We start from the raw sequence: 144,179 nt of genomic DNA on the forward strand, positions 1-144,179 counted from the left end.
CACGATGATCTGGCAGACCTTCTAGGGTGAGCAGCACAGGAATCCACCTGTTAAATGGAGGCAACGAAACCTGGCCTTCAGAAGGTCAAAGGTCCTCTCTATAATTCTTTTTGTTTGCCCATGTGCCTCATTGTAATGTTCCTCTGTCCTTATCCTGAGATTCCTCACAGGGGTCTCTACCCATGATAGGTTGGGATAACCAGAGTCAACTGCAAATATCGAGGGACAACTGTTAGCAACACACTAACCCTTAGCACCCAGCACCATACCCATACACCAACATATACTGGGTGGGAACCAGGGCTCATTTATTATCCACCCCCTGTGCCTCTGGAGTTGAGCCATCACATTTGGGATTCTGCTATTCCTCAGCATAAAGGCATCATGCACAGACCCCGGATACTTTGCATTGACGTGGGAGATGTACTGGTCTGCCAGGCACACTATCTGCACATTCATCGAATGAAAGTTCTTTCTATTTCTGAACACCTGTTCATTTCGCAAGTTGAGGGGGTGAAATGCAATATGTGTTTCATCAATAATGTTGTGGGATATGCCCCATTGGATAGAAATCAGCTTTCACTGTGGCCAAATCTTCCACCTGGGGGAAACCTATGTAGCTGCACGTGTTAAATCAGGGCAGACAACACTGTAGTCAGCAGTATTGAGAACATTGGCTGAGATATTCCTGCTGCCCAGCCTACTGTCTCTTGGAAGGAGCCAGTTGCCACGAAATGGAGCACTGATAGCACTTGCACCTGAAGGGGGGGGAAGAGGGGAGGATCCCGGTGGGCTGACTGATAGCAGAGATTAGGTCAAGCTCCAATTGGGCACTGTAGGAAAGTACCATCTTGCCTGGCATGTTTTACCCCCCCCCCCCACCATTTTTACTTATGTGTCAGTTTGTTTTTGCTTGTATCACTGGGATCCTGCTAGCCAGGACCCCAGTGCTCATAGTTTGAGGCCCATGTGTTCCCTGTGTGGTGCCTGACTATCACTGAGGCTCTGCTAACCAGAAGCTCTGTGTTTATGCTCTCTGCTTTTTAAATTCTCACTGCAGGCTAGTGACGATTTACACCAATTCTAATTGGCACACTGGAACACCCTTATAATTCCCTAGTGTATGTTACCTAGGTAGCCAGGGTATTGGGGTTCCAGGAGATCCCTATGGGCTGCAGCATTTCTTTTGCCACCCATAGGGAGCTCAGACAATTCTTACACAGCACTGCCACTACAGCCTGAGTGAAATAACGTCCATGTTATTTCACAGCCATTTTACACTGCACTTCAGTAACGTATAAGTCACCTATATGTCTAACCCTCACTGCCCCCCCCGGACACTTGCGTGACTCTTGGACTTGGTCCCCTTCCTTTACAGGTCCTCAGGTCTAGGAATCCGTTGTCAGTGTTTTGCAATCAGTTGTTGTCCTTGCAGAATCCCCTACCTCGACTTTACTGTCTTTCTGGGGTAGTAGGGTATCTTTACTCCTGCTATTCAGGGTCTTGGGGTGGGGTATCTTTGACACCCTTAGTGTTTTCTTACACTCCCAGAAACCCTCTACACACTACACTAGGCCTGGGGTCCATTCGTGGTTCGCATTCCACTTTTGGAGTATATGGTTTGTGTTGCCCCTTGGGGTTCCACGAGATCCCTATGGGCTGCAGCATTTCTTTTGCCACCCATAGGGAGCTCAGACAATTCTTACACAACACTGCCACTGCAGCCTGAGTGAAATAACGTCCACGTTATTTCACAGCCATTTTACACTGCACTTAAGTAACTTATAAATCACCTATATGTCTAACTCTCACCTAGTGAAGGTTAGGTGCAAAGTTACTAAGTGTGAGGGCATCCTGGCACTAGCCAAGGTGCCCCCACATTGTTCAGGGCAATTTCCCCAGACATTGTGAGCGAGGGGACACCATTACACGCATGCACTACATATGTCAATACCTATATGTAGCTTCACAATGGTAACTCTGAATATGGCCATGTCTAAGATCATGGAATTGTACCCCCACGCCAAATCGGGTATTGGTGTGCCAATCCCATGCATCGCCGGGGCTCCAGGATGGACCCTGGGTACTGTGAAACTAACTCTAAGGTTCTCTGCAGATACTGCTGCTGTCAACCCTCAGACAGGCTTCTGCCCTCCTGGGGTCTGGGCAGCCCATTCCCAGGAAGGCAGAACAAAGGATTTCCTCCGAGAGGGTGTTACACCCTCACCCTTTGGAAATGTGTTAAGGGCCTGAGAGGAGTAGCCTCTCCTGTCCTCTAGGAATGCTTTGAAGGGCAGAGATGGTGCACTCCTTGCATAAACCAGTCTACACCGGTTCAGGCATTCCCCCAGCCCCTGCTCTGGCACGAAACGGGACAAAGGAAAGGGGAGTGACCACTCCCCTGTCCATCACCACCCCAGGGATGGTGCCCAAAGCTCCTCCAGTGTGTCCCAGACCTCTGCCATCTAGAACGCAGAGGTGTGAGGGCACAATGAGGGCCTCTGAGTGGCCAGTGCCAGCAGGTGACATCAGAGACCCCTCCTGATAGGCTCTTACCTGGTTAGGTAGCCAATTCTCCTTTGAGGGCTATTTAGGGTCTCTCCTGTGGGTTCCTCTTCAGATAACGAATGCAAGAGCTCACCAGAGTTCCTCTGCATCTCCCTCTTCGACTTCTACCAAGGATCGACCGCTGACTGTTCCAGGACACCTGCAAAACTGCAACAAAGTAGCAAGAAGACTACCAGCAACATTGTAGCACCTAATCCTGCTGGCTTTCGACTGTTTCCTGGTGGTGGATGCTCTGAGGGCTGTCTGCCTTCACCCTGCACTGGAAGCCAAGAAGAAATCTCCCATGGGTCGGCGGAATCTTCCCCCTACTAACGCAGGCACCAAACCTCTGCATCACTGGTCCTCTGGGTCCCCTCATCTTGATTAGCATGGTCCCTGGAACACAGGTGCTGGATCCAAGTGACCCTGACAGTCCAGTGATCCTTCTGTCCAAATTTGGTGGAGGTAAGTCCTTGCCTCCTCACGCCAGACAGTAATCCTGTGTACTGTGTCATCTTCAGCTGCTACGGCTTCTGTGCACTTTTGCAAGGAATCCTTCGTGCACAGCACAGTCCAGTTCCCCAGCACTTTGTCCTGCATTGCTCAACTCGCTGAGTTGACCACCGGCTTCATAGGACCCTCTTTTGTTGTGTTGAGATGACTGCTGTGCTCAGATTTCTTGAACACTTGTCGAAGTGCTTCTGTGGGTGCTGCCTGCTTCTGCATGGCTCTGTGCTGCTGCGTGCCCCCTCTGTCTCCTCCTCCAAGGGGCGACCTCCTGGTCCTTCCTGGGCCCAGGTAGCACCCATTATCTTCAACTGCAACTCTTGCAGCTAGCAAGGCTTGTTTGCGGTCTTTCTGCGTGGAAACAACTCTGCATCCTCCAGGATGCCGTGGGACATCTTCTGACTAAAGAAGAAGTTTCTGGCACCTTCTGTTGCAGAATCCTTGGCTTCTTTCACCCAGAGGCAGCCATTTTGCACCTTCATCTGGGGTTTAGTGGGCTCCTGCCTCCCCCTGGACACTTGCGTGACTCTTGGACTTGGTCCAGGAATCCATCTTCAGTGCTTGGCAGTCAGTTGTTGCCACTGCAGAATCCCCTATCTCGACTTTACTGTCTTTCTGGGGAGGAAGGGTAACTTTGCTCCTACATTTCAGGGTCTTGGGGTGGGGTATCTTGGACACCCTTAGTGTTTTCTTACACTCCCAGTGACCCTCTACACAGTACACTAGGCCTGGTGTCCATTTGAGGTTCGCATTCCACTTTTGGAGTATATGGTTTGTGTTGCCACTAGGCCTACTGCATCCTATTGTATTCTACAGTGTTTGCACTACTTTTCTAACTGTTTACTTACCTGATTTTGGTGTGTGTTTATTTTGTATTTTGCTTACCTCCTAACAGAGTATATCCTCTGAGATACTTATGGCATATTGTCACTAAAATAAAGTATTGTATTTTCTTGTGATATAGTGCTATATGATATAAGTGGTAAAGTAGGAGCTTTACATGTCTCCTAGTTCAACCTATGCTGCTCTGCTACAGCTACCTCTATCAGCCTAAGCTGTTAGAACACTACTAATCTACTAATTAGGGGTAACTGGACCTGGCACAAGTTGCAAACTATGGGGTAAAATATTGAGCAGCTGGTAATTACCTCTACATTCCAACCACTACCGTTCAATGCATGTTGTGATTGTAACAGTATTTTGTTGGAGAAGTCCAAATTGTGCAATTGTGTACTGCGACGTAGTTAGGATCCATGGCCTGCCCCCCCAAAATGGTGTCCGCCTATCCTGTATGGGGGGACAGGTGGAAAATAATTTTGCTGAAGTTGTGCATCGTTGCGGGAGGTGGTCAAGAACCACCCTGAAACTCCTCATTGGTTAACCTTGGGCCCTATGGGGTACAGTGGCCAATGGTGATGTACACCGGCGGTGACGGTATGCACCGATGCGGACGTCACCCCCATTTTCTAGCTGTTCACTCACTTGCTACCTGACCAACAGGAGAGGACCTACACTGCACGTGCTGCTGTGAACTGTGTCTGGAACCGACCATGGCTCGAGTGACTGGGTAAAGGGCCCCTGCCTTCACCTCAGCAGAGTTGGAGAGACTGGTGGATGGGGTCCTACCCCTGTACTGACTGTTGTATGGGCCTCCAGACCAACAGGTGAATACACTGTGAGTACGATGCATGGGGTGTGAATGCATGGAATGCCGTGTGTGAAGGCCTCATATAGGGGGTGGATGGTGGATGGGGATGGGAAGGGGCATGGTGAGCCATGAGTGTAACTGGCAGGACAGACGGACTAATAACTTTCACAGTGTCTATTTCCCTGCAGGTAAGTGCCCATCAAAAGAAGGGTATATGGCATGCATCGCCAAGGACATGCAGACCTAGGGGGTCTATGGCAGGCAGAGCACCCACTGTTGGAAACTGTGGGAGGGCCTGAGAAGCTGGCCACAGAATACGGCAGATGACCAGCTGGGGATGGCCTCCCAATGAGGAAGGGGTGCCTATCAAACCCTGACCCCCCTGATGGCCCGCATACTAGTGGTGGCCTATCCAGAGCTAGATGGGTGCTGGGGGGGGCATCACAGCAGCCAGAAGGTGGTGAGTACAGCGCCCCAAAATACAACTTGCACCTGGTAGGGTGGTATCCAGGTAGGGTCTGTGAGTGCCCCTAGCCCAGGCCTGGCATTGCAGGGTAGGTCCCATGTTGGGCAGGGTTCTGATGTGAAAGTACTACAACCAAGCTAGTAGGCATCCACTACTGGGCAAAGGTCTGTGAGTCTCAAGTATGCTGCAATTGATGATAGGTGCCCCTATCCATGGGCTGGTGACTAGCATTGTGATCGGTAGTGCATTGCCTAGTGGGTAAGGCTGTTCTGTGTGTGAGTGTTGTGTACGCCAACGGTGGTGTGCTGGAGCCATTGAACAAGTGTATCCTTTGTCTCTTCCGCCCCCTTTTTGTTTTGTCACCCTGTCCTTATGTGCATTAGCCCTGAGTGAGGAGGCTATTGACCTCCTGCTATCCATCTCTGTTGGGCAGTCAACCATTGAGAATGCCATCCAGGGGCTGGCAGCACAAATGCAACAGACAAATGCATTCCTAGGGGGCATTCATACTGGGTTGGCGGCCGAACATAGATCAATCCAGGCTCTGGCTTCCTCTCTGATGGCAGCCATTGTCTGTTTCCAGCCTCCTCCCTCCAACTTCCTCTTCCCAGTCACATTTCCCTCAACCCCAACTTATCACAAGCACACAGTCAGACGAGTATGCACTCAGGACAACACACTAGAGTGGACAAGGCAAACACAAGCACCACAATCCATCCCACAGGCACTCACACGAACACCATCCAGAAGCAGATTATACCAACATCTACTGCCTCCACTGTGGCCCCCTCCTCCTTGTCCTCCACCTCCTTCCCAGTTGTGTCTCCACTCACACGTGCATGCACTACATCCTCATCCACTACCACCATCATCAGCACACCTAACAGTATACGCCCCTCACTGGCAGTCACCACCCCCACATTCATGCACACGTCCCCTGTGTCCTCTCCCACTGTGTCAGTGCCACCTCTTCCCAAAGTAACAAAACGCAAGCACTCAGACACCCAACAGCCATCTACCTCACAACAGCATCCAGCCTATGCACCTGCACCCAAACACAGCAGACTGAATCCTCCTACCACTCCCTCTTCCTCCACTTCCAAACCATCTCCCTCTTCCCACTCCAATGTCCCTGAGAAGATTTTCCTCTCCACTATTGACCTCTCAACTACCCCTCCACCCCATCCCTCACGTCAGGCCAGGTGGTCAAAACCCACCAAGCACCTCAGCCACCCAGTCCACAGGCACAGTAGTGACCCAGCTACTCCAGGTGGGAAAGGATCCCAGCCACCAGCCAGACAGGGTGCCAGCTCCAAGTGCATAAAGGAAGGGCAAAGAGTCAGTCCCAGTTGCAGGACGGAAGGGCAAGGAGGCAGCCCCACCTGCAGGAAGGGGCCTGCAACAGCAGGCAGTAGAGATGAGGGGCCTGGTGAAGGGACTCAGTCGGAGCACCCACCACCAACCATGGTGGTGCAGCCATCAGAGGCTGCAGGGGATGGGCTGGAGCCTCCCCCAACCACTGCCAGCACCACTGGCAGCAGTCCCAGTGGGCAGCCGTCCGAGGCTGTAGGGAATGGGATGGAGCATCCCCCCACCTCTGCCAGCTCCATCAGCAGCACCACCACCACTGCCACCAATGAGCAGCCATCACCGCTGGAGGACAGTGTGTAGTCCTACATCCATTAGCGGTTGTGCGGCCTGGCCCATGCAACACCTGTGGGTCTGACAGCCAGGTGAAAGACTGACCTTACTCTTCCACAAGATCTGCATCACAGGGCACAATGCCCCCTCCAGAACCAGTGGAGAAGCCATCCACTCACCCCATCCTCCCCAGGACGAAGCTCACTGGGCACAATGCCACCTCCAGAACCAGTGGAAGAAGCCATCCACAAGACTGGCCTTGCACTCCCCAGGATCAAGCAAAGGGCATGTTGCCCCCTCCAGAGGAAGTGGGCAAGACACCCACGAGAGACTGGCCTTGCACTCCCCTGGACCAAGCACAGGACATGTTGCCCCCTCCAGAGCCAGTAGGCAAGTCACCCACTTGAGACTGTGGCCTTGCACGCCCCAGGACAGAGTAATGGGCAGGTTACCCCCTACAGTTGCGTTGTACCATCTTCCGGCTGAGGTGCCCCCACCCATTCCCCACTCCCCTGAGGTGCCTGGCCATTTTCAACCTGATGCCCCTGCAGTGTTCCCTCTGTGTTGTTGCAGGAGTGAGGTAGGGCCTTGGACTATGTGATGTGGCCATGTGGCCCAAAGACATTGAGGACTGGGCAGTGTCCCTACATTTGTACATATGTATATACTTGTTGATTTGGATGCACATATTTATACTATGTTATCTTATTACACTCACTTTAATCAATTCATTTTGTCCTTGCATTATTCCTGAGGGGTAAGTGGTGAATATATAATGTTATTGCATCTGGTTATGCGTATGGTTTGGGGGGGTGTAGGAGGCTGGCCTTGTTGGTAGTGGGTACTTATATCAGGTCCAGTTATCCCTTACTTGTGAAATGTAGTAGTGTTCTAGCAGTTTAGGCTGATAAAGGTAGATATAGCAGAGCAGCTTAGGCTGAACTAGGAGACATGCAAAGCTCATGCAATACCACTTGTAGTTAAACAGTACATACACAAGTAAAAAATACTCAGTGTTACCAAAAATAAACGTATTTATTTGGTTGACAATACCAAAAATATCTTAGAGGCAATACTCCTTCTGGAGGTAAGTATTATACACAATAGATACACTAGACACCAAAAATTAGACAAGTAAATAGTCATATGACAAAACAATAGGAAATGCTATAGAATAAATTGGAAGAAAATTGGTCTAGGGGCAACACAGACCATATATGAAGAAAGTGGAATGTGAATCACAAATTGCCCCTAGACAAGTGTGTGTGCAGAATCGCTGCGAGAATAAGAATACAGTAAAAGTAGGTAAATTACTCCACCCCAGAAGAGCAGGAGTAAAGTACTGCAAATTTCCTTAGGACACACTACACCTCGTTTTGGGAATTTTGCAGCAGCTAACCAAGTCTGCAAAGAACAACTGCTGGATTATTGGACATGAAGACCTGCAAAGGAAGGGGACCAAGTTCAGAAGTCAAAAGAAGTTCCAGGAAGGACAGGAGCCCCTGCCAACCCAGAAGAGGGTGCTAAAGAAGAGTCCATGGCTAGTTGAAGACTGCAGAATTGCACCCTAGGAAGATGCCAGTGGGTTCCTGCATGATGCAAAAGATGTCCCATGCCGTGAAGATCATTGCAGATTAGTTTTCGGGTTGGAAATGACCAACAAGCCTTGGATATCCCAAAAGTGTGTTTTGGACAAAATGGTGCTGGACAGACCCAGCAGGGACCTGGGGGCCTCAGCTCTGTGTGAGGAGGAAGTGAGGGCTCTCACCAATTTAGACAGCCCTCAGGATACCAGCCAGCACCTCCAGAAGTTGAAGGATCTGGGTTCAAAGAAGATTCAAAAAGTGGTTGATGCAGCTCAACAAAAGGTCCCACGCCGCCGGAGAACAACTCAGCAAGTTGTGCGTCACAGGACGGAGTTCTGGGGACCTGGGACAGGCTGTGCATGAAGGAATTTTGCAAAGAGTGCACAGAGGCCTCAGGAGGCGAAGACGACGGAGTACACAGGGGTACCGTTGTTCTCGGGAAGGCAAGTTCTTACCTCCTCCAAATTGCATCAGCAGGACAGTCTCTTTTGATGATGTCTGCCCTCTTTGTCCTTAGGAGCATGCTCGTCACTGTGAGATGAGTCCCAGGGTACCGGTCGTTGTCTTCAAAAGGTGCCTGCTTGATGCAGGGGAATGACTCCGTCACTCCACCGGAAATTTCTTTGGTCCTTCTGGTGCAGGATGAAGACAGGGAGTCCCCAGTGTGTGCACACCATGGAAACTGTTGCAGTTACTGCGTTTCTTGGAGCAGGCTGCAGTTGATCCGAGGTCAGAATAATCTGAAGTTGTTGCAGAGGACTTCTGAAGGAAACTTGAAAGCAGAATCTGAACAAAACCCACAGGAGAGACCCTGAATAGCCCTAAGAGGGCGATTGGCTACCTCATCAGGTATGGACCTATCAGGAGGGGTCTTGTTGGAAAATGGGTTATTGGTAGGGCAGGTAGGTACCTACACCTAGCAACAAGCCACAAACCTCCACATAAGTACAGTTAGGTCTCAGTAAATTAATCCCAGCTCTACCCTTGGTAGCTTGGCATCGAGCGTCAAGGCTTAACTTAGGAGACAAAGTGTAAAGCATTCAAATATCACAAAACAGTAATTAAATAAAACACAGGAAACAGTTTAAAAATCCAAAACCAATTTATAAAAATAGCTTATATTTTTATCTTTAAAATGACACAAAAACGATTAAAATCGGTTCAGGGGAACCGGAGATATGAATTTTTAAAGTATTATTATTTTCTAGCGCTTAGAAACAAAAAGCGCCAATCGGGTCATCTGGTTGCACCAGGACCGGGGCAAAGTCAAACTTTCAGGCCGACCGCGATGGAGCCCTGCTCGGCTACAAGTCGCGGGAGGCCTCGGTTAAAAAGTTACCTTCTGACTTAGTCTCTTTTTTGATGTTTTTCTTCCCCGGGACTAACCTGCCAGTTGGATCCGACCTCCTGGAGCCCTTGTCCGGATACGCGAAGTCGGTTTCCTCGGTGGTGATTTTTACCTTCGGACTTAGTCGTTTTTTCGAGATGAAAATCCTTCGACTGGGGTAAACCTGGATCTTGATCCGACGTCCGTGGAGCCCTTCTCGGATACGATGGCTGGAAGGTCCCGGTCAAGTTTTTACGTTCGGACGTAGTCTCTTTTTTGGATGTTTTTCTTTACCGGGACGAACCACGAAGTCAGGCCGGGTCGCGGTTGAGGCAAGCCGGCTAGAATTTCCGCGTCGGGTCGGTCACTTTATGGAGCTTTTTTTTCAAAAATTCTCCAATCTTTTCCAAACTTCTGGGGCTTCACCCAGATGTTCTTTCAAGGTTCTTTTGGGGTCCACAACTCACCCCAAGGGTCCAGAAGTTCTGTGATGGTCCTTGGGAAGTGCGGACTTCAACTCCCAGAATGCACCTGGCGCAAACTCCTTTTTGGCCACTGGACAGTGGTCAGCTGGTCACTTTTTCAGGAGTTGGTGCAGGGGACTCTGGATAGCAATTTTTCACCTGTAGCAAACAGGGAGTCCCTCCTTGAACCAGTTGAAGCCAGGCAAAGTCCTTCTTGTGGTGAAGCCCAAGTGTGCAGCTGGTGCAGTCCTTCTGAGTGCAGGGTCCAGGTGCAGGCCAGGGGTCCAGCAGGGCAGTCCTTCTTCTTCTTTAGTTCCTTTCTTGTTGAATTCTGGAGGGGATCCGAGGCGTGGGTGCAGGTCTGCCAGTTTTATCCTTGCTCCTGGGTGAAAAGCAGGGGGGCCCTGGTTCTCCAATCAGGGACAGGGTCGTCCCCCTGTGATGACCACTTCCTGGGAAGTGTGGCAAAAATCCATCCCAGAAGGCAACAGTCTCTAAAAATCCAAAATGGATGAATCTGATTTTTGGAGGAGAGATCTGGCTGAGCCCACCCACTGGTGTGGCTAAAAATCATAAACACACCCCTCTCCTGCCCTCTCCTAATCTAATCAAGGGGGCACCTAGCTGTCTGGGGTTGCAGGATGTGGGGGTGTTGCTGGGTGCTCCAGATGTCCTTCTCTGCCTTTGAAGACCAGTTTGGCAGCCCTCCCCCTTCCTGCCTCACCATCTGCTGAGGGGAGATTCTCTCCCCCAAGCACATTCCTTTGTGTGAAGCCAGGCCACTTCACACCTCATTAAAGTAGCCTGGCAGAAGCTGCTGCAGGCTGGCCAATCAGAGCACAGCAGCAAAAACAATGCAGAGCTGAAATTGGCAACTTTTTAGGTAAAGTCTAAACTTTTTACCTGAACTGGTTATATTAAATCCAACAACTGGAAGTTGTGGGATTTATTATAACAATCAATTTGATACCAAATTCTTGGTATGTAACATTTAAGGAGACTTTAAAATTTAAAATAAAGTCTGCCCATTCTAGCCTATGAAGGCCATTTACTTCAATGAGGGAAAAACGAATTTGGCTGTTTTTACCTCACCAGGGCTTATAAATCTATTTTTATAAAGTCCCTGCTTATAGTTACATGGCACCCAGCCCTAGGGGCACATAGGGCACACCTTAGGGGTGACTTATATGTAAGAATAAGGTAGTTTAAGACTTTGGAAGTACCTTTAATTCCACAGTCGAATTTGCATATAACTTTAATTTAAAAGCAGCCAGCAAGGCAGGCTTGCTTTTAAAATGACACTGGGCACCTCAGCAATGCACCTAGGTGTGCACCACCTATGCTGTGGTCCCTAAACCTACATGCCCTACCATATACTAGGGACTTATAGGTAGGTTAACTTAGCCAATTATAATTAGCCTAATTTGCATATCCATTTTACACAGAGCACTGGCCCTGGGACTGGTAAGCAGTACCCAGGGCACAGCCAAGAGTCAGTAACCACCAGTACCTATCCAGAAAGAGTGGGGGTGATCAGGCAAAAAAAAAGGACTTTCCTACACTGCCCCCCCCCAGATGAAAGGTGATGGGTACTAACCTACACCCTGGTAGTCCTCATCAGCTAAGTGGAAAAACCTGGAAAGGCCATCTGCATTGGCATGAGCAGTCCCAGGTCTGTGCTCCACTGTGAAGTCCATCCCCTGTAGGGAAATGGACCACCTTAACAGTTTTGGGTTCTCCCCCCTCATCTGCATCAACCATCTGAGAGGTCTGTGGTCAGTTTGTACACGGAAGTGAGTGCCAAACAAGTAAGGCCTCAACTTCTTCAGGGACCAAACCACAGCAAAGGCCTCCCTCTCAATGGCACTCCATTTTTTCTCTCTGGGGAGTAGTCGCCTGCTGATGAAGGCAACTGGGTGATCATGGCCCTCTTCATTAACTTGTGCTAACACTGCCCCAATCCCTTCCTCTGAAGCATCTGTTTGCACTACAAACTCCTTGCTATAGTCAGGGGCCAGTAACACTGGTGCTGAACACATAGCCTGTTTCAGGGTGTCAAAAGCTCTCTGACACTCTGGGGTCCAAATGACCTTCTTGGGCTGTTTCTTGGAGGTAAGCTCAGTTAGAGGGGCCACTATGGTCCCAACATTTTGAACAAACCTCCTGTAATTCCCAGTCAGGCCAAGAAAGGCCCTGACCTGAGTCTGGGTTTTTGGAGCCTCCCAATCCAGGATAGTCTGGATCTTGGGCTGGAGAGGTTGTACATGGCCTCCACCAACAAGGTGGCCCAGGTACACAACAGAACTTTGCCCTATCTGGCACTTGCTTGCCTTGATAGTCAGGCCTGCTTGAAGCAGGGCCTGAAGCACTTCCTTCAGGTGGACCAGGTGGTCCCTCCAGGTGGAACTAAATACAGCTATATCATCCAGATAAGCTGCACTAAAAGATTCCAACCCAGATAGGACTCTATTCACCAACCGTTGGAAGGTGGCAGGAGCATTTTTCATCCCGAAGGGCATCACCTTGAACTGAAAGTGGCCCTCTGGTGTGGAAAATGCTGACCTCTCCTTAGCTCTTGGACTTAAGGCAATCTGCCAATATCCTGAGGTCAGATCAAATGTGCTCAGGAATTTGGCAGCCCCCAACCTGTCAATGAGCTCATCAGCTCTAGGTATGGGGTGAGCATCAGTCCTAGTGACTGCATTTAGACCTCTGTAGTCCACACAGAATCTTAATTCTTTCTTCCCACCTTGGGGATTAGCTTTGGGCACCAGTACCACTGGACTGGACCAAGGACTATCAGAGGGCTCAATTACCTTCAGGTCCAACATCTTAGCCACTTCAGCTTTGATGTTGGCCTTGACCTGGTCAGACAGCCTGTACAGCTTGTTCTTGACAGGCAAGCTGTCACCAGTGTCAACATCATGGACACACCAATTGGTGAGTCCAGGGGTCAGGGAGGACAGACTAGCAAACTGTCCCAAGACTTGCTTACAGTCTTGTTGTTGCTGATCTGTCAATTTGGGAGAGAGTACCACTCCCTCCACTGACCCATCTTTTTCCTTTGAGGACAGGAGGTCTGGCAGAGGTTCACCCTCCTCCTCCTTCCCTTCATCAGTGACCATCAGCATGGTCATGTCTGCCCTGTCCTGGTGGGGTTTCATCCTGTTTACATGTAGGATCCTGTGAGGATTCCTGGGGGTGCCAAGGTCCACCGAGTAGGTGACCTCACCTTTTTTCTCTAGGATTGGATAGGGCCCAGTCCATTTGGCCTGTAGTGCCCTAGGAGCCATGGGCTCCAAAACCCACACCAGCTGTCCTGGGTGATACTCAGGCATGGTAGCCTTTTGATCATGCCAGAGCTTCATGAGCTCCTGACTGGCCTCCAGGTTTCTGCTTGCCTTCTTCATATACTCAGCCATGCGAGACCGCAGGCCTAGTACATAATCCAGCACATTCTCCTTGGATTCCTTGAGAGGCTTTTCCCAAGACTCTCTCACCAAGCACAATGGGCCTCTTACAGGGTGCCCAAATAGTAACTCAAAGGGGCTGAATCCAACCCCCTTCTGTGGCACCTCCCTGTAGGCAAACAGCAGGCATGGGAGGAGGACATCCCATCTCCTCCTGAGTTTGTCAGACAAACCCATGATCATGCCCTTCAAGGTCTTATTGAATCTTTCCACCAGACCATTGGTCTGTGGATGGTAGGGTGTGCTGAACTTATAAGTAACACCACACTCCTCCCACATGGCTTTCAGATAGGCTGACATAAAGTTTGTGCCCCTATCTGAGACCACCTCCTTTGGGAATCCCACTCTGGTGAACACACCAAGTAGGGCCCTAGCCACTGTGGGAGCAGTGACTGTCCGGAGGGGTATTGCCTCAGGGTACCTGGTGGCATGGTCCACTACCACCACAATGTACCTGTTACCCGAAGCAGTTGGTGGGTCTAGGGGACCAACAATGTCAATCCCTACCCTCTCAAAGGGAGTCCCAACCACTGGCAGTGGAATCAAGGGAGCCTTTGGCTTGCCCCCTGTCTTGCCACTGGCTTGACAGGTGACACAGGAGCTGCAAAACTCCCTGACTTTTTCTGACATTTCGGGCCAATAAAAATGGTTGACCAGCCTGCTCCAGGTCTTGGTCTGTCCCAAATGACCAGCTAAGGGGATATCATGGCTTAAGGTAAGGAGGAATTCTCTATACTTTTGGGGGACCACTACTCTCCTAGTAGCCCCTTCTTTAAGGGCCCTTGCCTCAGTGTAGAGAACTCCATCCTCCCAGTAAACCTTGTGAGTACCACTGGTATCCCCTTGTTCTTGCCTGGCAGCAGTCTGCCTCAGGCCCTCAAGAGTGGGACACTCTCTTTGTCCCTGGCACAAATCTTCTCTGGTGGGCCCACCTGCCCCTTGCAGTTCTGCCAAGTCAGGCAGAGTTTGCAGGGAAGGTGTCCCTCCCTCAGAGTTCAGATCCTCCCCCTCAGGGTTGGATTCTTCCTGACCCTGTGTACTTGTTGGGGCTGGCAAGCCAGACCCAGTGCCTTTTCTCTTTTTCTTGGAGGCTTGGCCCTTTGTTCCAGGGTCCAAGTGTCCAGCATTCCCCTGTTGTGCCGCCTGTGACCTGGTCACAGCACACACCCATTCAGGGAGGTCCAGCATCTGTGCATGGACCCTTCTTTCCACTTCTGACCACTCAGATGCTTCAAGATCATTCCCCATTAGACACTCTACTGGGAGGGCAGGAGCTACAGCTACTTTTTTAGGGCCAGTCACACCTCCCCATTCCAGACTCACCATAGCCATGGGATGGAGTTTGGTTCTGGTATCTGCATAAGTCACCTGGTGGAAGACACCAGGTAAGACCTGCTCTGGAGAAACCAGCTTTTCTGCGACCATTGTCACACTGGCTCCTGTATCTCTCAGAGCTTCCACTTCAGTCCCATTGACTTTAGGTCTCTGCCTATACCTCTCCATGATGGGAGGTAAGGTGGCCATAGTTGCAATGTCCACCCCACCCACGGATACTAAGGTGACCTCAGTGTACCCTGATTCCACCCCTGGGCCAACTTCCACCCCCAACCCTACTCTAGCAATCCCCTGGGATTGCCCACCAGTGGGGGGCTTCTTGGAGCAAATAGCATCTCCTCTTTTATGTCCTGGCTGATGACAGTCAAAACACTTGCCGGCCTTAGCAAGCTCCTGAAACTTTCCTGCTTTAGCAGGATCAAAATTCTTTCCCTGATACCCTTTCCCTTTAAAAGTGAATTGGCTCGGGGCTCCCCCTCCCTGAGAAGTTTTTGGGGACTCTTGTGAGGACTCTTTGGGTTTTTTATCATCTTTCCCCTGGTTCTTCCCCTGAGAAGAAACATGTCCTCCCTTTTTCTGATCACCCCCTGGGGGTTTCTGGTTAACCCTAGTTCTTAACCAGTCATCTGCTGCCTCCCCCAGCTCTCTGGGGTTGGTCAACCTAGAGTCTACTAGATACTGGCGGAGCCTCTCTTGGACACAATTAGTTAGAAGGTGCTCCCTCATAATCAAATTGTACAGCCCCTCAAAGGTACTTACCCTGTTGCCCTGTATCCAGCCCTCCAGTGCTTTTACTGAAATGTCCACAAACTCCACCCAGGACTGGGTGCTTGTCTTTTGGGTGTCCCTAAACTTAAGCCTATACTGCTCTGGGGTTAGACCAAACTTTTTATTCAAGCAACTCTTCATACTGGGGTATGAGTCTGCATCCTCCCCACTCATGGTTAGGAGCCTATCCCTCCCAGAGTTGGGAACTAACTCCCAAAGGAGTGAACCCCAGTACTGAGGCTTGACTTTCCTCATCTGGAGGGCCCTCTCAAAGGCCCCCAGCCACTTATCTATGTCATCCCCCTCTACATAGGCAGGAACCACCCCTTTGGGTAATCTGGGGGCAAAACCCCCACCCAGGGACACCTCAGTTTCTTTCTCGCTGCCTCCATCTTTTTTTTCTTTGCTTGCCCACTTTTTCTTTTCAAGGGCCAGCTTCTCTGCTTCCAAAGCTATGTATGCTAGCTGGGCCTCCAGCTCTCTTTCTCTGATGGATGGGTTCTCTCCTCCTGAAGGGACCCCCTTCCTACCACTAGCTTTGGGTCTGCCCCTAGTGACTGTATCTACTGAGGACCATTCTTCCTCTTCCTCACTTAGGCTCGGATGCCTTCCCTCCCCTGAGTGGTTAGAGTTAGCATCTTCCCCTTTTTCTTCCTCCTCTGGAGCTTCCTCTGTCTCTACCTCTTGGGCCTCAGCCCATGCTGTCAGGGATTTAATCAGGATTTGCTTCCTGAGATCAGTGGTTGCAGGCAACCCTCTCTCAATACACAACCCCCTAAGCTGGACTACTGTCAGTGTGGGTAGGCTAGCCAGATCAAGCTCCATGGTTCCCTTGTTTTGTGTCAACAAAAACTTTTTGCAAAAATTGGAAACAAGAATTTAGAAAAATTACAAAAATTCAATAATTGAAATTAATCCAAATTAATAATTAATAAAAAAAATTAAAAATTAAAAACAATTTTTGCACTAGGACAACTTAAAGGATTTTTAATTTGTTTGACCTAAAACTGTAACGTGATATTGAACACAAGTACAGGATCAAGTTGCTGCTTCCAATTATGTTGGAAAATGGGTTATTGGTAGGGCAGGTAGGTACCTACACCTAGCAACAAGCCACAAACCTCCACATAAGTACAGTTAGGTCTCAGTAAATTAATCCCAGCTCTACCCTTGGTAGCTTGGCATCGAGCGTCAAGGCTTAACTTAGGAGACAAAGTGTAAAGCATTCAAATATCACAAAACAGTAATTAAATAAAACACAGGAAACAGTTTAAAAATCCAAAACCAATTTATAAAAATAGCTTATATTTTTATCTTTAAAATGACACAAAACCGATTAAAATCGGTTCAGGGGAACCGGAGATATGAATTTTTAAAGTATTATTATTTTCTAGCGCTTAGAAACAAAAAGCGCCAATCGGGTCATCTGGTTGCACCAGGACCGGGGCAAAGTCAAACTTTCAGGCCGACCGCGATGGAGCCCTGCTCGGCTACAAGTCGCGGGAGGCCTCGGTTAAAAAGTTACCTTCTGACTTAGTCTCTTTTTTGATGTTTTTCTTCCCCGGGACGAACCTGCCAGTTGGATCCGACCTCCTGGAGCCCTTGTCCGGATACGCGAAGTCGGTTTCCTCTGTGGTGATTTTTACCTTCGGACTTAGTCGTTTTTTCGAGATGAAAATCCTTTGACCGGGGTAAACCTGGATCTTGATCCGACGTCCGTGGAGCCCTTCTCGGATACGATGGCTGGAAGGTCCCGGTCAAGTTTTTACATTCGGACTTAGTCTCTTTTTTGGATGTTTTTCTTTACCGGGACGAACCACGAAGTCAGGCCGGGTCGCGGTTGAGGCAAGCCGGCTAGAATTTCTGCGTCGGGTCGGTCACTTTATGGAGCTTTTTTTTCAAAAATTCTCCAATCTTTTCCAAACTTCTGGGGCTTCACCCAGATGTTCTTTCAAGGTTCTTTTGGGGTCCACAACTCACCCCAAGGGTCCAGAAGTTCTGTGATGGTCCTTGGGAAGTGCGGACTTCAACTCCCAGAATGCACCTGGCGCAAACTCCTTTTTGGCCACTAGACAGTGGTCAGCTGGTCACTTTTTCAGGAGTTGGTGCAGGGGACTCTGGATAGCAATTTTTCACCTGTAGCAAACAGGCAGTCCCTCCTTGAACCAGTTGAAGCCAGGCAAAGTCCTTCTTGTGGTGAAGCCCAAGTGTGCAGCTGGTGCAGTCCTTCTGAGTGCAGGGTCCAGGTGCAGGCCAGGGGTCCAGCAGGGCAGTCCTTCTTCTTCTTTAGTTCCTTTCTTGTTGAATTCTGGAGGGGATCTGAGGCGTGGGAGCAGGTCTGCCAGTTTTATCCTTGCTCCTGGGTGAAAAGCAGGGGGGCCCTGGTTCTCCAATCAGGGACAGGGTCGTCCCCCTGTGATGACCACTTCCTGGGAAGTGTGGCAAAAATCCATCCCAGAAGGCAACAGTCTCTAAAAATCCAAAATGGATGAATCTGATTTTTGAAGGAGAGATCTGGCTGAGCCCACCCACTGGTGTGGCTAAAAATCATAAACACACCCCTCTCCTGCCCTCTCCTAATCTAATCAAGGGGGCACCTAGCTGTCTGGGGTTGCAGGATGTGGGGGTGTTGCTGGGTGCTCCAGATGTCCTTCTCTGCCTTTGAAGACCAGTTTGGCAGCCCTCTCCCTTCCTGCCTCACCATCTGCTGAGGGGAGATTCTCTCCCCCAAGCACATTCCTTTGTGTGAAGTCAGGCCACTTCACACCTCATTAAAGTAGCCTGGCAGAAGCTGCTGCAGGCTGGCCAATCAGAGCACAGCAGCAAAAACAATGCAGAGCTGAAATTGGCAACTTTTTAGGTAAAGTCTAAACTTTTTACCTGAACTGGTTATATTAAATCCAACAACTGGAAGTTGTGGGATTTATTATAACAATCAATTTGATACCAAATTCTTGGTATGTAACATTTAAGGAGACTTTAAAATTTAAAATAAAGTCTGCCCATTCTAGCCTATGAAGGCCATTTACTTCAATGAGGGAAAAACGAATTTGGCTGTTTTTACCTCACCAGGGCTTATAAATCTATTTTTATAAAGTCCCTGCTTATAGTTACATGGCACCCAGCCCTAGGGGCACATAGGGCACACCTTAGGGGTGACTTATATGTAAAAATAAGGTAGTTTAAGACTTTGGAAGTACCTTTAATTCCAAAGTCGAATTTGCATATAACTTTAATTTAAAAGCAGCCAGCAAGTCAGGCTTGCTTTTAAAATGACAATGGGCACCTCAGCAATGCACCTAGGTGTGCACCACCTATGCTGTGGTCCCTAAACCTACATGCCCTACCATATACTAGGGACTTATAGGTAGGTTAACTTAGCCAATTATAATTAGCCTAATTTGCATATCCATTTTACACAGAGCACTGGCCCTGGGACTGGTAAGCAGTACCCAGGGCACAGCCAAGAGTCAGTAACCACCAGTACCTATCCAGAAAGAGTGGGGGTGATCAGGCAAAAAAAAAGGACTTTCCTACAGGTCTCATGTCATCTGTTGGCACGGGCCACTCAGAGCCCTCCAGAGTGCCCCCACACCTTGCAAAGCAAGATGGATGAAGTCTGGGACACATTGGAGGAGCGCTGGGCACCACCCCTGGGGTGGTGATGGACAGGGGAGTAGTCACTTCCCTTTCCTTTGGCCAGTTTCCCACCAGTGCAGGGGAGAAGGGGTCCGTGAACTGGTTTATGCAAGAAGGGCACCATCTGTGCCCTTCGAAGCATTTCCAGAGGCTGGGGGAGGCTACCCCTCCCCAGCCGGTAACAGCCTGCTCTCAGAGGAAATTCTTTGTTCTGCCTTCCTGGGACTGAGCTGCCCTGACCCCAGGAGGGCAGAACCCTGTCTGTGAGGTGGCAGCAGATGTAGCTGCAGTGCAAGCCTCAGAGCTGGTTTGGCAGTACTGGGGGTCCATGGTGGAGCCCCCAGGATGCATGGAATTGGCTCTGTGATACTAGATTTGGAATGGAGGGACAATTCCATTATCCTAGACATGTTACATGGCCATATTCTGAGTTACCATTGTGAAGCTACATAGGTATTGACCTATATGTAGTGCATGCGTGTAATGGCAAGGGTGCCCTCACACTTAGTAACTTTGAACCAAACCTTCAGCAAGAGAAGGTTAGACATATGGGTGACTTATAAGTCACTTAAGTGCAGTGAAAATGACTGTGAAATAAAGTGTGCATTATTTCACGCAGGCTGCAATGGCAGGCCTGTGCAAGGGTTTGTCTGAGCTCCCTATGGATGGCAAAAGAAATGCTGCAGCGCATATGGATCTCCTGGAGCCCCAATGCCCTGGGACCCTAGGTATCATATACTATGGACTTATAAGGGGGGTCCAGTATGCCAATTGAAATTGGTAAGTGAAGTCACTGGCTTACAGTGAAATTTAAAAGCAGAGAGAGCATAAGCACTGAGGTTCTGGTTAGCAGAGCCTCAGTGACACAGGCATACACATTAGGCCACAAACTATGAGCACTATGGTCCTGGCTAGCAGTATACCAGTGAGACAGGCAAAACCTAGGTACCACATACCATTCTATCTGCCTTATTCATGCAGCAGCTTCTATCTGAGAACACTTCCATATCTCATTACATATGGCATAGATTAATCTTTTAGAGCGTGGCTTTCTAGGACCTAAGAAAAAGTATTGCAAGTCTACATCTTCAGAAAGTGTGTTAAGGTGTTCCTTAATTGTGGCTAATGTGCTAGTCTGCACCCACTGTTGGCACAGTTTACCCACGCTGTCTGTTGTAACTATACCCATGTGTTGATCTGAGACCATGATGTTCTGGCCGGCTAATCTTGAAACCCCCTGAGGAACTCACAAAACATGCCTGACACCCATGTGTGTCCAGTGGCCATAGTAACTACCCGTCGGGATTGGAAAATGAAGGGTTATAGGTACCAGCCTGAACCTTTGCATCTAGTTCTTACTTGGTGACATTCAGGAAGAACTGCCAATTATTTAATTTTACCGGTGTGGGGATACTGGGCGTATTTCTTTCTTTAATTTGTTGCTAACCCCTGACAGGATGTCTGTTGAATGGTACTATTTCAAAAGATCATTTGCATAGGAATAAGGCACACTCTAAATAAATCTTCCCTACCCTGTATTTACCAAATCTTGGTTTCCCCATACACTCTTTACATCAGTAGTGTTCTTCCAGTATTCGTAACCTTCAACTGCAAGACAGGAAACAAAGGAATCTGAATAAATCAGTTTTGTGTCAGTCAGCAAAATTTTCCTAATTTTGGAAGGAGGTAACTTGAAATAATATGACTATGGATTTTGTGTCATGCCCAAAAAAATAAGTGAATTTCTCCAAATAATGCTTTGGGCTCCCCACAGGTGGTGTTGAACAGTGTTCCCACTGTGTGTAGTTGAATACTCATCTATTTATAGTTCCACAGTACAGGCAGTAATGTCCCCAGTTTTTATAGCAGAATATTTCCCCATAATTCTTTGTATTGGTGTATACATCATCACTGTCAAATACGGAATAGTCCTTCATTTCAGTTAACAATGAATCAACTGCCTGGACATCCCAATCAACAGATACAAAGCCAGGTGTAATTACATCAGTCATAGAAATTTTGAAGACATATGGAATCTGTGTGGCCTCAGTAGGCCCGTATATCAAACAGAACTTTATCCCACACAATCCTATCAGGAATTGGGACAGCTGAAATGTTCACAAGGCACAAGTATCTTTAGAACTTGTGAGGAATGATATGGAGTTATGACTTCATCCACAGGTTCAACAGAGGCGTGTTTAGGAAGGTATTGACCATTTATAAGCAAAAAGAAAAGTCATGAATCCAATCCATAAAAATAATGCAAAATAAATGTCAAGCAGAACCATAAATAGGTCCATGGGTGAATTAAATAGTTTAAGCTGTAGATACAGCTTACGTGTCTGAAACATTTGAAGGATTGGATGAGTCTGAAGAAAACTCAGTGTTGATGAAGTAACCAGTAGCAGTCACTGCAAATACAGGTGCAGGTTCATTACCGGTGGATGCATCCACGTCACTTGGAGGTTCATGGTAGACGATGGTCAGTTTGTGTTGTGTTGGTGTAGAAAACAGCCAAATATTGGACAGGTGTTGTCGTTGAAGTGGTAACTGGAATCAGCAAGTGCTCATTTTCCACCCGCCCCATGGTTGAGGAGTTATTTGTAGCATCATGTGACATGCGTGTGTAGTCAGAAATGTTATTTCTCCTTTGAAGAGGTATGTCCTGTTGGGTAGCGAGAGGGGGCCAGGAACTACCCAAGGGACCTCTGGGTCTACTGTGTAGGATCAGCCATATGGTGAAGTTTGACGTCGTCAATGGAGCTTTGCGGATGTGGTAAGATGACAGTTCTGGTACATTGTATTCCGAGGACTGGGACTCTATAGGATGGACAGAATTCCTTCTTCACAGCGATGTTCTCATGGACCAGATCCCCAACTTTAGGAATCCAGCCAGTAGAAGTTGTTGGTAAATCCCTTATTCCTAAAGTGGCATAACTGGTGGATGATTTATCACCACAAAATTGCTGAAGCTCCTGTAAGACAGAGAGACTTTCAGTTATGTTAAAAGGTGTATCTGTTGCCACCAAACCAGGGCCATCAAGATCTGGGACATACATAGGTATCCCAAATAGAACCTTATAGGGAGTGCGCCCCCCCGGACCATCTTGGCAGAATATTCAGTGCCCTCGGGACACTATATAGGTGATGAAGCTAGCTGCTGCCGTAACCTAATACTCTAGCTGTTAAGGACTGCTTTAGATCATGATTCCTCCTCTCCACGACGAATTTCCCTCAGGATGGTACAGTGAGGAGTGATGGAGTTCAACACACATTGTCCCCATGGTGTCGATGAATGCCTTAGAGGCAAATGCAGGGCCCTGGTCCAAATGGAATGCTGCAATTGCAAATGTACCAATAAATATAAAAAAGTCCTTTATAACAGTTCAAGCATCAGTCGACCGCGGAGGCCATACCCACAGGAATCTAGAACAAGAATCTACAGCGACTAAGATGTATTTGTATGCACCATCAGGTTGAAGAGGACAGCAATGGTCCAGGTACACACGTTGCATTGGCCTGCTGGACACTAAGGGCCTGATTACGACTTTGGTGGATGGGATACTCCGTCACAAACGTGATGGCTATCCCATCTGCCACATTACAAGTTCCATTATATCCTATGGATATTGTAAAATGGCGTGTGGGATATCTGCTACGTTTGTGGCAGAGGCCCTAAGAGGGATGTCTGTGGTGGGTATTTGATGTTGGAGCCCTTAATGTGCTGCAAATGTCACAACAAAGGACGTATTGTTTTAGCTTTTTATAGACCTGGCCACCAGGAGCGTTTCTGCAATAGGGTTACTGTGGCCAAAATACCAGCATGAGCAGAAGCAACACCCTCATGCACTGCTTTTATTAGAGTCAATCTCTGGTCTTCGTTGAGGATCACTCAATCTCCACCCCCAGGAAGTGTTGCGTAGGCAACATTCTGTGCACTGATGTGGTAAGAATATTTCGTAGGGTACTCTTCTGGAAGAGACCTGCCTCCAGCTGAAGCTTTCACAGCAGTTAAAATTTCATTATCCAATCTTGTCTGAGAACGAGTCACTGCAGCCACAGAAGCCATAACTACTGCAGATTTGGCCGCTTCATCAGCCAAAGTATTACCAATAACGTGTACTCCTACACAATGGTGGCCCAATGTATGTACTACATGGACACAAGGTAGCTTATCCTTGAGATCAGCCACCCTCCCCCACAGAGTACTGTGTTTTATGGTGTTCCCTTTGGAGTCTCTCAACCTGTTCAGTCACCAATGATTAAGATAATCATTGTAGGACTAGACACATTAATTATGAGTCACAGATAAGCCTGGCTCTGTGTTCTAGCGCTAAGCGGAAGTGGCTGAGTAGTGATGTTTAGTACCTACAGCTAGTTGTGCTGAACCATCCGTGTAAATGACAGCATGGTATCTGTCAAGTGGCAAAATATCTGGAGGTGCGGGGTACACCTGTTCGTATTGCGTCTGAAGTATTAGATCAAAGATGTAATCAACAGTGGAGGAAGTCAGGGAGGTTGCCCACTGAATCCAACATGGATGTAATGCTGTAGCGTTGGAACGCTAGCTTTGGTGACAGCTTCTAGGACTGGCACCGGGGTAAAGATAATGATGGGTTTCCCTTGAGAAAGTGGTCTCTTCTTAATGACAGCCACCTAAACTGCAGTTAGCATTTTTTCTGTGGGTGCAAAACATTGTTCTGCATTAGAGTACAAATGTAATTTACATGCTACAGCACCAAGTTGCCTTCATTAAAAGGTGACATAAGTGAATCCAATTGCACCAGCAATTATTCTGATGACCAAATTTGTGCTTTTGTCACATCTGTGCAAGTGTTTAGCTTCTAGAATATTCTGTTGGAATTGCCTAAGGATATATGTGTGCTCTACTGTTCAGTGTCTGCTAGAGCAATCAGGGTGTATTAAATCATATAGTGGCTTGATACATTGTGCAGAGTCTGGAATGTAATCTCTGCCAAAGTTAAAGAAACCAAGTGAAGACTGGGGTTTCTTGATTGTATTTGGTGGCTGGAGTTTAACACATTTGTCCAGAAACTGCAGGCCAGGCTCTTGCCCTCGTTTGATAGTTCACATCCCAGGAATAAAATGCTGAGAAAGGCTAATTTTGTTTTTCTAAAATTAAATTTGTAGCCAAGGGCTGCGAATTCTAAAACTATCTGATCGACCCTACAAGATGAATACTGAGGTTGTTATCTGTGAGATAGATGTCGTTAACATAGGACACCTCAGGATCAGTATCATGTAATATTGATGTTACACAAGCTTAGAACAGCCCTGGGCTGTTCTTATAGCATTAGGGAAAATGGCAAAAGCGTTTGTGAGCCTAATGAGAATGTACTTAGGTCCTGATTTGTGTGCTAAGTTCCGGAAGAAAAAACTGTTGGAAATATCCAAATTTGTTTTGCATTTTTTACGCACTATGTTGTTAAATAGTGCTGTGCTATGTGAATTCTGTATAGTGTATGTGCGTGTATGACTGTTTAAATGTCTGTAATCTAAGACTATTCTATGTGAATGGTCTGGCTTTGGAACGGGGAATAATGGGTTCTTCATTGCAGAGACACAGGGCTAAATTACACCCTGGTACTCAAGATGAGTGAGGATCTCCCTCACTGGAGCTTTAGCTTCGTGTTAAACAAGATATTGTGGCTGAGGCTGGGGTGTAGACCTGATTGGTATTACATGACAAAGAGAATCCTTGTCCCAGCCTACATGGTTGTGGTATAATGCAGTGCCAGCGCTAAAGCTTAATTGACAGTTTAAGCTTGTTTTACCACTTCTGGAAAAAGGATCAGAGTAGAGGGAAAAATGACATGTTCCCCCTGTGGGAGCTTACAGACATGCTTGGGGGAGGGGCAGTCTGTCTCGGCCAGCAGGATATCACAACTAAGTTCATCCCAGAATATGACACCAAGTTCCATGTCTCCCTCAATTTGTATTTTTAAATTAAACTGTCGGGTGGAAGGACACGCCCATCTGCAGTCTCAACTGCAATGTAATTGCTAGTTGCTGCCGCATCCAGATGATCTTTTAGACTCAGGCGACATCGTGACCACTGCTGCGCTGTCTAACAGTGTTACTGCCCACGCCTCTTCAGCAATGTTCTCAAGTGGACCGGCATTAATTGACAGTGCTGCCACCTTTTTTTAAACTGTGGCTTTTGTTGTGGTGACTTCTTTTTTTGTCTGAAGACTGTGGTGAGTCTTTCTTCTGTTTCACGTATTCAGGATGTCGATAAGGATGGCCCCCTCTCTCACTACGTCGATCTGGTGTGTCCTGAAAGGAACGAGAGGGTGGTATATCAGTATATCTGTCAGGAGTTTTTATATTTTCTCTATTTCTGAGGGTATATCCCCTGTCGGAGTTCTCCAGGTGTGGAGAATCTGCTCTCAGACTTGGTCTTTAAATTGCTTGTTTATCCCAGTGCTTTTTAGAGCCCTCCTGTGCTGGTTTAGTACCATCCTTAGGAACGGTACTTTGGAAGCCAAGCCGAAAAAGCTACAAATACAAACTATCCCGTCCTATACAGGCGTAGGTGTCAGAGATAATTTTCTATAGCTGTTTCTCCTGATCCAAATGTGGGATCTCTCAGAGACATTGGTGTATTGCCAGGGCAATCATTTCCCCTTTAATATTACTGCGTATTATTAAGACTGCGTCAAAATAAAGTATTAATTTCATCCCCAGATCTAGGGCTGGTGCAGCCCGTGCTCATTCTGAATTTGTTCAGACACTCCTAGTAAATTGTCAACTGTACTACCATGTGTGGTAGTAGTGACACATGGCACAGTCATCCACTGGGGAACCATTCTGAAGGGCAAGCACATTGTGAGAATTCTATATTTTTCCTGTGGTCCTCCATCGGGAAACACAGCTTAAAGCGGATTTGTTTTTTGGGCTATCCAGAATGGGATTCTCTCGTTCTGTGAGTAGTTTACTCAAGATAGAATGTACTGTTTGTGGATTAATCCCAGTAGTGGCCAATTGGTAACCAGTAGATGCTAGTGGTGCTGGACGTGCTGGTGTAGTGTTCAGAGTTCGCATTAGAAACTGAACAAGTCATCTATATAGTGGTACTACCAGCTGCCTGCATATTTTGTATACCTGGGTGAGGTGTGTATGTGGCAAACATAGGCCACGTTGGTCCGTCATTCCCAAAGGGACCTAATGTCACGGGTTGTATTACGTGTGGTAGGTCCATTAAACCAGTTCTGATGTTCTTCATAAGTAATTGGAATTTCAAGACACTGGTATACTTGGTACCGTTGAGGTACATTTGCAATTCTTTATGTGTGGAATGTGAATGATCTTTGGGCTTCCTCTCGAAAGGTGAACCAAGAGTACAAGGTTTGTTTGGTAAGCTTCACTAGCTTCTACTATGAATGTGACATTCCCACCCTCATATGCTAAACCATGCAATACTAGGTGTAATGTTAATGCTTGTGTAGCATTTTCAGGAATGTCTGTGGCATTAGCCATATTATGAAGTGAGTAAAGAGATGGAACACTAAGTGGGAAGAAAAATCCTTTTATGGTTTGAACTCAAATAACCTACAGTCTAATTAGGCACTTTCTGTTCAGCTGAGGATCTTTCCCCAAGACCACGGAATTCTCCTTATAATGGTACTTCGGGTACCTGTTGTATGTGAGACAGTGCTAGTCAGGGTATCCGTAAATTAGTGCCTAAACACTATTGTTGGCAGTGCCATGTCATAGTTTAGACTCTTGCTCCAGGCAAGACTGCTGGTTTAAAGATGACTACTGATTTTAGGCAACTATGCCAATCCTACAACAAGTCGCAACTGTCGCCCCACCCCTCCCAGCTCACAAGCAGTACCTCACCAAAAACCCAAACAGTAAAAGGTGATTAGTGGCAGCCCTTATGCATGAACTCAAGAGTGCGACATCTCAGGGAGTGTCATGTCGAAACTGAGATTACCCCTTTCTCACATAAACACCATGTCTCAAACACATGTAATGAAGGAGATGCAGTAAATTTTTCAATGTTCAATGTTTAACAAAACTGCAATATAAGATAAGTTGCATGGGCTTCAATGATAAGGCTAAATAATGCAAGGAACAGAATTGTAAAGATGAGTCATTAATACAAAGACCCGCACCATCTTGCAATAACATGAAATGACATGAGATGTGAAATATGTCCAAACACCCCAGCATGATGAACCTAATATCTAACCTAAAGAGAGCTATGTGTGCTAAACCTAATCTGCCAATGCCATGTCCATGAGAAAAGCCCCCCCAATCATCGTTACCTTGGTATGAGGTCTAGCTCCGACTACATAGGGACCCGAAGACTGGGTTAGTGTCAAAGCGATGTGAAGCATCAATAGGAGAGAAAAGAGAGAAGAGACAGACACAGAGGGAGGGAGGGAGAGACAGACACAGAGGGAGGGAGGGAGAGACAGACACAGAGGGAGGGAGGGAGAGACAGACACAGACAGAGGGAGGGAGAGACAGACACAGACAGGGAGGGAGAGACAGACAGACATAGACAGAGGGAGGGAGAGACAGACACAGACAGAGGGAGGGAGAGACAGACACAGACAGGGAGGGAGAGACAGACACAGACAGAGGGAGGGAGAGACAGACACAGACAGAGGGAGGGAGAGACAGGGAGATGGATGCAGAGATGGGGAGATGGATGCAGAGAATGAGTGTTTGGGCAATAGGACCTCCAAACCCCACAACCAAGGAATGGAGAGATGGCTGCAGAGAATGAGTGTTTGGGTGACATGACATCCAAGTCCAGCAACCAAGGATGCCTAAATGGAATGAGGTGGGGGAGATTCAGACGAGTGCATGTGTGGAAATACGTATTCATAGACATTCAGCCATGTCTCACTGGAATGAGGGGGAGAGGGGAGGCTCACTATAATCCACAATCATGTCCGACAGGGAGATGGAGAGCTGATATCTCCATCAAATTAAACATGCAAGAGGTACTCGAGTGAGTGTGTGGGATAACGGTTCAGAGGCTTGCTGTTTTCCACAACTATGTCTAAATGGGAGATGCTGGAGATGGTATTGAGCACCATCAGTTGAAACATGTGAAAGGACCTCGATTCGGAGTTGTGGAAAACAGCAAGCCTCTAAACATTCATTCCACACAACATCTAATAGGAATGACACTAGGAGACAGGTTTTCAAACCTAGCCAAAAATTCCTACACTGATTTACATGTTAGAAATGGGGTCTCTAATTGGCAGTCAGTTTACACCCTGTCCAAGTAGGAACCCTCGCTCTAGCCTGGGTAAGGAAAATACACAGCTCAGTTAAGCCTTGCTCACCCCATTGGTAACTTGGCCCAAGCAGGCAGACTTATCTCAAAGGCCATGTGTGAAGTATATACACAAACACCATGAAATCACAAAAGTACCCCACATCAGTTTAGAAAAATACCTATTTATCTAATACATACAAGACCAGAGGGAGAAAAATCCATCTTACACAATTAATATACCAAATTTTTAAATCAAGATTTTTAATACATGAGAATCAATGGATGTTGCTTTAGCACAACGTACCTGGTATGCTTTAAAAAAAAAAAAAAAAAGTCCATCCGAAAAGCAAGTGATGCATCAATTCCTTACTCAAGTGAAAGGATGTGTTGATTTGTTGATTCTCTCTTGACCGGGGAAGGGATGCTTCAATTATTTCCTCACAGGGAAGGGATGTATCAATTTCCTGGCAGGCAGCATCAGGTCTTTGCAATGATTTTGAAGTTTTGACACCCAGGGACAAGATGTGGAAAATCCAGACACTAATGATGTCACACTGAGCTGGTGATTTGCTGATTGTTGCAGCCACAAGGCAGGTGCTGCATCGATTTTACAGCCACAAGGCAGGTGCCGCATCACTTTTTCTGCCACTTGGCTCCAGTGCATGGATTCAGTCAGGTTTCATCAGCTTCCCCTCCCCAGGGCTCAAGGACTGGAGTTGCACCAATTTGGCAAATCGGGAGTCCCTGGTGCTGGCAGATGAAGCATTTGATGTCCCTGAAACTTCTTAACAGAAGGTAAGCTCAGTCCATGCCTTGGAGAAACTTCAGAATCAGGATATATAGAGTCCAGTGTATGTCCTGTGGCAGAATCAACTGCAGGCCAACCCAACAATCCTCCCATCTTTTCCTTGGCAGAGGTTCCTCTTGATCTAGAACTATTCTAAAATTGTGGGGTCAGTAGTCCAATACATACACATTGCTGCCTTTTAAATGGACAAGCTTCAAAGTGAAGTCTTTTTCCAATTTCTCTACCAATATACTCCGAAAGAAACAGCATGGGAACTTTGTTGTAATCATGAATACAGCTATATTTTTCTTATGGAGACTAGTTCATGAGGTGTAGCTAGAAAAAAAAAAAAGTAGTCAGATATTAAAGTGTGGATCTTCCTGCATGAAGACAGTTAATCCTGCATTTTATATCGGATTACTACGTAAGTAGGACAAGTCTAGCTCCTTTGTGGGATCACACTGCATTCTCTCATGTGTTCTTATAAAGTGCACATTCATGCCTGAGGATATCTTGGTACTGAATAACAGGTTTATTGTTGCGTGAAACAATTGAATACATTGTTATCAAACTTGGAAGGCTGAGTGAAAGTACCAGGATTCAAACATGTCAGTAGGAGGTCAAACACAGATACATCAAGTAAAAACATTAGTTCACTGAGAGACTAATAAAATCTGTTTGGGGTCTTCAATTTATACATCTCTTCAGAAATTGCTGTAGAGACTTGAATATGACTACACAAGCACACTATCTTTCAGAGACCTGGGTAACAAAATAAACTATACCATTGGGGGCATTGGCATCCCATCAATCACACACTATCCCTGTTGGGACCTGGCATTCCTATATTCAAACATTCTGTTGGGACCTGGGCATCCCTATAGTCACTGGCCTACCTGGGCAACCACTATAGTCACATTATATGTGGGGCTCTGGGCATCAATATGATCAAACACTATCACTGTGGGGGCTTGATCACTGCGATCACACACTATTGCTAGAGGAACTTCATCACTATCAAGATGCTCTTTCAATGGGCACCTCAGTCAACACTATAATCATAAACCAAATCTTTGAGGACCTTGATACCCCTATAATCACAAAATAGCTATTTGGAACATTACTATCATCACGTACTCTGTGGGGACCTGGACATATCTATTCTCACATTTTCTCTGTGGGACCTGGTCATCAATAAAACCATACACTATCTTTGTAGAAACTTGAGCCTGACTCATCATGCACTCCTACTAGGATGTCCATGTGTCCATCATAAACTATTATCCCTACATGGACTTGATTTTGACAGTCACAGTTTCTCTACAGGTCTATAATTACTAGCTGTAAGGATGTGGCGCCCCTATAATCCACACTGAATACTTGAGCAGGACTAAATAAAATAAATAAAAAAAAAATTAAAAAAAAATAAAACCCTCTTTGGACCTGAGTAACACAATGACACTACCTCTGTGGGGCCAGGGCATCCCAGTAATCATTCTGTGGGGACCATGCTTCATTATAATCAATCACAAATTATCACTGTGGGGTCTTGAACATCACTAATCATTCACTCTGATGACTTGAATGTGACTATAAAGATGGACCATCTCATTGGGTACCAGGGTAACACTTATACACCATTTCTATGAGGAAATCAATACCCATGTAGCCACTGTTCACACACACTAACTGTGGTGGGATTAATGTGGCTTTAATCACTGTTTGGATAATTAACAATGTATATACTCAGTATCAATGCGGGACCCAAGCATCTATATAGTCACACACTATCTTTGTGAGGACTTCAACTTGATCCCCACAGTACTATCTTATGATAGTTACAGAAAGTTTCTCTATAGGTCTATAATCACTAGCTTGGAGGATGAGACAGCCCTATAATCCACACTGTGGGTACCTGGGCTTCACTATTGCATAATATCTCTAATGGATAGAAGCATCAATATAAGGCACACTATATGTAGAGGGATCTGGCCTCCACTCTAAAACATAGCATCTCTGCAGGGACCTGAGCTTGATTATTAAAATACAGTGTTCACACAAGGACATGAGTAGAACACTATGGATGGACTTGATTGTCCCTTTAGTCACACACCGGCTCTGTGGGTATTTGAACATATCTATCACATACTACCTCTGGGGAAGGATTTGATCATGACTTTCACCCGACACCATTTTTAATGGACGTGAGTGTAAGTGTAGTTAAATGCTATATTTGCGTGGCCTTCAGCATTAGTGTAATCATTTCTACATGGAACTTATCAATATAATCACACTACCTCTGTGGGAACCTAGCAATCAACATAATTAGACCACTTTTGTGGGAACCTGGGCATCATTATAATGACACCATCTCTGTAGGTACCTGGGCATCAGTATAATCACACTAGCTCAGTGGGGACTTAAGATTTACTATCACACACACACACACACACACACACACAAGGTCAGCTCTAGAACATTATCACATGGCATATGTTTAAGAACTATTATTGGACAGTCATGATAGAAATGCCTAGCGAAGTTGTGAAGGTAATAAAAAGAACCAGGTAATTTCACCTTGGCTTTAATATTTATCCACACTGTAGGATCTTTGGCATCCAAATTAACTTAACCACATTTGTTTCCTTATTCTTAACCACTTCCCTGCCAAGGATGTAACTGTTACGTTCTTGGCACCCGAGCGGTGCTGCCGAGGACTTTACAGTTACGTCCTGATTTGGCCCACAGGGGAGCACTGGGCAGGGATGGAAGGGGAATCGCTTCCCCTTCCACCACTGACACCCCCAGTGACGTTGGATGTAACCGCGTGTTTGTGCACTGGCATCAGAGACTGCCCTTATCTTCCAGGATAATCAGAAGAGAACTGCTTGCATTTCTCCTCTGACTGGGTGTGGGGGCAGGCAGAGAGGCATGCCCTTGAGTCATGTCTGAGCAATTTTGCAGACCAACTGTAAAGCAAATCGGGCTTCAGAAATGCCCACTAGACAACAGGGAGGTTTTTTGTGTACAATTAAGGGAAGCAACCCCTTTAGCAAGGGTCACTCCCCTGGGGGGGCATTTTTTTTTAGACCATTTCTGCCTCCCTTGGGGGTATATCGGCTTATTTTTATTAGAGGAGCAACTCCTTAGGCAAAGGTCACTCCCCTGGGGGAAAATTAGGCAATTTCTCATCCCACTCAGGCAACAGGATTGGTGTGTGTTTTGTTTGGTGGGGGCAGCCCCTTGTGCAAGGGTTGCTCCCCATGGGAGGGGGGGAGGGAACATTATTGTTGCCCATTTCTGACCCCCTTGGGGCCAGATCAGCCTATCCTTGTAATGCCCATCTGCCCCCAAGGGGGCAAGGAAAGCCCACCAGAGAAGATTCTTTTTAAAAAAAAATTAAAATTCAAAGTGGAGCATGGCCACCGGTGGCAAGATGGGGGCTATAACCCCCGATCCACTGTGGGAGGGGGGGAAGTGGAGGGGGAAGAAAGCCTACTAGATGCTAGGGAGTTTAAAAAGTGGGCTGGTGGTTACCAACCAGTATGGGCATGGTTATGTCCCACCCCAACTGAAGGGGTAACAGTTTTTCAGCTCCCCCCCCACTCTAAAAGATCCTATCCCAATGGCAAGCAAGAGACAATGTGATTTTACATTTTGGCCATGAGAGCTTGTCTAACTCAAAATCATCCCACTGAGAATGGTAAGGGCTGCACATTTTGGACTTGGGATGCTGCCAAGTAGAAAAATCCACAAGACCTAGATATATCTGAAAACTAAACATCTGGTTTAGTCCAGGGTGGTGTGCTTCACATGCATCCCACACCATTTCCTTACCCACAATGCCCGCAAACCTCCAATTTTGTCTGAAATTGGATTTTCCCCACATTGTGATGGAACCTTCCTTAATCTGCAAGAATCCATAAACTGTACCACCCAGCATTGTCACATCTATACTGATGATTCCGGCCCACTTGTCAGCCTAAAGACTTTTTTTAAACTGCCCTTTTGGACCCACTTTGGTTCCCCCTCATTTTCGGCATGTTTTTGGCTCTTCCCTGTCACAGGCTCTTTGCCAACCTACACAAATGAGGCATCGTTTTTATTGAGAAACTGAGGGGGAACGTTGGGTGGTAGGAAATTTGTGCCAGTGAGGGGATCCCACACAATTGTGGGGAAAAGTGATTTTATTGGCTAAATGAGGCTTGTTGAGGATTCTGGGTAAGAAAACACTGGGGGATTGTAGGAGACTGGCCTGGTTTGTAGTGGGTACTTACACCAGGTGTAGTTATCCCTTGTTAGTGAAGTAGTAGTGTTCTAGCAGCTTAGGCTGATAGAGGTAGCTATAGCAGAGCAGCTTAGGCTGAACTAAGAGACATGCAAAACCACATAGTTACACAATACTTATACACAAGTAAAGACAATACTCAGTGTTACCAAAAATAAAAGGTATTTATTTGGGATGACAGTACCAAAAATATCTTGGAGACAATACTCCTTCTGGAGGTAAGTATTATACACAATACACTAGACACCAAAATTAGACAAGTAATTAGTCAGAACAATGCAAACAGTAGGAAATCCTATAGAATATAATGGGAGAAAATAGGTCCAGGGGCAACACAAACCATATGCTAAAAATGTGGAATGTGAATCACAAATTCCCCCTAGACAAGTGTAGTGTGTGCAAAATCACTGGGAGAGTAAGACTACAGTAAAAAGGTAAGTAAACTACCCTACCCCAGAGCCCAGAAAAGCAGGAGTAAAGTAGTGCAAGTTCTTAGGACACTACACCTTGTTTTTAGGATTTTGCAGCAGCCAACCAAGTCTGCAAAGAACAACAGCTGGATAATTGGACCTGAAGACCTGCAAAGGAAGGGGACCAAGTCCCGAAGTTGAAAGAAGTTCCAGAAGGGCAGGAGCCCCTGCCAACCCAGAAGAGGGTGCAAAAGAAGAGTCCCCAGTTAGCTAAAGACTGCAGGAATGCACCCTAAGAAGATTCCAGCAGGTTCCTGCATAATGCAAAAGATGTCCGACGGTGTGTAGATCGTTGCAGATGAGATTTCGTGTTGGAAGTCACCAACAAGCCTTGGCTACACCAAAAGAGCGTTTCGTCAAAATGGTGCTGTATGGACCCAAGACTGACCTGGGGGCCTCAACTCTGTTAGGAGGAAGAGGTAGCTCTCAGCACTTGAGAGCCCTCAGGATGCCAGCCAGCACTCCCAGGAGTTGCAGGATCCGGGTTCAAAGGAGGTGAAAAACATGATTGATGAAGCACAACAAAAGTCAGTCCCAAACCGCTGGAGAATCACTCAGCAAGTTGAGCGTTGCAGGAAGGATTGCTGGTGACCTGGGCCAGGCTGTGCACAAAGGAATTTTGCAAAGAGTGTACAGAGGCCAAAGGAGGTGAAGAAGACAATACACAGGAGTACCGTTCTCAGGGAGGGCAAGGTCTTACCTTCTCCAAATTGTGTCAGCAGGACCTCAGGACAGTCTATATTGATGATGTCCAACCTCCGTGTCCTTAGGAGCACGCTCGTTGTTGTGAGAGGAGTCCGAGGATACTGGTCATCGTCTTGGAAGCTGCCTGCTTGGAGCAGGGGAGTCACTCCACTGGAGATTTCTATGGTTCTTCTGGTGCAGGATGAAGACAGGGAGTCCCCAGAGCACGCACACCATGGAAACTGTTGCAGTTGCTGACTTGGAGCCGAGGTTGCTGAAGAAAAGTGTCTCTTGTAAACACTATTGCAGCTACAGCGTTTCTTGGAGCAGGCTGCAGTTGATCCGAGGTCAGAAGAGTCTGAAGTTGTGGCAGAGGATTCCTGAAGGAAACTCGCAACCAGAATCTGAAGAGAACCCACAGGAGAGACCCTAAAATAGCCCTGAGAAGGGGATTGGCTACCTTATCAGGTATGGTAGCCATCAGGAAGTGTCTGACGTCACCTGCTGGCACTGGCCACTCAGAGCCGTCCAGAGTACCCACACACCTCGCAAAGCAAGATGGCTGAAGTCTGGGACACCCTGGAGGAGCTCTGGGCACTACCCCTGGGGTTGTGATGGACAGGGGAGTGGTCTCTCCTTTCCTCTGTCCAGTTTCCCACCAGAGCAGAGGAGGAGGGTTCCCTAAACCAGTGTAGACTGGTTTATGAAAGGAGGGCACCATATGTGCCCTTCAAAGCATTTCCAGAGGCTGGGGAGGTGACCCCACCACAGCATGTGACACCTATTTCCAAAGGGTAATGCTTTGTTCTGCACTCCTGGGACTGGGCTGCCCAGACCCCAGCAGGGCAGAACCCTGTCTGTGAGGTGGCAGCAGCTGTAACTGCAGTGCAAGCCCCAGAGAGCTGGTTTGGCAGTATTGGGGGTCCATGGTGGAGCCCCCAGGATACATGGAATTGGCTCCCCAATACCAGATTTGGAATGGGGGACAATTCCTTGACCTTAGACATGTTACATGGCCATATTCAGAGTTACCATTGTGAAGCTACATATAGGTATGGACCTATATGTAGTGCACGCGTGTAATGGTGTCCCTGCACTCAAAGTCCAATGAAATGACCCTGAACTATGTGTGGGCACCTTTGCTAGTGCAAGGGTGCCCCCACACTTAGTACCTTTGCACCTAACCTTCAGCAAGTGAAGGTTAGACACCGGTGACTTAAGTTTCTTAAGTGCAGTGAAAATGGCTGTGAAATAGTGTGTGCACTATTACACAGGCTGCAATGGGAGTCATGTGTAAGGGTTTGTCTGAGCTCCCTATGGGTGGCAAAAGAAATGCTGCAGGCCATATTGATCTCCTGGAACCCCAATGCCCTGGGTACCATATACTAGTGACTTATAAGGGGGGGGTCCAATGTGCCAATTGAAATTGGTAAATCAAGTCATTGGCTTACAGTGACAAATTTAAAAAGCAGAAAGAGCATAAGCACTGAGTTCTGATTAGCAGAGCCTCAGTGACATAGTTGGGCACTACACAGGCATACACATTAGGCCACAAACTATGAACACTGGGGTCCTGGCTAGCAGGATCCCAGTGACACAGTAAAAACAAACTGACACTCACAAACAGGCCAAAAGTGGGGGTAACCATGTTAGAAAGAGGCTACTTTCTCACAGGGATCTACGCAAGTCACACCTCCCTGGACTCCCTCGGGTGTCTAGTTTTTAGAAATATCTGGGTTTGGTAGGTTTCCCTAGGTGTCTGCTGAGCCTAGGACAAAAGAAAAAAAAAAAAAAAAGTGGGTACCCCCCCCACAAGAACAGGTAGTTTTATATTTGATAATTTTGATGTATCCACATAGTGTTTTGGGGCATTTCCTGTCACAGGCACTAACCCTACCCACACAAGTGAGGTACCATCTTTATCGTGAGACCTAGTCGAATGCTGGGTGGAAGGAAATATGTGTCTCCCCTCAGGTTACTGAATTTTGCAGCACCGAAATGTCAGGAAATAGTGTTTTTAACCAAATTATGAGGTCTGCAAAGGATCCTGGGTAACAGAACCTGGTGAGGGCACCACAAGTTACCCCATCCTGGGTTCCCCTAGGTGTCTAGTTTTCAAAAATGCACGTTTGATAGGTTTTCCTAAATGCCATCTGAGCTAGAGACCAAAATCCACAGATAGACTCTTTCCAAAAACAAAATTACAATTTTCTTTTGGAAAATATGATGTGTCCATGTTGTGTTTTGGGGCATTTCCTGTCACGGGCACTAGGCCTACCAACACAAGTGAGGTACCATTTTTACTAGGAGACTTGGGGGGGAACACATAGTAGAACAGATTGCCCCTTGTCTTTCTTTGCATTTTTTCCTTCCAAATGTAGACAGTGTTTAAAAAATATCTGAGAACTCCCATGTAATTCACATGCTATAATGAGGATCCCAGAATTCAGAGATGTGCAAATAACTTGCTTTTCAACACCTTGGGCCAGATGTAGGAAACATTTACCGACTCGCAAACGGCAAAATTTGCCGTTTGCGAGTCGCTAAACGCATTTCCCAATGCAGAAATGCATATTGCGAGTCGGTACCGACTCGCAATATGCATTTCTGAATCGCAAATAGGAAGGGGTGTTCCCTTCCTATTTGCGATTCTGAGTGGTATGCAATAGCATTTGCGACCGCATATGCGGTCGCAAATGGTGTCGCAGTTACCATCCACTTCAAGTGGATGGTAACCCACTCGCAAATTGGAAGGGGTCCCCATGGGACCCCTTCCAGTTTGTGAATGGACCCAAAAATATTTTTTCAGGGTAGGTAGTGGTCCAAGGGACCACTACCTGCCCTGAAAAAAAACCGAAACTAAAGGTTTCGTTTTTTTTTTTAAGTGCAGCTCGTTTTCCTTTAAGGAAAACGGGCTACACTTAAAAAAAAAAAAAAACTGCTTTATTGAAAGCAGTCACGAACATGGAGGTCTGCTGACGACAGCAGGCCTCCATGTTTGCGAGTGCCTATACTCGCTATGGGGCCGCAATTTGCTTCCCACCTCATGAATATTTATGAGGTGGGTCATTGCGACCCCATAGCCAGTCACAGTCGGTGTCTGAGACACCGTACTGCATACCAATTTGCAACTAGCAAATTGCGAGTCGCAGGGACTCGCAATTTGCAAGTCGCAAATTGGTTCTTTGCTACATCTGGCCCCTTATCTTGTGCCCATTTTGGTAACACAAAGGCTTCCTTGATACTTATTTTTCACTCTTTAGAGATTACCAAATAAATTGCAATGAAAACCCATTGCTAGGTGCAGCTCAGTTATTGGCTCTGGGTATCTAGGGTTATTGATGGACCTAAAAGCCCTATATATATCCCACAACCAGAAGAGTCCAGCAGACGTAACGGTATATTGCTTTAAAAAATCTGCCATAGCTGGAAAACGTGGATAGAAAAGGCTTTTTTCACCTCAATTTCATTTTTTTTATTTTCACAGTTACTTTCTGTAGGAAAACCTTGAAGGATCTACTCAAATGACCCCTTGCTGAATTAGGAATTTTGTCTACTTTTCAGAAATGTTTTGCTGTCAGGGATCCAGCATTGGTTTCAATCCCATTTCTGTCACTAACTAGAAGGCGGATGAAAGCACAAAATATAGTATAAGTTGGGTATGTCCTATCAAAAATGCCAAAATTGTGTTGAAAAAAAAAGAATTTCTCTGATTCGCTGTCCCTGAAAGCTGGCAAGATAGTTATTTTAGCACCACAAACCCTTTGTTGATGCCATTTTCAGGGGGAAGAAAAAAGACCCCCACAAGCTTTCTTTTTTCTGATTTTTGTTAAAAACAATTCTAATTTCTTGGTCTCCTCTAGGGGGACCCACAAACTCTGGGTACCTCTAGAATCCCTAGGATGTTGGAAAAAAGAAAAAAAAATGGTCTTGGGTGATAGCTTATGTGGAAAAAAAGTTATGAGGGCCTAAGCACGAAGTGCCCCAAATACCCAAAAAAGGCTTGTCACAGTAGAGGGGTTTGGGGGGGGGGGAAGGCCTGGCAGCGAAGGGGTTAAGGAGTGAGCACTCAGCAATAGGCTATACATGATTTCAATATACTATTGTTTTCTCCTGAAAAATTAATTTTCATTAAAACTCAATTTGTGTGTGGTCCTTCATCACATGGTGTTTTTAGGAACAAACTGATGTAATTTAGGTATAGCACTGAAAAAAATAGCATTTACCAGTTTGTGACTGTATTCAATCACAAATTAAACGTTTGGAGTAAGTCCTCACAAGCTTAGTAACTCATGTTCAAGTTCCCATAAGAATGGTTCTGTACATGTGCTGTAATAAAGCTTTATTTGTAAATTTGAATCAGGATCCCATATCTATATTTTTTTCTTGCTGTACTGTGCAGGGAGCTCTCAAGTTTGGTTACGCAAATGAGCAATTCAATTGTAATTACGTTGTAACAGTACCTATTTCACTCTTGTATCTAGAACAATAAGATTATACTCTCTGTAACAGAGGTATAATTGTTGAAAAATAGGAACACTCGACCAAACGAAGGTCGCATCTCAGGCAGAAAAACACTTATGATATGACGGGGCGGGGGAGAATCTATTTTGCCATCCTAGAACTTAAAGATCTGGTCGAGCAATACTTCCCATCAAAGCTTAAACCCAAAGATTAACTCCACAGTAAATCACATATTTAAACAATTCAAAGTAAAAAATGATGGAACCCCTACGAGGTCAGCTTTCAACGTTGCCACACTGGTGTTAAACCAACACTGTCCCATTTCCGTGTGAATAAAATGAAATTACTAATAGAGTTTAGCATCATCCTACAAGCAACGTCTCGAAAAGCCTCCCCAAAAGAAGTGAAACAAGTGAGACAAAGTTGTCAAAATAAATTTCCTTCAGTACTGTAGTATGAAAATGTCTTCACAAACGGAGTAAAACACGCATGATAATCGAACTGTTTAAATGATTCATAAAGTAGTTACATGCACCTACATCAGAAAGCCGAGTTCTAATTAGACGTAAAAAGGTTATGACCATTACCTCCGTCATGAATTTTTTCAGTTTAGTTATGCATTCCAAACAGCAGGTTGTTGAGATGAATTGGCAACAGGAGACAAAAACAACCGAAAAGCCAATACGTACATTCAGAAAAGCCATTGCTTTTTTTAACATCCCCACTAGCTCCTTCACTACGTGGCACGCAAACGCGCAAGGACAAAAAGGATTGCAAGGTAGAAATAAGTTTAAAGACAAAAATGTAAGGAAATATCAAACACAGATACATTCCATATGTGCCCGTCACAAGCGAAGCTGTACGCGAGGCACAACGAACCCACTGTGTCACTCAGTCACAACTTTCGGAGCATTGTGACAGTCTCGCTGGTACTAATGCACTACAATACCAATTAACGCGACATTTCCTGGACCTAGAAGGAGTTAGATACGCTCTAGAATTAAGCTCATACACAAAAAGAGAATAACCACCACATTACCTTAAATACGGTACAGTCGTCCAAGTAATCAGTGTCCAAAACAATACTAACCAATCAAAGATATCCATGACATAGACCAGGAAAAGTTGTACCTAATAATATATCTATTTAAGTGCCTTCCATCTACAATTATATATTATTAAGTTACCTCAAGAACGACACAAACAGCCACAACTCAAAACGACTAGAGACTTGTGCTGGTAATCACCGTATATATATATATATATATATATGCACACACACACACACACACACACACACCCCCACCCCCCCCCCTTAGTTAATGAATTCCACCTGTGAGAAGGAGCATGGTCAACTATGGAAAAGGAGAAAAGAGTTTCGAGCAAATTACTAAACAGCATTCATGAGCCCCAACTACTACTATCAATCGAAAACAAAACACAAAGTTTGAGAAACGATACCATAAATAAAAAATGAGTACTAAAAATGGGCTATCTGGCAGAAAATAAATGTTAATTAAGAAGGAAAAAAACAAACTGGCGTGAACTAGGCTCGAAGCTAGAGGTGTAACTAGTCACATGAAGGTGCCTCTATTCTGTATGGCTTCGTATCTGTCCTTTGGAAAAAACCTTCATTAAAATTGGAATCTAACACAAAAAACATTAAGCAGCAGTTTTGAGAACATGAACCCCTTAACACTAACAGTCAGAAAGAAAAAACATTCTAAGGAGCCCAAGCGAGCATCGAAACCTGAACTTAGCCCATTACTGATCATAGGAAATTGGGTTTACTCCATATGGGGTTTCATTATTTTGGCAGAACAAAAACTTCATTAAACCATTTTTAATTTGATGATTAAAAAATGTTTTCCTGGCTTTTTTCTTCTTTTCAAAATCTCCACCACTCCTGTGTTTTTCTACTTCCTTCATACCAATTAATTTAATATCCTCTAGTAGAACAAGTGAGTGTGATGACCTGAAAATATCGCCATTGGGTACTTGTCCAAATTCTTAATGGCCCTGAGATGCTCCTTCCATCTTGTTTTCAATTTGCACATGGTTGATCCAGTGTATTGTTTACCACAAACACAAACATAATATAGATACTGTTGGAAGTGTTACAACAGATGAGTGAAGCAATACACAATTGATACTCTCCGGTTACATCTACAAATATCTTGACATCAGCTACATGTTTACAACATATGCAGTTACCACATTTGAAAGGACCCTTTCGGTAGTCACAGAAGCCAGCTTGTTTTAGTACTCCTGGGGTTGTAATTAATGGTATCACTAGGGCTAACTAATGTGCAAGTAATTCGTGTGTGCCTTTCATTACGTTATTTTAGGTTTAGCTGGTAACAGGCTTTTGAGATCAGGATCCAAGGTTAAAACATCCCAATGTTTAAGTAAGCTGTTATAGGTTCTTCTATTGCCATTGTTGTGAGTCATGATCAATCTAATCCAAAAATCTGTTTTTATTTGCTGTTGGAAGAGCCCACAGGACAAGATAACACGTTATAGTGTCTCCCCTCACTTTTTACACATGCAAGGACCCTCACTCTAGTCAGGGTAAAGTAGAATCACCCTCAGCTAACCCACACTCTCCCCCTTGGTATCTTGGCACGAGCAGGCAGGCCTAACTTCAGAGTGCTAGGTGTAAAGTATTTGTACAAACATACACAGTAACTTAATGAAAACACTAGAAAATGACACAACACAGGTTCAGAAAGAATTGAAAATATTTTTCTAAACAGACCAAAATGACAAAAATGCAACGTACACAGGTCAAGTTCTTCATTTTAAAAGCATAACAGTCTTAAATCCTTGAGAAAACAGGTAAAAAAAATGTAGTGTCGAAAAGTACCTGGGTATCCTCAAAATAACACGCACGGGTGAGTGTGCTTTGAAAAAGGTAAGCAGTGTGTCGATTTCTCACCTCCAAGTGAGACCATGTGTTGTTTCTTCTCCGGTCTGGTCGGCGTGCATTGTTTTTCTTCCCTGCAGGGGAGCGATGCAGCGATCTGGGCAGCACTCGGGTCCTGGCAGGCGTTGTGTCATTTTTCCGCAACCAGCAAGGTTTGCGTTGAAAATCCTGCAGCACGGTATCAGCAAAACTGCACAATGTGGGTTGCGATGTTAACAGCCTCTGTCAGCGGGTGTTGCGCATCGTTCTTCAAGCTCCGTGCATCGATTTTCCAGCCGCGATGCCAATGGAACGTTGATTTCTGCCGCAAAGCTAGTGGCGCGTCATGTTTCAGCCGCGTCTGGGAAGGAGCGCCAACTTTTTCACTTCACAGGATTTTCAGTCATGGGCTGCCAGCTTCACCTTGCAAGGCCCCAGGAACTGTATAGGGCACCACTTTTCAGGGCAGGAGTCTCAGCAGAGAATCCAGGCACTGGCAGGAGAAGTCCTTTATGGCCCTGAGACTTCAACAGGAGGCAAGCACAAGACAAGCCCTTGGAGATTTCTTCACAAGAAGGAAGGCACACAAAGTCCAGTCTTTGTCCCCTTGCACAGGCAGAAGCAGCAACTGCATGATAGCTCCAAAAAGCACAGTCTCAGGCAGGGCAGCACTCTCCTCAGATCTTTAGCTCTTCTCCAGTCAGAGGTTCCTCTTGATGTCCAGAAGTGTTCTAAAGTCTGTGGTTTTGGGTGTCTTTCATATATCCATTTTGGCCTTTGAAGTAGCCCTACCTCAAAGGAAAGTCTCTCTTGTTTGTCAAATCCTGCCTTGCCCAGGCCAAGCCCCAGACCCACACCAGGGGGTTGGAGACTGCATTGTGTGAGGGAAGGCACAGCCCTTTCAGGTGTAAGGGACCTCTCCTCCCGTCCTTCCTAGCAAAGATGGGGCATCAGGATCTGCAGGCTACACCCCAGCTCCCTTTGTGTCACTGTCTAGAGAGAGGTGCAAAACAGCCCAACTGTCAAACTGACCCAGAAAGGGAATCCACAAACAGGCAGAGTCACAGAATGGTTTAAGCAAGAAAATGCCTACTTTCTAAAAGTGGCATTTCCAAACACACAATCTCAAAACCAACCTTACTAAAAGAAGTATTTTTAAATTGTGAGCTCAGAGACCTCAAACCTGTGACAGGCCTGCTAGCGCAGGGCATGCATGCGCAGTTTACTGCCACAAGGACCTGGCATCTAAATTTACTTGCTAGGCCTAGAACTCCCCTTTTACTACAAGTAAGCCACACCTAAGGTAGGCCCTAGCTAGACCTATTGGCAGGGTGCTCTGTATGTAGAAGGCAGGACATGTGCCTGGTTGTAACAAACAGCCTATTTGGTTTCTCACTACTGTGAGAGCTGCTTTGCTCACAGGATTGCATTGGAAATGCCCTGCCTTATGACTAGGGGGTATTGTCTAATTTATGAGGCGTAGCGTAGGCATGCTTGGTATGTTTGTAATAGTAGTGAGAAATGCTGCTTACTGGTGTAGGTGGATTTTTTTATTACAGGTATAGAAATGGCATGGTACCTCTGTGATTATGACTGGTGTTTTGCAGCTTGACTCCAATCCACGTCTAGGCTGAGAGAAGGGAAGGCGGGGCACACCTGCATTGGTAAAAGCTGTGGCGTGGCCTCACACAAAGGGCTCATTTACCCTTAACTGATGTCTAGAGCTTGTGCTGGAGGAGAGAGGGGACACTCCTGGAACCAGCTGTAACTTGTTGGAACCTCCTCTCCCCCTCTTTGTTAAAGCTTTGAAAAACTGATTATAAGTACAGGGGATTTTCCCTAGGAAAACGTAGGAGGCCGGCCTGGTTTGTAGTGGGTACCTAAGGTACGTACACCTTATACCAGGTCCAGTTATCCCTTATTAGTGAAATGTAGTCAGTGTCTAGCAGCTTAGGCTGTCTAGAGGTAGCTGTAGCAGAGCAGCCAAGGCTGAACTAGGAGACATGCACAGCTCTTGCAATACCACTATAGTCACACAGTACTTATAGACAATAAAAGACAATACTCGGTGTTACCAAAAATAAAGGTACTTTATTTTAGTAACACAAGGCCAAAAATATCTTAGAGGCAATACTCCTTCTGGAAGTAAGCATTATACACAATATACACTAGCAACCAAAATCAGGTAAGTGAACAGTCATAGGATGGTGCAAACAGAAGAAAATACAATAGGTTGCAACAGGCCTAGGGGCAACACAACCATATATTAAAACAGTTGAATGCAAATGTTGAATTCCCCCCTAGGCAAGTGTAGTGTGTAGAGGGGCGCTGGGAGTCTAAGAGAACACCAAAGGTAAGTAAATTACCCCACCCTAGAGCCCAGAAAAGCAGGAGTAAAGTACAGAAAGTTTCCTCAGAGCACACTACAAGTCGTGATGAAGAATTATGCAAGAACCACGCAAGACTGCAAGCAACCAACAATGGATTCCTAAACCTGAAGACCTGTGGAGAGAATAGACCAAGTCCAGAAGTAAAAAAAGAGTCCAGGAAGAATAGAAGCCCCTGCCCACCTGGAAGAAGGTGCAAAAGTGGATTCTCCGGTTGGAAGAAAATTACAGTAATTCACCAAAGAAGATAGCTGCGGGTTCCTGCTTGGTGCAAGAGATGGCCCACGTAAAGTTGTTGGATGCAGGCTGTTTGTGTCACCGGATTCTGCCAACAAGCTTTGGTTCACGCAAATACGCGGTTTGCGTCAAAGAGGAGTTGCCCAGACCCAGGAAGGACCGGGGAGTCTCAACTCAACTGAGGAGACAGAGGGGACTCTCAGCACTTCAGAGAGCTGAAAGAAGACCAGGCAGCCCCCATGGGAGTCCAAGACCACAGGGACAAAGGAGTTGCAAAGTGCAGTCATCACAGGGGGATCCCACGCTGCTGGAGAACAACTCAGAGAGCTGTGCATCGCAGGATGGAGTGCTGGGGACCTGGGCTACGCTGTGCATGAAGAACGTTTGGAAGAAGTGCACAGAAGCCAAAGGAGCTGCAGAAGATGCAGTTAACAGGGGTACTGTCACTGCACAGGGAGGCAAGCTCTTACCTCAACCAAATTTGGACAGCTGGACCTTTGGACAGTCAGGGTCACTTCAGTCCACCACCTGTGTTCCAGAGATCACGCTTGTTGAGAGGAGAGGAGTCCCAGAGAACCAGTTGTCATCGGAGAGAGGTGCCTGCTGAAGCTGGGAAGTGACTCAGTCACTCCACAGGAGATTCCTTCAGTTCTTCTGGTGCAGTGTGAAGACAGGCAGTACTCAGCGCATACACACCTTAGAAAATGTTGCAATTGCTGGCTGAACCTGAAGTTGCAGGTCACAGGAGTCTTCCAGGATACTTTGTTGCAGTTACAGCAGATCCTGGAGCAGTCTGTGGTTGATCCAATAGTCAGAAGCTGAAGCAGAGGATGCAGAGGAATCTTGCAAAACAAATCTGAGGAAACTCTCAGAGGAGAGGCCCTAATTAGCCCTGAGAGGGGAATTGGCTACCCACCCAGGTATGCACCTATCAGGAGGCGTCTCTGGCAGCACCTGTTGCTGGCACTGGCCACTCGGATGCTCCTAGTGGGTCCCCACATCTTAGAATCCAAGATGGCTAATGCCAAGGACACTCTGGAGGTGCTCTGGGCACCATGCATGGGGTGGTGATGGACAGGGGAGTGGTCACTCCCTTTCCTTTGTCCAGTTTCACGCCATAGCAAGGACTGGGGGTCCCTGAAACGGTGTAGACTGGACTATGCAAGGAGGGCACCGTTTGTGCCCTTCAAAGCATTTCCAGAGGCTGTGGGAGAATACCCCTTCCATGCCTGTAACACCTATTTCCAATGGGAGAAGGTGTAACACCCCTATCGTAAAGGAAATGCACTGTTCTGTCTTCCTGGGATTGAGCTGCTCAGTCCCCAGGAGGGCAGAAACCTGTCTGTGAGGTGGCAGCAGCTGGGGCTGCATTGGAAACCTCAGAGAGCTGGTTTGGCAGTACTGGGGGTACATGGTGGAGCCCCCAGGGTGCATGGAATTGCCCCCCAAAACCAGATTTGGATTGGGGGTTCAATTTCTCAATCTTATACACCTCACATGGCTAAGTGCAGGGTGCCCTCACACACAGTAACTTTGCGCCTTGCCTTCAGTAAATAAAGGTTAGACATATAGGTGACTGATAAGTTACCTGGTGCTGTGAAAAATGGCTGTGAAATAGTGTCTGCAGTGGCAGTCCTGAAGAAAGGTTTGTATGAGTTCCTTATGGATTATGGGTGGCAAAAGAAATGCTGCAGCCCAGAAGGATCTCCGGGGACCCCAATGTCATGGGTACCTAGCTTCAATATACTAGGGACTTATAAAGGAGGTCCAGTGTGACAATCAGAATTGGAATATGGAGTCACTAAATTATAGTGACAAATGTGGTACACAGAGAGAGCATAAGCACTGGAATTCTGGTTAGCAGAACTCCAGTGACACAGTCAAGCATACTGACAACACATATAGACCACAAACTATGAACACAGGGGTCCTGACTAGTAGGATCCCAGTGAGACAGCAAAAACACACTGACAAACAGGCAAAAATTGGGGGTAACATGCCAAGAAAGATGGTACTTTCCTACAGAAAAGGAGACACTTGTCACTTTTATCATGCTTGTAATTGGACACGGAATGCTGCTGGAGGGACTCACCAGGATCCACCTTAGACTGCTGCAGCTGTGCTGACCTGTGACCTGCTAGGTCACCAGGAGGAACTGCCACTGTCTGCATCAACCTTGCTGGCTGGTTGCTGGGCCCTGCGGCCGTGTGCTCTACTTTGGTGTCCTCAGCGGCTGGATGTTGTGACCCCTGCAACTGCCTGCTAAGTGCCTTGTGAACGCTTCTTATATCCATCTAGTGCCTTGAGAGCCCCTTCCTTGAATTTACTTAGCACCTCTACTTAATTGGCCTAGAAGCACCCTGCAAGTGCCCGGTGCCTTCCTGTAGCTCCTGAAGATCACGCCATTGTATGGCTGCAGAAGAAAATCACCGTCGCAACCTAGGTACTCGGAGATCCTGAACCGCATTCAAAGCGCGCTATGTCCTGTGCCCCCAGGGCACTGCCAAGTGAAGAATGGAGCGAGCGCACTCCTAAAGGTGTCCCTTGGCAAAGCACACTGCAGGAAGTACCCCTGGGGCTCTCACAGGCCTCCGCCACCGGTGCCTGGAGCTACCATGGCCGAACCACGGCAAGGGAGGAATGCAGTTCCCAGCGAAGGGGACAGTGAATAAGGCGGGAGGATCTCCCTGCGAGAGTCCTCCGCTCCCCAGTTTGGCAGACTGAATCCTGGACCAGGCAGGGTCCTGAGCTAGGAGGGTCACCCCATCCAGCGTGTTGAGACCCAGGACACGTGGTTTCCAGCCCCCATAGTGAGACAGAGCTGACTGGAGCAGCTCTTCTCGTTCCACACTGCCCCCCCCGCCGGCGAATCGGGGGAGAGGAGAATGGAAGAACGGACCCAAGGTGAGGGTCCCACTGTAGGTTGGCGTTGTGGTGCTTTTCCCCTCTCCCCTGGCACAATTTTTAGGATCACAGGGGCCTTCATTGTTTAATAAGCCCAATATCACCGGACAGACCGAGGCCTCAATGGAGGCTCCGTCCTGCCAGGGATCAACCGGTGCCTCCCCACTCCAGGGGCATAGGAACTCCTGTGGGCAAAGCATGGCTGTCACCGACCCGTACCTTTGTGATTGGTGATATGTCTTGGGTTTGATTTGCCATGTGTTCTCTGATGCACCATATATTATCAGATGTGTCTGCTAATGTTATGGGCATGTATGCTCATATGATTCCTATAATTTGCCATATGTTTACTAATGTTCCTGTTATGGGCATTTATGCCAATATGTTCTTATGACTTGCCATGTGTTTCCTAATGTGCCTGATATGGACATTTATGAGGATCTTGTGACATGTGCATTTTTGTAGTAGTGTTTTTCCTGACAATTGCTTATGTTGCAGAGTAATGAGTAGCCTGTGTGTTATATCTAACTACTGATGGTTGCACCAGTACTGTGTAATGTTCTGACAACTGCTTGGTTAGCAGGGTATTAATGACATGTTGTGCTTGGTCTAATGATGTTGTGTACAATACAGTTTATTGTTAGATAACTTGGTGTTGTATTTCCTTTGTGTTGGGGATAGTGCATCACACGTGTTGTGTGTGTTGTGCAAATGCTTTACACATTGCGTCTGGGATAGGCCCGACTGCTCGCTCCACGCTACCAAGGGGGTGAAAAGGGGTTATCGTGGGTGTGCAGCTCCCTTGCCCTGACTAGAGTGTGTGGATTCTGCCTGGCTTAGGTGCATCCCATAGACAACCAGAAACCCCATTTCTAACAGTGTCCTTACAAGAGTTCAAAGGGGCTAAAACCAAGTCACTTTTGTGGCACCTCCCTAAAAGCAAACAGAAGACATGGCAAGAAGAAGTCTCACTTATGCCTGAAGGGCTCTGACACCCCCATAATCTTGCCTTTCAAGGTGTGGCTGAATCTCTCAACCAGACCATTTTCTTGGGGGTGGCAAGAAGTGGTGAACTTGCAGGTCACCCACACTCCTTCCACAGAGACTTCATATATGTGGATATCAAGTTGGTACCTCTGTCAGATGCCACCTCCTTGGGGAACCCAATGCGGGTCAAAATCCCTATCAATGCACGTCCCATCACAGGGGCTGCGATTGACCTCAGAGGTATAGCTTTGCGGTACTGGTTGCAATGGTCCACCAAGACCAGGATAAGCATGTTACCCATGGCTCTCTTGGGATCCAGAGGCCCAAGAATGTAAATATCAACCCTTTTAAACAGAGTGTTGACTACAGGAAAAGGTTGGAGGGGAGCCTTACATTTCCCACCACTCTTGCCACTTTCCTGTCAAGTCTGGAAAGACCTACAATGTGCATCAGAGTGCCTGCACATTTGGGACAAGTAAAAGTAGGTGAAAAGCCGTTCAAAGGTCTTGTCCTGCCCAAATGTCCTGCTAAAGGCACATCACGAGCCAGACCCAGTAGGAAGGCTCTCAAGCACTAGAGTACACAAGAACAATGGCTGCCTAAGGCTCAGCAACCTTAGGCTCGCTATATAGGAGGCCATCCTCTCAGTAAATCAAGTGTGAAACAGACTCTTTACCAGACACCTGGTCTGTAGCCTGCTGCAGCAAACCCGCTAGAGTAGGGCATGTTTTCTGTGCCTCACAGAATACTTCCCTGGCGGGTCCCCCTTCCTGCTGCCTCTGAGTCACCTCAGGTACCCCCCCCCCAGTTCAGCCACCTTTTCACTGTAGGCTCCTGGGCATCCCCCTCAGGTTCAGCCTCTTCCTGGACTGTGGGAACATCTGGGGTGGGTTTCCAATGCCCTTTGCCCTTCCTCCTTCTTGCAGACACCTGGGCAACTCTTTCAGGCTCTAGGTCCTCCTGATTACCCCGACGGGCTGCCATTGACTGGGTGGACACACACACTCACATGTGTTCCACCTCCACCTAAGGTGAATGCTCCAGGTCATTGCCAAGCAGACTATCTACTGACATGGTTGTACTCACAGCTACTCTCAAGGCACCTGAGACCCCCCCATTCAAAGGGAACCTGCACCACTCTGCACAGGAATTCTGAGTTATATAGCACAACTACTTGGTGAAGTGCATGGGGAACTACCTGCTCTGCAAACACCAGGTGACTTCTCACAGTAGTCACACTGGCTCCTGTGTCTCTCAGAGCCTCCACCCTCTGCCCATTGATGGTCACCCACTGCCTGTACTTCTTAGTGTTCTTAGGCATGAGGGTCCTCTAGACCATCTTACTGTCCCCTAGTGAGACAAGGGTAATCTCAGCTGGCTCCCACCCACCTGTTACCAACTCCTCCAAAAGAGCTACGCTGGCCAAACCCTGTGACCTTTGGGACATTTGGGATCCCCCCTAATGTGACCCATCTGAGCACATGCATAGCGCTTGCAGGGACCCCTCTCTGCAGGTTTCTCTGTAGAGACCCATGGTTTCTTTTCAACTGGGGGATGGAAATCTTTACCCGGGGAACTAGGATGGGGCCCTTTTGAGAACTCCCCCGGTTACACTTACCCTCCACTTCTTCTGATGGGGACCCTGTCCACCCTCAGCAGACTCTCCCCATTCCTCTTCTGGACCCTGGTGTTTTCCCACCAGTCTGCTTCCTGAGCAGGTTTTTGGGGGTCAGTCAGCTTGGTGTCAATTAGTTGCTGGTACAGCTCTAGAAAACAAAGACTATACAAGTGCTCCCATGCAATCAAATTGTACAGCCCCTCATAAGTTGTTACCCTACTGCTGTCACGACTTACGTGCTGATTTAACCTAGAGTCCGCAGATCGAGTGGCGAGGATCTTGTTCCTGAATGTTTGGCCTTGGCCCAGGTAGGGGCAACTCTTTCTGGTAGCCGGTGATGCAGGCAATGAATACGCCAAGACCAGGCCGTGTCCCTCAGAAGCAGTGCCAAAGGGAAAAAATACAGAAAGGGGAAAAAACCTCCAAAAGGATAGGTTCCTTAAACAGGAACAAAATGAATAGGTAATTACAGAAGCAAAAATACAAGAAAAAACACTGGAACAAACGAGAACCAGTGTAGAATACAAGGAAGCAGGAGCGAAGGCACCATCCAAACAGAAAGTGTTGCAGTGCAAGGAGAGAAAGAATCACAGCCCTTAAATATCAACAAATAGGAAGCGACCAACAGGAAGTACAAGGACACCATCTTAGATAGGGAAAAACACATAGAACCTAATGGACTAGGAGCCATAAAGAGTAGGGAACAAGGAATGCTGGGAAGAGAGGGGTAATATGGGAAAAGGAAAAAACATAAAGGAAGGCACAACAAAACAACAGGAAAAGAAGAAAAAAAGAAGAACAGTGAGTAGGGGAGGTCAGACCTGCCTAGAGGCGCGTCACACTAAAAAAGAATGAGGCCCCATGCCCAATTTGGGGCCTCTTAATGTGCACAGCAGGCTGGGGACGCGGCTCGTCTTCAGACCGCATGCCGCGGCCTGTGCCGAATGTCCGGCTCGTGCCGCACGCAGCGGCGCAACAGTAGGCCCCCCCCCAAAGGTCCAGGTTTGTGCGGAAACAAGCAGTGAAAATTATGAATCAGAAGAGGTGCGTGAACAGAAGATGCATCTTCCCAAGAGCATTCTTTGACAGGGTAACCCTTCCAATGAATCAGATACTGAAGACGTTTGTGAAAGATACGAGAGTCACAAATCTCTTGTGACTCATATTCTGGTACATCATCCACTAACACAGGAGGAGGACAAGGAAACTGTCGAGAGTAAGGATCAGGTACATAGGGTTTGAGCTGGGAAACATGAAAGACTGGATGAATCCTCCAGGTAAAAGGCAAGTGAAGACGGACAGGATTAATCAGCTGAAGAATACGGAAAGGACCGTAGTAACGAGGTGTGAACTTATTCTGAAAAAGGCATAAAGGCAAAAAGTTTGAAGAAAGCCAGACTTTATCCTGAAGGTGATATATTGGAGCTTCCCTACGCTTCTTATCTGCTATTCTCTTCACGTATCTATTGGTGTTCAACAAGTTAGATCGAGTCAATCTATGGATCTGTAAAAGTCGTCTGGAAAATGAAGTGACAGCAGGAAGAGAAGAGGTAGACTGAGGAGTAGTAGGAAAAGAGGTAGGATGATAGCCATAACAACAGAAAAAAGGAGTGACCTTAGAGGCACTATGGACAGTGTTATTGCAAGAGAATTCAGCGATAGGAAGATAAGTGTTCCAGTTGCTCTGGGTAGAATTACAAAAGCAGCAAAGGTACTGCTCCAATCCTTGGTTGAGACACTCAGTCTGTCCATTGGTTTGAGGATGGAAACCCAATGATAGTGCTATATTGATATTCAGTAACCTATAGAAATGTTTCCAAAACCGGGAGATGTACTGAGGTCCCCTGTCAGATACAATGCTGTGTGGGAGTCCATGGAGACAGAAAATATGATGGATAAATATCTTACTTAGTTCTTGGGAAGTAGGTAATTTCTTCAGGGCAGTGAAGTGAGCCATCTTAGTAAAGGAATCTATTGTGACCATAATAACCCGGTTTCCTGCTGATGGAGGTAGTGAACACATGAAATCAGTAGAAATGGTGTGCCAGGGAGCCGGTGGAATGGGTAATGGTTGTAGTAATCCCGCAGGTCTGGTACGGGGTATTTTTACTTGAGCACATATGGGACAAGCCTGAACGTATCTTTTGATATCCACTTTCCAGGTAGGCCAGCTGAAAGACCGCAAGAGTAGTTCCTGTGTGGCCTTGATGCCTGTATGACCAGCAACCGGAGAATCATGGCACATTTGTAGTGCCTTTTCTCTTACTCCATTAGTAGGGAGGAACAACAGGTCTTTATAATGATAATACCCCTCCAGTTTACATATTAGGGGGTTTAGTTTCTTTAACTCTTGATCAGACAGGTTGGAATATTCCAGTTGAACCTCATCCAGGAAAGATTGAGCTACTCCGATGATTTTACCGGGCTCAAGTAGATATTGTGATGAGGTAGGAGTACAATCTGGATAACGGCGAGACAGAGCATCGGCCAGAATGTTTTGGGATCCAGGAATATAGGTGACATAAAAGTCATACTGACTGAAGAAAAAGGCCCAATGAGCTTGACGACTGTTCTGGCATAGAAAATTATGAAAACATTGTAGGTTATGATGGTCTGTTCTCACCTCGAAGGGCTCTTTGGAACCCATAAGAAACTGTCTCCGCTCTAGGCAGGCTGTTTTCAGGGCTAATAACTCCCTTTCTTGTACTGAGTAATGTTGTTCCGACGCAGAGAGTACATGGGACAAATAGAAAACAGGATGTTCAAGACGGTCATCTTCTTGTTGTTGGAGTAAGGCAGCTCCGATGGCTCTTTCAGAAGCATCAGTAACAACAATAAATTTTTGTTGGTATCTGGGTGTCTCAATATCGGTGCTTGGGTGAAGGCCTTTTTTAGACTCTGAAAAGCTATTCAGCCACTCTTGTCCAGATAAAGCCTTTCTTTAAATTCTCCTTCTTTAATGTTTGAGTTATGTGGCTGGTTTGTTCTGCAAAGTCTAAGATAAACTGTTGATGAAAATTAGCCAGTCCTAGAAAACATTGGGTTTCCTTAATAGAGGAAGGGGAAGGCCAGTCTAGGATGGCTTGTACCTTTTCCTGGCCCATTGCTTTTCCAGTGGGACTAAGGTGATATCCCAAATATTTGACTTCGGTCTTGTCAAACTCACTCTTTTCTGGTTTACAAGACAGTTGATGTTCCCTGAGTCTTTGGAGGACTTGTTTGACGTGGGAAGAATGAAGTTCAGGACGTCTAGAGTAAAAAAGGATATCGTCCAAGTAGATGACGACTGTATGGTTCAAGAGATCAGAGAACACAGCGTCCATAAATCTTTGGAAACTTGAGAGGGCATTAGTGAGACCAAAAGGCATAACTCTGTACTCATAATGACCAAATGGGGTTCGGAAAGCAGTCTTCCACTCGTCTCCTTCTTTAATACGCAAAAGGTGGTAGGCTCCACAAAGATCTAGTTTGGTAAATCGTTGAGCCACTCTGACTGCCTCTAGTATATCCTTGATGAGGGGCAAAGGATAATGGTCTTTTATAGTTATCTTATTTAGACCTCGAAAATCCAGGCAGGGACGAAGATCCTTCGTCTTCTTGGGTACAAAAAAGAGGGGAGCCCCTGCCGGAGAGGATGATGGTACAATAAGACAGCTATGTAAGTTTTCTTGCAGATACTCCTTGAGAACTTCCCTTTCGGGTTCCGTGAGTGAATACATTCTCCCAAAGGGAATGATCGCCCCAGGTTCCAAGGGAATAGCACAATCGTAATCTCGATGAGGGGGTAACACAGGTCTGGATGTTTTTTGGAATGCATCTTGAAATTCTAGATAGTGAATCGGGGACTCCTTGGACTGTAATGATGGAACATCCGGTAGTAATTTCAGTAGGCATCAATCTCTTGGGTGACCAATATGTGTCTGAAGCAAAGCAGTTCTCATGACAAAACTGTGAGGACAAGGAAATAGTTTGGGTCTCCCAATTTACAAAAGGGTTACGTCTTATGAACCACGGAATTCCTAAAATGATAGTATGATTGGGGGATGATATTAGATCAAATGAGATGTGTTCTTGGTGGTTCCCAAATTGTAAACTTAGTTTTAGGTTGGTAGTATAGACTGGACCAGAGGATATGAAGGATCCATCCACTGTGTGAACTTGTTTCGGGACTTCTTTGGGTCGTGTTGGTATTTGTTGTATTGTGGCCCAAGTCTTATCCATATATATGCCACTAGCACCACAATCAAGTAAAGCCATTGTTCTTTCTTCACGACCGTCCGGTAACTGTAACGTCACAGGTAACATAAACAAAGTTGTGGCATTATCCTTGCATAAACTGATGGAAGGTAGAGCAGATGATCCCGTCCCCTCCTTTCTTACAGAGGATGGGAAGTGGCGTTTCCCGATTACCTTAGAGGACAAATGGGGCAGGTACGAAGCATGTGACTGGCAGCACCACAATACAGGCACAATCTCTTCTTACATCTTTCTTTCCGCTCGCTAACGGAAAGTGGGCCTCGAGTGGTATCCACCTGCATAGGTTCACCTTCTGTGTCTCTGACAGGAGGACGAGGTTCCTCAGGACGATGCAAAAAGACAAGTGAAGTGCTTGGCTGGGAAGATCCTCTACTCTTTCTCTTCTCCATATGTCGTTCTTGGAGACGGTATTCGATGGAAAGAGCTAGATCCATCAGACCACGAAGATCCTCAACTCGGGTGGAGTGTACTAAGTCATCTTTAATCTCCTCTTTAAGTCCTCTATGGAATAAAGTCACCAGAGTTCGTTCCACCTAGGTGGTCTCAGCCGCTAGTTGTCGAAAGCGGGTAATATATTGGAGGACATCTTGTGAGCCTTGTTGGATGTCACATAATGCTTCTTCAGCAGAGGCCGCCAATCCTGGACGACTAAACATCTGTTTAAACCGATTCAAGAAAGTGGGATAGTCCGACAATACTGGGTCATTGGATGATACCATTGGGGTTGCCCAGGCCAAGGGAGGACCGGATAGCACACTGATAAGATATACCACCTTTGTCTTGTCGTGGGAGAATTGGGTGGGTCGGAAGGCAAAATACACAGTTAATGCATCGAGGAACTCTCGCAGTTTAGTTGGTTCACCGTAGAAAAGAGAAGTAGAGGTGGAGACGGCCGGAACATCTGCACTGCGGAAAGCCAAAGCCTGTCGTTAAGCAGCATTCTCATTGCGTAATTGTTGCAGTTCCTGAGCCTGTTACTGAATGGTTGCCAGAAGCGATTGATCAGGATCTGCAGCAGCCGCCACTGTATCATCCATGGTGTTAGACGACGTCTGGAGTATTGGGCGCTGCAATCTGTCATGACTTACGTGCTGCTTTAACCTGGAGTCCGCAGAATGAGTGGCGAGGATCTTGTTCCTGAATGTTCGGCCTTGGCCCAGGTAGGGGTAATTCTTTCTGGTAGCCATGGTGCTGCAGGCAATGGATACGCCAAGAGCAGGCCGTGTCCCTCAGAAGTAGTGCCAGAGGGAAAAAAAAACAGAAAGGGGAAAAAAACCTCCAAAAGGATAGGTTCCTGAAACAGAAACAAAATTAATAGGTAATTACAGAAGCAAAAATCCAGGAAAAAACACTGTAACAAACAAGAACACAAGGAAGCAGGAGCGAAGACACCATCCAAACAGAAAGTGTTGCAGCACAAGGAGAGAAAGAATCACAGCCCTTAAATACCAACAAACAGGAAGCGACCAACAGGAAGTACAAGGACACTATCTTAAATACGGAAAAACACATAGAACTTAATGGACTAGGAGCCATAGAGAGTAGGGAACAAGGAATGCTGGGAAGAGAGGGTTAATATGGGAACAGGAAAAAACATAAAGGAAGGCACAAGAAAAAAACAGGAAAAGAAGAAGAAAAGAAGAACAGATGAGTGGGGGAGGTCAGACCTGCCTGGATGCGCATCGCAGTAAAAAAGAACGAGGCCCGTTGCCCAATTTGGGGCCTCATAATGTGAACAGCAGGCTGGCGACGCATGCGTCTTCAGACTGCGTGCCGCGGCCCGAGCCGAATGTTTGGCTCGTGCCGCACGCAGTGGCGCGACAACTGCCCTTCACCAGTGTGTCTCCTTTGATCCAGCTCACTTAAACTGAGCTCATGAGCCAAGAGCATCTTTTTCTCCTCTATGGCCAACCTCTTCTGTTCCAGCTCCATCTTAAGCTTCTCTAAATCAAACTGGTGCACCCTATCTGCCTGTCTGTCTTGCAACGCCTCAGGAGTCAGACCTTTGGATGACACACTGCAACCTTCCCTGGAGACCCTCCCCCCAGGCTGAACAGGTACATCCACTACACCACTCGGATTACTCTGCACTTTCTCTCCCACATCCTCATCTTCTGTGTACCCCTCAGACTCCTTAGCTGCCACCCATGCCCTCAATGCCCTTTGCAGCTCATCCTTCCTGGTGGAGCTCTTGATGGGGCAGGCAAGATCCTTACAAAACTACTTCAGTTGAGCAGTTACTTCTGGAACCAAAAGGGACCTCTACCAAGGACAAGAGCTGGAGGAGGAGTACTGCCCCATTGCCTGTTACTGTGCTTTACTGGGTTGCCTACAGTTGCTGCTTCTGCCTGAAAGAGGAAAAAGACTGAGCTTTGTGGTCTATTCCTGCTTGTGAAGTGTCTCCAAGGGCTTGGACTGAGCTTGCCTCCTGTTTTGAAGTCTCTGGACTCTCTGCTGAGACTCCTGTCCTGCCAAGTGGTGCCCTGTCCAGTCCCTTGGCCCTTGAAATGAAACTGGTAGAAAAAGGGCAGCAATTCACACACAGGGAGCTGTGAGGGGAAATTTTGACGCACCACCTGCACCACCTGCACCACCTGCTGCACAGCTGAATTTGACACACCACCTGCATCGTGGATGGGAAATTGCTGCATCACCTGCATGGCGGCTGGAGTAAGGGCACAACACATGCTTGCGGCTGCTGAAAATTATGCAAACCTCACACAGCGTGGTTTTCATCACCATGCGTTCATATGTCACACGCATCGTCACTGGGCGTCAAAATCATTTTGAATCTGAGTGGATCTGAGGTACCCTGTCTGGAAATCAATGCATCGCTCTCTTGCGGGACAGAAAAACAACACATTGTCTACCCGACCGGAGAAGAAATGATGCACAGCCTCACTTGTGAGCAATGAATTGACGCATTGCTGACTTTTTCCGCTGCCGCTCGCCCGTGTGGCTTTATTTTTTACGCAAACCAGGTACTTTGTGTAAAAACGTTTCCATTGTTTTCTATGGAGTAAGACTCTTTTTTATTTTTTAAATTCACATCTTGACTTGTGTATGTTGGATGTTGTTGTTTGGTCTTGTTCGTATTAGATAAATAGTGCCAATTTTTCTAAACTTGTGTGGTGTCCATTATGTAGTGTTTTCTAAGTAGTACTGATTTGTTGGGACAAATACTTTACACATTGCCTTTGAGATAAGCCTGACTGCTTGTGCCAAGCTACCAAGGGGGTGAGCAGGGGCTATCTAAGTTTGTATCTCCATTTCCTTGACTAGAGTGAGGGTCCCTGCTTGGACAGAGTGCAAACTGACTTCCAAACAAAGACCTCATTTCAAACATGGATCAACAGTGAAAGGTAAAATGAAATCATTTTACCTGTGTTTGTAGAGGTCCTTAGTATGAACACAATATAGATTTTCTGTATTTGTATTCCTTTGGGTACATTTGTTAATGGAGTATTTTCTGGAATCAAACCTTAAAAAAAATGCTTTTTGAACTACTCTTTCATGCAAATTTCACTACTCTGCTGGCTTTACTCTTAAACCCTCCCCTGACACTATACCTATTTGTAGGAGTTTAATCTTTCTCATAGTATAGGAAGGCTGAGGAGAAATCTGCATATGCTGATTAACTGTCTCCTTACTTTCAAACCTGCACATGTCCTACACACAGAGACAAGGGGGCAGACAAACTACAGATACCACTCACACCAGGGCCACCCATTTGAGGTCTTGGATGGAAGAAACCAGTTTTGAATGTTAGTTAGGGGACAGCATAGAACCGCAAGAGAGCTGTTGCCAATGAATGGGTGATTCTGCCATCTTTAAAAGAACCTTGATGTGCAACGGGATAGACCTTCCAGGAGGCTGTTTTTTAGAAAGTAAGTATCTGTCAGCGATAGGTGAATGATATGGCATTTCTGTATTAGGCAGAGACATTCACCTAGAACTCTCCACCTCTACTCTTAAACCTCTGTACAAGGGAAAGCCTCTGAGACAAAAGGAAGTTTCAAAAGAAACTGAAGGTTATACCTTGTGGGGATGAACCCTGGTCTGGGGTGGAAAGGACATTCAGGAGTTGTTCTTTCTTGGATTGTATTGGATGTTTGTATACAGGGCCAGTGTCCCTCTGTGGGCAGTAGAGATTGACTAGATGAGGACACTGATGGAAAGGAATCGCCTCCGGAACCTCTGTAAACTGATCCTGTGGTGTGTATCTCTCAAAACTCCAGCTAGACACAAAGGTGCTTTGCAATGTAACCTGCCTGGATGGCCACAGAGTATGCTGAAGGGTGACCCTCTCCTAAAGAAATTATAAGTATTCCAGAATGGAGTGGAAGTGATAAGTTTTTCACAGAGTTCTGTTGCTGGATGGAGAAAGTAGTTTTATGAAGCTGCTAACAGTCCTGAAAATAGCATGCTGACAAGAACAGAAGGTGCAGGTGGACAGGTCTTCAAACTCTTCTTCACTGGAGGGAGGTCGCTTAGAAATACCCTCCACAATATATTAAATGTTTCGAGGTTAGGAGGATTTGAGCCTACATTCTTCATAGCTATATCATTTCACTAGAAACAAAATGAAGAGACCACCATGAAAAATGGCTCAACTGCGCTACAGAAAACCACTTTATTCCTCCACTCATGCAAAATTTGCCCTGCAGTTCCCGGAGGACACTGGGCTTAAACCAATCATGAGGCTCTGTGTTTCACAAATTGTGTGGCAGGCCTGGGGAGGACCTGACTGAAGGAGTGAGCTTGCCTGACACAACATTCATCAGTAACACCAAGGACATCCAGTGACCTGCCGAAGACCCAACAAGGCTGAGGGTCATTGTGCCTTGGCAGACTGTTGCCTCAGGAGAAACACAGGAACCTCAGATGTCTCTTTCCCCTGGATGCCCATGCCTGTCTGTGGGTTTTACAGAGAATGGAGTGCAATGCCATTGTTAGACCTGACATCATTGGTGTGGTCCCCCCAGGTTTTTTTTGCCTCTGCTTCCCATGTTTTGACTGTGTGCTGGACTCTGTTTTTGCTGTTTTGGTACTCTAGGCACTTTACCACTGCTGACCAGTGCCAGAGTGCAAGTGCTCCTGTGTAAAGGGTATGTGTAATTGACTTTCCCTGATTGGCATATTTGATTTACTAGTAACCCCCTAGTAAAGTGCACTAGAGGTGCCTAGGTCCTGTAAATCAAATGGTACCAGTGGGCCTGCAGCACTGGTTGTGCCACCAACATTAGTAGTGCTGTAAACATGTCTCAGACCTGCCACTGCAGTGTCTGTGTGTCCAGTTTTAAACTGCTAATTTGACTTAGCAAGTGTGTTGTAATTTAGTAGCGATTAGATTAAGCATTAGCAGAAGACATCTTGTATTTAGCAACTATTGTGAACATTTTGCGGAATCCATTTTGTATTCATGGCAGCCATTATCTCTGCCACATGTTGCCATGTGCTCTGTCCTACCTTCTTGTGAACTACTCTTGAAAATCTGTCTAGTGACAAGTTATATTTAGCATCTCCCACTTTTGCACATGCATAGTAAGATCTGCAGCTGTTAGTAGTTAGTAGACAGTAATGTGTCAACTAGTCCTTGAAACCTGTTAGCCCCTCCTACCTGTTGACTGTACATTTCCATATGACCTTAAATGTATGTAAGTCTTGCTTCTAAAATTGTACCACCTTCTGTTTAGCGCCTGCGTGGGTATAAAAGGACCATGCTTTCTTAGTTCAGTGTGCTACTTCAAACATCACCGAAGGGTGCTGTTTGAACTGTAGTACCACCTCATGAGGTTTAATAAACTTTGTATTTTATTTCAGTTTCTGTGCCAACTTCTTCCTATAAGGTCTGAGGACTTTGTGCGGAGAAGGGCGAACCCCTTGCACTAGTAGGCCTTGCTGAGGCATACTTCGACAAGTGTGCACACTTTCCAGGTCCAAACCTTCCCTTTTTATACATGTAGGGCACCCCTAAAGTAGGACCTAGGTAGCCCAATGGGCAGGGTGCAGATTATGGTAAAGGTGGGACATGTACTGGTCTGCTTTACATGTCCTAAAAGTGAAATACTGTCATATTCATGTTTCACTGTTGCAAGGACCATCTCTCTCCTAGGTTAACAAAAGGGCTGCCTTTAAATATTCTTAAAGTGCAGTTTCCCTTTGAGAGCAGATAGAAATTTGGAGTTTGGGGTCTCTGGACTCATAATGTAAAAATACATCCGTTAGTGAAGTTGTTTTTTAGCTTGTTAGTTTGAAAATGCCACTTTTAGAAAGCAGGCATTTTCATACTTTAGCCATTCTGTGGCTCTAGCTGTTTATGGATTCCCTGTCTGGGTCAGACTGACAGTTGGGCTGTTTGTGAATCTCCTCTAGGCAGTGCCACAAAGGGAGCTGGGTGTAGCCTGCATATACTGATGAGCCATCTGAGCTGGAATGGAGGGAAGAGTGGTCATTTACACATGACTGGGCTGTGCCTGCCCTCACACAATGCAGTCTCCAACCCACTGGTATGTCTTGGGCCTGGCCTGGGCCAGGCAGGATGCTGTCAACAACAGAGACTTTCCTTTGCATTTTACCTACTTCAAAGGCAGGCAGGTATACAAGTAGTGGGCCCAAACCCACAGACTTTTAGATCACTTCTGGAACCAAGAGAAACCTCTGCCAAGAAGAAGAGCTGAACACTGATGATAAGTGCTGCCTTTGCTTTGTTGGGCTATTTTGCAGTTGCTGCGTCTGTCTGTGAAAGGGGACAAAGACTGGACTTTGTGGTGCATTTCTGCTTGAAAAGAATCTCAAAGGGCTTGCCTCCTATTTTGAAGTCTCAGGGCCATCAAGGACTTCCTCTGCCAGCACTGGGACTCTGTGCTGAGACTCCTGCCCTGACAAGTGGTGCCCTATCCAGTCCTTTAAAGGTGAAGTTGGCAGAACAAGGACTGAAATCCACGGATAGCACGCCGTGCAGGGAAATTTTCAATGCATCATCTGCAATGAGGCTAGTAAACAACGCGCCACCTGCTTCATGGCTGAAATCGATACTCCACCGGCATCGCGGCTGGGAGATCAACACATTGCGACTGGAGAACTGATGCAACACCCACTTGTAGCTGCTGATAACGATGCAAACCCCATGCAGCGTGGTGTTCTAACACTGTTTGATCGGATTTCACATATTTGATGTCCTTGGGCGTCAAAGTCATTGTGAACCTGTGCGTATCCAAGGTGCCCCGTTTGGAAATCAATGCATCGCTCTCTTGCAAGGGAGAAAAATGACACATCACTGACCTGACCGCAGAAGAAACAACGCACAGCCTCACTTGTGAGTAAGGAATCTACGCATTTCTGATTTTTCTGATGCACACTTGCGGCTTTGTTTTTGACGCAAACCAGGTAGTTTGTGTAAAATCAACATTTTCATTGTTTTCTATGGAGTGAAACTCTTAGGGGGTCATTACAACCCTGGCAGACGGTATTAAAGCAACGGTAAGACCGCCAACAGGCCGGCAGTAAAATGTTTGGAATTACAACCGTGGAGGAAACCGCCAACAAAGACAGCCACTTTAACACTCCGACCGCCACGGCGGTACAAACAAACAGCGCGGCGGTCACCGGCAACAGAAAGGCGGAGGACAATGTACCGCCCACACTATTATGACAAGCCAATCCGCCACCTTTTGCGGGGCGGATTCACCGCGGATAAAATCACGGTGGAAACAGGAATTTCGAAGGAAAAACGCTCACCTCTACACACTCCACGAGGAAGGAGGACACCATGGAGCCGGAACTCCATATTCTCCCTGCGATAGTCTTCCTGCTCCTGTACCAGGAGCACCAACGCCGGCGGCGAAGACCACGGTGAGTACTGCACCTACGACACAGGGGATGAGGGAGGCAAAAAACAGGGACACACACACGCAACAACCCCACCCCCACCCTCACCCACTACAACACACACACCAATGCATATCTAAACATTACAGTTACACCCCCAAACCCCCCAGGAAGAATGCAAAGACAAACGGAAATGAGTATAACCATTGTAATATATCAAAATTCAGTAAGCAAAAATATACATATATACACTATTAACAAAATATACACCAAGATTAGTAGTCCAGGTATTACACCATTCATAGTCCGTGGACCACTGGGCCCAAAATGCATGGGCGAGGCCCACACACAATACCAGATGAAAACAGAGAGAACACTGCAGGGGCATCAGATAGAAATACAACAGGCACCTCAGGGGGATGGGAAGGGGGGCACCTCAGCCGGATGAGTGCACGATGCCAGATCCACAAGGGGGCTCCATGCCCATTGGTGTATCCTGGGGAGTGCAAAACCACAGTCTCTCAAGTCTCTCCAGTGGGTGGTTTGCCCACTGCCATATCCTGGGGAGTGCAAAGCCACAGTCTCTCAAGTCTCTACAGTGGGTGGGTTGCCCACTGCTGCATCCTGGGGAGTGCAAAAGCACAGTCTCTCCAGTGGCTGGTTTGCCCACTGCCATATCCTGGGGAGTGCAAAGCCACAGTCTCTCAAGTCTCTACAGTGGGTGGTTTGCCCACTGCCTTATCCTGGGGAGTGCAAAACCACAGTCTCTCAAGTCTCTACAGTGGGTGGGTTGCCCACTGCTGCATCCTGGGAGTGCAAAGCCACAGTCTCTCCAGTGGGTGGTTTGCCCACTGCTGCATCCTGGGGAGTGCAAAGCCACAGTCTCTCAAGTCTCTCCAGTGGGTGGTTTGCCCACTGCTGCATCCTGGGGAGTGCAAAGCCACAGTCTCTCAAGTCTCTACAGTGGGTGGGTTGCCCACTGCCATATCCTGGGGAGTGCAAAGCCACAGTCTCTCAAGTGGATAACAGTCTCCACTGGTTCTGGGGGGGGCTTGGTGCCCAGAGTGCTTCATCCTGCCAAGGACAGACGTAGTGGATGCATGTCTCCACTGGTTCTGGAGGGGGACTGGTGCCCAGACTGCTTCATCCTGTGAAGGACAGACGGAGTGGATGCATGTCTCCACTGGTTCTGGAGGGGGACTGGTGCCCAGAGTGCATCACTCACACCGTGACGGTCCCTGTTGCGTCAGTGCCCCTGCCGCTCATGGGCTAGCTGTCCTTGAGTTGGCAGTGCTTGCCCTGTTCAGCTGTGCTTTCCCTGTTCAGCGGTGCTTGATTTGGCGGTCCTTGCCCTGTTCAGCGGTCCTTGCCCTGTTCAGCGGTGCTTGACTTGGCGGTCCTTGCCCTGTTCAGCGGTGCTTGCCCTGTTCAGCGGTGCTTGAGTTGGCGGTCCTTCCCCTGTTCAGCGGTGCTTGCCCTGTTCAGCGGTGCTTGACTTGGTGGTCCTCGCCCTGTTCAGCAGTCCTTGCCCTGTTCAGCGGTGCTTGACTTGGCGGTCCTTGCCCTGTTCAGTGGTGCTTGCCCTGTTCAGCGGTGCTTGAGTTGGCGGTGCTTGCCCTGTTCAGCGGTGCTTGACTTGGCGGTCCTTGCCCTGTTCAGCGGTGCTTGACTTGGCGGTCCTTGCCCTGTTCAGCGGTCCTTGCCCTTTGAGCGGTGCTTGAGTTGGCGGTGCTTGCCCTGTTCAGCGGTGCTTGCCCTGTTCAGCGGTGCTTGACTTGGCGGTCTTTCATTGCCCAGCTGGCCTGGGGCTGGCAGTCCTTCATTGGGCAGCTGGGCTGTGGCTGGTGGGGCCCTCCTGGGCAGCTGGGCTGTGGCTGGTGGGGTCCTCCTGGGCAGCTGGGCTGTGGCTGACGGGGCCCTCCTGGGCAGATGGGCTGTGGCTGGCGGGGCCCTCCTGGGCAGCTGGGCTGTGGCTGGTGGGGTCCTCCTGGGCAGCGACAATGGTGCTGGTAGTGGCCTCCTGGGCAGCTACGATGGGGCTGGAGGTGGCCTCCTAGGCAGCAATGATGGGACTGGCGGTGGCCTTTTGGTCAGCGATGATGGGGCTGGCGGTGGCCTCCTGGGCAGCGACGATGGGGCTGGCGGGGCCCTCCTGGCCAGCGGGGATGATGGCTGTCTTCTCCGCCGTGCTGCTCCTCCCAGACTTGCTGGGTTTCTTCTGGCCCTTCCCCACCTTGGGAGGAGTCACAGCAGAGTCCACACTCACCCGGGACCCCTGGGAGCGGCTTGGGTGGCTGGAGTCTTCCCCCTCTCCCACCGGGCACTGGCCAACCTCTGGTGCTTCACAGGGGGGGGACTGGCTGTGCTGTGGCTCCGTGACACAGTGGCTGTCCTGGTGGCTGGTGCACTCCACATACCTGTGACAACAGGCACCACTGGTCCCGGAGATTTTGTGGCTGAGGTGCTAGTTCGAGACCTATGAGTTGGACGGGGGGTGGTGGGAAATAGGTTAAGGGTGGACAGGAAAAGTTGTTTGGAGACACTGGGACAGGTAGCTGGAGGGGGTTTGGGAGTGGAGGAAGAGGTGGTGGTTGTAGGAGGTGTAAGGTTTGTGGCTTTGGGTGCAGGTGCATGCGCTGGAGGCTGTTGTGAGGTGGATGTATGTTGGGTGGGTGTGTGCCTGCGTTTGTGTATCTTTGGAGGGGGCATCACAGACACACTGGGAGAGGACACAGGGGACGTGTGAATGGTAGTGGGGGTGGTGACTGCACGTGAGCGGGGTGTGGTGGTGGGTGTGCTGGTGCGGGACGTAGTGGCTGTAGAGGTAGTGCATGCAGGTGTGAGTGTAGACGAGACTGGGAGGGAGGAGGGAGATGAGGAGAAGGGGGACACAGTGGAGGCAGTGGATGTTGGTGTGTCTGTATGTTTGTGCAGCCTGGTCTGATGGTGTGCTTTGGATAGGCAGAGGTACAGGGGATTGGGTCTGGTTGGAGGAAGTAGGAGGGTGGAGGCTAGAGACAGGGACAATGGCTGCCATCAGTGCTGAGGCCAGAGTTTGCAGGGTTCGATGAAGGGCAGCCTGACCAGAATGAATGCCCTCCAGGAATGCATTTGTATGTTGCAATTCCCTTTCTACACCCTGAATGGCATTCAAAATGGTAGACGGCCCAACAGTGAGGGACCTGAGGAGGTCAATGGCCTCCTCACTGATGGCAGCAGAGGTGATGGGCAGGGGCTGAGGTGCCTGGGGCGAAGGTGATGCCCACCCTCCTGGGTGAGCAGACACGGGGCGAAGGCTGAGGGGCTGCTGGGAGGGCGGTGCTGGTAGGGGTGGTAGCGGCTGTTCCTGTAGAAGTGGAGGGCACAGATGTTGCTGCCACCACAAGGGAGCTCCCATCGGAGGACGAGTCCGTGTCGCTGGTTTCAGCTCCTGCCACCGCCGTGGTGCTCCCCTCGCCCTCCGTCCCACTGGTGTGTTCAGAGTCCGTAGTGTGGCCCTCCATGGCCATGTGGGATGCAGCTCCCTCATGCTCCGGTGCCAATGCTCCTCCGCCTGATGATTCTAATGCACACAAGAACAGGGAGACCACAAAAAAGGGGGGGGGAACAGAAGAAAGACATGTTGAGTGCATGGCTTACCGCTACTGTTGGTAGACAAGACAGACACATAAGCTCCCTGCACTACGTCGCGCTGTTGGGCTCTACAGTGCAAATCCTGGGAAATGGCCTACAAGGCTATGGACGACATCTGCACACATAGATGACACAGGTGCATGAATAGCTGTACTTGGCACTCTACAGTGGTGGGCTGGGGGGCCACAGGGCCATGCCTTACGAAGGGGTCTAGCCTACGGAACTCGTCCTGGCCTAGGGAAACCCAAAGCCCTCCTCCCTTACCCAGACCCCTACACTGCGCGCAAAGTCAGCTGAATGAGAGTGTACTCACCCCCTTGTGTCTGCTGTGATGCCCTCAAGCGCCCATCCAACTCCGGGTAGGCCACCGCCAGGATCCGGGACATCAGGGAGGTCATGGTTCGACAGGCACCCCTCCCATATTGGGAGGCAATCCCCAGCTGAGCCTCCGCCATCTACTTGCTCCAGCGGCGAATGTCCTCCCATCTTTTCCGGCAGTGGGTGCTCCATCTGTGGTTGACCCCCAGGATCCGGACGTCCTTGGCGATGGCACGTCAATTATCCTTCTTCTGGTGGGCGATGACCTACATGAAATGTACAGGGGAAGAAGAGAAGTCATTAACAACTGCGCCGTCAAAGTGAGTGGCCCCCATCTATACCCTTGCGATGTGGCACCTGCACCCACCGTCTTTCATGCACTCAGAACTCTGCCCCCTTCCTTCTTACAACCAGCCCTCTCCACACAGGCATAGCCCATACAACATACTCCCTGTGTACTTACCTGTTTGTCTGGAGGACCGTAGATTAGCGTGTACTGGGGGAGGACCCCATCCACGAGCTTCTCCAACTCCTCCGATGTGAAGGCAGGGGCCCTTTCCCCAGACGCACAAGCCATTGTCTCTTCCAGACCGAGGTCACAGCAGCACTTGCAGTGTAGGTCCTCTCCTGTCGAAGATCAGGTATCGAGTGATTCAATAGATAGAAAATGGCGGTCACATCCGCGGCGGTGCGTACAATCACCGCCGGCGTACATCATCATTGGCTCCTGGGACCCATAGGGTCCAATGTTAACCAATGCATCATTGCGTCGCGGTCTTCGGCCGCCTACCGCGACGGTGTACAACGTCAGCGCAGTTACCTCACATCCCATTGTCCCACTTTACAGGTCAGGCAGCCGCCATTTCAGGGGCCCACATGGCCTAATTACCAAGTGCGTCACATGCCTATGCCTACTCTCAACACACATACAGGCCACATTTTGTGTATGAATGGTGTTCTGTGTAGACTGTGGGTACATACCTCTGAGTTGTTTGACTCTGTACTCGCTGTTGTCCTTCATAGGCACCTTCCGTTGGGACATGTGAGGAGATGGCGGAATCCTCCGGTGTACCGACCGCTGGTGGACCTGTCGACAATGGAGGAAAGAAATTTGATTATCACCTACAGGTTTGACCGTGCCACAATCCAGGAACTGTGTACACAGTTGGAGCCTGACCTGATGTCAGCAATCCGCCATCCCACAGGAATCCCCCCTCAAGTGCAGGTGCTATCAGTGCTCCATTTCCTTGCTAGTGGGTCTTTTCAAACAACTGTGGCCATGGCATTAGGGATGTCCCAGCCTATGTTTTCCAACGTATTGTCCAGAGTGTTGTCTGCCCTGCTGAAACACATGTGGAGCTACATCGATTTCCCTCAGGTGGAGGATTTGCCCACAGTGAAAGGTGACTTCTATGCCCTTGGACATATCCCCAACATCATAGGTGCCATTGATGGGACCCATGTGGCTTTGGGTCCCCCCCACAGGAGTGAACAGGTGTACAGAAATTGGAAGAGTTATCATTCCATGAATGTAAAGATGGTATGTTTGGCAGACCAGTACATCTCCCATGTGAATGCCATGTTCCCTGGCTCAGCGCATGACGCCTACATCCTGCGGAATAGCAGCATCCCTTATGTGATGGGTCAACTCCAGAGGCACCGTGTGTGGCTATTAGGTGACTCTGGTTACCCCAACCTGTCATGGCTACTGACCCCAGTGTGGAACCCCAGGACAAGGGCAGAGGAATGCTACAATGATGCCCATGGGCGAACTAGGAGGGTGATCAAGCGGACCTTTGGCCTCCTGAAGGCCAGGTACAGGTGCCTCCATATGACAGGTGGATCCCTATTCTACTCACCAAAGAAGGTGTGCCAGATCATTGTAGCCTGCTGTGTGCTTCATAACTTGGCTTTGCGACGACAGGTGCCTTTTCTGCAGGAGGATGGTCCAGGTGGCGGTGTTGTGGCAGCTGTGGAGCCTGTGGACAGTGATGAGGAGGAAGCAGAGGAAGAAGACATGCAGAACAGGGACTCAGTCATCCAGCAATATTTCCAGTGAAACACAGGTGAGAATACATTCCTGCCTACTACATGTACTTTTACACTTCTACCTCTATCCTGTCTGTCGATTTCACCCAGTGTATGGTCACTGAGTTGTCACTTTCCCTTACGGTTTCACAGGTGTGGGTCCCAACGTGTGTCATCTGCTTAGATTCCTCAGGGACTAGAGCTGTGTGACATTGGTATGTTGACATTACTATTTCCTGAACATTTTGTCACTGTAATTGAAAATACACTATTTTGAAATCACAGACAGACTCCAGATCTTTTGGTGCTTTAGGGGTGTTTATTTAAATACAAAATATTGGAGGGGGAAGTTAAATGGTGAGGGTGATGGCGAAGGAGTGTCCATGGCAGAGTCCAGTCTATTAGCCTCACAGGTGCATTGCCCATATGGGCATAGGAAGTGGAGCTGGGGAAGTTTTAATATGGACAGGGTGACAAAGTGGGACAGTGGGATGACAATCAGTGTGGTCTCATTTCTTGGCGGGGGTCTTGGCATCGTGCTCTGTCTTGTTCCTGGATCTCAGGGACCGTTTGCAGGGTTGTTCTCCCTCTGCAGGGGGTGGGGTGCTGGTGCGGTGGTCCTGTGGTGGTGCCTCCTGTCCACTAGCGCCGGCGGAGGTGGTGGTCAGTTCATCGTCCATGCTAGTATCAGGGGCCCCTTGTAGTGCCACAGTGTCCCTCCTGGTGTTGAGTACTTCCTTCAGCACCCCTACGATGGTGCCCAGGGCAGAGCTGATGGTTCTGAGTTCCTCCCTGAACCTCAAATAGTACCGTTGCCATCGTCTGCTAAGAGTGGTGGTATGCTCCCATGATGGAGGAGAAGGCCTCGTGGAGAGTGGGTTCCCTTGGCCTGTCTGCCCCCTGTCGCACAGCAACCCTCCCACTTCCCCTGTGTTCCTTGCCCTCCGTCCCATGGACCGTGTGCCCACTGCCACTGCCCCCAGGTCCCTGTTGTTGTTGGGGTGGTGGGTTATCCTGGGTTCCCTGTAGTGGTGGACACACAGCTGATTGACGTGTCCTGGGGATGGAGGTATGGGCCCGCTGGGTTGGTGCCGTGCTGGTGTTTCCAGAGGGGGAATGTCTGTGGTGGCCTGTGCCGGTGTGAGGGGAACCAACTGTCCAGAGGCCCATGATGGTCCGGGCTGGTCATCTAGATCCAGGTGGACAGAGGTGCTGTCATCACTGTGGGCCTCTTCTGTGGGTGGAGTGGAGATGTCTGGACCCTCCTGTCTGGTGACGTTGGGTAGTGGTCCTTCAGGGGTGGAAAGGCATGATTCTTGCATCTGTGTGTGTCATGGTGTACAATGGGTGGGTGAGCGTGTACCCCAGTGCTGGCATTCCTGTGTGGGGGCTTGTGTGATGATGGTTTAGGGGGGTGTATGGGTATGTGCAGTGGGCTTGCTTTAATGATTGGTGTCCATGTGTTGCTGTTGCATGCAGGGCTTGGTGTTGGGATGGGTGGTTTGTGATACTGGTACATTTGTGAGGAGTTGGAGTGATAGGGGTGGAGGGAGGGAGGGGGTATGTGATAGCATGCAGGTAGGGTGGGGGATATGGTAGTTAAAGGTTTGACTTACCAGAGTCCATTCCTCCACCGACTCCTGCGAGGCCCTCATGATGCAGAATCGCCAAGACCTGCTCCTCCCATGTTGTTAGTTGTGGGTGAGGAGGTGGGGGTCCGCCACCAGTCCTCTGAACTGCCTGGTGGTGTCTTGAGACCACGGAATGCTCCTTCCCCGAAGGTCGTTCCACCTCTTCCTGATGTCCTCCCGATTTCTTGGGTGTTGTCCTACTGCGTTGTCCCTGTCGACTATTCGTCGCCATAGCTCCATCTTCCTTGCAAATGAGGTGTGCTGCACCTGTGATCGAAATAGCTGTGGGTCTACCTGGACGATTTCCTCCACCATGACCCTGAGCTCCTCCTCCGAGAACCTGGGGTGTCTTTGCCATGCCATGGGGTGGTGTAGCTGATGTGTGGTGTGGTGTGTGTGGTGATAAGTGTGGTGATATGTAGTGGTGTGTGGTGTTTTGTGTGTGGAAGTTGTGTGGGTGATGGTGTTGTGTGCCTGTGGATGCTAGTTTGTGGATGGTGGTGTCTCTCTCTGGCCTTCTCTCTGTAATAGTGGTTGTAGGAGTTTGTGGGTGATGTGGGTGTGTGTTTTATATTGCATTGGGTGTGTGGGAGTGGTGTGTGTATGTGTATCAGTTGTGTGTATTTCGAATTGTCCAATGTGGCGGTGTTTTGTAAGAGTGTGTGTATTTTGAGCGCGGTGGTGTGTACCGCCAATGGAATACCGCGATTGAAAGACCGCCGCGTGGATTTGTGTGTCGTGATAGTGTGGGCGTATTTCTGTTGGCGTGGCGGTGGAGGTTTTTTTTCACCAGTTTATCACTGTCCTTTGGTGTGACGGACTTGTGTAGGTGTCTGAATTTTGTCAGATTCGGAGATGTAGGTCATAATAGCTGTGGTGGAATTCCACGGGCGTGTCGGTGTGTTGGCGGTCTTCTGCACGGCGGTAAGCGACTTTTACCACCAATGTTATAATGAGGGCCTTATTTTTTTGAAAATTCACATCTTGACTTGAGTATATTGAATTTTTGTCAGTTTGGTCTTGTTTGATTTAGATAAATATTGCCTATTTTTTTAAACTGTTGTGGTGGCCATTTTGTAGTGTTTTCACTGTATTACTGTATGTGTTGGGAAAAATACTTTATACATTGCTTCTGGGATAAGCCTTCCTGCTCATGCCAAGCTACCAATGGAGCGAGTGGGGGTTAAACAGGTGTGTTTCTCCTTTGCCCTGACTAGAGTGAGGGTCCTTGCATGTACAGGGGGTAACCTGACTGCCAACCAAAGACCCCATTTCTAACAATGGTGATTAGCTGTGAGGATTGGACTTGTATTTGTACTTGACATACAGTGATTAAGTGTACACTACTGTACTATGCTTCCATATTTTTGGGTGATCTTTTTGTTGATTTTTTAAACTTCTCATTCAGAATTTTTTTCTGTCTTGGAACTTTGCACTTTTGACTTGCCATGATGTCTCAATCTGAAGATGCACCAGCTGGATCTGTTTTTGAGTAAGGGAAGCGGGAAAGTTACACAGTTGCTCAACTGAAACTGTTCTGTAAGAATCTTGTCTGTCTCATTATGAGTTCCACCAGGAAGGAGGTGCTGCAAAAGACACTGAGGGCATGAATGACAGCCAAGGGGGCTGGGGGCACACAGAGGAAAATGATGAGGTTGAGGAGGGGCAGAGTGTTCACAATGGTGTAGTGGATGTACCTGTTATGCCTGGGGGAAAGGGCCTCCAGTGCAGGTAGCAGTGTGTCATCCAAGAGTCTGATTCCTGAAGACTTTCAGTACAGAAAGGCAAAGAGGGCTCACCAGTTGGAGTTAGAGAAGTTTAGGATGCAAAGGGAGATGGAAGAAAGGAGACTGACCATTGAGGAGAAGAAGATACTGCTGGCTTATGAGCTTAGTTTAAGGTGATTAGATCAGAGAAGACAGTCTAGTAGAGATGGTGGCAGCAGTACCTCAGCGCAGCCTGACAGAAGGGTACACTTCCCAAAGGACTTAGTGAAGGATTACACAAGGAAGGATGACATATATCTGAGGCTCAAGGGGTATGAGTCTGCTCTCTACATGAACCTGGTGCCTGAAGCACATTGGGGGATGGGTCTGTGGAAGTACTTTGAGGTAGAGGGGAGGGATACTCTAACATCATTCGGGGATCCTCACAGGCTAACCTACTCTATTATGAAGGCCGCCCTACTCACAAGGTATGATCTCACCCCTGAGCAGTACAAGGACAAGTTTAGGTCCTACAAAAAGAAGGAATCCAAAACATGGTTGAAATGTTTTGACTCTTTTTGAAGGTCACTGGATGGTTGGGTGAAAGGCAGCAAGGTAACAACGTTTGAGGGGCCGTACAATTTGATTTTTGGGGAGTGTTTGTGTAGTCTTTGTTTTCTAGAGCTGCACCAGTACCTGATTGACAGCAAGCTGACTGACCTAATGAAGCTTGCACAGGAAGCAGACCAGTAGGAGAGCACCAGGGTCCAGAGGAGGTATGGGAAAGCCCATGCCAAGGGTGGGCAGGGTCCCTCTCAGAAGAATAATGGGGATAAGGGTAAACAGGGGAAGATCTCTAAAGGGCCCTAACCTAGTTCTCAGGTTAAGGATCCATAGTCCCCAGTGGAAAGGAAGCCTTGGTTTTCTAAAGGGAAAGCTGCAGAAAGGGGTTTCCACAAATGTTATGCATGTGACCATGCTGGTCATGTGATGGGGGTCTCCACATGCCTCAAGTGGACACAGACACCCCCAGGGTGCTCAGTCACATGGTTTGGCCAGTGTAGCGCTTGGGGAAGAGTTGGTTCCAGGTGTGTGGGAGCCAGCTGAGATGACCCTTGTCTCACTAAGGGACAGTGAGATGGTCCAGAGAACCCTTGTGCCTGAAAACACTAAGAAGTAGCAGTAGTGGGTGACCTTCAATGGACAGAAGGTGGAGGCTCTGAGAGACACAGGAGCCAGTGTGACTACTGAGAGAAGTTACCAGGTGTCTGAAGAGCAGATAGATCCCCATGTACTTCACCAAGTAGTTGTGGCAGACAACTCAGAGCACCTGTGCAGAGTAGCACAGGTTCCCTTTGAATGGGTAGGGGGGGGGCTCAGGTGCTTTGAGTGTAGCTGTGAGTCTAACCATATCTGTAGATTATCTGCTTGGCAATGACCTGGAGGTTTCCCCTTGGAATCTACCAAGGGGGTGAGTGGGGGTTAACCAGGTGTGCTTCTCCTTTGCCATGACTAGAGTGAGAGACATCCTCTAACCCACAGCAAAGTGAGGAAGGGGATATGGGCAGGAAATACTGAAATAACAGCTGTCTCTTCCAAATGTGGTATGTAAAGTTTGCTGTGGGGACTGAAGCCAGCCTGGCCATATGGGGTTGGGATACTGTGTTTCCTCCAAACAAAATCTCACATCCTCTAAAAAATAAGAAACACACCAGGGGAACATTTATTTTTATATATTTTTTTAAGTGGCATCATGAAATGGTGTGCCATGGCCAGTGTAAGAACTGCTCCTTAAAGCCCAGAGAGAAGTTAAAATGTGCATATTGTTTTGGTAGTTCTACAGAAGGTGAAGGGGCAACATCAAAGGAATCAGCTTTGTGCATCTGGGCCATGGTCCCTGGGTAGGTCTCTAATAGGCTCAAGCCACACAAGAGAGGTACTGTTTTTATTGGAGGGAGCGTTGGAATGCTAGATGGCAGGAATTTAGAGATCCCTGCTGATTCTAGAACCTTTCCTCATTGAAATGGGAGGATAATGCATGATTTTAGCCAAAGCTTGGCCTTTGCAGGGCTTTTAGGGTAAGTAAACATCGGGATCCACACAAGTTACACCATCCTAGATTTGCCTGGTTCTCTAAGTTTCAGAAATTCACTCCAAGAGTTAATTTGGTTTCTTTACAGCTAGCTGACCCACAGCTCCAATCATGCATTCAATCACCATGGCATCACTTGCAATGGGGATGGGAATGCTCTAGTTCTCGGGGGCAGAAAGTCTGTTGGGACTTTGAGGGCTTTTGTTTAAAAATAAAAGCACAACTACAAAATACTGCCATATCTCAAAGAATGCAAATGTGGAACAGAATAGTCAATAGAGTGAATACTGTAAGCTAACAATCTGTGCACATAGGAGGAAATTCAGAAGAGGTAGAACAGCCTGTGAGGGAGAGTCCATTTCCTGGCCTCCAAGCATCTTGTGGAGGTACAGAGGACTGATGGTCGTTTGCCCAGCCCACCATTACAACTCTTTCCCTGGAAGCTGAACATCTTGCAGATCCTACATTCTGAAGGCTTGGCAGGAATCCAGGATGGAGTGGAGACTAGTAAGTTACACCTATGTATGTCACACTAGCCACAAATGGAGTCATTGCCTTTAACCTAACCATTCATAATGTTTCTAGACATCTAGCAAAACATAAATATTTAAACTTAATTTTCCAAAATACCTCATGTTATCCAAATCAGGCAGCATCACGGTTGTTACAATCTATTTAACAATGACTAATATGTATTGCCAGATTGTGTGTTGTTCTTCATGAATCACCCGTTGCATTTGCCTAGTCCATTTCTGTATTTCAGTGTAGGTTGTTGTACTTCAAACATTGGTTTCAAACTCCATCCACATGCACATGAAGGTATAGTGCTTGTAAGTGGTACCTTAACCTATTCACATTATATACAAGTGAGTACATATGGTAAATGTGTGTCTATTTCACTGTATTAATGTGTTACACACTTTTATTGGCAGTCATGTTTACAAATTACTACAACTACCATTATGCCCTACTTTTGCCTCTGCAAAACAATAGTGCAATGTGATGTTGCCCAACCTCATTTTCCTTCCACGTAAACGCAAAAGTCAAAGCATAAAGTAGATGTCATTCACTATTTCATGGTATGCATCTAAATGTCATATGCTGTGTTGATCCAGTATGTTGTCACCTTCTTGTTACTCCATTGAATTGTTCTACTTGCTTGCATAAATCATAGTTTACATATTTAAAGGTTTCCAATCATATTCTTTGGTATCCTGATAATAAGTAGAATTGATACACAAATTACTTTTGCAGTGTTTCTTTGATGACCAATGTGTTAGACGTTTCATCCTTGGCGTGGTCTCCCTTAACTTTTTGCCTCTGTTCCCCAGGTTGTTAATGTGTGCTGGACTCTGATTTTGCTGTTTTTGTTACTCTGGGCACTTTACCACTGCTAACCAGTGCTAAAGTGCAAGTGCTCCTTCACAAAATGAATATGTAATTGGCTTATCCATGACTGGCATATTTGATTCACTAGTAAGTCCCAAGTAAAGTGCACTGGAGGTGCCAGGGCCTGTAAATCAAATGCTACTAGTGGGCCTGCAGCACTGGTTGTGTCACCCACAAAAGTAGCTCTGTAATCATATCTCAGACCTGCCACTGCAGTGTCTGTGAGTGCAGTTTTAACTGTAAATTCATCTTGGCAAGTGTACACACTTGCCAGGCCTAAACCTTCTCTTTTCTTACATCTGAGACACCCCTAAGGTAGGCCCTAGGTAGCCCCAAAGGCAGGGTGCAGTGTATTGTTAAGGTAGGACATGTAGTAATGTGTTTTATATGTCCTGACAGTGAAATGTTGCTAAATTAGTTTTTCACTGTTGCAAAGCCTGTCCCTCTCATAAGTTAACAAGGGGGCTACCTTTAAATATGATTAAAGTGGACATTCCCTTTGGGAGTGGAAGGACAATGGAGTTTGGGGTCTCTAAACTCACAATTTAAAAATACATCTTTTAATAAAGTTGATTTTTTGATTGTGTGTTTGAAAATGCCACTTTTAGAAAGTGAGCATTTTCTTGCTTATACTATTTCTGTGGATTCCCTGTCTTGGTCAGTTTGACAGTTGGGCTGGTTGCACCTAACACTAGACAGTGACACAATGGGAGCTGTGGTGTAGTCTGCATTTCCTGATGAGCCATCTGTGCTAGGACGGAGGGGAGGGGTGGTCACTTAGACCTGGAAGGGCTGTGCCTGCCCTCACACAATGCAGTCTCTAACCCCCTGGTGAATGTCTGGGGCCTGGCCTGGGCAAGGCACGATTTCACATTCAAAAGAGGCTTTACTTTGAACTAGGCCTACTTCAAATGAGACAATGGGTATAAGAAGGGCACCTAAAACCATAGACTTTAGAACACTTCTGGAAACATGAGGAACCTGGAGAAGAGCTGAGGAAGAAGAGCAGCCTGCATGTAACTGTGCTTTGTGGAGCTATCCTGCAGTTGCTGCTTCTGCTAGAGTAAGAGGTCAAAGAATGGACTTTGTGTGTCTTCCATCTTGAGAAGAACTCTCCAAGGGCTTGATTTAGATATTGCCTCCTGTTGTTTGAAGTCTCAGGGACAGCAAAGACTTCTCTCTGCCAGCACCTGGAGTCTCTGGAGAGACTCCTACTCTGCCCTCTGGTGCCCATCCAGTTCCCAGGACCCTGAAAGGAAAAGCTGGCAGCCTAAGAGGAGGAAATCCACGCACATAGTGCCATGCAGGGAAAAGATCAATGTGACTCTAATCTGTGGCTGAAGAAATGACGCGCCACTGTCTCTGCGGCTGAAAATCAACCGTCGCCGGAGCTGGAGAAACAACACGCAGCATCGCTGACGGAGGCTGGGTGATCGCAACCTGCGCTGCTTGGTTTTCAGATTATCGTGCAGCTGGATTTCCAACGCAAACACCGCTGGGCGTGTAAAAACAATGCAAGCCCTGCCTGGACCCGAGAGTGCTGACCGGATCGACACATCGCTCTCCTGCGGAAAGAAGAAGCGACGCGCCCGACCAGATGAAAGAAGAAACAACACAAGGTCCTGCTTGGGAGTGGAATCAATGCATCAAAACCCCTTTTTGACGCACACTCACCTGTGCAGGGTTATTTTTGTTGCACCCAAGGTACATTTTCATGCTAACAGTGTTAGTGTATGTTTTAAACTACAGAAAGACTCTTTTTGCTTTTTAATTGATAACTTGACTTATCAAGTGTATTGTGGATGTATGTCGTTTTGGTCTTGTTTTGTTTAGATAAGTATTTCCTATTTTTCTAAACTAGTGTTGTGTCATTTTGTAGTGTTTTCATTAAGTTGCTGTGTGTGTTGGTACAATTACTTTACACCTTTCATTCTGAAGTTAATCCCACTGCTCTGCGAAGCTACCAAGGGGGTTAGCAGGGGTTATCTTGGACGTGTAACTCCCTTGCCCTGACTAGAGTGGGTGGGTTCTATCTGGCTGAGGTGCATACCCTAGCCAACCAGAAACCCCATTTCTAACACAATGCCATTTAATCCAATACATTATAGCACGTTTTGTGTTTGAGGCAGCTATGTCTTGAAATGGCTCAGTTCTCAAATCTTCTCTCTACTGTGTTGAGATGCATGTCTGGTACATGTAATGTACACTTTCTTAATAACATTTTACATTTCAGGACATCTGTCCATCATTGTTCCTGAAATCTGCATCTGTGTACATTAAGCTGCATGAGTAAAAAAATCATGCAGAGGCCTAAACATCCCATTAATCCTAATTTTTTAGGTTGCTTCACCTGTAGCTGAAGACGCATTTGAAGTACAATAGAGATCTTTAATATCTTTCTTTAATTCATATTAGGACCAACACCCAGGGCAGTGGATTGTCATCTGCAAATGAAGACACCTTCACTAAAGGCCAGGATCAAGCCTTCAGTGACGACACCACTCCTGCAAGTACGGATGAGTGGATGCCTGATCCATCTTGTCTGTCCAGTGAGTCACACTTAGCCCACACCTACACGGCCCACCCCATCTGCTACAATAACTCAGCCTATGGATACCTTAACTTCTCCTGTCCAGAGGAACACAACTCACATCTTGTGCCCCCAGTCCTGACAGCTATTGAGCAGCCACCGCCACCTCCAGCAGTTCCAGGACCCTGTGGGATGGGCATAATTGTCTCAAGGGTACAGGGTAGTGATTATAGGGGTCGTGGGACAGAATCAGTGGGCCAGCAAATCAAGGTTACTGGCAGCATTGTCATGGAGACCACCATTGATTGAGTGTTCGGAGCAAAACAACAGTCTCAAGACGTGATGGGCCAGGTCCTAACAGAGATCTAGGACCTTAAGCAGGTGCAGAGGGAGCACATTCATGACCTGCGAATCACACTCCGGTTTGTGCTCCTTGACTAGGGTGATGTTTAACATTTATCATCATGTATGCAGGGCTTTTCCTGTACCATCTACTCCTGTCTGTAGTCCGTCACATCAGGACAAAATCAACTTTTCACAGCCACAGACAGGGAGGCCCTGCCACAATAGGAAACTGGTCCACCTACCCCAGGCCCTGTAACCCCCCCTCCCACTGAGGGTACCTTCATTAGGACCACCATGAGTGCATGGCAAGACATCCACCACCACCTCCAACAGACGCAGAACGTAATTTCCTTGAATATGTTTCTACCATTCACTCTGTGAACTATTTCATGGACCCATTTACCTTTTTTGAGGAGAGTTGTATTTTGTACGTTGGACTCCAAACAATTTGTGCTAAATAAATATAGTTTCATTCAACATTGTAGACACTAGGTTTTATTCTTTATTTTTTCTGGTTACAAATATACTGCACTGTTTTTTTCCAAATAAATACACATAAAACAGAATCAAAGACTTGTTTTGTATTTATAGTGGTAATTCTTTTTTTATGTCTTCTGTGCATCATCATTTTTTAAATCTGTAAAACAATATGATACTAAAACAAATAGTAGATACCAACTTGGTAATGTGATTTCAATTTAAAAAATATGGAAAAAGAAACAATGAAATCAGAATGTATTGGGGTCATACATTTGTAGTTAACATAGCTGTGACACAGTCAAATATTCCTCTCACAAACCATTCAGAAGCCAGTCTGTGCCGTTTATAGGCTGACATTCCAGAACCCTGACAGCATGGAAGGAAGGGAATATTTCATAATATCAAACTAAATAGGCAAACTTCTATTGAATCATGACCTCAGCTGGAACCAGACATCCTGCCTTCACAATAGGATTCCTATATCAATAAAACCAATAGTCTACATGATGGCAGTAACATTAGCTGAGGCCACATGACCATTTCAGGACACTTTGGCAGTATCTGGTGCAATGTCATAACAACCATTCAGTAGTATGCAAAAAAAAGTTCATTGAGTTGTGAGGAGGCACATCAACAGCTGTCTGCACTGAACACAAATTGAAGATGTATCCAAAGTGAAGGGAGACCAGTATGCTTTAGCTTCATATACACATGTGGTTAGAGCACGTTAAGCTGCACATTTTGCCTTGGTGGCAACATCCAACAGAATAAAGTTCTGATACAATCAAATTAACTTCCATTCAGTCACAGTGCAAGTTGCTTCTGTATAGGATCTGTCCATCCAAAGTGGGTATCTGTCCCAGGATCAACCCATGTTCACTTTGTACTTTCCAACAGCAACATATCAGTGGAAATGTCACAACTTTGAAATGTCCAAATGAAGACGAACATGATGAAGGACCCTAAAACAGAATAACAAGGGAAAAGTAATGGTTTCACATATACAATTTGACTAGGAAGGTAAGTTAGGAGGACAGACATACTTAGCACAAGCAAAGTTAACCTATGTCAATAAACACAGTAGTCAATGTAGGGAAAATCTGATCCCCAAACATCTTTGCCTTGGATTACTATCACAGGCTGATAAGTTCAGTTTTGGCAAATGTGTTATTGGTAAGGCACGTAGGTACCTACACTTAGCAATAGGCCCCTAACCGCCACTTAGGTCCAGTTAGGTCTCAGTAAATTAAACCCAGCTCAACCCTTGGTAGCTTGGCAACGAGCAACAAAGCTTAACTTAGGAGACAGATTGTAAATCCTTCAAATATCACAAAACAGTAATTAAATAAAACACAGGAAACAGTTTGAAAATCCAAAAACAATTTATAAAAATAAATTATATTGTTATCTTTAAAATGACACAACAATGAATAAAATCAGATAAGGGGAATCAGAGATATGAATTTTTAAAGAATTATTGATTTTTAGCGCCTAGAAACGAAAAGCGCCAACTGGGTCATCTGGTTGCACCTCAACCGGGGCAAAGTCAAAGTTTAAGGCCGACTACGATGGATCCCGGCTAGGCTACAGGCCGCGGGAGGCCTCGGTCAAAAGTTTACCTTCGCACTTAGTCGTTTTTCTGAAGATTCTTCAGCGGGACGAACCTGCCAGTCCAATCCGACCTCCTGGAACTCTTCTCCGGACACGTGTCGCGGGAGCCCTCGGTTGAGATTTTTACCTTCGGACTTAGTTGTTTTTTCGAGGTGAAAATCCTTTGACCGGGGCAAACCTGGATCTTGATCCGACGTCCTTGGAGCCCTCCTCGGATACACTGGCTGAGAGGTCCTGGTCAACTTTGTACGTTTGGACTTAGTCTCTTTTTTTGGAGATTTTCTTCACCGGTACAAACCTGCAAATCAGTCCAGGTCGCGGTTGAGGCAAGCCGGCTAGAGTTGCAGCCGCGGGTCGGTCCCTCTATGGAGCCTTTTTTTCAAAAGTTCTCCAAACTTCTGGGTCTTCTCCCAGATGTTCCTTTAAGGTTCTTTTGGGGTCCGCAGCTCACCCCAAGGGTCCAGAAGCTCTGAGATGATCCTTGGGGGTGTGGACTACAACTCCCAGAATGAACCTGGCGCAAACCCCTATTTGGCCACTGGGCAGTGGTCAGCTGGTTGATTTCTTCAGGAGATGGTGCAGGGGACTCTGGTTAGCAATTTTTCACCTTTAGCAAACAGGGAGTCCCTCCTTGAACCAGTTGAAGCCAGGCAAAGTCCTTCTTGTGTTGAAGCCCAAGTGTGCAGCTGGCGTAGTCCTTCTGAGTGCAGGTTCCAGGTGCAGGCCAGGGGTCCAGCAGTGCAGTCCTTCTTCTCCTGTAGTTCTTCCTGGTAGGGATGTGGTAGGGAACTGAGGTGTGGGTGCAGGTCTGCCAGTTTTATCCTTGCTCCTGGGTGAAAAACAGGGGGGTCCTGATTCTCTAATCATGTGCAGGGTCCTTCCCCCTGTGATGACCACTTCCTGGAAAGTGTGGCAAAAATCAATCCCAGGAGGCAACATTCTTCAAAAATCCATCATGGCTGAAAATTATATTTGGAGGTTACATCTGGCTGAGGCCTCCCACTGGTGTGGCTGAAAATCATAAACACCCCCCTCTCCTGCACTCTCCCTATTTAATTAAGGGGGCACCTAGTTGTTTGGGGTTGCAGGATGTGGGGGTGTTGCTGGGTTGCTCCAAATGTCCTTCTCTTCCTTTGAAGACCAATTTGGCAGCCCTCCCCCTTCCTGCCTCACCATCTGCTGAGGGGAAATTCCCTCCCACATGCACATCTCTTTGTGTGAAGCCAGGCCACATCACGCCTCATCAAGGCAGCCTGGCCAGGCTGCCAGAGGCTGGCCAATCAGGGCACAGCAGCAATAACAATGCAGGGATGAAAGGTAGGTTGACTTGGCCAATCATAATTAGCCTAATTTGCATACAAATTTTGCACAGAGCACAGGCCCTGGGACTGGTTAGCAGTACCCAGGGCACCATCAGAGTCAGGAAAACACCAGCAAAAAGTGGAAAATGGGGGCAAAGAGTTAGGGGTCCTCTGCAATCAGCCCTGTTCTCTCACATTCAGTATGTCACAAGTTGTTCTGACAGTGGATGTCACAATATGTAAGTGTACACTTACACTCAGGTGAAGAAGTGGTCAATGACATCTTGTTGTAGGTCAATTACTTCCTCTTCACCACTGTCTTCATTGGGCTTTTAAACATCCTCACCGCTGGCTCTTCACAGTCTCCATACTCGGTGATGCCTGGGATGCTCTGTAGCAGGGCAATGTTATGCAGGCAACCATGATTTGGCACACCATATCGGGTGAGTAGAGAAGAGCTCCACTGGTCTTATCTAGACACCTACATCTGGCCTTCAGGAGCCCAAAAGCATGTTCCACTAGCCTCCATGTTCTTCCATGTGCCTAATTAAAGTGGACTTCCCCTGGTGTTGTTAGATTCCTTAGTGGTGCCAACAACCATGGTCAGTTAGGATACTCTGAGTCTCCTACATGAAAGCAATAAATTGATAGATTGAAATCACATCAAGACATTGTACATTCCTAAACTAGGATTAAAGCAAATGATCCTCAAGTCATATTGTACTTATCAACAAACCAGGCCCTGTCGGGTTCAGGTTGTAACATTTGCAGGGGTATGGTGCTGTTCCATAATACAAAGAAATCATGTGTTGACCCAGGAAAGCGGGCACACACATCTGAGATGAATAAATCTGGTAACCAAGACAATATGTGTGCCATCAGTTGCTCCAACCACATCTGGTTGGCTACCCACATCATAAAATTCTCCCTTCACATTGACCAAATTCCGAGCTTTTAGAAACTGGATGAAGCTGTCGATTTTCTCATTATTGAAAGTTGACTGTGACATGTCTACAAACACTGCCACAGTGTACTTAAAAAAAGTATGTGGCCACAAAAGGAAGTACTAGGATGAGTTTCACTATTGGTGTTATTGCTGTTGTATTCCTATTGTGAGGCAGGAGGTCAGACTACAGCTGCTGACACAAATCCAGTATAGTTTGTCTATTTAATCAGAACGTTTTTATTATGTTCCTTTCCTCCTTGGTGGCAAGGTCTGGAAATGGTCTGAAGACTTGAGGATGCCTTTTTCTAGCCATCTCTGGGTTAATATGTCTGTATGTAAGGAAAACAAACTATCAATTAATATTGTCACACCTGAATTTCACAACCAACACATATCTTATGTCTTGGGTAGATTAGTGATCTTATTGTGTCATATATGTTCGCATAATTTTGAAATATTTTTGCTACATGTCTGACTTTTGTTTTACAAATAATGAGTGAATAGTATATTTGAAATATATTTGCAAGTTAATATTTATTTATATTTTTACAATTACCGTCAAAAGGAGTATAACATACACTGTGGCACTATCAGTGTAAAACACAGAGACAGTTCACTGTTTCATGTGTCATATTTTGGCAAACAAGTGTTGTGAGATTTGTATAAAAAGTACTCACCAATTTGAGTGTTGGTGACGCACAAACATTTTCAAAATATACAGGTTGAGGTTCTAAAGTGGCAGGTGCCTGACCTTGTCGTCAGGACATTAACTATAAAACGGCTGTCAGTGTAAGTTGACGATGTAGTAGGTAGAACACTCCGCAACAGACACTGATTTAGGCTAACGTGTGTGATGGCTATGCATGAAATCCAATGGCTCTGTCCGTCTTTGCCACAGAGCGTGTACCCCATGTACTTGTATGCGGTATCAGGAAAAAAGCTCACTTGCCTCCTAACACTGTAGCCAACAATACCTCCTTGAACCTTGCTGCTGTTATCAACCTCTGGGAGCCAGGATGCAAGGCAAAGCAGGTAACAGAGTCCCGGCCTTTTCCCCTGAGGAGTTGGAAATCTCCACCAGGGGGTTTCTCTTCCTGCTTCTCTCAAGCCAGCCATATGGGAACCCACAGGAACAGGTCCATGTTTGAGTGGGAAAAGTTCCTCCTTTCTACACAGTCTAATTTGTCCCCTTTTGTTCATAAGTAAAGTTTGGTATTGAAGTGTATTGAACAGAAGGATTTTGCTGGCTAGAGAATGTTGTTTGACAATGACAGGAATGTCTGTACATTGTAATGAAGTCACCTGAAGAGATAAGCTACATTTTCAGTTCATGTTACTCATAATTCCTGATTTAATTAGACAAACTGCAGGCTCCTTACTTCCAGAGACCAGTAGATACTGCACCAGAAGTATAAGTGAAAACATACAACCCATGTCTAAAAAAGTGAAATCCAAAGTGCAAGAAGAATCTTGTGGTGCGGAGTTGTCTGATGCTGTTCAAGTGAAATTACATTCCATAGTTAGAAGTCTTAAAGTATCTGTGTGTTTCAAACATGAAATGGTGCTACATATGGGAAAAGGTATTTCCTGTGCTGCAAGTCTAAATTACACTGGCTCTCAATCATCTATACAAGTATGTCCCATTACTACACACACTTGTTCATACATCACCAAACACAATGTTCTTACTAACAACCCTTCCATACTGCCCTTAGTCACTATATGTGGTGCAAACCATAGTATCTGGCTCTCAGAAATTAGGCATGAAGACAATGTAGCTGTGCATGGGATTATGTGCAAGTAGTGTACAGGTTGTTTGACTTTTAGTGTCTCATAATGATTTGGACTAATCAGGATTGGCTCTCACTATAGGAAAGGTTTCCTAGCCTAGGCCTAGGTGATGTTTGTGACCTGGATTGAAGGAGATAGAAAGTGTTCAGGTTACTCAACAGATCACTGACAATTAGTATTTCCTAGGAAATTTCAAATGTTGAAAATAAATCTGTACTGACTGTTTTGTGAATGCATGTGAGAGATGCAACACAATTGTATCCCACCACTTCAGACAAACAAAATCACTCACAATCTACTTTATTTTTTATTTTGTTTCTCTTCCATACAGGTCAAAGCCCATCAAAAGTGGGACATATGTACTTGAATCAAAGGCTTGGAAGCAGGAGTACCTTTATTGATTGAACTCCAATGTTGGGTGGTGAGTTGATTGCGCATGGGATGTGTGGTATAAGCCATGGACAGAAAAGGTATAAGCCGTAGAATATAGATGGGTGTGGGGCACTATATGCACTTTAACATCTGGTCACCCATAGGGTAAGTTCAGCATTTATGCTTTTAATGGTGTATGAGGCAATGGACAGCTTAAGCAGCATTTTATTTAACAATTGTACTTTAAATATTGGTCAAGTATTGGCCATAGGTTTGCACTTTTGTTTTGTGGCCATTTTATGCACATTGGCCACTTACAAGCATGAGTGCATGTTTTTGGACCATTTCTGCTCCTCTGAGAGGCGAAAGTAAAGGCAATGATTCATTGTAAAGTCTTATTGTCTGATGTCAATGTCTAATTGCATATTAAAGGTGGTATCTTTGAATGTCAACTGCCTAAATAATAATAAAAAGAGGTGTACAACGGAAGTGTGGGTTGGTGCTCAGAGTCATTCAGTAGTTTTATTGCAAGAGACTCACATTTCAACCAAGAACCTTTTGGATTTTTCTGTGTTTCAAAATTGGTCAGATTACAGAGGGTTCTCTACTGCCCAAGCGGCGCAATGTGGCACTGCAATTTTTCTGGCCAAAAGGCTTGGAACCGAAGTGCTGGATTTTGCTGATGTTACAAATGGAAGTTAGTGCTGGGTGAATTGTTTGGTGCTTTCTAGATGACTTTCGTTTGTTCTCTTTTACGCCCCCATAGAAGGTAACCTGGAGTCTTATGTGGAACTTTTTCAGTCCAAATTCCAGGTGAAATTATTATGAGAGCGGACTTCAACTTTCTTTGGCACCCCAGTATAAACTCATCCTTTCAGAGCAAATAAGAAAGAGCTAGACCAGGCCAACCAGGCATTAGGTGAGCTATATTATACTAGGTGTGAGGTGGTGAATCCTGCCTACATGCAGAAATTTGATGAGTAAAGTAATTTTATGAGGAGATTCTTAGCATGGCAGGCACATGAGCAGGCTGCTAGCAATACGATTCATGCTTTGAAATGCCCAGTCTCTGGGGTAAGGTGTATGGAACAAAGGAAAGTGTGGAAAATTATGTTAGAGCATTACAGATGATATATAGTCAGAATCAAGCGATAGATGTAGAAGCATTGGAGAAATATTTAATAGGACTCACTATTCCTACTTTACCTAAGATATGGAAAGTATTTACCATCATTTAACCAAGGATGAACTAGTGGAGGTGTTTAAAGGCCTCCCAAATGGTAAGGTGTGTGGCCCGATGGCCTCCCAGCAGAATTTTTTAAATCCTTCCCTGATGTATTAGCAGATCATTTTTTATTGGTAGCCAACACAATGCTGAAGGGAGGCACTATTTGGACATTGTTCTGTGCGGGGAATGTGCTCAGCTTTGTGAAAAAGGTAAAGATGGGAAAGATCCTAACTCGCACTCTGAGCAAGTGGGGGGATAATAAATCAACAATAAAAAATAAAAAAATATTATTTGTGGATGCAGCTCGGATAGATTACTCCCTAAAATTGTGCCTTGCGTAAACGCTCGGTGCAAAAGATATTTGGGGATTAGATAGTCCTCAAAAGTTGAGGATTTATGTGATAATAATTTTACTCCTTTGTTTTTTAAAGTACAGGCTCTGTCTGCACGGTGGAGATCGTTTTCTTTAACTATTTTAGGAAGAATTGCTTTAATCAAAATGTCTATTCTGCCATAATTACCTTTTTGTTCTCAGCTGCTCCATGTGTTTTAACCACATCCTTTTTTAGAAAAGTGGAGTCTATGTTTATCTCTTTTATCTGGCAAAATAAACTGCCCGAGTACCACTAAGCACTTTACATGAGGAATTGGAGAAGTGCACTTTGGCACTTCCCAATCTCAAAGACTATTATGATATAATATCATTTTTTAGCAGGATTTCTTAGATTTTATTTTTAAAGTGCATGGCATACGTGATGTGGTTAAACTAACAAAATCGCCAAAGAAGGTTAGCTATAAGAGTCTAAGGTGTGTTTCAGGAAGCAGGCCAATCTCTATCAGAGATACGCAGTTCCTTATATCAACACTTCCACTCCTCTGTCAGAACTGGTGTGGGAGACCAGAATTCAGCTGGATCCTGATGTAGTAAGAAAATGGAAGAGTGTTGGATTTAGGAAGGTCTGACAATAGCTAGAAGAGTTTGTCGAAAATTGAGGAAGTACTACAAGGTGATTTCCTGCTCCTTCTCTCTCATAGAGCAATGTTCACCATATTTTGTAACACTAATTATGAAGAGATTCGAGATAGTCAAAAAGTGGTAGTAGAATTTGTGGCACACCCAGACTAGAAGTGAGAAGGAGAATGGAAAAGGCTTATTGTAGATCGGAAGGTTCCGGACCTTTGTTTGAAAGCTATCAAAAAATGGGAAACGTATGAAGGGTTAGAATTAACAAAAAAGATGTGGAAGGAAATTAATAGGTTGAATTTAATGTTCTGAGAAGAATCAATTGGTGCAGAATGCTATTTGTCAGTAAATAGCTTCTTTATAGAACCCCACAATTTTTAGCTCTGGCTAATTCTATCTGGTCTGGGCACTGTTTTCAATATATTGCTCGGGCTATTGCAAATTGGACAGATGTAATGGGTCTGTGTGCCCCTATTCTAGAATTTTGAGAAAAAATATTTAAGCACCTAGAGAAAGCCTGGAGGATCAAAGTAGCTCCTAGTATCTGGTGGATAGTATTGGGATACAATCCCACCAGTAGTTAACTCCCAGACTCATAAAGCTATTATAATTTGCAATGACAAGATCCTTATTACTTCAAAGTTGGCAAACCCAGTTGATCCCCACTGTAGAGGAATGGGTTATAAAAAGTAAGAAAGTAAGAAATAGGGACCGGCTTCACAAGTTGCAATGTAAAGAGGTAAGAGATTTGATCAAATCTAGGGGAAGTTTAAGGAAGATACTTTAGGATATTAAAGAAGCTGGTAGGGCTGTCGGGAAACTGTCTTATCTAGATATTTTTGCTGATATTATGAAAATTAATATTTTATTGCTGCTTTGTTGAAGTACTCTGTTACAAAATGTGACCTATTAATGTAATTTATTTTTATATTATTGTCAGAGTATGAGTGCTATGTTGCAATGTTTTTATTGTAATTTTGGATCTCAATAAACTACAATTAAAAAAAATGTGGGACATATGGAAGGCCATTGCAAAGAAGTTGTGTACTGTAAAGGTCCATAATCTGTGCAGCCTGTCTTGCAGGAAGAGGTGGGACGAATTCTGACACTGGACAAAAAATTCAGGCTAAGTCCAGCTTGGCCAGACCTCCCAAACAGGCAAGAGCATGCTCCGCACTCTTCCCCACCTAATGGCCCACACCCTTGCGGTGGCCAACAAAGAGCTTGATGGACAGTTTAAGGCTCAACAGCAGCATCAAGGGGGTAATTTATTGTAAGTAGCTATTCTTGTTTAACTTATCATTTTAAGCATTGTTGTTTGGCATCAACTTGAAGTTTCATACACATCCAACGCAGAAGATGATTTTTGGAGGTGTACGTTTTTAAGACGTGTTTTATGCTGTGTTTGGTGTATTGTTTTATGCTAAAGGTTTTCACTAGTATCCTCATCACATACTGTTTAGACCAGACACATGTTTGCATGCGAAGAAGGAATACCTGCATTTTTTCCATGTTATAAGGGACATTTGCACCACACATGTCCCATTTGAGGATTGGGTCACATGTGATGCTCCATCACAAGGTAATTTAGGCCCTATTATTGCTGACAACCAACATGAATTCTTATGCCAAACTTTATTGACGGAAACAGACAGGAATGTGTCCACATTGGTAACAGAGTTACATGTATTCCAAATGACATTCAAGTGCCCTTAGCTGTGCTCAAATGAGAAGTCAATGATGGTGAGAAAGTGATACTTAAAAAGACAATTGCAGATGGAAGTTACATCACATAGATGTTAGTTTTCCCATCTGGGTAAATCAATATCAGGCCCAAAACATGAATCTTTTGGAAATGTGGAAATGTTTCTGATCTGTACTGAAGTGAACAAGGAATGTAACCAGGCCTATGTATGGACTCATGCTAAAAATGCCATTTGTCATGCAGAGAAATAAAAGTGGATGAGAGACAAAAGGTATACATGATATGGGAGCTAGCATGGGGAAGTTCTAATCTGTGAGCAAATAGTTTGTGGAATTCTTTCCTACATGCATGAGATACTGATGACAAAGAAGGCAAGTTTGAGAGCCTTGAATCTGGTTTAACATGTAGACTTGGCACGTGTCTTGTGAGCAAAGTTCATGTTCCATTCTATTTACACAGATACACTCAGACTATTGTATCTAAGGCGAAGGTGGCAGCAGACACTTTGGCAGTGAAGAAGCTGGGCACTGTGGTACTAGTGCAGACACCACCAACAATGAGGGACCCAGTTCCATAGAGGGTGAGGGGACTAGAACGGAGACCACCAGTGTCTCAACATCATCTTGGGAGGCTTCCACAGAACATTAGTCCCAGTGGTAGTGGGCCCTAGTGCAACAAGTCTACCTGCATCGCTGTCCACCACCCATGATTCTATCTCTACCTTCTCTCTTGCTCCCCTGCAGTTAGCCATATCCAGCACCCTAAAAGGGGTGGAATCACTTTTGCTGCAAACAGCTCCAACCCTGGCCCTGTCTCTAAGGCTACCCTCAATGAGGAGGTTATTGACCTATTGTGGACTATCTGTGTAGGCCAGACTGCAGTATTGTATGCCATCCAGGGGCTTAGTGGTCAGATGACAAAGATGCTAGCTTACCTGGATGGTATTCACAGTACCATGTCTAACGTTCAGAGGTCATTCCAGGGTCTGGCCTCCTCATTGACTGTAGCCTCCCACCTATCCCAACCTCCTACCGCAACCCCACCCCTTCTCCATCCCAAATCCCTCTTCCCAGCCCTACCCAAAGCACACTCACACATTTGCATGCACCCACTTAAACAAATACAAACAGCACATCCAATACAAACACAGCAAGACACACAGACCACACACTAACATACAGACACCACATTACCACCACAAGTATATCCAAAATACAAATATCCACACCCACCACCACCAAACCTGCAGACACAAAACTCTTCTGCACCACAAACATCCACACCCACACCCACACCCACACTCACATGTAACAGCAGATCCACAGGCACCACATCCATACACAGAGCCTCTACAGAACACCCATCCACACCCATACATTGTATGTTATACACGCTGAGCACCCACTGTCATCCATACAAAAGACACCCAGTAAGAGACATAAACTAAAATGTACACCACATAAAGCAGAGCCACAGGCGCCAGCAAAATCAACAGACACATTAGACAGTAGACTACCTCTACTTTCCAAAGCAAACTCCCTGTCAACCACCTTACCCATTTTCCTAAACAAGAACTTATTTTGCCCTTCCCCTGACCCATTCCACATCCCAAACTATCCCTTCTAAATATCTTTCCACCCCTTCCGTATACCAACCCATCCCTCCCATATCCCAAACTACCTCTCCTAAATGTAAATCCATTTCTCTAAACATCTTTCCACCACTTCCATAACCCAACCCATGCCTTCCACATCCCAACCCATTCTGGGCAACCACACCTGGGTATCCAGAGGCAAAATAGATCACCTAATGATCTATTTTTGTTGTAAATTGGTTGAGCAGTTAGGCTAATCCAGGAGATGTGCTAAACATTTCTTGTACTCACAGTATCAATAAATGTGGACACACCTTCGAAAGAATAACTGGAGACCAATTTACAAAAATTACTTCAGATTTTTATAAAATGTTTAAGACCAAGATTATCCTACTCAGGTAAGTACTTATTAAGCTATGATTTTTCAAAGTTTAAAAAAAGTTCTGTTTCTGTGTGGAATTACGCACCATAGGAATAAATAGAATGCAACTTTAAAATTACATGTAAAGTTAGACAATGTTCTCACAAGTGTCACCTTTTGTTTCCAGGTCAAGGTTGTGTCCTGTGGACCAGATGGAGAAGTTCTGGTGTGTTGTAAAGTGGATTATTGATAAGGGCAGGTAAGTACCTACACTTAGCAATAGGCCACTAACCTCCACTATGTTCAGTTATGTCTCAATATGTTAACCCCAGCTCAACCCTTGGTACCTTGGCAACAAACAACAAGGCATAATTTAGGAGACAAAGGCCCTAATTATGAGCCTGGAGGTCCTAGGAGGTCTGACAACCACATAATGACCGTGGCAAAAGCGCCACTGTCTGATCGCCGGCACCACTACCGGCAGTCTTAATCCACCAGGGCAGCACTGCAAACAGCGCTGTCCTGGGGATTACGATTCCCATGTCCACCAGCTTTTGCCTGGCAGTTCCACCGAAATGCAAAGGCTGGCAGAGATGGGGTACTGGGAAGCCCAATGGGCAGCCGTGTCGCGGTTTTCACTGCATGTAACGGGTGCAGTCGCACCTGACGCACCGCTACATAGCCGCTGTCTCGATTATGAGCTGGGGTCAATGTTGTGCGTAGTTTCCTGCTAGGCCAGTGGGCCAGCAGGGAAACTCATAATAGGGCCAGCAGGCTAAAAACTGAACTGGCAGTCTTCTGACCCGAAGAGAGGCCACCCTCCAAATTCATAATGAGGCCAAAGTGTGTAAAGCATTCGAGTATCACAAAACAGTGATAAAACAAGTTTGTAAAAATAGGACAAATATTTACCTTTAATTTGACACCAAATGAATAAAATAAGATAAAGAGAACCGGAGATATGAAACTTTCAAGAATTATTGTTTTTTAGCAATTAGAAACTAAAAGTGCCATTGTGGTCATTTGGTCGCATCTCGACCGAGCCAAAGTTTAAGTTTAAGGCCGACCATGATGAAGCCCTGCTCGGCTACAGCAAGTAGGAGCCCTCGGTCAAAAGTTTACCTTCAGATTTAAGACCTCATCATGACATTGGCACTAAATCCCGCTTACTGCCACGGTAACGGATGCAAACATACCGCCATGGAGGTGAACATCCGTTTGCCAAATTATGACACACACACATCAATCCGACAGAATACTGCCACATACACAAATCTGCCAGACCAAAGCTCAGTGCTAAAGTGGTTCTACGAACACGCATACCGCTACGCTTCCAAACAACGGCCACCACATCATGACCCACGAATCACCACTGCGGACATTCGTTGGTGGTATACCATTGACGATACACAACGGCGCACTCAAAATGGCCACCCAAATACTAAACTACACAACATTGGCTAATACCAAAAACACACACCTGACACTAATACACACACCTGACACTAATACACACACCCACACACCCACAGCACTATAAAACACACACACACATTACCCACAACCCTTTATGAATAAAAATGATTGACACCAAACAGACACCAAGACTACTGCGACAACTAGACACAGACACCACATACATCCATACATCCCTCACACACCCTACTTCACACACCCAACCACAGTACCCAACACCCACACACTTACACACACCACACGACACCCATGTCCCCACAAAGGCACCCCTGTTTCACAGATGAGGAGTTGCGGGTCATGGTGAAGGAAATAGTCAGGGTAGAGCCACAGCTCTTTGGAGCACGGGCACAGCAAATATCCATGGTCAGGAAGATGGAGCTATGGCGGAGAATCGTGGACAAGGTGAACGCCGTGGGACAGCATCCAAGAACAAGGGACAACATTAGGAAGACGTGGATCGACCAAGGGGGAAGGTACGTTCTGTGGCAACAAGGCATCACCTCACCATCAAGAGGACTGGCGGTGGACCCCCTCCTCCTCCCTCACAGCTCACAGCATGGGAGGAACAAGTCTTGACAATCCTCCATCAAAGTGAAGGCAGGGGCCCTTTCCCTGGTCACATGGGCCATGGTAGGTTCCAGACAGAGGTAACAGCAGCTCACATAGTTTGGGTGTTGTCCTGTGGAAAGTCAGGAATCAAGTGAGGTTATAGACAGAAAATAGCAGTCACATCTGCGGTTGTGTACAGCGTCACTGCCGCCGCTGATCCCCATTGGCCACTGTACTCCTTAGAGTTGCATATTAGCCAATGAGGAATTACACTGTGGTGTAAGGAATCCTCCCACCACAAAGCCCGTTGTTGGCGGAGTTACCTCACTTCCACCTGTCCCTAGATACAGGACAGGCAGTCGCTATTTCATAGTGGTGGAATACATTCAGATCTGCCATAACTGTGTCATTGATGAAAATTGCATATACATTGCCATTCCCACTGTCCCATCACATTAATGCTGTATGATCACTGAGGTGTTGGTTCCATTGTTCAAACTGTGACAGCCTACTCACTCTTGTGTCCCTTAGATACCTGCCACTGCGGTTGAATGGGAGGAGACAAACCCCGTGCACAGACCCCTTGTGGACTTTGCTAAACTGGAGGACAGGCACGTAGTACTCACCTATAGACTGGACAGGGCCACAATAACAGAGCTGTGTGCCCAATTGGAGCCTGACCTGATATCAGCTTTCCGTCATCCCACTGGGATCCCCCCTCTTGTGAAGGTTCTATCAGTGCTCCATTTCCTGGCAACTGGTTATTTCCAAGTGACAGTGGGCTTGGAAGCAGGAATGTCACAGCCAATGTCCTCTTTCGTGTTGGCAAGGGTATTGTCTGCCTTGGTGAAACACATGTGCAGCTACATTTCTTCCCCTCAGGTGGAAGATGTGGCCACTGTGAAAGTGGGATTCTATGCAATGGGATATATACCCAATATTATTGGGGCGATTGACAGTACACATATTGCATTTGTCCCCCCCACCAGAATTAACTGGTTTTCAGGAATCAGAAGAGTTTCCACTCACTCAATGTGCAAATGGTGTGCCTGGAGAACCAGTACATCTCCCATGTCACAGCCAGGTTTCATTGGTTGGTGTATGACGCCTTCATTCTGGGGAATAGCAGCATCCCAAATGTGATGGCCCAACTACAGAGGCACAGGGTGGCTAATAGGTGAGACAGAGTCCCTACTGACTGTATGTCAGTGTATGCCTTCAAGTGTTATCCCCATTGAATTGTCTAAGGCTAATGTTTGTCCCTCAATACTTGCAGGTGAGTCTGCTACCCACACCTATTGTGGCTCCTGACCCCTGTGAGGAATGCCAGGACAGGGGCTGAGAACCGTTATAATGATGCACATGGGTGAACCAGGAGAGTAATCAAAAGGACCTTCAGCCTCCTGAAGGCTAGGTTCAGAAGCCTGCATCTGACAGGTGATTCCCTGTGCTACTCACCGAGAAGGTCTCCCAGATAGTAGCGGCATGCTGCATGTTGCACAACCTGGCTCTCAGACGACAAGTGCCTTTTCTGCAGGAAGAGGAGACTGGAGATGACCCTGTGGCAGCAGTGGACCCAGAGGACAGTGAGGATGAGGATGCAGATGATGAGGATGTGGACAACAGAACATCAGTTATACGTCAATACTTCCAATGACACACAGGTGAGACAGTGGAAGTGACCATTACTCTGACTATTGATTTATCTGTGTGGCTGTGGCATGAAGGCATTCACTTCCTTTGCATCTCAACTTATTGTCACCTATGGCTTGTCATTATACAGATGTTGGTGATTTGACAACAGTGTCCTGAAGTGTTTACTACAGACAGCTACAGGTCATTATTTGTAGGCTGTCACAGTGTTCCCATAGATGCACATTTTCAACACATAAAACAGTGCCAATCAAGTTGTGTTCAAGGGTGTTTATTGTGGTGCAAATAATTGACTGAAAAGTTTAATGGAATGGGGTGATGGTAGAGGAAAGTCCTGGGTATTGTTCCAGTCTGTTTGTACCACAGGTCCAGTGTCCAAGGTGCCATAGGAAGGGGAGCAAAGGCAGTTCGAAGTGGACAAGTGACAGGATGGGACAAAAGGGAGACAATCAGGAGAGTCTCATTTCCAGGTAGTTGTCTTGGTGTTAGCAGGTGTCTCTGGCTTCTGTCTGGCTAGTAGGGAAAATATGCAGGGTGGTTCACCTTCTGTAGGGGGAGGGATGCTGGTGGCCTGTTGGTCCTGTGGTGGGGCCTCCTGCCCACTAGGTGCAGCAGAAGTGGAGGGCTGGTCAATGGACTGGCTAGTGGTAGGGGCCCGCTGGTGTGCTGTCCATTCCCTCATGATGTTGGCCATGTCTGCCAGCACCCCTGCTATGGAGATCATGGTGGTGTTGAGAGCCTGCAAGTCCTCCCTGATCTCCTGATGGTGTTCCTCCTGCAGCTTGTTCCTCCTTGTTCTCCTGCATGTTGGTAAGGATCTGGCCCATCGTGTCCTGGGATTGTTGGTAGGCCCCCCATGATCTTGGTGAGTGCCTCCTGGAGAGTCAGTTCCCTAGGCCTGTCCTGACCCTGGCACACAGCAGTCCGCCTAGTGTCCTTGTTGCCCTTTGCCTGTGTCCCCTGAAAGGTGTGCCCACTGCCACTGGGCCCAGGTCCCTAGTTGTCTTGGGGGCAAGGTGTGGACTTGGGTCTCTGTACAGGTGGGCACACTGCTGATTGACGTGACCTGGGGACAGAGGTGTGGGGATGCTAGGAGGGTGCTGTGATGTTGGATACTGATGGGGGAGGCTCTGTGGTTAACTGGGAGTGGGCAGGGTTGACGACTGACCAGTGGTCCCTGATGGGCCAGGTACCTCACCCAGATCCAGAAGTCCAGAGTTACTGTCATCACTGAGGGCATCTTATGTTGGTGGACTTGTTTGTCATGGCTCCTCCTCTCCGCTGATATTGGCTGGGGCACCTGTGGGGATGTAAGTGATGTATTATGCTTTATGTCTGTGACATATTGTACATCCCTAGCTTTCCCTCTATTGTTGCTGTTGCCCTGCCTCCTTTGTTTGTGTATGGTGATGTGTTGTGGGATTGTTAGTTCCCCTATGCCTTGCATGCGTTTGTGATGGCTGTCCATGCAGGGCTGGGAGGGCTGTCCATGCATTTGTATAGCATGCAGGGCTTGGCATTGGGGTTAGTCAGATGTGTAGGTGCACTGTGTGGGATGGAGTGGAGTGATGGGAGTGAGGGTGAGGGGGTGAGATGGCATGCAGGTATAGGGGGTGATAAGTAGGAAATGTTGACTCACCAGTGTCCAGTCCTCCAGCAACGTCATTGAGTGCCCAGGATGCTGGATTGCCAAGACTTGCTCCTACCATGCTGTGAACTGTGGGAGAGGAGTGGGGGTCCACTGCCAGTCCTCTGGATAGCGAACTGGTGCCTTGTTGCCACAGAACGTACCTTCCCCCATATGTTGTTTCACCTCTTCCTGATGTCGTCCCTTGTTCTTGGATGCTGTCCCATGGTGTTTACCTTGTCCACGATTCTGCGCCATAGCTCCATCTTCCTGGCAATGGATATTTGCTGCACCTGTGCTCCAAACTGCTGTGGCTCTACCATGACTATTTCCTCATCCAAGACCTGCAGCTCCTCATCTGTGAAACAGAGGTGCCTTTGTGGGGACATGGGTGTTGTGTGATGTGTGTAATTGTGTACGTGCTGGTTAATGTGGTTGGGTGTGTGAAGTGGGGTGCATGATAGATGTATGGGTGTATGTGGTGTGTGTGTCTAGTTGCAGTGGTCTTGGTGTCAGTCTGGTGACAATAATTTGCATTCGTAAAGGTTTGTGGGTAATGTGGGGTGTGTTTTATAAGGCTGTGGTTGTGTGGGTGTGGTGTGTGTATTAGTGTCAGGTGTGTGTTTTTTGTATTGGCCAATGCTCTGTAGTTTAGTATTTGGATGTCCATTTTGAGTGCACCAGTGATTTGTGGGTCATGATGTGGTGGGCGTTGTTTTGTTGGCATAACGGTATGGGTGTTCGTGCCGCCACTTTAGCAGTGACCTTTGGGCAGGCGAATTTGTGATGTGGCAGTATTCTGTCGGATTGATGTGTGTGTGTGTCATAATTTGGTGAACAAATGTTCACCTCCGCGTGGTATGTTGGCGCTCGTCATCGTAGCGGTAAGCGGTATTTACAGCCAATGTCATGATGAGGGCCTTAGTCATTTTTTTGGAGCTTTTTCTCACTGATGTCGGACGACCCTCCACAGCAAGCTGATTTCGAGTCAACATCCTCGGATTGCCTTTCCAGGAGCCCCTGGTGAAATCCAAGAAGTCTGGGGCGCTGGAGCTTTTCAGCAGGATGAACCTGCAAGTCAGGCCCGGTCGCGATTGACATAAGCTGGCTTGACTCTCTATGGAGGGTTGATCCTTTCCTGAAGCTTTTTACCAGAAGTTCTCCAATCTTCTACAAACTTCTGGATCTTCTTCCGTAAGGTATTGGAATGTTCTTTAGGAACCCGCAGTTCACCCCAAGGTTACAGAAGCTCTGAGTTGCTCCTGGAGTGTTAGGACTCCATCTCCCAGAATACACCTGGCTCTAACTCCAAAATGACCACTGGACAGTGGTAGGCTGGTCAGTTTCTTCAGGAGTTGATGCAGGGGCTCTGGTTAACTATTTTCATCTGTAGCAAGCAGGGAGTCCCTTCTTGAACCAGTTGAAGCCAGGCAAAGTACTTTTATTGGTGAAGCCCAAGTGTGCAGCTGGTGCAGTCCTTCAGAGTGCAGTGTCCAGGTGCAGGTCAGGGGTCCTGCAGGGCAGTCCTTCTTCTTCTGAAGTTCTTCCTTGTAGGTAACTGAGGTGTGGGTGCATCTCTGCCATATTTATCCTTTCTCCTTCAGTGGAAAGCAGGGGGGTTGCTGTCCAGTCACAGGCAGGCAACTTCCCACTTGTATTACCACTTCCTGGGAAGTGTGGCAAAAATCAATCCCAGAGAACAACATTCTTTAAAAAACCAACATGGCTGAAACTGAATTTTAGAGGTTAGGTCTAACTGAGCCCACCCACCGGTGTGGCTAAAAAGCCTAAACACACCCCTCTCCTGCCCTCTCTTAATCTAATGAAGAGGGCATCTAATTGTATGGGGGTGCAGGAAATGGGGAAGGTCCTGAGTTGCTCAAATGTCCTTCCCTCCTTTGAAAACAGGATTGGCTTCTCTCCCCCATCCTTTTTCACCATCTGCTGAGGCAGATCTGCTCCCCCAGGCACACCCTTTATGTTGAGGCCAAGCCACTTCACATCTCATCAAGGCAGACCGCCAGGCTGCCAGAGGCTGGCCAATCAGAGAAGGGCACTACTGAGCTGAAGTTGGCAACTTTCAGGTTTAGTTTTAAAACTCTGTACCTGAACTAGTTATATTAAATCCAACAATGGCAAGGTGTGTGATTTATTGTAACAATTAATTTGTTACCAAACTCAAAATATCTGCGTCTTATGGGGACTTTATTAACTAAAATAAAGTATCCCCATTTTAGCCTATGGAGGCCATTCACAACGGTGAGGGAACAACATTGGCTATTGTACCTCACCAGGGCTTATAAAGCAACTTTTACAAGGTCCCTGCTTATAATTAAACACCCTAGGGGCACTTAGGGCACACCATATGGGTTGCTTATATGTAAAAATAAAGTATTTTAAGCCTTTGGAAGTACTTTTAATTCCAAAGTCAAATTTGTATATAACTTTAGTTTAAAATAAGCCATCAAAGGGAGGCCTGCCTTTAAAATGACACTGGGCACCTCAGCAGTACACCTATGGGAGCACTACCTATGCTGGGGTCCCTAAACCTAAACACATAAAGAGTACACTGTTCCTAAAAGACAAAAAAAGGTCTAGGGTACCTGGATATTCAGGAGCAAAGCCCTCAAGCATCACATTGGATGACAGGCATCATCATCGGGAATTGCTCCACGTCAGGCCGGCACTGCAATGCCTGACGTGCTCCCAAGGAGGGAGCTGTCAGCCGTATTTGCTAGTGTGAAGACTAGTGGAAAGGAACAAACCACCAGTCCAAAAACAGGAGAGCAAAAAGGATAGTTTAAAATGGGTTAATCATTTCTAACCTCCATCATAATTTTAATCAGAAAAGGAAAATGAAGACCAAGGTTAAAAACACAAGGGGAAAGTAGAAATTGAGTGTAATGCACAACAACGTTCAGAATAGATATAGAGGGTCCCAGAAAGTGTGGTGCCTCCACCAAAATGTCGACAAGTTTCGCGTCTGTAGGTCCAGATGGATCCGTTGACGCTTTCTCAGGACCAGATTTTCGCTTCTCCAATTAACATTAGAAAAGAAATCACTTACATTTAATCATTTGTTAAATGACATCTAAAATGGTCGCCCTAGAAACCAAACACAAACACCAAAAATGAAAAACGTAATGTGCATGTTAATTCAAATAGGTGATCACAATAACCAAAAGAGCAAAAAAGTGCTTACCAACCCCTATTAGGAGAAGTGGCTCCATAGGAAGCGCGAGCCCAAGGACTGCACAGATACTATAAACATTATAAGAAGTAATGAAAAGGAAAAGATTGAAAATCTCCAAATTACAGGAGCAAAATCAAAAGCAATCTCAAAATAAGCTCCCAAGTTTGAAGTGACCAAACACAGTGCGTGGTCAAGGGTAATAGAATTACTCATAGGAATACAGGGACAGTAGTAAGAGGAACATTCCACTATCCCAAAAAAAGAAATCATAAAAACCAAAAACAACAGGAAACATATGGCAAAGCATCTAGGATAGTATGATGAAAAGTACTTATTAATATATCCACGGTCGTCAGCGGAGGACCTGACAACTGGTATACATTCTCCACAAGTAGCAGGAATTGCGGTCAGTCCTAGAGTATACTGAGACGCCGGTACGAGGAGTGAAAGGGTAATAGCTAGAAATAGCAGCCGGTACACATACCCCCCAAGTAGCAGGAATTGCGGCCGGTACTAGAGATTACTGAGCTGCCGTTACAAGTGGAAAAAAGGTAATAGCTATAGATAGCCGTAAACGTACGGCGACAAGGCATCAAAAACAAAAACGTTACACGATCTCCAAAGTCGGAGAAAGTGTAAAACTAAAGCTGTACCAAGCAACGAGCGTAGCGTCTAACCTGGCGTGCTGTAGATTAATCACTGTTCTATCCGTGGTCCTCTACGAAGGACCTACCCTCCGGAGCGCATTCCCGTCGAATGACAGGGACTGCAACCGGTGTCTTCACTATAAGCGCGCAGCTAACACGGAAGTGAATAACTTCCGTTTGCACGTCATCGAGGAGTGTCAAAGCCACAGAAGAAGGACCACAAAGGACTCAGAACTCCACTATTAAGGAGTGTCAAAGCCACAGAAGAAGGACCACAACCTAGTACCAAGATAAAACTCTAAAAATAGAGGAAGGACTCAGAACTCCACTATTAAGGAGACAAGTTACAAGAACAGACATCAAGAAACCACTATTAAAGGCACTCGTAAAGGTTAGAAATAGATGACAATCAAAAAAAGGGAGGGTTTGAAGTAAACCAAAAATGAAATGAGAGGCAAAAGCCACGGACCAAGGCATTGGGAGGATGAAAAATGAATTAAATGGACATCATGTCACCAGAGCCCAGGGTATATCATCGTTTAAACCCTGTACATGAGTCTTCAATTTAAAAACCCATGTCTTTTCGAGTCTGAATAAGAAGGTAGGATCATCAGATCGTACTTTTGGTGCCTCCAAAATGATCCACCATAAATCATCTGGAGTGTGGGGAGTGTCGAGAAAGTGTGCACTGAGTTTTGTAGTGATCCTATTGCATCTAATATTGCTCCTATGTTCGTTGATGCGTATCTTCACTGGTCGTGATGTCATGCCAATGTATCGCAACTCACAAGGGCAGGTAATCATATAGATACAATGTTTTGGATTGCAATTAGTGTGCTTTCTAAGTTGCCAAGTGCCAATAGGTTCTAAGTTCAGTGTCGTCAGATGTCTCGTTAGAGAACACACATTACAGAGGCCACAGGGATGGTGACCTGTGACCGGGGGGAGATCCCATAACATTCTCTGCATTAAAGTGATCTGTGTGGTTCGGGGACGAGTATGAACCACCATATCTTTGATATTGGCAGTACGTTTAAAGGCAAATACAGATCTCTGCATCTGTGTGCCCCCACTAGTCAATATTGACCATCTTTTATTGATCAATTTCTTGATATGGTTAGACATGGGGGTGTAGGTGGATACACAGGTTAATCTAGTTTGGGGAGATTTTTCAATGATTTCTAACAAGGCACCACAGTGGTTATTTCTAGCTCGTTTACGTGCTTGATCTATGACACGTGGTCGGTAATGACGATCATAACGTTTGACTTTCAGAACATCAGCCTGGAGGTCAAATCCACAGGATGTGTTGCAGTTTCTTCTTAGTCGCAGGAATTGACCTACTGGTAGGTTGTCCAATAGGGATTTCGGATGGTGACTCTCATATAACAGGAGGCTATTGCGATCAGTTGGTTTATGGTAAATTGAAGTGGATATTTTACCATTGTTAATGGTCAACAAGAGGTCTAGAAATGGTAAATGGTTAGAAGATACTGTCGAAGTGAATTTAAAAAAGGGATCAATAGTATTGATCCAAGACACAAAATCGTTAGTGGCAGACAGAGGACCTTGCCAAATAATCAGGATGTCATCAATATATTGTCGCCACAGTCTAATATAGTTTTGTAAAGGATTAAACGATGGTAGAATATGTTTCTTTTCAAAGTCATACATATATAGGCAAGCCAGACTGGGGGCGAAAGTACTGCCCATCGACATGCCACAAATCTGATGAAAGAGCTGGTCTTCAAATAGAAAAAAGTTTTTTGTAAGGGCCAGTGTAGCACAATCCATAATAAAACATAACGGAGTGGATAAAGAGTCAGAATTTTCTGTAAGTGCTGATTCCACAACCAGTAAGGTGGCCTCCTGGGGGATGTTAGTGTACAGGACTTCAACATCTAAAGTGATGATACCCTGTACCTGCCCAGTACTATTAATATCTTCAATCAGATTCAAAATGTCTTTTGTGTCCTGTAAATAAGTGGCAGAGTTATTCACCAAATGTTGCAAAAAATGGTCGCAAAAAATAGATAGAGGTTCCAGAACAGAGCCCTGACCAGATACTATCGGACGACCTGGTGGGGGTAGTGTACCTTTGTGAATTTTAGGTAAGCAGTAGAAATATGGGGTCCGCGGATGGGAAGTATTAAGGAATTTGGCTTCTTTAGCAGAAATCCACGTGTTGTTTCTTGCTTCTTCAATTAAAGTTCTAATCTGAATTTGTAATCTCCCAGTAGGATCACTTGTTATTTTTTCATAGTAAGTGGAGTCGCTTAGAAGACGTAGACATTCATGTCTGTAATCACCAGAATTTTGAATGACAATGGCGCTGCCTTTTTCAGCCTGTTTGATAGCGATAGTAGGATCTGTTGATAGAGATTGTAATGCCCTTTTCTCTATAGTAGAGATATTATGATAGGGGTGTTTTGGATGTAAGTGCTCCAAGTCAATCAATATAGCTTTCTCAAATGTGAGTACTTCACTTGGCATTGAAGTAGATGGGGGAACAAAGGTGGAAGGTTTTCTCAGCCCAGAGTCAGCTGGTGCTTCGTTCACCTGTTTATCCTTGAAGAAGAAATGTAATCACATTTTTCGAAAGAACTTAGATAATTCAGAATGTAATCGAAACAAATCTTTGTTAGGGGTTGGTACAAAACCCAAGCCCTTATATAGCACATTTGCTTCAGCCTCTGTAAGTTGTTTTGAAGACAGATTTACCACTAAATTCTCGTTGGAGAGTTTTTGGTTTGACTCCTTGTTACCATTTGGGGTTCCTCTCGGGACCACTGGATATGTCTTCCTCTTTCTCCCCTTCTGCCTCTTCCTCTGCCCTGGCCGCGGCCTAAAAAAGGCATGTACGGCATCATGGGGCGAGGTTGAAAGAATGGGTAGGGAGGTTGCCGAGGCATTTGGTGGCTAACTGGGAAAGGTGGGTAATTGTAGTAGGGTTGAGGTTGGTTGTCATCTGTGCTCCAACCATCGGAAGAAGAACCACTGCTGTAATTGCGTGATTTCTTATTCGAAGCAGTGGACTCGTCCGAGGAGCGTGATTGATTGTCCATCTCATAGTCGTCTCTGATATAAGGGTAGACCTTCTCCCTACTGAACTTAGGAATATCTTTCTGCAGTTTTGTGATCTTTTGTTGAGTCAAAAAATCTTTTGTTTCATTAAGTTCAGCATTAATCTCTGCCAGGTGACTCTTAAAAGCTGTTAGTGTGATCGTCGTCTTCAAAGTGTTTTCCATTGTATTGATTTGAATTGTTATGGAATCAGCCAAGCGTTTGAAAGTATTGATGATTAAAACCAGCCAATCCCTGGTACACTTCCACGCTATATATGCCCAATCCTTTCTAAAGGCTAGATCAGTCAAAAAGATTCTAGGTAGATTAGAAACTAGGAGTCCATTGGGTGAAATGTTGGCACGTAGGTATTCTGTCATAATGATTCCATGCATGACTGTTTTTATCAGATCACGCTTAAGGGGAGATAATTTGTCTCAGTCTTCCTTAAGACTGATGGTCAGGGCTGAACCATCACTGCTGAGGATGGAGGGTGTCTGTAAAATGGCAGACACTATATCATCATCGAAACTCAGTCCTTGAAAGTCATCCATTGCGCAGTAAGTAACAAGGAGGGATGGCAAGAGAGAATCAAAAGGTGAAAGTAAAAGTAAATATAAAAGGTCCCACAGTAAGTGTACTGTACCGGAATCACAAAATCAACAAGAGGGGGAGGGACCGGGAGGTTAAAGGTCCAGTGTACGGCCTCCCATATTAATCATAAACACATAAAGAGTACACTGTTCCTAAAAGAAAAAAAAAGGTCTAGGGAACCTGAATATTCAGGAGCAAAGCCCTCATGCATCACATTGGATGACAGGCATCATCATCGGGAATTGCTCCATGTCAGGCCGGCACTGCAATGCCTGACGTACTCCCAAGAATGGAGCTGTCAGCCATAATTGCTAGTGTGAAGACTAGTGGAAAGGAGCAAACCACCAGTCCAAAAACAGGGGAGCAAAAAGGATAGTTTAAAATGGGTTAATCATTTCCAACCTCCATCATAATTTTAATCAGAAAAGAAAAATGAAGGCCAAGGTTAAAAACACAAGGGAAAAGTAGAAATTGAGTGTAATTCTCAACAACTTTCAGAATAGACATAGAGGGTCCCAAAAAGTGTGGTGCCTCTACCAAAAGGTCGACATGTTTCACGTCTGTAGGTCCAGATGGATCCTTTGACGCTTCTTCAGGACCAGAATTTCGCTTCTCCAATTAACATTAGAAAAGAAATCACTTACATTTAATCATTTGTTAAATGACATCTAAAACGGTCGCCCTAGAAACCAAACACAAACACCAAAAATGAAAAACTAAATGTGCATGTTAATTCAAATAGGTGATCACAATAACCAAAAGAGCAAAAAAGTGCTTACCAATCCTTATTAGGAGAAGTGGCTCAATAGGAAGCGCGAGCCCAATGACTGCACATATACTATAGATGTTTATAGTACTAAATCTACATGCCCTACCATACACTAGGGACTGCCAATTATAATTAGTCTAATTTGCATATCCACTTTACACAGAGCACTGGCCCATTGACTGGTAATCAGTACCCAGGGCACAGCCAAGAGTCAGTAATCACCAGTATCTGTCCAAAAAGTTTTGGGTGACCAGGGCAAAAAGGAGGACATTCCTACAGTGTGGCTCCCTGTTTTGGTGGGACTAGCTACTGAAAGTGTTGGAGCTTGTGCATCACAGGAAAGGGGACCAATTGAAAATGCACTGCACAGGGGGACTTAGAGGTGAGTCCAGTGGGTGTTCTTAGATGGTGGAGGTTGCAAGGGATTAGGGACCCTTGGATCACCGCTGGTTCTCCAATGCAAGGGCCAGTGTGGCTAAGTGGAGAGCAGATAGGTCAGCCAAGGGTTGTGTGTCAGGGAGCCTTAGAGGGCAGTTTGCAGGTCAGCAGGGCCAATCAGGGAGGTAGTTCTTGGGTGTCCTGAAGTCGCTTGACTGGTGCTTGATCCTGGACCTTGGAGAGTACGGAGTGGACTTTTCTTCTGGGTGTCCGATGTTGGGGGTCCAGTATCCCTTGCTTTTGCACTGTTCAGCTACTGAAGGTCGCAGTGCCACCAAACCTGGCACACTTGCAGAGGTTTGTCCTCTGGGTTTTTCAGGAGAAATTTGGACTGGCTACTGTGTCTGGTTCATTGGTTAGAGGCCAGTCAGTGAACTGGACTTCACTGGGTCTTGCCTGCTGGTTGCAGGGAGTCATACCTTCACTCTAGAGGGAGGTTCTTGGCAATGTCTGGAAGAGATGAGGTTCTCTGGGGTTTCTTAGAGTCTGTCCGATGTCCAGTCGACCACTCAGCAGCTATTGTTGAGTCTTGGGTGCAGCAGGCAAGGTTTGGCACCTTTTTCTTTGTGAAGCAGGTCTTCTGTTCTTAAGCCTTGGGTCCTCTTTGTCGCTGGCCTTTTTGTATCCATCAAATCTGATCTGCAGGTCTAGGGATGCCCACTAAATACTGCATTTAGTGGGTGTTTAGGAAAGTACCTGGTAGTGGCCAATGGGCTGCTTACTTTTGGGTGGCTACACCCACTATGTGATCCCTTCCTGGGAGAAGGGATCACATCCCTAACCCTGACAGGCTATTTTCTTGCCATCCAATGTAGAGGAAAATGAAATGGAGTGGTCACCTCATCTGCCACACCTGAGAGGTGGTGCAGGCTGAGGATGGCCACTCCTCCTAATATTTGTGCATTTTCCACCTGTATCTCCTGCCAAAAGTGGGGTTTGTAGTGGAGGTGACCATCTGCTGCTAGCAGCAGGGCTGGGGTTCAAGTTTCAAGGGCATCAAGCCCTTGGAGCTCGCTTGCCTGGGCAGTGCACATTCCTGGATGAGGAGCTGTAACGTCTCTGCACAGGAATGGCTTTGTTTTCTGGTCCCAGAGAGCAGAGGCGCTTTCCACAGGGATAGAGACTCCTGTCTGGTGTTGGCTGGCTAGTTTGCACTAGCCAGCAACCGTACCACGGTGGTTTGGTTTTACAGGGGCACCTCTAATGTGGCCCTGTGTACATTTTATAATAAATCCAACACTGGTAGCAGTGAGGACTTATTACTCTATGTTGTTTAATCCCAAACAAAACAGGGTTCAAAGTAGCCTTCATGTAGCTGGGAAACTCGTAATGACCAGTGCCCAGCACATGCACTTGCTATGGCTCTCCTGTACACTTTCTATGCCTTAAGGTTTTGTAAAGACAAAGCATGAGCATATTTGCTCATGCCCTCACATGCATTATAGTGCACCCTGTCTTACCTATAGTGCATGCAGTGTTAGTGGACAGGGCATTCTTGATGAGTGTCACGCCACGTTCACAACCTTTAAACACACCTTGTCATGCACTTGCAATGGCAGTCTGGATGAGGCTGGTGTGGGGCCTCTCAGAGAGGCACAATTGGTGCTTCAGCTCTGGGGGGGGGCTTCTTCAGCACCCATGCCCTCGGACCCAGGGGTTTTATTTACTGGTGACTTACAGTGGTAACTGAAGTGCAAATGCATAGTACAGTTTTGTGGAAAGATCTGGTCCTAGGAACCTTTTTAGCAGTGGTCCAGGGCTCTTACAATGTTGAACCACATCATTTTCCAGGCAAAAAGTGGATGGCTATCCATGCAAAAAGAAGCCTGTCTCACAGCCATGCACTTACTGTAATTTGTGACAGTGAAAAGCAGAGGTTGTAATTTTTAGATATCTTCCGAATGCATACATTAGCGTACATGTGTGATGGTCATGTTCATTTTGGTGTAAGCATTCAGCATGTTACTGGACAATTACACCAAAAGGATATGTGTTTGCATGTGTGTTAGATTTCGCCAAGATATGTCTATAATATACACATCCGCATTACTCAGGGAACCTGACACTTTAAAGTTAAATGACATCTAATGTTTACTTGCACAAATCAAGAGGGCATGTGACCGTCATACATCTCTGACATGTTTGCATTTTAGAGCTAAAATTGGTTGTGCATTCTGTGTACAACCACTTCAGCATTTTATAAGGCAAATGGGACATTATGATGGATTTATGTAGTTCCTATTGGGTATACTGTTAAAGTATATTATATGATTGTTTAGAGAACATTATTGCTCACACCTGTATGGGCACATGTCGATTTGGGATTGATGTGACTTTCTGTTATAGGTGTCCATTGCCATGAAGGCAGTTAGCACTAGATTGATGGGTGTTTCTTATATATCTTGGTGTCTGTTTAAATATTTTTCTTACTATAACATTACAGGCAAGTGTATTGCAGATCATTATGATATTACTTGCAAGTTCTTTTTTAACATGCACTTATCCTATGCTACGTGTACACTGACAATTCCGAAGATGACAGGCAATTCAGTGACTTTCCTTCTTTTCCGGCGATGACGGGTTGATTTTTGTCTTAGTCCAGGAGCAACAGCAATGGCAAGCCTACTATGACTGAGTTTCATGGTGGTGGAAAACCTTGGAAAAAGCTGTTTTTTTTTCTTTTTATCCCACCTAATCCAACTCAGGTGAGGGGGTTTAGCTGTCACAGTTGCATCAGCAGGAAGGCACACCGTGATTGGCTCTTAAGTAAAACTGTCTAGAGTCATGTCGCCAGCCACTTTTGCCTATGGCTCCATTGATGTGTGTGGTGATTCATGGCAGTGACAGTGGTTTGTTGGCAGTCTTTCGTCTATGGACCCACCAACTTTTAAATTGAGCAGGCAAACTTTCAGTGAGATGGACAGGAAATCGGACAGAAAATCAACAGTGGGACCTTTTCCACCCACATCTATATCAGGCACTTAGGGGGTCATTATGACCCTGGCGGAAGGCGGAAAAGCGGCGGTAGGACCGGCAACAGGCTGGCGGTCTTTTTTTTTGTATGATGACCATGGCGGTTACCGCCATGGTCATCCGCCAGTTCTCCGTTCCGCCCGCCAGGGCGGAGACGACCGCCGGGCTGGAGACCTGGGTCTCCAGCCCGGCGGCCGTCACTATACCGCCGGCGGTATTTTGACCCCGGCTTACCGCTGTGGATTTCCTGCGGTTGGAACCGCCATGAAATCTATGGTGGTAGGCACTATCAGTGCCAGGGAATTCCTTCCCTGGCACTGATGCGGTTCTCCCCCACGCCCCACCCCGACCCTGACTCCCTCCCCTACACCCTGCACCACCCCCCCCACCAAAGGTGGCAGGGCCCCCTCCCCACCCCGACCCCCAACATCACAGAACTCATACACACACGACACGCACGCAGGCACCACCAACACACACATGCACACACACCGACATACATGTCTACATCCACACACACATCAGACATGCACACCCACATACAAACATACACGCACACATCCATACAGACATACCCACAGACATACACGCACTCATTCCCAAAACACGCAACACCCCCGCAAGCTTACACGCTCTTACACACCTCCTCTACATACACACATGCACACCCCCACGCACGCACACAACACACAACACCCCACACCCCCTCCCCTCACGGACGATTGACTTACATGGTCGGACAATCCTAGGGGAGGGGACGGGAGCCCTGGGGGCTGCTCCGCCGACACCACACCGCCAACAGAACACCGCCACGCCGAATCACAGGACGTGATTCGGTGGGCGGGGTTCTGTTGGCGTGGCGGTGGAGCAACCTCCACTTCCCCGCCACCCGCCAGTATGGCTGTTGGCGGCTCTCTGTCCGTAAAAGGACGGAGAGCTGCCAACGGTCATAATAGGCCGAGCGGCAAACTGCCACCACTGGCGGTCTTCCGCACGGTGGTCCCTCAGCGGTCTTGGAAAAAGACCGCTGAGGTCAAAATGACCCCCTTAGTACCCTGTCCTGCTTTAAAAAAAAAGGTATATAAGAGGACATTGTTTGGGTAACCAGTCCCCACACCCAAGCCTTAATTGGTGTGTTCAAATTGTATACAGATACAAAATAAAATTAAATTACATTTGTAATTCGTTGTTTGAATACTTCTGTGTTTTCCAAATGCACTTCCTCTATTTGCAGTTCTTCTCTTTCATTGACATGTTTTTTTTCAGTCAGTGGTTCATATATTATTAGAGTTAAATTTCATCTCATTGCAACATCCAGCACAACACAATGATACAACAGAATCTTACCAGAGAGAACGTGAGATCCCAGCCCAGGACAGGTACACAACTAAATATGCGTTTTGGCAGCCTAATAGTGATTTTAATTGTGTTCCTAATTTTATGTGTTCTAGTTCTTCTCTTCATAGCTCTGTGGATTTAGTATATCAGTCAACAGTCATCACTTCAATGGGTAGATTTAGTCATCTATATGGGAAGGACTAGTAATACTTGTGAATCAAAGACAAAAATTAGGAATTTTAACATGATCCACTAAATAAATCAAGAGGTCAAGCACATTTTAAAAATAGATTTACATTTAACATACCTTTTCATAAAAAGACAAAACACTCAGAACTTATGTTAAAGCATTAACTCCCTGACTGCTTGTCTATCATAATGAATGGAATATAAGTGCAGGTTAGGATATATGAGTCATGGGAGGTCCCTGGAATATTGGTGTGTAACAGTGTGATGATTAAGGACCTGATATAGAGCTCGGAGGACAGATCACTTCATCACAATTGTGATGGAAAACCCATCCACCAAAATCTAAATCCCATTATGACCTATGGGATTTTGATTTCAGCAGTTGGGATATCTGTTACCATTCTGATGGTGTAAACCATCCACTGAGTTCTAAATCAGACCCTAAGTCTGTCTCAGAAATCATTTGCACATTCAAACTGCATGTTGTTTATCTGCTACAAAACACGCTCTCCTTTCCAATACCTATGTGCATGTCATGCGTGAAAAATGCACACCTCGTCAGGGTAGGCGAAACAAGGAGAAATATCTCTCTGTCTCCCTGTGTTTTCTGCAGCACACATAGGGGGTGATTCTAAGTCTGGCGGGCGGCGGAGGCCGCCCGCCAGACTTCCCCCTCCAAAATACCGCTCCACGGTAGACCGGAAGACCGCTGAGGGTATTCTGGGTTTTGCACTGGGCTGGCGGGCGACCGCCAAAAGGCCGCCCACCAGCCCAGTGCAAAACTACCTTCCCACGAGGACGCCGGCTCCGAATGGAGCCGGCGGAGTGGGAAGGTGCGACGGGTGCAGTGGCACCCGTCGTGAATTTCACTGTCTGCAATGCTGTTCCTGGCGGTTCGGGATGGCGGTATGGGCTGTCAGAATCCCCATGGCGGCGCAGCGAGCTGCGCCGCTATGGAGGATTCAAATGGGCAGCGGAAAACCGGCGGGAGACAGCCGGTTTTCCACTTCTGACCGCGGTCAAACCGCCGCGGTCAGAATGCCCAGCGGGGCACCGCCAGCCTGTTGGCGGTGCCCCCGTCATTTTAGCCCTGGCGGTCTTGGACCGCCAGGGTTAGAATGACCCCCATAGACAGAGGAAAGCACCTCCATGGATTGTTTTTTTGTTTTTTGCCCCTTCCAGCACAAAAACAATTCTGCATGCAACGCACATACCACTGCAGTATGGTGTAAGGGTGTCTGCATTGTCGCTAGGCAGCCAAAAGGGTATCAGTGAGGGGGGCAGAACAGAAAAGTATAGTGTTTGGGAAATACAGTGCAATTTTCCCATTCCCCTGTGCCACAGGGCAGCGCATTAAGGCCACATGCTGCCCTACCCTTTGTTATTATTCTAGTAAGTATGCACCAGAGTTTCTATTCTTCTCACTTCATGTACATGTTATTTCTATATAACAAATACTGTCATTTTAATCTTGTACAATCATGGCACAACTTGAGTGCCCTTCCACTAATAAAATATTGTCAAGAAAGAAAATAATAAATGTTAAAAAGTCAAAGGAAAATGATTTCTGAAATACGAAGAATTTGTAATTTCCTTTGTAACTGCTAAACCACTCAAAAAACGGCAAACCTTTCATGAAAAGCATGCAAAATAAATACTCACAGAGTAAAGAACAACAAACACCAAATTTTAAATATATCTTTAATTTTTGCACATGTGCAAATTGAGAATATGACTGAATGGCATTGTACATATTGTCAATTAAAAGTGTAAAATCTTGCACTCAGTTTTTGCATTATTCAAGGGCAGATAGATCTTAATTCAGATGTGCATGCATTTCAAGATTCAGTGATGATCTGTGAGAGCAGAACATAGGAAATGAATAAAACACAAGTTCGACATTCGTATACTATGAAGTGATGCTCATTCAAGGACGCTGCAGGAATCAGGTAAACTGCGTATGCGAAATTATAAAAATGTCAAACAGACTGTCTTGTGATGACATTTTCCATCGATTGAGTATAAAAGTTTACATAATTGTTGTTAGCAGGTTAGGCTAACTTAAATCAGCAGCCTAAGAAAAAATAGGATTGTCACGAAAGGAGGTACAGTAACACATTTTTAAATCTTTGTTCAAGCAAGCTAGTTAATATGAATCACGGAGTAGAGAAAAAAATAAGGTTGTCACTGAACATTGAGTGTATATTGGAATCAGCAAATGGCTGGGGGCTCGTGTGAAGGACATTTAGGCCCATATTTATAATTTTTGAAGCAAAACTGCTCGTCGTAAGAAAACTTTAACGTGGTGAAAAGGACTTTGAACCGGTTTACGACGTCGCAAACCGGATACGCACCTTTTTTTGATGCAATTGCATCAAAAAGCGGAGCAAACACAGCAAAATGTGCAAAGGGGAGCCAAAATGGAGCCCAGAAGCTTTGAGAGACCCCAGGTAGATGACAACCAACCAGGAGCAAGCAAGGAGGACCCACACAAGACCCAGGAGAGGGAGAAGAAGAGAGGAAAGTGTTTGTTCAGTGCAGAGGAGCAGAAAATACTGGTGAAAGAGGTAACGGGACACCAGCACCAACTTTTTGTCACCTCTAAATTGTCAATTAGTAGGAGACAGGCAATTTGGCAACAAATTGTTGACAAGATAAACAGTGTGGCAGAAGTACGGAGAACAGTCATCGAGTGCAAGAAACGCTGGCATGACTGCAAGCGCATGACCAAGGAAAAGATGGGCAGGATCATGAAGGCAGCACTGCAGAGTGGAGGTGGGAGTCCAGCACCGCAGGAGGCCCTGGACCACATGGAAGAGATGGTGGCAGCCATCATGCCTGAGATGATCATCACAGGGATTCAAGGACAGGACAGCGCAGACTACCAGGAGACAACACAGATGCAGGATAAGTGGCATGGGGAACTAAAATGCCTAAATGTGAACTGTAAGCAGGGGGGCATACATACTACACAATTCATGTAAGTCATGGTAATCAGGGAGTGGAAAGGGCATTGGCTGTTCAGAGGAAACCTGGGACACAGTACAACACTACACCAACAACATTTGCATTGGGGTGTGCTGCCATGCCAAGGATGTTGGAAAGGTAAAGCCAGTCCAGGAGGATAGGGTACAACATAAAACTGGCCTGCTGTCACACGACAGATGGTATTCTCCCTTCATGAACTAGGGCTCAATTAACGGTCTCAGCCCATATCTGCAAGTGGAATTTAACATTGACAACAGTTGCCACTACCACCTCTGCTGTGTGTGCAGGTCAAGTAGCTAATGGCAGCTACGTGCCCATGAACAAACACACCCAAATTAGAGGGTTCAGGATGACAACGTTATCAATCCCCTGTAATCAATAAAAATGTGCTAATCCTTTCAAATGTGAATGTCCATAGTCGATACAAACATCAGCCATTGTCATAAACATTATGAGGTACACAGCAGTAATGTCAATCTCATGCTGCACATGTCAGGGTCCACCCTGTGCCTGGATCACAATAGCTACAATGACACCATGCAACATCCCACCTTTCATACTGCTCTGACAATAGCATTGAGGGGTAGGACATATGTTTCTGGCTAGTGAAACACACCTGCAGAGTCAGAAGAGGAAATGGAACACGGCTAGGGCTATCAGTGCAATCCAGTGTAGCACACATTCCCCAACATCAACATTACACACTACCAATGCTGACATCTGTATTGTGCCATGTCAGTGCTATACATAGTATATGCTAGGTCTCAGCAACATATAGCTGGATGTGAAATATCATAGACTGGGTCAGTTCCAGATTGTTATGTGTGGTGCAAGTGCCATCAGAACACCCACAGCCAGTGCAAGGCCTCACCATGAGAATGGAAGTAGATGGAGGGTTGAGTTGTACAATAAGGTGGGAACATACAATTTGGGCAGAACCTACACCTAGAGGATGTAAGGCAGACAATTTCCCAAACTGCCCACACTACATGTGACATACAGGTGGGGCATAGGCCTGGGAGAATGCTAATATTAAAGACAGGATCAATGAACAGGAACCAAGATCACAATGTGCAACTAATAGGAAGTCAGGCACGTCACGTTACAAATGCCACAACACAGACACACTAATTGTACTATATCTCATTGCAGAGGACGATGGCTCTCCTGGGGATATGCCTGTCCTGAACTTCCCTGATGACATGGATGACGAGCTGACAAACATCAGCCAGCAGACCCTCCAAGATGTCCTTGGAACCCTCCAGACCCCACCTTCAGTCGCAAGGAGGAGCACAGATACAGCAGCCATCACAGAGGAACTACCCCAAATATACGACCTGCCAGCCTCAACCCAGTTGAGTACTCTGACGACACTGGCATCATCTTTGAGAGGACTGTAGTTGGAGAACAGAGGGAGCTGCAGGAGATGGTGCGGAGGGGATGCAAAATATGGCAGCCAGCCTAGAGGGGGTGCGTTTGTGTATGATGTCAACTGCAGAACAGGCAGCAGCCATGCAAGGGTGAACATCAGTCTTGCAAGAACTTCAACAAAGTGTGAAGGAAATCAGCACAGCAGTAAGGGAGTTGACACAACACCTCCAACAACAAACCTTTCAGCGCATGCACGAATGCAATATGGACCCCCTCAGGGCTCACCTGGCTGCCCACTACAGTGATATAGCTGCTATCCTTAAAAAACCAGCAGGTCCTCCTTGCTTCAGTACTGCCCTTAATACCCCCACAGTTGGCAGCTACCGGGATTTCTGACTCCACGTCTTCAAACACTGGAGTGTGTGTTGCCCCTTCAAATCCACCACCACCAAGGGCAGAGAAGATGACACACACATCAGAAGATGAAGACGTGGAACAGATCACCTTCACCCGTAGGAGTAGCTGGTAGCACTAGTCCCTGCCACATGGGCACTTATAACCAAGGTCCTGTGCTTTGTACCATGCCAGTCTTGAAACAGCTGCTCACATGCACTGTTCTCCAGCCCACTGTTTACCTTGACACTCTGCTCTGTGATTGTCTCTCACAACCTCATTGGCAATTCATGTCCCTCTGCACTGTATGACACTTAACCCCAGCATGTCCAATGACATGACCATTTGCACTTGTGTAGCATCACAATAGAAGGCGTCACACTAATGGACTCACAATCCTGGACTATGTAAATATAGCACTACAGCAGATTAAAATAAATAGCACATACACAACCACTTTGTCTCTGTCAATGCCCATAGAATATCAATACAACTGCCCTGAAAGATTGTGGGCTACTAGCTATGCACTGTGGTCTGGATTGTACCATCTTCTGCCCTTCATGAGGTTTAAATCTGAAGTAAATGGAAACACTACAGTATAATGCGTGTTGGACAGAATAAGGCCCATATTTATACTTTTTGACGCTAAACTGCGCTAACGCAGTTTAGCGTCAAAAAATTTAGCGGCGTCTAACGCCATTCTGAAGCGCCATGCGGGCGCCGTATTTATGGAATGGCGTTAGCCGGCGCAAACAGACCGGCGCTGCCTGGTGTGCGTGGAAAAAAACCACGTAGACCAGGCAGCGCCGGCGTAGGGGGAAAATGGCGTTAGGGCGTCTTAAAATGGGGCAAGTCAGGTAGAGGCAAAAAAATCGCCTCAACCCGATTTGCGCCATTATTTTCGACGCCCAGACGCCATTTAAATGACTCCTGTCTTAGTAAAGACAGGAGTCATGCCCCCTTGCCCAATGGCCATGCCCAGGGGACTTATGTCCCCTGGGCATGGTCATTGGGCATAGTGGCATGTAGGGGGGCACAAATAAGGCCCCCCTATGCCACACAAAAAAAATTAAAAAATATAAAAAATTATACTTACCTGAACTTACCTGAATGTCCCTGGGGTGGGTCCCTCCATCCTTGGGTGTCCTCCTGGGGTGGGCAGGGGTGGCAGGGGGGGTCCCTGGGGGCAGGGGAGGGCACCTGTGGGCTCATTTTGAGCCCACAGGCCCCTTAGTGCCTACCCTGACCCAGGCGTTAAATAGTGGCGCAAATGCGGGGTTTTTTGACCCGCCACCTCCCGGGCGTGATTTTTGCCCGGGAGTATAAATACGACGCATTTGCGTCGCCGTCATTTTTTTAGACGGGAACGCCTTCCTTGCATCTCATTAACGCAAGGAAGGCGTTCACGCAAAAAAATGACGCTCTTTACTCATACCTTGGCGCTAGACGCGTCTAACGCCAAAGTATAAATATGGCGTTAGTTTTGCGCCGAATTTGCGTCGAAAAAAACGACGCTAATTCGGCGCAAACGGAGTATAAATATGCCCCTAAGTCTTTTAAAAGGGATGTCTAGGCAGAAAATCACTGTCTTCAAATTTTTCTTCAAGACAATCTTTAGGTATGTGACATTTGACTCAAATTTTTCATCACTCACACCATACAGCAGGAATGGATGTTTCCGGGTGTACGTACAAATAAGTAACCTGGCAGTACAATGTAAGAAATGATAGGTGTGAGGTATGTATACTATACTACATGAGATTATACCATCACTCACCGTATCAGGGTTCACTTGAACATCAGGCTGCAGGCAGACGTACCACAGTGTCCTCAATACCAAATCTGGTCTCAAAGTATGACAGATTGAAAACATACATCCAAACGTAAAAACACATTGGGAACCATAGTAACCTTGAGTGGTGGGTGCAATGGATGGCAGATTCCTAGCGAAGTAGCTTTGGTGTAGCTGCCAATGTGACAACTCAATTGGGATTTGGATGCAGGATCGAACACAAATGCAAATACTAAATTGACACTGTTCACCCATGCCAAGGCCCTGATCCCCAAGCATATGACACATACCGTAAAGGAGCACCCAAATATTTATTTAACTGTAAAAAAGGATAATAAAACTAGGGGAAACACCTTAACTAACCTAACCTATCCTAACTACACATTACCCACAATTGGCCCTAACTACCCTAAGCTAAACTTACTTATCACATTTAACCAAACACTCTAAACATCAACCCCCCCACACCAGTTATATGATGGGACACATGGAGGACAACATATACTTACCTAAACACATACTATCTTATATTAAACAAATATATTTTGTGGGGATTTTTTTTAATTATTATTATATATATATATTTTTATTAATACACAAAAACCCCAACATCATCCCCCACACACTCACAAAAGAAACACATGTAAAAATATCATACCCTCCACCCCCAACTCACTAATACTAACTAAACTAACAGCCTATTCTGACCTAACACTAAGCCCCCTAAACCCACTAAATATAAGAACCAGGAAAGAGGAGAGAGGGGAGGGAATCATGGCTGAGGGTATCAAAGTCACAACTTCGCCCTCCGCAGGGTCTTCTTAATCCCACGCACTCTCTTGTTTATCTGCAACACCTCCTGCTGCAGCCTGTCCAGTCGGCGCAACATCTGTTGCATGTCACTTTGCATTGCACGAAATTCCACATTGTCAATGACTGCAGCAGGGGTGGTCTGTGTGCCAGTTGTGTAGGGTTGTCCAGTTGCTGGTGCCATGCTTGGAGGGGGAGGTCTAGGGGCTGCTATCAGTGGTCCAGGAGCTGAGGATGTTGATGGACCTGCAGTGGTGGCTGTCATCCTTACTGCCACCTGGGTCGTAGTGGTCGTGCTGGTGGTGGAGGCTGTTGTGGACACAGATGGGCCGCCTTGGGCAAATGCCCTTCACACCCCTGAGGCTCTCTCATGGCGATAACGCCGTGCCATGTGGCAGAACTCAGACTCTACATCCAGAATGTTGCGGTAACGCATCACCCTCCTCTGAAATTCACGGATCTGGTTGGCATCCATTTTGGCTGCTGTTAAAAAAGATAAAGTCAAACATTAGTTACATCATTGTGTGATACAACTACTGATGATAATCAGAAAATACATCTATTGGAGCTGAAACAGGCCATATCAACGTACAGGTCACAGATTCTTCCTGAGTAAGTACATGTCAACGCAGCCTACACATGTCCTATCTAGCAGCACAGCAATGCTCAAAAAGATGTGTACATACTTAATTGCTCCAAGTATCATTGTTCTGCCATTAGTCACATACCAAATTCTGCAAGTCCTCCACATGTGACAGGCCAACTAATGACTATCTTCTGGATAACAATCAAGGGCCACAAGATCTATGATTTGTAAATGGAATTGACAGGATGATATGCAGTTGCTAATCAAGAGTGGGTATCCGAGGTTGGAAAAAATGAATTACAGATTTACATGTCTGTGTACTACACCTGCTTAGGTACACATATTTCATAACCCTAAGCTTGTGCCTCAGAGAGGGTGTCCAACTAGGATAGACACAAACATTGGACAATCCCATCCACATTTCTGTATGTAATTGCAGACAATTGTCAACATCATTTGATACTACCAATTCCTGTCCTACAACGAGCAGATAGATGCAAGCACCCACCTGGGCATGAGCTGTATGCACACCTATGACATTGTACTCAAGTGCCTCATATACGTAGCACAACATGTGTAGCTAGATGCTGCTAGGAAGTCAAACATACAGTCTGACATGTTCATTAGTGAACAGGGAGGCTCAAGTTTGTGGGTAATACTTTGGCATCCCTATTCTGTGTGATTCAGGGTATGACTTGCTGACTAAATCATGAAAATGGCCCTCTCCAAATTTTTCTTTACAAGAAATGTAACAACAAATGTCACCCTATTCACATGGCCATGCCTACAGGGCTGCACTACAATCCCAAAATGTGAATCTACGGCAATGATTGTCCAACTCAAATATGGAAACAAAAAAAAATCAAACTCCAGTCAAGTTACATATCAAATCATGTGCCAGCACATCATACCTAGCTAAGTGTCGAACACACAAGAGTCAATCACACAACAGCTGCAAACACAACACAGAACTGAAATATCAACACTTACTTGACATGTCTGGGTGGGCAAATCGAGACACTTCTCCAATTGTGTAAAGGGCAGGTCCACCTGTAAAGCATGGAAGGGTGAAATGTACTCAATGTCTGTGCTCTGTACAACACTTTCAAGTAAAATTACTGTGTGTGACATTATATCTGAAAGTCCAGCCCCTCAGGCATGATGGTACTCCAACATACATACCACTGCAAACATGTATAGGCCCTGTCTCTCCAGTGAGTGATACACAACCAGATGCACAAATGCAGTGGCCCTAACTATCATGCAGTGACAAACATGATTCCTCAATTGTTAGCGGACTCATTTATAGACTGTACTCCATTTCATCATTTGTTGTAATGAGAGGCATGCAAAGCCAGATTCCTGGTGCACTGCAATACTAGTCAATCAGGTATTGTGGCTTGTGCATCAAGGGACAATCATTTACAGTGTGATGCTCATGTGGGTTGAGTTAAGCTCATGATTTATTATGCTTTCTATGGTCCCTGACATGTGGGCCTGTGTTGTGTGTAGGTTACATATGGTACATTTGCAGTATCCCCAGAGCCACATATGCCCCCTATGACACCATAATGGCAGGGATCCTGTGCGTTACTTGATGACAATCTGACGCTAAACATGGTTTGACCATTTATCAAAATTAATACAACAAAGAAATATATGCTGACAGTGTATATTTTGTTCATCCATGACAGAATGCATGGGAACAGGTGTAGCCATTGAACCTGAAATGTGTCACTCATTGCCCTGTGTACCCATATTGGGTATTGGAATTCATAGTAAGCCACATTCATCATCTTACATTTGCCAAGTTGAGAGATCAGCGGGTATACAGCAAACTGACACTGTCCCATTATTGAAACATGGTTTAGCTAATCTCCTACTATGTCAATCATGATGATGTAGGTTTGAATTTGTATGTACCTTCGGAATGGCAGCAGTCACAGGCATGCTGGTCTTCTGATCTTAGCATACACCCATGTCTGTGATAGCCTTCATACTGGGAAGTTAGCTATTGTACATATGCTGCACTAGATCAGCAAGTGCGTACCAAATTTAAACTATCAAAGTATTTGGGAACTTTATTTGTAAGATGGAATTGCTCAGGGGCCCCTTGCACAACACCATGCAAGTAATACATTGTGACCGTTCAGTCCCCAACTTCAGGTATCCCATGATGACCCAATAGCTTATGAGAAGTGCATGGCTATAAAGTAACACAGATGGCAAATGCATCAGCTCAGTTCCAGCTATTGTGCCCAAGACCAATTTAAAACACACAGGTACAATGAACAGAGGGCCAGTGATATTTATTATCCCTTAATTTGTATCATTTGCTTTATGTTTTATGCTACAGCTATGGAAAGTAGCACCAAACATTTAGATATGAATCCGTGTGCATTACTTTAGCATCCATTCCTAATTTAATTGCGGCGCAACCTAGTCAAACTAGCAGCCTAAGATATTACATGAGGTTAGGAAGAAATTTGTACGTGTGGTCCAGAATACAGTTCAGACATGTATTCAAAATAATTGGGGAACACACTAATTCCTTGCCTTAGCTTGTGAAAAACATCTCTTTCCTGGTACACTCACAGACCATGGATAAAACATATGTTTGAGCCGCATTACCATCATCTATTGACATGAAAGCAGCACTGATTTACAAGATCAAGTTGTGTATTTGTAAGTTTGTGCAGCTGTTGCGTCAACAAATGACGGTAATGTGTAACAATTATTGTATAACTCAGGGCCACAGTATGTTTAACTTGCATACCACATGTCCAAAAACCATTGACTGCAGCATATCAACAAATCTGCTACTGTCACTACAGAGCATTTAAATGTGCACAATATTCTTAATTGCACTCACCAACAGGACCATCAATCACAACATCCAGGTGGTCCAGCAGGTCTTGCTCTCAGGCAACAAGGGCAGCCCAGCGGTGCTTCTCTTTGTGGTCATTGCACGGTGTGTTGAAAATGTGACGCAGATGGTACAGCACCTCCGTTCTCCGCCTCCGACAGTGCTCTGCCTCCGTGTGATACCCCTGTATCACCCTGCCACTTGCTTCATCAGGGCGAGGAAGTGTCACACCAGCCAAATTAATGCCCTCAGCTCCTCTTCACTCATTCTCCCCAGACGTGGCCTACCCAACATGACAGAAATAATAGTACAAATAAAGAGTACAGAGGAAAATAAAGGGAAAGGAGGGAGGAAAATGAAAGTAAAGTTACCCACAAACAGCCCAACTATCCCCTAACAGTGCCCACTACAGACTCCCAACAGTAAAAAAATCTAAATTAGACACCAAATAAGACAAATACACACTTACAATGAACAACTGAGACAACTACAAATAAAAGGACGGAGAGCTGCCAACGGTCATAATAGGGCGAGCGGCAAACCACCACCACTGGCGGTCTGCCGCACGGCGGTCCCTCAGCGGTCTTGGAAAAAGACCGCTGATGTCAAAATGACCCCCTTAGTCCCCTGTCCTGATTTTAAAAAAAAGGTATGTAAGAGGACATTGTTTGGGTAACCAGTCCCCACACCCAAGCCTTAATTGGTGTGTTTGAAATTGTATGCAGATACAAAATAATATTAAATGAAATTTGTAATTCGTTGTTTGAATAATTCTGTGTTTTCCAAATGCACTTCCTCTATTTGCAGTTCTTCTCTTTCATTGGCATGTTTTTGTTCAGTCAGTGGTTCATATATTATTAGAGTTATATTTCATCTCATTGCAAAAACCAGCACAGCACAATGATACAACAGAATCTTACCAGAGAGAACGTGAGATCCCAGCCCAGGACAGGTACACAACTAAACATACGTTTTGGCAGCCTAATAGTGATTTTAATTGTGTTCCTAATTTTATGTGTTCTAGTTCTTCTCTTCATAGCTCTCTGGATTTAGTATAGGAGTCAACAGTCATGACTTCAATGGGTAGATTTAGTCATCTATATGGGAAGGACTAGTAATACTTGTGAACCAAAGACAAAAATTAGGAATTTTAACATGATCCACTAAATAAATCAAGAGGTCAAGCACATTTTAAAAATAGATTTCCATTTTACATACTTTTTCATAAAAAGGCAAAACACTCAGAACTTATCTTAAAGCATTAAGGGCCAGATGTAGGAAAAAAGCAATTTGCGACTTGCAAATTGCGAGTCCCTGCGACTCGCAATTTGCAAGTCGCAAATTGCTATGCAGTACGGTGTCTCAGACACCGACTGCAACTCGCAATGGGGTCGCAATGACCCACCTCATGAATATTCATGAGGTGGGTCGCAAATTGTGGCCCCATTGCGAGTATAGGCACTCGCTAACATGGAGGCCTGCTGACGTCAGCAGACCTCCATGTTAGCGACCTGCTTTTAAATAAAGCATTTTTTTTTTTTTTAAGTGTAGCCCGTTTTCCCTAAGGGAAAACGAGCTGCACTTCAAAGACAACCGAAACCTTTAGTTTCGGTTTGTTTTTCAGGGCAGGGAGTGGTCCCTTGGACCACTCCCTGCCCTGAAAAAATATTTTGGGCTCCAGTCACAAACTGGAAGGGGTCCCATGGGGACCCCTTCCAATTTGCGATTGGGTTACCATCCACTTGAAGTAGATGGTAACTGCGATGCCATTTGCGACCGCATATGCGGTCGCAAATGGTATTGCATCCCAATGCGACTCGCAAATAGGAAGGGAACACCCCTTCCTATTTGCGAGTCTGAAATGCATTTTGCGAGTCGGTAACGACTCGCAAAATGCATTTCTGCATTGGGATACGCGTTTTGCGACTTGCAAACGGCAAATTTTGCCATTTGCGAGTCGCAAAACGTTTGCTACATCTGGCCCTAATTCCCTGACTGCTTGTCTATCATAATGAATGGAACATGAGTGCAAGTTAGGATGTATGAGTCATGGGAGGTCCCTGAAATATTGGTGTGTAACAGTGTGATGATTAAGGACCTGATATAGAGCTTGGAGGAAAGATTACTTCATCACAATTGTGATGGAAAACGCATCCGCCAAAATCTAAATCCCATTATGACCTACGGGATTTTGATTTCAGCAGTTGGGATATCTGTCACTATTCTGATGGTGTAAACCATCCACTGAGTTCTAAATCAGACCCTAAGTCTGTCTCAGAAATCATTTGCACATTCAAACTGCCTGTTGTTTATCTGCTACAAAACACACTCTCCTTTCCAATGCCTATGTGCATGTAATTAGTAGTGCCCTCTACAAGAAGAAATGAAACAAGGGCATAGAATCAGTTTTCAGAGCGGGCAACTATGTTGTGTCTTTTGGATATTGGATGAAGTGGTAAATGCTTTGTTTCATGACTCCGAAGTTAACAGGTTTAATAATTCCAGTGAAAATTGCAACAGACACTTGAACACATTTACTGGTGCAGAAATGAAGATTAAGAACTAACTTCACTAATGGTGAGACTGCTGGGTGGGTACTTCTCCATGTCTCCATTTTATTTTAGAGTGTCTTGGGTGGACTTATCACTCAGCCTTTATATTGCCACCACCTGCTCGTTGCTTATATAGAGCATATTACCTTTGTTCCTAAAAATGCAGTCCTTTCCAGAATCCTGTTCTTTAGCAAGTTGCTGAGTACCAGAACCTTTCAAATGGCACCACCGAGGGGCATATTTACAACCCCCGAACGCTGGTGGAGCGTCACTTATGTTGACACTTCGACTGTGCAGAGTGCAGACCCATATCTATGAGGTTCTTGCTAATCCAGTTTGCATGGCTTTCCATGGCCTGATAGATATTAAGAAATGCAAGGCAGTGTCAGTTACAGCGCTGCTGTACTTTGCATCAGGGTCCTTTCATGGCCATTGCAATGGGTTTTCTCATGCAACACCGAGATTTTGGCACATTTCCAGATTTACGAGGATGTGTAAACCTGGGAATGCGTAAAAAACGCACACCTCGTCAGGGGAGGCGTAACAAGGAGAAATATCTTTCTGTCTCCCTGTGTTTTCTGCAACACACATAGACAGAGGAAAGCACCTCCATAGTTTTTTGTGCAGGTAGGTGCCCTTCCAGCACAAAAACAATTCTGCATGCAACGCACATACCACTGCAGCATGGTGTAAGGGTGTCTGTATTGTCACTAGGCAGCCTAAAGGGTGTCAGTGAGGGGGGGCAGAACAGAAAAGTATAGTGTTTGGGAAATACAGTGCAATTCTCCCATTCCCCTGTGGCGCAGGGCAGCGCATTAAGGTCACTTGCTTCCCTACCCTTTGTTACTATTCTAGTAAGTATGCCCCAGAGTTTCTATTGTTCCCACATCATGTACATGTTATTTCTATACAACAATTGCTGTCGTTTTAATCTTGTACAATCATGGCACAACTTGAGTGCCCTTCCACTAATAAAATATTGTCAAGAAAGAAAATAATAAATGTTAAAAAATCAAAGCAAAATGATTTCTGAAGTACGAAGAATTCGTAATTTCCTTTGTAACTGCTAAACCACTCAAAAAACGGCAAACCTTTCATGAAAAGCATGCAAAATAAATACTCACAGAGTAAAGAACAACAAACACCAAATTTTAAATATATCTTTAATTTGTGCACATGTGCAAATTGAGAATATGACTGAATGGCATTGTACATATTGTCAATTGCAAGGGTTAAATCTTGCACTCGGTTTTTGCATTATTCAAGGGCAGATAGATCTTAATTCAGATGTGCATGCATTTCAAGATTCAGTGATGATCTGTGAGAGCAGAACATAAGAAATGAATAAAACACAAGTTCGACATTCGTATACTATGGAGTGATGCTCATTCAAGGACGCTGCAGGAATCACGTAAACTGCATATGTGAAATTATACAAATGTAAAACAGACTGTCTTGTGATGAAATTTTCCATCGATTGAGTATAAAAGTTTACATAATTGTGTAAGCAGGTTAGGCTAACTTAAATCAGCAGCCTAAGAAAAAATAGGATTGTCACAAGAGGAAGTACAGTAACAAATTTTAAAATCTTTGTTCAAGCAAGCTAGTTAATATGAATCACGGAGTAGAGAAAAAATAAGGTTGTCACTGAACATTGAGTATTTATTGGAATCAGCAAATGGCTGGGGGCTCATGTGAAGGACATTAGGGCCCATATTTATACTTTTTGACGCAAAACTGCACCAACCCAGTTTTGCATCAAAAATTTTAACGTCTGCTAATGCCTTTTTTTTGCACCGGTCGGGCGTCAAATTTATACTTTGCCGCTCAGCAGCGCAAACCACTGGTGTGAGTCATTTAATTTTTACTCAAACCAATGCATCATGTCGAAAAGAAAAATGACTTTAACGCGGTGAAAAGGACTTTGATCCGGTTTATGACGTCGCAAACCGAATACGCACCTTTTTTGATGCAATTGCATCAAAAAGCGGAGCAAACACAGCAAAATGTGCAAAGGGGAGCCAAAATGGTGCCCAGGAGCTTTGAGAGACCCCAGGTATATGACAACCAACCAGGAACCAGCAAGGAGGACCCACACAAGACCCAGGAGAGGGAGAAGAAGAAAGGAAAGTGTTTGTTCAGTGCAGAGGAGCAGGAAATACTGGTGAAAGAGGTGACGGAACACCAGCACCAACTTTTTGTCACCTCTAAATTGCCAATTAGTAGGAGAGAGGCAATTTGGCAACAAATTGTTGACAAGATAAACAATGTGGCAGAAGTACGGAGAACAGTCATCGAGTGCAAGAAACGCTGGCATGACTGCAAGCGCATGACCAAGGAAAAGATGGGCAGGATCATGAAGGCAGCACTGCAGGTGGGAGTCCAGCACCGCAGGAGGCCCTGGACCACATGGAAGAGATGGTGGCAGCCATCATGCCTGAGATGATCATCACAGGGATTCAAGGACAGGACAGCGCAGACTACCAGGAGACAACACAGATGCAGGATAAGTGGCATGGGGAACTAAAATGCCTAAATGTGAACTGTAAGCAGCGGGGGCATACATACTACACAATGCATGTTAGTCATGATAATCAGGGAGTGGAAAGGGCAAAAGGGCACGGCACAGGGGCATTGGCTGTTCAGAGGAAACCTGGGGCACAGTACAACACTACACCAACAACATTTGCATTGGGGTGTGCTGCCATGCCAAGGATGTTGGAGAGGTAAAGCCAGTCCAGGAGGGTAGGGTACAACATAAAAATGGCCTGCTGTCACACGACAGATGGTATTCTCCTTCATGAACTAGGGCTCAATTAACAGTCTCAGCCCATATCTGCAAGTGGAATTTAACATTGACAACAGTTGCCACTACCACCTCTGCTGTGTGTGCAGGTCAAGTAGCGAATGGCAGCTACGTACCCATGGACAAACACACCCATATTAGAGGGTTCAGGATGACAACGTTATCAATCCCCTGTAATCAATAAAAATGTGCTAATCCTGTCAAATGTGAATGTCCATAGTCGCTACAATCATCAGCCATTGTCACAAACATTATGAGGTACACAGCAGTAATGTCAATCTCATGCTGCACATGTCAGGGTCCACCCTGTGCCTTGGTCACAATAGCTACAATGACACCATGCAACATCCCAACTGTCATACTGCTCTGACAATAGCACTGAGGGGTAGGACATATGTTTCTGGCTAGTGAAACACACCCGCAGAGTCAGAAGAGGAAATGGAACACGGCTAGGGCCATCAGTGCAATCCAATGTAGCACACATTCCCCAACATCAACATTACACACTACCAATGCTGACATCTGTATTGTGCCATGCCAGTGCTATACATAGTATATGCTAGGTCTCAGCAACATATAGCTGGATGTGAAATATCATAGACTGGGTCAGTTCCAGATTGTTAAGTGTGGTACAAGTGCCATCAGAACACCCACAGCCAGTGCAAGGCCTCACCATGAGAATGGAAGTAGACGGAGGGTTGAGTTGTACAATAAGGTGGCAACATGCAATTTGGGCAGAATCTACACCTAGAGGATGTAAGGCAGACAATTTCCCAAACTGCCCACACTACATGTGACATGCAGGTGGGGCATAGGCCTGGGAGAATGCTAATATTAAAGACAGGATCAATGAACAGGAACCAAGATCACCATGTGCAACTAATAGGAAGTCAGGCACGTCACGTTACAAATGCCACAACACAGACACACTGATTGTACTATATCTCATTGCAGAGGACGATGGCTCTCCTGAGGATATGCCTTTCCTGGATTTCCCTGATGACATGGATGACGAGCTGACAAACATCAGCCAGCAGACCCTCCAAGATGTCCTTGGAACCCTCCAGACCCCACCTTCAGTCGCAAGGAGGAGCGCAGATACAGCAGCCATCACAGAGGAACTACCCCAAATGTACGACCTGCCAGCTCCAACCCAGGTGAGGACTCTGACGACACTGGCATCATCTTTGTGAGGGCTGTAATTGGAGAACAGCAGGAGCTGGAGAAGGAGGTGCGGGAGGGGATGCAAAATATGGCAGCCAGCCTAGAGGGGGTGCGTTTGTGTATGATGTCAACTACTGAACAGGCAGCAGCCATGCAAGGGTGAACATCAATCTTGCAAGAACTTCAACAAAGTGTGAAGGAAATCAGCACAGCAGTAAGGGAGTTGACACAACACCTCCAACAACAAACCTTTCAACGCATGCACAAATGCAATATGGATCCCCTCAGGGTTGACCTGGCTGCCTACCACAGTGATATAGCTGCTATCCTTAAGAACCAGCAGGTCCTCCTTGCTTCAGTACTGCCCTTAATACCCCCACAGTTGGCATCTACCGGGATTTCTGACTCCACGTCTTCAAACACTGGAGTGTGTGTTGCCCCTTCAAATCCACCACCTCCAAGGGCAGAGGAGATGACACACACATCAGAAGATGAAGACGTGGAACAGATCACCTTCACCCGTAGGAGTAGCCGGTAGCACTAGTCCCTGCCACATGGGCACTAATAACCAAGGTCCTGTGCTTTGTAACATGCCAGTCTTGCAACAGCTGCTCACATGCACTGTTCTCCAGCCCACTGTTTACCTTGACACTATGCTCTGTGATTGTCTCTCACTACCTCATTGGCAATTCATGTACCTCCGCACTGTATGACACTTCACCCCAGCATGTCCAATGACATGACCATTTGCACTTGTGTAGCATCACAATAGAAGGCGTCACACTAATGGACTCACAATCCTGGACTATGTAAATATAGCACTACAGCAGATTAAAATAAATAGCACATACACAACCACTTTGTCTCTGTGTAATGTGACACATCAACCATAAGGGAGATTAGTGATGTTTGCCTCATGTCAATGCCCATAGAATATCAATACAACTGCCCTGAAAGATTGTGGGCTACTAGCTATGCACTGTGGTCTGGATTGTACCATCTTCTGCCCTTCATGAGGTTTAAATCTGAAGTAAATGGAAACACTACAGTATAATGCTGTGTTGGACAGAATACGTCTTTTAAAAGGGATGTCTAGGCAGAAAATCATTTTCTTCACATTTTTCCTCAAGACAATCTTTAGGTATGTGACATTTGACTCAAATTTTTCATCACTCACACCATACAGCAGGAATGGATGTTTCCGGGTGTACGTACAAATAAGTAACCTGGCAGTACAATGTAAGAAATTATAGGTGTCAGGTATGTATACTATACTACATGAGATTATACCATCACTCACCTTATCAGGGTGCACTTGAACATCAGGCTGCAGGCAGACGTACCACAGTGTCCTCAATATCAAATCTGGTCTCAAAGTATGACAGATCGAAAACATACATCCAAACGTAAAAACACATTGGGAACCATAGTAACCTTGAGTGGTGGGTGCAATGGATGGCAGATTCCTAGCGAAGTAGCTTTGGTGTAGCTGCCAATGTGAGAGCTCAATTGGGATTTGGATGCAGGATGGAACACAAATGCAAATACTAAATTGACACTGTTCACCCATGCCAAGGCCCTGATCCCCAAGCACATGACACATACTGTAAAGGAGCATCCAAATATTTATTTAACTGTAAAAAAAGGATAATAAAACTAGGGGAAACACCTTAATTAACCTAACCTATCCTAACTACACATTACCCACAACTGGCCATAACTACCCTAAGCTAAACCTACTTATCACATTTAACCAAACACTCTAAACATCAAACCCCCACACCCCTTATATGACGGGACACATGGAGGACAACATATACTAACCTAAACACATACCATCTTATAATAAACAAATATGTTTTTAGGGGATTTTTTATTATTATTATTTTATATATATTTTTTATTAATACACAAAAACCCCAACATCATCCACCACCCACCCACCCACCCACAAAAGAAACACATGTAAAAATATCATACCCTCCACCCCCAACTCACTAATACTAACTAAACTAACAGCCTATTCTGACCTAACACTAAGCCCCCTAAACCCACTAAATATAAGAACCAGGAAAGAGGAGAGAGGGGAGGGAATCATGGCCGAGGGTATCAAAGTCACAACTTCACCCTCCGCAGGGTCTTCTTAATCCCACGCACTCTCTTGTTTATCTGCAACACCTCCTGCTGCAGCCTGTCCAGTCGGCGCGACATCCGTTGCATGTCACTTTGCATTGCACGAAATTCCACATTGTCAATGACTGCAGCAGGGGTGGTCTGTGTGCCAGTTGTGTAGGGTTGTCCAGTTGCTGGTGCCATGCTTGGAGGAGGAGGTCCAGGGGCTGCTGTCAGTGGTCCAGGAGCTGAGGATGTTGATGGACCTGCAGTGGTGGCTGTCATCCTTACTGCCACCTGGGTCGTAGTGGTCGTGCTGGTGGTGGCGGCTGTTGTGGACACAGATGGGCCCCCTGAGGCTCTCTCATGGCGATAACACTGTGCCATGTGGCGGAACTCAGACTCTACATCCAGAATGTTGCGGTAACACATCACCCTCCTCTGAAATTCACAGATCTGGTTGGCATCCATATTGGCTGCTGTTAAAAAAGATAAAGCCAAACATTAGTTGCATCATTGTGTGATACAACTGCTGATGATAATCAGAAAATACATCTATTGGAGCTGAAACAGGCCATATCAACGTACAGGTCACAGATTCTTCCTGAGTAAGTACATGTCAACGCAGCCTACACATGTCCAATCTAGCAGCACAGCAATGCTCAAAAAGATGTGTACATACTTAATTGCTCCAAGTATCATTGTTCTGCCATTAGTCACACAACAAATGCTGCAAGTCCTCCACATGTGACAGGCCAACTAATGACGATCTTCTGGATGACAATCAAGGGCCACAAGATCTGTGATTTGTAAATGGAATTGACAGGATGATATGCAGTTGCTAATCAAGAGTGGGTATCCTAGGTTGGAACAAATGAATTACAGATTTACATGTCTGTGTACTACACTTGCATCCTCACAGCTAGGTACACATATTTCATAACCTTAAGCTTGTGCCTCAGAGAGGGTGTCCAACTAGGATAGACAAAAACATTGGACAATCCCATCCACATTTCTGTTTGGAATTGCAGAAAATTGTCAACATCATTTGATACTACCAATTCCTGTCCTACAACGAGCAGATAGATGCAAGCACCCACCTGGGCATGAGCTGTATGCACACCTATGACATTGTACTCAAGTGCCTCCTATACGTAGCACAACATGTGTAGCTAGATGCTGCTAGGAAGTCAAACATACAGTCTAACATGTTAATTAGTGAACAGAGAGGCTCAAGTCTGTGGGTAATACTTTGGCATCCCTATTCTGTGTGATTCAGGGTATGACTTGCTGACTAAGGGGGTTATTCCAACTTTGGAGGAGGTGGTAATCCGTCCCAAATGTGACGGATTTACCACCAGCCGTATTACGAGTTCCATAGGATATAATGGACTTGTAATACGGCTGGTGGTATATCCGTCACTTTACCGTCACTTTTGGGACGGATTACCACTTCCTCCAAAGTTGGAATAACCCCCTAAATCATGAAAATGGCCCTCTCCAAATTTTTCTTTACAAGAAATGTAACAACAAATGTCACCCTATTCACATGGCCATTCCTACAGGGCTGCACTACAGTCCCAAAATGTGAATCTACGGCAATGATTGTCCAACTCAAATATGGAAACAAAAAAAATTCAAACTCCAGTCAAGTTACATATCAGATCATGTGCCAGCACATCATACCTAGCAATGTGTCCAACACACAAGAGTCAATCACACAACAGCTGCAAACACAACACAGAACTGAAATATCAACACTTACTGGATATTTCTGGGTGGGCAAATCGAGACACTTCTCCAATTGTGTAAAGGTCAGGTCCACCTGTAAAGCATGGAAGGGTGAAATGTACTCAATGTCTGTGCTCTGTACAACACTTTCAAGTAAAATTACTGTGTGTGACATTATATCTGAAAGTCCCGCCCCTCAGGCATGATGATACTCCAACATACATACCACTGCAAACATGTATAGACCCTGTCTCTGCAGTGAGTGATACACAAACAGATGCACAAATGCAGTGGCCCTAACTATCATGTAGTGACAAACATGATTCCTCAATTGTTTGCAGACTCATTTATAGAGTGTACTCCATTTCATCATTTGTTGTAATGAGAGGCATGCAAAGCCACATTCCTGGTGCACTGCAATACTAGTCACTCAGGTATTGTGGCTTGTGCATCAAGGGACAATCATTTACAGTGTGATGCTCATGTGGGTTGAGTTAAGCTCATGATTTATTATGCTTTCTATGGTCCCTTACATGTGGGCCTGTGTTGTATGTAGGTTACATATGGTACATTTGCAGTATCCCCAGAGCCACATATGCCCCCTATGACACCATAATGGCAGGGATCCTGTGTGTTACTTGATGACAATCTGACGCTAAACATGGATTGACCATTTATCAAAATTAATACAACAAAGAAATATATGCTGACAGTGTATATTTTGGTCATCCATGACAGAATGCATGGGCACAGGTGTAGCCATTGCACCTGTAATGTGTCACTCATTGCCCTGTGTACCCATATTGGGTATTGGAATTCATAGTTAGCCACATTCATCATCTTACATTTGCCAAGTTGAGAGATCAGCGGGTATACAGCAAATTGACACTGTCCCATTATTGAAACATGGTTTAGCAAATCTCCTACTATGTCAGTCATGATGATGTAGGTTTGAATTTGTATATACCTTCGGAATGGCAGCAGTCCCAGGCATGCTGGTCTTCTGATCTTAACATACACCCATGTCTGTGATAGCCTTCATACTGGGAAGTTAGCTATTGTACATATGCTGCACTAGATCAGCAAGTGCGTACAAATTTAAAGTATCAAAGTATTTGGGAACTTTATATGTAAGATGGAATGGCTCAGGGGTCCCTTGCACAACACCATGCATGTAATACATTGTGACCATGCAATTCCCAACTTCAGGTATCCCATGATGACCCAATAGCTTATGAGAAGTGCATGGCTATAAAGTAACACAAATGGCAAATGCATCAGCTCAGTTCCAGCTATTGTGCCCAAGACCAATTTAAAACACACAGGTACAATGAACAGAGGGCCAGTGATATTTATTACCCCTCAATTTGTATCATTTGCTTTATGTTTTACGCTACAGCTATGGAAAGTATCACCAAACATTTAGATATGAATCCGTGTGGATTACTTTGGCATCCATTCCTAATTTAATTGCGGCGCAACCAAGTCAAACTAGAAGCCTAAGATATTACATGAGGTTAGGAAGAAATTTGTACGTGTGGTCCAGAATATAGTTCAGACATGTATTCAAAATAATTGGGGAAGACACTAATTCTTGGCCTTAGCTTGTGAAAAACATCTCTTTCCTGGTACACTCACAGACCATGGATAAAACATATGTTTGAGCCACATTACCATCATCTATTGACATGAAAGCAGCACTAATTTACAAGATCAAGTTGTGTATTTGTAAGTTTGTGCAGCTGTTGCGTCAAGAAATGATGGTAATGTGTAACAATTATTGTATAACTCAGGGCCACAGTATGTTTAACTTGCATTCCACATGTCCAAAAACCATTGACTGCAGCATATCAACAAATCTGCTACTGTCACTACAGAGCATTTAAATGTGCACAATATTCTTAATTGTACTCACCAACAGGGCCATCAATCACAACACCCAGGTGGTCCAGCAGGTCTTGCTCTCAGACAGCAAGGTCAGCCCAGCAGTGCTTCAGTTGGTGGTCATTGCACGGTGTGTTGAAAATGCGACGCAGATGGTACAGCACCTCCGTGCTCCGCCTCCGCCAGTGCTCTGCCTCCGTGTGATACCCCTGTATCACCCTGCCACTTGCTTCAATCATCAGGGGGAGGAAGTGTCACACCAGCCAAATTAATGCCCTCAGCTCCTCTTCACCCATTCTCCCCAGACGTGGCCTACCCAACATGACAGAAATAATAGTACAAATAAAGGGTACAGAGGAAAATAAAGGGAAAGGAGGGAGGAAAATGAAAGTAAAGTAACCCACAAACAGCCCAACTATCCCCTAACTAACAGTGCCCACCACAGACTCCCAACAGTAAAGAAATCAAAATTAGACACCAAATAAGACAAATACACACTTACAATGAACAACTGAGACAACTAAAAAATAGAACAGATGACAAATAGGATGGCACACAGGAAACAAAAGCACAAATTGGACAGACAAAACTCTCAGCACAGCCACATAGTCTGGAAACATCACAGACTGCAAAGTGAAAGTGAAAGTACACCCACTGTACAATTTCTGTAAACAGGATAGCCTATTACATCACTTCCTACCTCAAATGCGGTGCGTTTTTACTTGGATGCTTCAACATTTTATGACGCTTACAGTCTGTGGGTCAATTTTTTTTTCACACAAATGCTTAAAAATTACCCCACATCCATAATTCCAAATAATTTGCATTGGTAATCAATGGGGTACAGTGTAGGAATTACCGCTTGGGGCCAATGGATGTATAATGGCTCTGAGCATCATTTTTCAACAAATATGCAGCGATTTTTGACACATATGTATCTTTTTTTATACCAATATTCATGCCTTTTACTGTTTTTGTGTAATTTTTCACATTTTTAAAGTACATGACAGCTGTAACTGTACACCCGCATTGTGTATTCCAGTGTTTGAGCACATGTGGCAGATCACACTACTGCGGACCATGATACTCATGTTGTTGTACCAGATGAGGACTCTTCACTGACGCAATAGATACCCAAACTTTTTTAATACAAATTAGCATTACCCAGTTTGAGGAAGTTGCGCGTCAATAGAGGATAGCAAGGCTACGTAACTAAATACATTAACTCATTGCCTGTGTGTCAATGTCTGTGAATTGACTATTCAATTTTTGTTGGGCTTCTGTGTGAACGTCACAAGACGTGCTTTCATTAATGTGCTTGTATGCATGTGTTGTAAACAACTTTTCAGTGTAGATATGAGTCAGGATATGTGTTTGTCATACACGTAGCATCTAATGCTGTGTGAACTTCACTGACTTTTGGGACAATACATCTCCCATGACAAACTATGCACAGGATAGATAGAGGACGGTTGATAATGTCAATGAGTAAGCCATCACATGTACAGGAATGTTGGATATCACATCTTGGTAACTTGCTTGCATACTAGCCATGAGGCATTCATTTGAAAATGCTATGTAGGTACAGTGTTTGTAGCACAGAGTCAGAAAACAATCCAAAAATATAATGTCACTCCACAGTTTGAGTCCTAAATATGACCTATGTTTCTCGTGTGGTAGTAGAGGACCAGCAGACCAAGCTCCATGTGTTCACATATTTTCAGTGGTTAATTGCACAAAGGTGTCCAGTTCAAGTGTGGGGCCATGTGTACTCGGTGTCAATATTGTCCTCCATGTTGTCACTGTTACGTGCATCTCTACTCATGAGTCTATGGTTCCATTCCCTCCATTAACAGAGTGCCCTTCCAAGCAGAAATTGACCAAAAGCCAAAGGGGAATCGACAACACACATGGGAATCTTTGAGCTATGGCACTGCAGAAGTTTTATGAGGCTGACAACAGGGTAACTTTGGTGTGCTCACAAATGTAATGGATCAGTAAATAGAACCCGGCAGCTTTCATCACAACATTTGTACACAGGGTGGTATTGAAAATTCCCATTGCAACAGGGAACATCAGTACCTCTGTGCTGATTAATCTCACAGCTAGTCACCACACAAGCACCATCATTGGGTTGCAGTCAATGTGAATCTGTGTGTGGACTGTGAGGGCACAGATATGTTTTTCTATTCATACACATTAGCAAGTTGTTTTTTGTGCTAGAGGCACCATTCCCAATCCATGCATACAGCCATAGTACACTGTCACTGTTTGTCACTCATGCATACATGAAACACAGGCAAGGGATAGTGGCAGGTTTAGGCTAGTTGAATACATGTCCCAGACCTTGATACCATATGTAAACTGATTAAACTATACAATATATTTGTGGATTCATCGTAGACCTACCAGACACAATAACCCAGGAGGAAAGTGAGGGCATGGAAAGCAACTAGGAGAGAAATGTAGCCACAGGGAACCTCTAAGGTAACACAAGGACAGGTAACAATGAGGCTAACATGATGCACGCTCTGTCAGGAACTAACATGAATAAGGCAAATGCACAGTGAGCAGACTCAGACTGGGAAAAGCCTGAACAACACTGTGGAAAATTAAAACTGGATTTCTGCTGTTGGTTGCAACGTTAAACAATAACCCAAGGGCTGTGTAACACAAGTGGTTTATATGGCAATGCACAACAAGGATATACATAAAATAGCAGTTTCTAAGCAGTTCCAGGCAGCAGCAATGGCAGTGCAGATTCAAATGACTGGTCTGCATGGAACTGCTCACAGGTGTGTGCAGCTTCAGTCTCTCACAAGTGCTGTAGGTGTGAATTCAGTTCAAAGGACCAACAGTACCTTTCACATGGGAAGCAATGGACAGGTGATTACAGATCCCACAGACTACCAAGCAGTGTATTTTGGGACCTGCAATCCATGCAGTCAGATAAACTAGGACTATGGCATGCTATACTAAAGAGGGAAGCACACAGGAGTCGGAATGTGAGTCTGGGTGTGTGTAGATGATGGATTACCAGGGTACAAATAGTCCTGTTACAGGGCCACCTAGAGAAGGGTGGGGAGAGACTGAAGAAATGCCTGTGACAGAACTTGTAACCTGGGATGGCATGCACAGGGCATGTCTTGTGAGCAATGCTTGTCATACTTGGGGCACTCATGCTATCCATTTGCAGCTTACATGGACCTCTTTTCACACATGCTCCTTGCAGAGATAGCTGATGTCATACTTACTGCTGTCAAGGGTATGGTCACACATTCCTGTTACTATTGCAATTGCAAGTCCACTGGCTCATGTATAAAGCAGGTTTTTTACTTGTGATTAATGGTGTCTTAGTTGTGTGCGATAGGCTGCAATGAACCATATTGCCAATATGGATGTGTCCCAAAGTTGTGTTACTCTGACATTGCCCTTCAAATGTGGAATGAACACTATGGGGGTTATTCTAACTTTGGAGGAGTGTTAATCCGTCCCAAAAGTGACGGTAAAGTGACGGATATACCACCAGCCGTATAACGAGTTCCATAGGATATAATGGACTCGTAATACGGCTGGTGGTAAATCCGTCACTTTTCCGTCACTTTTGGGACGGATTAACACCTCCTCCAAAGTTAGAATAACCCCCTATATATGTCATTTACACTGTGGGTGAAGTTGGGTGTACATTCATACCAAACAAATGTAATATGTTTTTTTCAGTATCCTAATTGTATTACTGCACTGCTCCATGAGGCTAAACTCAGATTGTGATTCCTAGGGATCATGTGATGCATAAATAATTACCAGACCATGATTTAGTCATTAGATTAGGTGTTTAATGAGATATGGTAGGAAAGTGGTGATGGTGACTATAGTTAAAAGAAGTTTTGTACAATGTGTTGCCTCCGACGCAATTCTGCAGCTGTGTTTGGATGGTCCCCCTCATGTTGATGGACAGTATCCTCCTCTTCCTCCTCTTCAGGCATTTGTGGGTCTGGTTCATAGAGGGGAATGTTCCTCCTTACACAAATATTGTGCAGGATGGCACAGGTCAGAATGATCTTGCAGACCATTTCCAGGAAATATAAGAGGCTGCCTCCGGTGATGTCGAGGCACCTGAATCTTGACTTCAGGATGCCAAAGGTCCTTTCTACTGGTGCGTGTCCTGTGATGTGCCTCATTATAGGCACGCTCTGCTGTAGTGCTTGGGTTTGCAAATGGGGTCATGATCCATGGCTGGATCCCATACCCCTCATTAGCTGAAAGAGAAACTGAGTGAAAAAATGTGATGGAGTTGCACCATGATTATCACTTTGCATGGCAGTTGTTATCTTGTGTTGTCTGTGACTCATCTGTGTTTGTGTTATGATGTGGAATCCTAGGCTTCTAGGATGTACCATCAGCATTGGGTTGTTTCATTATCTAACTGGTGTTTGGCTGATTGACTGGATGTCAGCAGTATTTTTGTAGACTTGCACTACATTGTGTACTCCCATGCATTATGTCATGTGAAAGAGGTGTCCATGTGTCTTAACTGGGGGTGACATGATACTTCCATACACAGAATCAATTCTACAGTGGTGGTAACACGGTTGCATCTATATGGCTTGAACATCCCATCCAATTTAGCATATGCAATATAATTTGTTAAACATCAGTGAGGCCCTTTGATTTAGCTAGGTGACAATGTATAACACATCTCCATAAGTTGGCAGCACTGAAGAGTTGACAATTGACAATGCACAAATATCCCATGTGTGACAAGTTCTATGCAAACCTATTTTTCTGCCCTCACAGAGTTGGCTCATGTTCAAACGTGTACCTACACTACTGAACCTGGTCCACGTAATGTGGCTAACTTGGTTGTGGGGGTGAAGGTTTAATTTTAAGAAGGTCCATATGCCTGTACAACTGTTGTGTATATGTGTAATTGTCCCAATCCGTATGTATAGCAATGTGCACTTTGCAATATTGTCACATCAACATGTGTTCTTAGCACAGTCCACTTGTTTATTGGTAGTAGTCAATGTCAGCCCAGGAGTGATGTGAGATGTTGGTACAGCCTCAATGATTTCATTTGCCATTCAATAGAGTCATCATCATCATGCTATGTGTGTCATGGTGTTTGACCTGCAGCGAAACACATTGCATACCCCTTACACAGTACATATTGGTTGGAAGGGTGTGTGATTGAGTGTTATTGATATGATGTTGGAAGAGTCATCTTCCAAGTTGTACTGCCAGTTAAGTCCATGTCAGTGTCACTGTGTGGTTTTAAATTGGTCCCTGGTATCGCTGGAGTGGCATCTGTTGTTATTTGCATCTGTCATTTGTCGATAGGTGTGTATCCCATTGGGTCAGGATAGCAAACATGACTAGCAGTGTCACAACCTTAGTGTTTTCCTGGCCACGTGTCAATGTAGTGGTGTATGTGTTGTGTGTCCTACAGGGTTGATGTGCTGTGTGTATATAACTGGGTTTCTGTACTTACCAACAAGTAGGCCATTTCCATATCGTCCATCCTGGAAGTGTTGATTGATGGTGCTGTGGCGGAAGATGAATGAATCATGTACACTCCCAGGATACTTTGCCACGATATTGGTGATCAATCCCCAGTGTTCCACAATGGCCTGCACATTGATGGAGTGTGTGTGCTTCCTGTTGCGGTATAGATGCTTGGTTACAGCAGGTGGCACACAGCGGAATTTTGGCATTCGCGGGCTCGGGCGTCAAAGTATAAATATGGTGTTAGGTTTGCGCTGAATTTGCATCAACATTTTTTATGCAAATTCGGCGCAGACAGAGTATAAATATGCCCCTACGTATGTAGAAAAAAAGCAGAACAAACACCATATTGCCTACAATACAAGACAGAAGGGAGCAAAAGTGCAGGTATTTGTGGATGAAGGTGGAGGTAGAGGAATGGGGTAACCTGAGTGATTGTACCTAAAGGTCACTGCGCCCATGTATCTTTGCTGAACTCAAGCTACAGCAGAATAAAAAACCTCTAAACAAGTAGAGGCCACATTCTCTCCAAACCCCAATACGTGTGTCATTGAAGGAAAGTTGAGACCTAGCTTTTTTCTGTGAATCAAGTTTATGGTGTACTGAAATTTTCCTGTCTGTTTTCATAGGAGTAGTAGGGGGGGATACCTTTCCTCCTCATACTAGAAAGTGACAGTTGTCCCGCCCCCGGAAATGACGTCACTTTGGTTACTGGGACTTCCGGTGCCCCTGAGAGCTCGCAACCGAACTGACGTAGGTGTAGAGGTGTCACATGGTTTGTGACCCCATGGTGTCACATGTTAGCCATGTGCCAGGGTCCTAGCCCTCTGGGTATTGGTCTATGGGCTGTGTAAAAAGAAGGCCTTGGTGTTGTGCAGCCTGTTTCAGAGCCTGAGAGGACAGGTCTGGACATGTCAGACATTCAGGATGAAAAGTGGCTGCTTTGCGGGCCACCTCACAGGGTGGAGAACTGGGAGTGCAGGCCAAACCTCCTCACTGTTGGCTAATCTAAAAAGAGGGGTGGGCAAATGCTGCAAAAGCCGTGCCATGTGATTAGCACCACGTGTAACCACAGTAGCGTATTAGAGCCGTTGAGGAGAGCATGTGACCGTTAAGTGTTTTAAAGGCACACACCCTTTTCTGAACCATAGAGTACATATAAGGACTTGGTTAGAGCAGCATGCCAAACCGTGAACTACTGCTGAAATAGGGTGTCTAGACAATATGAAGAGATACAATCCGCTCGCCAGAAAAGCCATTGCCTCAGGAGCCCAGAACCCTATCAATAGATACTATCATACCCTAGCACCTCTTGTGTTGGATGAGAATGCATAGCAGACTGCCCCTAAAAATGGGGGTTCCGACGTTACTGGGTTGCAAGAGGAACTTTGCCAATGGCTTGATAAGCTCAGCCTCAAGGATTCGCCACAATTGGTATCCCTTATAAAGCTGATAGCAGCCACAGCGAATCCTCGAAAGATGAATTAAGTGATGCAATCAACTTCAGTGACACTGAAGATGCTGAAGAAGGTGTAACACCACCAAATTCACCGATCTATGAAGACATGGGCTTTCAGGAGGACCCTGATCCAGAGGCAGCCGTGGTGCAGCCAACAAATGTAAAATCCGATGTCACTCATACACCAATGGACATGTGCGACTTGCAAGATTTCAAAGCCGCCGCTGAGTGTAGCGAAAATGCTGAGGTTAGTAAAAACTCTTTAGACAATTATCGTGTATACGCCAATATCATACTTTTAACTAATTGTATGTCTTTTGCTTTTTGTTTGAACCATAGAAAACAACTGCAGAAAGTAGAGGTGCCTACTCCAAAGGTTAACAACATACATTTTTCCTGCTTATGCTGTTCCAGACAGTCTGAAAGTATTACAATCCAGAACAAAGAGCAGCTGAAGAAATGTGTCAGCACTTACAATAGCACCGAGTTTGAAAAGGAAACGCCTGGAGTACCCTACGACGCCATATGGCCTGTTAAAGGTTTTTTGTGCGACAGTTGTGAACACATGTGTTAAACGTGACTATTATAACCTGTATTACGGACATAAAATTAATGAGCCACAGCGGGAGGCTCACGACTGTCTATACAAGACGTACATTGCAGGAACAATTCGGAACATATGTAGCCGTTTAGACCCGCACAAGGTATATAAGTTGTTAAGGGTGGTGTACGGGTTGTCAGCTGTGAAGTAAGGTGTCCACATCAATATGATTAAGGTCTTGACAGCACCTGTCAATGAGATCCTATCCGCTGCAGAGCCCTGCTCAAAACTCGAACGTATGCAGGGGCTGTGTACATATTTTGACAAAAGCTTGATAGAAAGGGTCATAGAAAGATGAATGTGTGATATTTATTATAAAAATAAAAGAATTAGGGCCCATATTTACGCTTTTTGGCGCAAACCAGCGCCGGCGTACAGCCGGCTAACGCCATTCCTACGCGTTATGTGGGTGACTTATTTAAGGATTGACATTAGCCTGCGCTGCGGGCTGATCAGAGTAAAAAAAAAAGACTCAAACCAGGCAGTGCCGGCGTAGGGGAAAATGGGGGTTGTGCGTCAAAAAATGGTGCAAGTCAGGTTTGAGTCAAAAATCATGGCTCAAACCGGACTTGTGCCATTTTTTGACACACAACCCCCATTGAAATGACTCCTGTTTTAGCAAAGACAGGATTCATGCCCCCTTGCCCAATGGCCATGCCTAGGGGACTTCTGTCCCCTGGGCATGGCCATTGGGCACAGTGGCATGTAGGGGGGCCCAAATGAGGCCCCCCATGGCACTTTAAAAAAATAAAAATATTATACTTACCTCAACTTACCTGTACATACCTGGGATGGGTCCCCCATCCATGGGTGTCCTCCAGGGTTGGGCAAGGGTGGCAGGGGGTGTCCCTGGAGGCAGGGAAGGACACCTCAGAGACCATGGAAGTGAGCCCACAGGTCCCTTAATGCCTGCCCTCACCTGGGCATTAAAAAACGGCGCACATCAGGCTGTGTACTGTTTTTTATACCTGCCCACTCCTGTGCGTCAAAATGATGCGGAAGTATAAATAAGGCGCACAGGCCTTAAAGTCATTTTTGGGACGGGAACGCCTACCTTGCGTGTCATTAACACAAGGCGGTTTCCCGCATCCAAAAAATGGTGCACATGGAGGTTTTTTGACGTCTGTGGGGTCGGGCGTCATAGTATAAATATGGGGCAAGGTTTGCGCCCAATGTGCGTCAAAATTCTTTACACACATTTAGCACAAATGGAGAATAACTATGCCCCTAGGTCTTTAGCCCCCCAAAAAGTTGTTTGAAAAAAAAGAAAAAACAGAGTTTGCACATAGCAGACCATAACAGTGTAACTTGACACACATATTTACTCACTTTTAGGACGATAATCAGAGTGTTGCAGTGCAAGATGTCTATGAGTTACACCCAAGCTACATCTGTATCGGGAAATTGATGTATGTGCTGGTTAAAGAAAGAATAGCTGAAATACACCCTGTGACTCTGCGTTATCTGAACATTGCGGAACCTCCGGCTACGCTGCAGTGCGAATACTGAAGCTTGGCCCAAGACCGGGTGTGTGAGTTAAGACTTTTACCACTGACTGGGCTACACCGCGCTTTGGAACTCCTGACTAAAGATTATTTCACAAATAAAGGTCCTGTGTTGTCCGACCTTGAACTGTATGAACTGTTGAATGCTATCAGTATACTGAGCACCCAGATTTATAGGCGGGGGAGCGGTGTTTCATAGCTAGAGCTATTGAGTATTGAGTGTATAGCTATAAAAATATCAAAACTTGTGGCACTGAGACCTAGTAACAGGAACTGCTCTGAGAATATGTGTAACATGAATCATAATATGTATACATAGTCAAAGATCTCAAGGTGTCTAGCAGCAGTGACAGCTATAACCTATGTACCGCAAAATGGCAAGTACACAGTGCTTATGTAGTGCTGACCCACTTTTATTTATTGTTTTTTTATGTTTAATAAAATTACCTTACACATAAGAAATGTCTTTCATTTATTGGTTTCGGTATATGACAGCATGACAGGGTCTGATTTAAGGAGGCTTTATTACGATACTGTTGGAGGCTGGCTTGGTTTGTAGTGGGTACCTTAGGTATTTACACCTTATACCAGGTCCAGTTATCCCTTATTAGTGAAGTAGTAGTGTTCTAGCGGCTTCAGCTGATAGAGGTAGCTATAGCAGAGCAGCTTAGGCTGAACTAGGAGAAATGTAAAGCTCATGCAATACCACTTATAGTTACACAGTACTTATACACAAGTAAAGACAATACTCAGTGTTACCAAAAATAAAGGTATGTATTTGGGTGACACAGTACCAAAAATATCTTAGTGGCAATATTCCTTCTGGAGGTAAGTATTATACACAATATATACACTAGACACAAAAATGAGACAAGAAATAGTCATAGAACAATGCAAACAGTAGGAAATATTATAGAATGCAATGGGTGAAAATACACCCATCTACTAAGAAAGTGGAATGTGAATCACAAATTCGCCCCTAGACAAGTGTAGTGTGTTTAGAATCGCTGGGAGAGTAAGAATACAGTAAAGGTAAGTAAATTACCCCACCCCAGAGTCCAGAAAAGCAGGAGTAAAATACTGCACGTTTCCTAAGGACACACTACACCTTGTTTTGGGGATTTTGCAGCAACCAACCAAGGCCCATATTTATACTTTTTGACGCACAACTGCGCAAACGCAGTTGTGCGTCAAAATGTTAACGCCATTCCAAAGCGCCATGCGGGCGCCTTATTTATTGAATGACGTTAGCCGGCGCTGCGGACTGGTGTGCGTAAAAAAAAATGACTCACACCAGGCAGCGCCGGCGTAGGGGAAAATGGAGGTTGTGCGTCAAAAAATGTGGCAAGTCAGGTCTGAGGCAAAATTTTGGCATCAACCCGATTTGCGCCATTTTTTTTGACACCCAACCCCCATTGATATGACTCCTGTCTTAGCAAAGACAGGGGTCATGCCCCCTTGCCCAATGGCCATGCCCAGGGGACTTATGTCCCCTGGGCATGGTCATTGGGCATAGTGGCATGTAGGGGGGCATAAATCAGGCCCCCCTAGGTCACAAAATAAAACGCAAAAAAATACTTACCTGAACTTACCTTAACTTCCCTGGGATGGGTCCCTCCATCCTTGGGTGTCCTCCTGAGGTGGGCAAGGGTGGCAGGGGGTGTCCCTGGGAGCATGGGAGAGCACCTCTGGGCTCCTTCTGAGCCCACAGGTCCCTTAACGCCTGCCCTGACCCAGGCATTAAAAAACGGCGCCCATCAGGCTGGGCGCCGTTTTTTAAGGCCTGCCCCCTCCTGTGCGTCAAAATGACGTCAGAGTATAAATATGGGGCACAAGCCTTAACGTCATTTTTTGGAAGGGAACGCCTACCTTGCATATAATTAACGCAAGGCTGGTTCCCCCTTCTAAAAAATGACGCACATGGTGGAACTTTGACGCCCGCTGGGTCAGACGTCAAAGTATAAATATGGGGCAGTGTTTGCACCGGATGTGCGTCAAAAATGTTGACGCACATTCGGCGCAAAGAGACTATAAATATGCCCCCAAGTCTGCAAAGAACAACTGCTGAATTATTGGACCTGAAGAACTGCAAAGGAAAGGGACCAAGTCCAGAAGTCGTAAGAAGTTCCAGTAAGGACAGGAGCCCCTGCCAACCCAGAAAAGGGTGCAAAAGAAGATTCCCTGGTTAGTAGAAGACTGCAGAAATGCACCCTAGGAAGATGTCATTGACTTCCTGCATAATGCAATAGATAGATCATTGCAGATTTTGTGTTGGAAGTCACCAACAAGCCTTGGCTATGACCTTAGTGCAATATGCATAAAAATGGTGCTGGATGGATCCAGGAGGGACCTGGGGGGCTCAACTCTATGTGAGGAGGAAGAGGGGGCTCTCAGTACTTTGGAGAACCCTCAGGATGCCAGCCAGCACCCCCAAAAGCTGCAGGATCTGGGATCAAAGGAGGTGCAAAATGCAGTTGATGCAGCACAACAAAAGAAGGTCCCACACCACTGGAGAACAACTCAGCAAGTTGAGCATAATAGGATGGAGTGCTGGGGACCTGGGCCAGGCTGTGCACGAAGGAATTTTGCAAAGAGTGCACAGAGGCCACAGGAGGTGAAGAAGATGCAGTACAGAGGGGTACCATTGCTCTCGGGATGGCAAGGTCTTACCTCCTCCAAATTGCATCAGCAGGACCTCAGGACAGTCTATGTCGATGATGTCCACCCTTTGTGTCCTTAGGAGCATGCTCCTCGCTGTGAGAGGAGTCCCAGGGTACTGTTCGTCGTCTTGGAAGGTGCCTGCTTGGAGCAGGGGAGTGACTCCGTCACTCCACGGGAGATTTCTTCAGTCATTCTGGTGCAGGATGAAGACAGGGAGTCCCCAGAGCGTGCACACCATGGAACCTGTTGCAGTTGCTGAATTGGAGCTGAGGTTGCTGAAGAAAAGTGTCTCTTGTAGACACTTTGTTGCAGTTACAGTGTTTCTTGGAGCAGGCTGCGGTTGATCCGAGGTCAGAAGAGTCTGAAGTTGTTGCAGAGGAT

This window comes from Pleurodeles waltl, chromosome 3_1, assembly GCF_031143425.1.
Source record: "Pleurodeles waltl isolate 20211129_DDA chromosome 3_1, aPleWal1.hap1.20221129, whole genome shotgun sequence".
NCBI classification, from domain to species: domain Eukaryota; kingdom Metazoa; phylum Chordata; class Amphibia; order Caudata; family Salamandridae; genus Pleurodeles; species Pleurodeles waltl.